The 111,136-nt window shown below is 50.8% G+C and overlaps 1 protein-coding gene and 3 long non-coding RNA genes across 7 annotated transcripts; 2 read left to right on the top strand and 2 right to left on the bottom strand.

Annotated features, from left to right (window-relative positions):
• The first annotated feature begins 1,576 nt into the window (after positions 1-1,576).
• On the top strand, positions 1,577-15,304 carry LOC106975968 (uncharacterized). 4 transcript variants are annotated; one of them, XR_008299716.1, is made up of 8 exons: positions 1,577-1,703; positions 2,072-2,136; positions 3,093-3,162; positions 9,413-9,499; positions 10,141-10,417; positions 11,135-11,185; positions 13,664-14,144; positions 14,981-15,303. It is a non-coding gene; the product is annotated as an uncharacterized LOC106975968 (long non-coding RNA). The 4 variants fall into 4 exon arrangements; XR_008299717.1 differs by lacking the exons at positions 1,577-1,703; positions 2,072-2,136 and adding exons at positions 2,143-2,338; positions 11,937-12,037 and having other exon boundaries at positions 14,981-15,304; XR_008299715.1 differs by lacking the exon at positions 1,577-1,703 and having other exon boundaries at positions 2,033-2,136; positions 14,981-15,301.
• Positions 15,305-16,347: 1,043 nt separating this feature from the next.
• Positions 16,348-93,741, bottom strand: DYNC1H1 (dynein cytoplasmic 1 heavy chain 1). Its single transcript, XM_027066642.2, has 78 exons — positions 93,304-93,741; positions 84,746-84,833; positions 82,649-82,822; positions 82,156-82,411; positions 81,581-81,767; positions 79,952-80,223; positions 79,633-79,860; positions 70,689-71,765; positions 69,861-70,040; positions 68,259-68,408; positions 65,925-66,071; positions 63,300-63,440; positions 62,773-62,949; positions 62,525-62,635; positions 62,320-62,439; positions 61,589-61,828; positions 54,818-54,973; positions 54,577-54,690; positions 54,032-54,142; positions 53,745-53,954; positions 53,421-53,567; positions 53,046-53,212; positions 52,773-52,946; positions 51,426-51,591; positions 51,156-51,344; positions 50,869-51,063; positions 49,960-50,242; positions 49,635-49,735; positions 48,949-49,108; positions 47,655-47,898; positions 47,297-47,480; positions 46,797-47,009; positions 45,819-46,057; positions 45,491-45,647; positions 43,537-43,764; positions 42,831-43,061; positions 42,416-42,556; positions 41,755-41,988; positions 41,458-41,664; positions 41,258-41,379; positions 40,593-40,758; positions 39,481-39,644; positions 36,486-36,615; positions 34,837-34,970; positions 34,289-34,403; positions 34,026-34,187; positions 33,730-33,944; positions 33,414-33,618; positions 31,980-32,153; positions 31,747-31,866; positions 31,483-31,603; positions 30,177-30,372; positions 29,731-29,848; positions 29,427-29,642; positions 28,611-28,823; positions 28,373-28,500; positions 26,578-26,731; positions 25,990-26,136; positions 25,745-25,895; positions 24,998-25,251; positions 24,779-24,913; positions 24,595-24,689; positions 24,249-24,423; positions 24,011-24,086; positions 23,226-23,386; positions 22,905-23,016; positions 22,742-22,802; positions 22,529-22,652; positions 22,282-22,395; positions 21,215-21,385; positions 20,816-21,033; positions 20,618-20,721; positions 18,753-18,964; positions 18,222-18,375; positions 17,475-17,617; positions 17,190-17,358; positions 16,919-17,046; positions 16,348-16,699 (listed from the first exon to the last, which is right to left on the bottom strand). The coding sequence occupies exons 1-78, from the start codon at positions 93,557-93,559 to the stop codon at positions 16,571-16,573; spliced, it is 13,941 nt and encodes a 4,646-aa protein (XP_026922443.1). The 5' UTR covers positions 93,560-93,741; the 3' UTR covers positions 16,348-16,570.
• A 2,136-nt stretch (positions 93,742-95,877) lies between these two features.
• On the top strand, positions 95,878-100,698 carry LOC113601463 (uncharacterized). The gene is made up of 2 exons (XR_003422762.2): positions 95,878-96,554; positions 100,341-100,698. It is a non-coding gene; the product is annotated as an uncharacterized LOC113601463 (long non-coding RNA).
• Positions 100,699-100,931: 233 nt separating this feature from the next.
• Positions 100,932-109,917, bottom strand: LOC113601462 (uncharacterized). Its single transcript, XR_003422761.2, has 2 exons — positions 109,458-109,917; positions 100,932-102,188 (listed from the first exon to the last, which is right to left on the bottom strand). It is a non-coding gene; the product is annotated as an uncharacterized LOC113601462 (long non-coding RNA).
• Positions 109,918-111,136: the final 1,219 nt, after the last annotated feature.

Genomic DNA, 111,136 nt, shown 5'->3' with positions numbered 1-111,136 from the left:
CTGGAGCCTGCTTCAGATTCTGTGTTTCCCTCTGCCTATCCCATGCTCATGTTCTGTCTCTGTTTCTCAGTAATAAATAAATGTTAAAAAAATTTTTTTTTTAAATGCTACCAACTATATTCCCTATGCTGTACATTTTGTCCCCTTGACTTATTCATTCCCTAATGGAAGCCTGTACCTCCCATTCCCCTTCCATTTGCCTGTCCCTCCACCCTTGTCCCCTCTGGTGAATATCAGTTTGTTTTCTGTATTTATGGATCTATTTCTGCTTTTTATTTTCATTTGTTTTATTTTTTTAGATTCTACATGTAAGTGAAAATTGTTTGCAATTTCTCTCTTTCTATCTGACTTATTTCACTTTGCAAAGTATCCTCTAGGTCCATCCATTTTGTCATAAATGGCAAGATCTTGCTCCTGTTTATGGCTGAGTAATACCTAGTAACACTTCAGTGGAATCTGACACATCATTGTATTTTTTTTAGTTAAAAAAGTTGTTTTTAAGGTTTTTTTTTAAATGTTTATTTATTTTGGACAGAAAGAGACAGACCATGAGTGGGGGAGGGGCAAAGAGAGAGGGAGACACAGAATCCGAAGCAGGCTCCAGGCTCCAAGCTGTCAGCACAGAGCTCAGCCTGGGGCTCGAACTCACGGACCGTGAGATCATGACCTGAGCTGAAGTCGGACGCTCAACCGACTGAGCCACCCAGACGCCCCTGTTTTCGAGGTTTTAAATTATTTATTTTGAGAGAGGCAGAGACGTGAGCAGGGGGAGGGGCAGAGAGAAAGGAAGAGAGAGAATCCCAAGCAAGCTCTTCACTGTCACTGCAGAGCCCAACAGGGGGCTCGAACCCACAACCATGAGATCCATGACCTGAGCCCCAAACCAAGAGTCCGATGCTTAACTGACTGAGCCACCCAGGCGCCCCTTTCATTTTTTTTTAAATGTTTATTTATTTTTGAGAGAGAGAGCACGAGCAGGGAAGGGGCAGAGAGAGGAGACACAATGGGAAGCAGGCTCCAGGCTCTGAGCTGACAGCACAGAGCCCGACGCGGGGCTCCAACCCACGAACCAGGAGATCATGACCAGAGCTGAAGCTGGAGGCTTAACTGACTGAGCCCCCCAGGTGCCCCTCTCATTGGGGTTTTGATTTGCATTTCCCTGGTGATTAGTGATGTTGAGCATCTGACATAATGTTGAGATGGCAAAATACTACTCAAATCGACCTACAGATTCAACACAGTCCTTGTCAAAATCCCAGCTGGCTCGGGAGGGGGCCTGTCGCCTGAGTGGTTCAGTCAGTTGAGTACCCGTCTCTCCTCTGTTCTTGTGTGTGCATGTACTTACTCTCTCTCAAAATAAAGAAACGTAAAAAAAATGTTAAAATTACCAAAGAGGCTAGCGAGTTCACAGCTAACAGGATTTGCGGCGAATCCAGTTCCCAATTCCTGTCATTCATTCAAAACATAGGTTTGAGCGGTTACTGTGCCGGGCACCGTGGGGGAGGGGTGGGGGGAAGGGACCTTGGGATTGGAACCCTTAGGCGCATGGACTCGTGGGCCAGTAGAAATCCTTGGGCCACTTCCACACAGGCTGATCCGGCCGGCGGTGGGAACGCAGGGGAGGGGCTTGTAACTTCCGTGGTCCGGGAAGGCTTCCTGGAGGAGGCGCCAAACTCAGCTCCCCAGGTTTAAGGAAGCCAGAGGTGAGGGCGGGGTGAAGTCCGGGCTGGGGGTGGTTGGGGGGAGGGGCTCGCGGCCCTCCTCAATCTGGGCGATGGGAAGTGGCCGCCGCCCGGGGGCGGGAGCAGTCCTCGGGTACCGGCGGAGTGGGGCGGCGGGTGGGCGCGTTAAAAGGTTTGGACGTCATCCCGGGGCACAGGGGAGTCGCTCAAGATTTCGCGACAAAGCGATGTCCTCAGGAAGGCTTCCGTGGCCGCGAAGGGAGCGCGGGAGGGCGGCTCCGAGGCGCGGGGCGCAGGGGCGCGGGGGGCGGGGGTCTGGGCGGGGCGGAAGGGGCCGCTCGCCCCGTCGCCGCGGAGATGTCTGTGACGTCACACGGGTCCGGCCACAGCCCCCCGCCCCTTCGGGGCTCGGCGGCGACCACGCCGGGAACGAGATGGACAAGCCATTCAGAAGGTGAGTCTGCGGTGCCGGCCCGCACGCCCCGCGCGCCCGACCCTCGAATTCCGACCTGGGCGGCACTGAAGGAGCCTCGCCCCGGCCCACCTGGGTGGCGAGCCCATTGTCGGTGGCCCCAACGACCGGAGGGACGACACGCCCTCGCTACGTCGGGGGCCACTTTTCCCGTCCAGCCCCAGCCCCGGCAGGGGGGGCGCAGGTGCGGGGCGCAGGGGCCTGGCCGGGTGCGCCCTGCTGGCCCCGCAGGGGGCCGCTAGAGCCGCGTGGTCCCGGGTAGGACGCGGGTGGGTTTCCGCCAGCAAGAAGGGGCCGAGGCAGCTGGGTCCAGATCCTGCGGGGGGGGGGGGGGGTCCGTGGGAGTGAGGACAGCCTTCCCTGGGGGGTTGGTGCCCCACCGCCTGGGTCTGGAGTCCTTGCCTTGGAACTCCCCCCCCCCCCCCACTTTTTCCCCTTATGGAGGGGCAGCCAGTCTTCCAGGAGTCAGGCCTGCAGGGCAGTGAGAGCCTAGTATGTGGTGAGGACGGAGGTGGGTGGGGGGGGAGCTCCATTTCCCCCAGGCGTGATCTGTGAGGGGTTAAGAAGGGGTGCCTCCAGCCTTCTTCCAATGTGGGGAGGGGTGGGGGCCGGTGGGCGCTGGGCCATCTCTGCCCAGGGTCAGGGTGGGAGGGTGGCCCCGGGCTGACCCTGCTTTGCCCTCACACATGAAACAGCTTGGTGGACATGTTCCCCTCCCCCTGCAAACCCACCAGGAAAATTCTAGGACACCTGGGAATTACCCTGGGGTTCGTCTGCAAAGCTACACAGTTATTTCTCCAAAATGTTATCTTAACCCGTAGTTTCCTTGAGGGCAACCTGATTTAAAATAAGAAATAAAATCCCGAGGTCCTGTGCTCCAGGACCAGGAATTCTGTGAATTCCTTCAGCCTGAATAGCTGTTCTTATTTTGGGTGTAGAACTTGGCGATCTGATGGATTCTGATACAAGCCCAGGTGCTTTGGAGAGGTTGACTCGGAGATAAACAAGGTAAAATGAGAATTGGCTTCATCTGAAACGTGTGTGTCCTCCCCCTCCCCTTCCCCTTTAAAGCTTGGTCAACATTGTCTGGAATGGGAATTGTGATTTTTTTTTTTTAAGTAATCTTTGTGCTTAACGTGAGGCTTGAACTCATGACCCCAAGAGCAAGAGTCGCATGCTTCATGGACTGAGCCAGCCAGGTGCCCTGGAGTTATAAGTTTTCGCCTTTTTTTCAGTTGGCGTAAGGAATGTGAAAAAAAAAATCCACTGTCTTTCCTTTTTATTACAGCGCAGAATAATTGCACGAAAAAGTGGCCAAAATAGTATCAAGTATGGTAGGAAGGTGTCCATCATAAAATCTAACACTGAGGGAGGGGAAAAGGGAAAAAAAAAAACAACCCCGGGGCACCTGGGTGACTCAGCTGGTTGAGCATCTTGATATTGCGGTTTGTGAGTTCAAGCCCTACATTGGGCTCGCTGCTGTCAGTGCAGGGCCTGCTTGGGATCCTCTGTCCCCCTCTTTCTCTGTCCCCCCCCCCCCCCCCCGCCTTGCACTCTCTCAAAAATAAGTAAATACTGAGCGTAACCGCTCAGTCGGTTAAGCGTCCGACTTTGGCTCAGGTCAGGATCTCACCGTCCATGAGTTCGAGCCCCGCGTCGGGCTCTGTGCTGACAGCTCGAAGCCTGGAGCCTGCTTCGGATTCTGTGTCTCCCTCTCTCTCTGCTGCTCCCCTGCTCATGCTCTGTCTCTCTCTGTCTCAAAAATCAATCGTTTAAAAAAGTTAAGAAAGGGGCGCCTGGGTGGTTCAGTCAGTTAAGCGGCCGACGTCGGCTCAGGTCATGATATCGCAGTCTGTGAGTTCAAGCCCCGCATCAGGCTCTGTGCTGACAGCTCGGAGCCTGGAGCCTGTTTCAGATTCTGTGTCTCCTTCTCTCTGACCCTCCCCCACTCATGCTCTGTCTCTCTCTGTCTCAAACATAAATAAAAATAAACGTTAAAAAATTTTTTAAAAAAGTTAAAAAAAACATTAAAAAAAGAACACCTCTGTGATTTGTGTACCAAAGTACAGACCCTCATGCCCCCACCCCCCACCCCATCATTTAAAGGGTAGGACCTGCAGGTAGGTAAGGAGGATAATTTTCAGTCTCTGACTTCACTTTCTTTTTTTAAGCCTTTCTTTTGTTATTAAAAGTTTTTTTTCAAATATTTTTGAGAGACAGAGGGGAGGGGGACAGAGGATCTGAAGCAGGCTCTGTGCTGACAGCAGAGAGCCTAGTGCGGGGCTCGAACTCCCCAACGATCATGACCTGGGTTGAAGTCGGACCCTTAACCAACTGAGCCACCCAGACACTCCTCTGACTTCACTTGAGACTATTACACTTGAATGAATATTTCCTGAGCACTGACCCTGGCCCAGGGACTTGGGTATGGAGATAACGAAGCCACGCCTAACAGGCATGTGTCTAAAGGACGTAGAGTGTGGGGGCCGCCCGAGGGGCTTAGTCGGTCAGGTGTCCAGCTCATGGTTTTCGCTCAGGTCACGGTCTCATGGGCTCTGCTAACAACACGGAGCCTGCCTGGGATTCTTTCTCTCCCTCTCTCTGCCCCCTCCCCCCCCCCCCCCCCCAATAAATAAATGTAGAAAAAAGGGACATAGAGTGTGTGTATGTGTATGTTTTGGGGGTAGTGGTGTTTATACTCTGAAGAGCAACCCTCAACAGCTTCCTGCTCTCCCAGGTTCCTGGGCCAGGAAGGGGGGCTCAGATGTTTGAAGTCTGGACCAGATCTTAGTTTCTTTCAAGCAGGTAGAAAATGTAGGCAGAGCTTCCTGTGAAATGATAGACCATGTTACCACTGCCTATCTCCACCCGAATAAAGCCAATCCGCCTAGAAACCACTTTAGGGATGGGGCACCTGGGTAGCTAGGTTGATTAAGCATCCGACTTCGGCCCAGGTCATGATCTCACAGTTTGTGGGTTCGAGCCCCACATCGGGCCCTGTGCTGGCAGTTCAGAGCCTGGAACCTCCTTTGGATTCTGTCTCCCTCTCTCTCTGCTCCTCCCCTACTCATGCTCTGTCTCTCTCTGTCTCTCAAAAATAAACATTAAAAAAAATACCACTTTTGGGGATGTGGAGTTTGAGGATTCTTTCAGAGCAAATTTTATTGCAAGGAAAGGGTGCCTGTTCTTGAACTAGAACTGTTGATATTAATGAATATTGTTAAGAGATAACTTAAAAATTTTTAAATGTTTATTTTTGAGAGAGAGAGAGAGACAGAGCGTGAACGGGGCGAGGTCAGAGCGAGAGGGAGACACAGAATTTCAAGCAGGCTCCACGCTCAAGCTATTAGCCCAGAGCCCGACGTAGGGCTCGAAACCACGAAGAATGAGATTGTGACCTGAGCCAAAGTTGGACGCTTCACCGACTGAGCCACCCACATGCCCCAAGAGACAACTTTTATTATTTTTGATTGATTTATTTATTTATTTTTAATTTTTTTTTTAACGTTTATTTATTTTTGAGACAGAGACAGAGCATGAGCGGGGGAGGGGCAGAGAGAGAGGGAGACACAGAATCTGAAGCAGGCTCCAGGCTCCGAGCTGTCAGCCCAGAGCCCGACACGGGGCTCGAATCCACAAACCTCGAGATCATGACCTCGGCCGAAGTCGGCCGCTCAACCGACTGAGCCGCCCAGCCACCCCTTTGCTCTTTATTTTCCAGTGTTTTATTAGTACACTAAAACGTTCTATTTATAAAGCAAAAATTGTAAAGCTTTGTTAGGAAAATTGGCCAAGCGTTCAATTTGTAGCAAATGTCAAATTACCACGTTGACTCGTAGCCATCTGGCAGTTGGCAAATGGGAGCTGCTGTCTGGCCTGGGGCAGGGTGGCAGGTCTTAGTGGGTGGTGGTGTCACTGTAGCTACACTGGAGACCGCAGAAGCAGGGACACCTCTTGGAGGAAAATGCACTGCTGGGCGCCCGGGGGGCTCAGTCAGTTGAGCGGCCGACTCCGGCTCAGGTCACGATCTCACGGTTCCTGAGTTCAGGCCCCACGTGGGGCTCTGTGCTGACAGCTCGGAGCCTGGAGCCTGCTTCAGATTCTGGGTCTCCCTCTCTCTCTGCCCCTCCCCTGCTAGTGCTCTGTCTCTCAAAAATAGATAAACATTAAAATAAATTTAAAAAAGTAAAATTGTCCATGACCACCGGATATTAAAAAATTTGCACTTGGCCGGGGACGTAGCGGATGAGGGCGCCTGTGGGACGTGCACGCACACAGGCCTCCAGGAAATACCTGTTGATCACCCCGTGGTCAGTGCTGTGCCAGGCTCTGGGGACACGGCTGTGGACGGAGAAGCAAAAAGTCCAGGTGACGGAGTTCGAGTCGGTTGAAAGGGGCTGCCGATCCCAGAGAGAGAGCAGGAGGGCACAGAGATTGATAGAGTGACCGGGACCAGGGAGAAAAATGCAGTGGTGGGTGTTGTGCGCCTGCGTGAGAAGAAGCTGCGTGAGTGGGAGGTTGGGATGTGAGCTGGGGGGCCTCAGCGGAAAGACAGGTTAGAAGTGAGGGGCTCAGCCCGTGAGGGGGGACTGCCAGCCATGGAGGGGTGGATGAGCAGAGCTGGGAGGGATCAGGAGGCCACAGGGGGCAGGAGGGATACTGTGTGATGCCAGCCAAGCTCTAACAGCGTTGCTCTGGGGCGAGGAAGTGGGGAGAAGCAATGGGATTCTGGGCTCATCTTGAAGCTGGCTGATGAACGGGACGTGGGGTTTGGAAGGGAACGGGTCGGGGAGACGGGAATGACTGTAGCTTGAACAGCAAGATCAGCAGAGCGGCCTGTGCCGAGCCTGGAGGGCTGCGGTGGGGCAGGTTTGGGGAAGGTCAGCTGGCTGACCTTGGACAAATAAGTTGGGAGAACCTGTTAGAGATCCCGGTGAGGCCCGGACGTGTGGAGCCGGGAGGTGGAGACCAGGGTCACCAGAGGCGGGGATGGGGCCTTGGGGCCAGGGACGTGGGTGCAGGTGCTCGTGTGTGCACGCGAGTGGGCGCGTGTAGCTGGGCAGATGCAGGGTGGGCAGCGGCACTGAGGGTTAGAGCTTAACACCCAGGACTCGCTCGAAGGTAGGGATTTGGTGGCTCTCAGGGCAGAGGTGGTGACTTCTCAACTCTTCATTAGGAGATTTTCAAACATGCAGCCCAAGGGGACGGGCTGACATTCTCGCAGCTTCCCGGCAGGAAGGCCTTTTTTAGGACAAGCCCAGCACCGTCAGCCTGCCTTAGGCCTCACGCGCTTTCCTGAAATCATGAGCTTCCCCCACCCCCAGGAGCTGTGGGGGGACAGGCAGCGGCAGCCCTTGGGGTAAAAGGCCGAGCCTCATAGCCCTTACATCCTGTGGACAGATCACGAGATAGAGTCCTGCCCCGCCACGTGGACAAGTGCGTAGAAAGGAGCCCGTGTGGGGGCGCCTGGGTGGCTCAGTCAGTTGAGCGGTTGACTCTTGATTTTGGCTCAGGTCGTGATCCCAGGGTCGAGATTGAGCCCCACCCACATCGGGCTCCCCACTGAGCGTGGAACCTGCTTAAGATTCTCTCCCTTTCTCTCTCTGCCCCTCCCCCACGTTTCTTTCTGTCTCTCTCTCTCTCTCTCTCTCTCTCTCAAAATAAACAAACATGTAGACATTAAAAAGCCTGCATGTGGATCCACTCTGCATGTCCTGGGGACGCACAGGGTGGCCCACAGTCAGCATCTGGGGGACCTCGTGTATTTATTGTATGATGTTTAATGGTGGTTGTTTTTTTTTTTTTTAACCACACGCATGACATACCTTTTTGTTAAAAAGTACGTAAGAAGCCCTTTAACACGGTGCCAACCAGCTGGTCTAGAAAACATGGGGTTGGCACTGACCCTGGCCTGTACCTCCGTCAGACAAAGCGAGGAGGAAAGAGGGGTCTGGTTCCTCTACTTGTTATAATTTCACTTTTTTGGTACTTTTATCTGCACTTGGCCTGGAGAGAGAAACAGGACGTGTTCCTTCGGAGTTCAGAGTTAAGTTGCTTTGGACATGTCACAGGGACACAGGAGTCAACGGAACGAGTTCCGGCCAAAATGGGACTAAATCGCGTAGCATGTATGTAGTTATTCTTTTTAAATGTTTTAGTTTTTTTGGTAATCTCTACGCTGAATGTGGGGCCGGAACTCACAACCCCGAGATCAAGAGTCACATACCCTTGCACCCAAAAATGAAGTCGTATTTATTATAACCCAAGTGTAAAATAGGCGTGAATCCACACTGCCACGGGTGGTTGAGTAAATCAATAAGCAGGTAGAAAAATCTCCCACGCGGAGGGAGCTCCGTAGACGCTCCCTGTCTGCGCGGGGGCATAAATCTCCAGTCGTTGAGTGTGGTGGCTGGCGTGACCGTGTCCCAGGAGGGCCGGGAGGGAGAAACCCGACAGGTGCCGTGCCAGCCAGGTGGCCATGGCGAGGTCCCCTGTAAAACTTCATGGTGACACCCGTGCGATGAGGGCACTGCCCCTCTGTGGGCGGCCTCCCCAAATCCACAGTCCTAGTGATTTCGGAAGAAAAACGTCAGCCGAATCCCAGTGGGGGGACATCTTACAAGATGATCCTCAGAACCGTCCAGGTCATCAAAAGCGAGGAGAGCCTGAGGCGCTGTCACAGCCGAGAGGGGCCTAAGAGGATGTGGCCACTGAGTGGCCACTGAATGGAATGTAGTGTCCTGGGTGGGACCCGGGGGCAGAAAGAGGAGGCGAGGTGAAAGCTAATGACATCGGAAGGAAGTACAGACGGACTTCAGTTAATACTTAAAGAAATTGATTTTTTAAAAATATTTATTAACACTTATTTTTGAGAGACAGAGGCAGAGCATGAGCAGGGGAGGGGGGAGAGAGAGAGAGAGAGAGAGAGAGAGAGAGAGAGAGAGAATCTGAAGCAGGCTCCAGGCTCCGAGCTGTTAGCACAGAGCCCAACCCGGGGCTCGAACTCACCAACTGCGAGACCACAACCCGAGCTGAAGTCGGATGCTCAACCGACGGAGCCACCCAGATGCCCCTTAAAGAAATTGATTTTTGCTGGGAACCGTTCTAGCCTTGAAGATGCTAATGTGCCTTGTGCTTTAGGGTCTGTTTTTATCCTTTCCTGTTCCTCTGACCTTGGCCCGGAACTGGTGTGCCACGGAGCCCACTTTGGGAAGCGGGAGGTAGGCGTGCGTGTGGTGACTGTGGCGCTTCCCCTCAGGACCTGGCGGTGCCTTCCCGCAAGGACTCTTGAAAGCCAGGGACATGAGACTCCGCGGAGGTAGGTTTGCAGCCCCTCATGCTCTGGGTAAGTTGTTTTGTCTTTTGCTGTTCTCGCTCTTCTTTGGGTGCCTGTTGTTTTTTTAAAAAGTTGTTTTTTTTAAACAACCTCACACTTGGGAAAAGCTCTCTGACTTGGGTGGGTCAGTCCCCATCCCGGGCTCACGTTCTTCATCTGTTAAAGGGGGAGGACATTTGAGCTGAGTGGGTGCGCCCCCAACAGTCTAGAACTTTCAGTGTCAATGAATGTGTGACATTCCCTTTTTTTTGCCCCTAGATTTATCTGTGCTTTATTTCAAAAGAAATTGAAATTGTTGATAGTAGTTAGCGTCATAAAAATGAAAGCCTCAATTAATATATTTTCCTCGTAAAATAAGATATTCTTTTTTTTGTTTGTTTTTTTTTTAAATATGAAATTTATTGTCAAATTGGTTTCCATACTGAATGTGTGACATTTCCAATGAGCTTGTTAAGACCGAGCTTCTCGGGGCAAAGGGGCTTTCCCCTCACAGAGGCGAAGCCCACGGGCTACACTCCCCGCCGCCAGCTGCCCGCGGGTTCCCTAAAACGCTTTCGGAAAACTCTAGATCTGTCTTGGGGAGGTAGCACCCACGGTGAAACCCAGCCCCGTTGGGACGCAGCTCTGACTCTGACAAATGCGTCCTACAGAGCGACCGCCATCACAGCCGAGGCACACAGTCCCACAGCTCCGGAAGGTTCCCTCCTGCCCTTTTTGTGGCCAAGCCCTCACCCGCCCCCAGCAACCAGTGACCTGTGCTTTGTCCCTGTGAACTTGATGTTTTGTAGTGAAGTGAAAAGCCCACCCTGAGCGGCTCCGGCCATGGCTGGTCTGAGGTCCGGCCGGCCCGCCTGCATCAGGGCGGCGTTTGCTAGCACCAGGGCCGGCTTCCAGAAGAGGTGGAGGAACACACCCCATCGCTTCAAGGTGCTCTCCTGCTCGCCGCCCCCTCCCCTGCTAGTGGACATGGGGGCAGGGCTGGGAGGGCGGGAGACCCCGTGTGCCCCAGACCAGGAACCCTTGCTCTGGGCCCGCACCCTCTGTGGAAATGGTATCCTCAGCGGTTCTTGATAACATCTTTACGGGGCTTCTCTTCTCAAAAGCAGGGGTGTTCAGTCTCCTGTCCTTTGGGAGTCTGTCTGTCGATGAGAAAAAGCAAGAGCTGCTTTCTCCCAGCAGCCTGGGATTAGCAAGGAGGGTTCTAGAATATCTGGTGCCAGCCCCGGGTTCTTCGAGGGACCCTGAGCAAGCAAGGCCTGGCTGTTGTCTGGGCCTCATCTGTAAAGGAAGGGGTTAGGACGGATGGTCTAGTATCTTCCATGATCTTCTGGCTTTGGGTTTAGAATAAGTTCCAGGGTTCTCTCTCCCTGGTTAAATCCAGCTGCTGAATTCGCCCTCTTGCCACATTCCTGGTTCTACTCTTCCTATTCATGGCGGCCCACGTTTGCATTTTAGTCCCTCAGACCAGGGAAGTCCTTCTTGTCCACCCCCGAGGGCCGCCATCCGCCGAGTGTCCGGTGTGACGGGAGCCGCGGGCGTGGGTTCTCTCTGCCCCTTGCTCTTGAACGCTGAGCTGCTGTCCGCCTGCCTTCATCGAAAGGATTATTCAGCACCGTCTGTCTTTGTTTCTTTAAATTTCCCCAGGCCAGTCACAAAAAGAATCACATGGACTTAATTGAAGGTATCTGGAGAGAGGTAGGTGATAGAATGGGCCAGCAGCCAGTCCCCTCACTTAGAGGACGGTGGAGCCCTCCCCAAATCCAAGTCCCCAGAACCAGCCACGGGCCGACCCTTCAAGGAGGACTTTGCAAGGAGAGTGGTTTGGGACCTGCTGTGTGTGCCCTTTTCTGGTTAAGAATGGAATTACTATATTTGAGGAGGAGCTTCACTTTGATATTTAAATGGATGTTTCCTTTTTTTTCTCCCCACCCCCCAAAACATTTAAGTAAGAAAAAGACTCAAAGTAGTTTCCCCTGGAAGATTGACAAGGCCATAAGTTTGAGTAATTGCAATCTCAAAATTAATTAATCTCTACCCCCGGCATGGGGCTTGAACTCATATCCTGGAGATCAAGAGTGGCACATTCTACCGGCTGGGGTAGATTAAATTCAATCGAAATTAAAATCGATTCTCCATAATCAGTTCGGGGATGGTGAATATTTGGTCTCATGGTGCTTTGAGGCACCAGGTCATGCTGTCCTGCCGTTCTGACCCAAACCATTCTAGCCAGAGGATAAACGTCCTATCCCGGCATCCCCTGGTTTGTAAGTACGGATGCTGTTGGCTGATTTGCAGGCCGAGACCGTTAGCCTCCCCCACACGGGCACCCCCTCGGGCCTGGGCCTTGAGGCCATCGTGGGGGGGGGGCGGTCCCACGATGCTGGCTTTGTGAACTCCAACAATTCTGAGCGGTCTCTGAATCTGAAATGATTACCGTTGCCTACAGACTATGCTGTTAGCTATTTTATTCCCTGTTTTGGGGACTCCGTGACAGCGTTGACTGTCCACAGAAGAAATGAGCTCTCTCGGGAGGTTTTCACCACCCAGGTGAGATGACCCCACGGGGGTCCCTGCATTGACTCAGCCCCGGGGCCTTTTCTCAGGGTGTGACTGAAGCCCCGTCCGTGGTCAGTGAGAGGGGAACACCTCACCGGTCCTCACAGGGCCATGGCGGAGCTGGCGGGGGGGGGGGGGGGGTCAGCGCAGCGCTGGGAGTTACCAGGGGTGCAGCTCCCCACTGTCAGCGGGGGAAGTGACGACGGTCAGTCGCGGGGCCTTAGACTTTCCTGGAGACCCTTGCTGCCAGAGCTGCTTTGGCAGGAGGGTAAAAAGCTAGAGTAAGGAATAGGAAATTCGGGTACGAGGTCAGGTCAGAAATAGGAAATTTGGGTCAAGGAATTCAGGTACGAGGTTGGGTACACGCAGTGGAGCCGTGTGATAAGGGATCCAGAGAGTTCCAAGGTCCCCTGAGCCAGCGGTCACAAAGAGGCGGCCAGCTGCTGACCTGCACACGTGGCCTTTGAGGACAGAGCGCGGGCACCTTTGAAAACCGTGACCGCTGGACTTAAATGCTCATCTCAGCCTCTTTGGGTCGCCTTGGACAGCCCTTCGTGCGGGGGTGGTGGGTGGTGAGGGGCACGTGTCTGCACCCCTTGGTCAGGGAGCCTGAGGCAGGCGGACCAGGAAAACGACTCTGGGAGGAAGTGAGCTCAGACAGCGCCCTCCCGGGCCCCTGGTGGTGTGGACCGGCCTGTGCACGGCACTGGGATAAGGGCTTTCAGTCATGGGGCTCCGATTGGGCCCCCAGTGATGGTGGACCCTCAGGCCTTTTGGATGCTATGGGGTATCTGCCTAATGCATTTTTTATTTTTTATTAAAAAAAATTTTTTTTTAATGTTTATTTTTCAGAGAAAGCGAGCGAGCAGGGGAGGGGCAAAGAGAGAGGGACACAGAATCTGAAGCAGGTGCCAGGCTCTGAGCTGTCAGCACAGAGCCTGACGCGGGGCTTGAACCCACGAACTGTGAGACCATGACCTGAGCTGAAGTCAGATGCTTAACTGACTGAGCCACCCAGGCGCCCCAATTTTTTATTTTTTTAATGTTTATTTTTGAGACTGAGTGCCAGCTGGGGAGGGGCAGAGAGAGAGGGGGACAGAGGATTCCAAGCGGGCTCCGTGCTGTCAGCACAGACCCCAAGGCAGGGCTCAAACCTGTGAACCGAGAGATTGTGATCTGAGCCAAAGTCAGATGCTTAACCGGCTGAGCCACCCAGGTGCCCCTATTATTTATTTTTTTTTAAGTTTATTTATTTTGAGAGAGAGATCGAGTAGGGAAGGGGCAGAGAGAGGGAGAGACAAAGTCCCTCAGCGCAGAGCCCGACGCGGTGCTCGAACTCACAAACTGTGAGATCATGACTTGGGCCAAAATCGAGTCGGACGCTTAACTGATGGAGCCAACCGGGTGCCCATCTAATGCATTTTTAACAATTGCAAGGCAGATATGCAAAATTTGCCACCATCAGTGACGGAAAGAGGAACTTCTGCGCGTGAGAAGTGTGTGGCGCTTTACCCTGGTAGAAATTGCTAATTGGCTCAGAAATAAATGATGTCGTCAGTTTTTAGATCCTTACGACGGCCAGTCTTCGGAAGATACCCCCAGCCATTCTGTCTACAGTCTCAGCACCTGTTGTCCGGGCGACGTGACCTGTATTGTGCCTTCGCACGCACCGACGTCCAGGAGTCCAGGAGAGGTCCGCGTAGAAGATCCTCTCTCCTCAAAAATCCCAGACCGTCCCCTCAAAGCTGCCAGCTGGGGCCCTGCGTCCCCGGAGGCCGACGACGTGGACATGTGGCCTGTCGAGGCCAGCGGCCCTGAGGCGCCAGGGTGGCCAGCCGGGCCGTCTGGAGCCCCAGAGGACCGGAGAATGACGGAGGAGGGGTGGCCCAGGGCAGCCGGTCCCCTCCTCCCCGCCGCGGAGCCCTCTGAGCCCGGCAGACACACGCAGGGCAGGACCAGAGGGTCCCGGCCGCCTCCCAGACTTGGGAGTGAGAAGGACAAGGGGCCCAAGCTCATCCTCTTTAAGAGGAAACTGGAACTCTTACTTGCAGAGCCCGAGAAAAGGAAGAGGAAGAAGCAGTATGTGGCCTAGACCGAGGTGAGCGGAGTTGGCTCGGGAAGGAGGTGCCCGTTGGCCAAAGCCAACGCTGACGGACTTGTATCAATGGAACACTTGCCCTTTGTGGGTCTTAAACAATGAACACCTGGGTGCCCACCTGTTTGCTTACAAACGGGTTTCCGGTGGAGGAAAGGTCCTGTGTGGCCCTCGTGGAACCCGCTTCCCGAGTCCGAGCATTTCTTGACTTTTACTAAATATTTATGCGTTGGTGAAACAGTTTTTTTAAAGAACCCGAATTCGTGGTACCCGTTGTTCTCCCTGCTGGCGCATCTGCTGAGGGGGGTGGGGGAGTGGGCCGGAGTGGGGGATGGGGTGGACAGAGGAGGGGCTCTGGGGGTTGCCGACACAACAAGGTAAGAATATTTAGGCTAACACGCTGGTGGATTCTGGTGTGAACTGCCCACCAGGCACCTTGACCAGCTGCCTCCAGTGTCCCCGTTTCCGTTCCTCTGTCACTGTGTTCACAAAGGGTTTTCTGAGCAGTTGGTTTCGGCTGTTGACACCGTCATGGTCTTGATGTGCTTTTTTAAATTTAATTTAGAAATGTTTATTTTTGAGAGACTGGGGCAGAGAGAGAAGGAGACAGAATCTGGAGCAGGGTCCAGACTCTGAGCTGTCAGCACAGAGCCCGACGTGGGGCTCGAACCCACGAACTTCGAGATCATGACCTGAGCCAACGTCGGACGCTTAACCGACTGAGCCACTCAGGCGCCCCCTTCTTGACGTGCCATTTGAAAACAATGGGGTGGCAGTGGCTCTCTTACCCTTTCCCAGTTTCTGGGCGTTTGCTCACTGAGCCTTTTATTCCCCAGCAGGCATGAACTGAGCACAAGCCTGGCGCCAGTGCCGGGTGGCTGCTGCCCACACGCCCCGGGACCCCCAGGACCATGCTGTTCCCAAGTGCCAATAAAGGGAAGCCCGAGGAGAAGAGCGCTCGTTCCTGCGGGTGGGCGGGGCGCCGGGGTGCGAGGTGGGTAACGGGGGGCTGGCCCGGGCACAGGCATGCCGCTGTCCCGGCTCCGGGGCCCTCTGGCCTGTGTGCCAGCGCTGCTCGCTAAGGATGAGTAGTGCCGTGGCCACTCTTCGGCCCGACCCTCCCGACTGGACGGTGAACGGGTGGTCCCAGAGGTGGGGATCCCCGCCCCCCGCCCCACCGAGGCCCCCACAGGCTGGGCTTGCAGTGGGGCGAGGCTCAGAGGCCCTGGGGCCCAGGACGGTCACACTGGGCTTTCGGGGGCAGCAGGCAGGCGTCCAGTAGGCGCAGAGCTCCCGCTCAGGGCCTCTGGGCTGGCGTCCGGTCCTCCCTGTTCAGGAACTTGCTCTGTGCCGGGAGGGCACGGCTGCTCTCGTGCTTGGGACCCTCACCTGTGTGTGCCGGGTGGGCAGAGGAGGTAGGCAGGACAGACGCCCATGGCGGCCTTTCTGTGGGCTCCCCTCATCTGTCCTTGGGCCTGGTCCCAGCCTATAGCCCTGTTCGGGAATACCGCTGCAGAAAACTAAGAAACCTTATTTATCGGTTCAGAGAAGAACATTTAAAACGGACCTCAATTTTCAATCAAGTAGAACTTTGGACTGCAAGGCGGACTTCCCAGGATCCCTGATAGACCATTCCAGAACCGGGTGGGGAGGAGACTGGTTGCCAAGCCCTGGGGATGTTTGGAGCCTGGCAGTTGCCCAGAAGAGGTCGGGTCGGCGTCAGGGGCAGGTGCCTAGGCACCCACTCTGACCCGGCTCCTCACCCGGCTGGTGGTTGAGCCCTGCTCATGGGGGGGCCCAGCAGCAAGAATAGGCTTTTGTCATGGGGGGGGTGCGGGGGGGGGGGGGCCTGTGCTCCGGCTCAGCTGGTCGCTGATCAACCCTAGGAGCTGCTATAAGGCACTTAACCCAGTTTCACAAGGAGCCCACACGCATCACGTCCGGTGTGAACAGTGAGCAGTTCGTGGGAACCAGCTGCTTCCCTGGGGTGTGGGGGGGTAGACACGGGATGGGTGGAGGCTGGCTGGGGGCGTTGGCACCCTCACGTGACACACAAACCACCCGAGGGGTTGTGAGCAGGCCCAAGCCTGCAGGGTGCTAAGTCAGGACGGCCAGAACTGCTCTAGGCACGGGGAGTTGTCCTGGTGTCTGCAAAGGGCCCCCACTTTCCACGCCGGGAGGAGAGGGGGACAGAAGAGGCGAGAGCTGGATCGTGCTTAGTGTTTTATTCCCGAGCAAACCAGGCTACGGACCCTCCCAAGCACACAACCGAGTCCTTCCTCTTCCCACCGTCCCGTCCCTCAGCCTCCAGTCCGCTTCCTCCAACCTCGAACCAACGACTTTCCCGTGACAAGTCCACTCCTTCCGAACGGTTTAATGACGAAGAAACGTTAAATAGTTACTACAGAAAAGGGACCAGGAGTCGGGTTTCACTCCGTGCAGAGGACGGCGACGCCACGCTCGTAGAAGCTACGTGGATCCTCCTTGGTGGCGATCTCAAAATCGACCGTGAAGATGAGGTCCGCACGGGTGAAGTTCAGGTAGACGGGCAGGGTCACCTGGGGGAGAGGGCAGGGTCTTACTGCCGGCTTCGGGAGAGGCAGGACACCGTGGGCATGGTGGACAGTGGCCCTGGTGATGGGGCGGCTTGCCTCCGCGTGGCCCTGGGGTCCTAGTGACGAGCTGGCCCCGGGGGAAGGGGGGCGATGGCTGCACCTGATCACTCGCGGCTGTGCGCACGGCCCCTGCCAACCCCAGGACAGGAAGGGGCCACTTACTACGTTAGCCTTTCTCTCTGCGTTGGTCTGCTTGAGCCAGCGCAGCTGCGTCAGAGGGAGGACCGTGGAGATGGCGTGGGACAGCGACAGCTTGTTGTTATTGCACGTGGCCCCCTGGAGCTTCAACCCTGCGGGGAGAAGTCAGGCCCTGTCACCCGTGGGAAAGGCTGCCCGAATCTGTGACACCGCGCCCGGCCCTGGCGTGCTGCCTCCCGCGACCTCAGACACAGACTGGGAGCCACACCGGCACCCAACCTGGACCCCAACTCACCCGTGACCCCAAAGCTGCAGGCATCGAGGGTGGCACTCTGGGACGTGGTGACGTTGACTTCCAGGCAGAGCTCCTCCAAGGACCAGCTGTTGGCCTGGGCCACGTACTGCCTGGTGGCGGTGATGTAGGCCTCGGGCACGAACAGGCCGCCCAGGCACACGTGGATGTTCTGCGGGAAGGAGGGGCCCCCGTGAGCGGGGAGCACCAGCCACAGGGGATCTGTGCCTGTCCCCGAGCGGCCCTGGGGCTGCCCCTCCCCCGCACCACTTAGGAGCCGCTCCCCACCTTCAGCTCCTTCGCGCCGCCAGACGCAGCCGCCAGAGAGATGTTCTGTAGCTGTTTGATCCTCTCGCTGAAGTCGGCCACCCACTGGATGACGGTCATGCCCGCGGGCACCGTGTAGTGGGACCAGCTCCGAGGCAAGATCCCTGCGAGCGAGGTGACCCAGGCTCGGTTCTGACATCCCCGGCACAGGTGCTCGGACCTGCCAGAGCTCATCTGTTTCCCCAGCTGCGCCTGCGCGCGAGCACTCCGCCCGCCCCCTCCCCACGCCACTGTCTCCTGTCCTGGCTGGGCCCGCACCACCTCTGCCCTGCTCAGTCCAGTGTGGCTGACGGGGTGTACATGGAGGACCCCAGTGGCCCCAAGGGACACCGCAGCTGTTAACCCCCATCACGGAAGGGGCTGGGTGTCACCGGCAGGTCAGGCTCTTGAGAAATCTGGGTGCTCGCTCCCTGTATCCTTCACGTCCCCCACTTTTCCTCTGTGGTGGCCACCCTCCTAAAGACGGTAAAGATCTTAGGGAACATTCAGGGCCCAGCAAGTAGGAAAAACAAATTCTTGGGCCCTTCGAAGCCTGACCCCCAGCTGCCCTCACAGGGAGGTCTGTGCAGATGGCAACGTGTGCGAGGCCGGGCGGGACCTGCCGATGCCGGAGGGCAGCAGCCACCTGGCCCCGGTGCGCCCTGCTCGGCGCCCCGTGAGGCGGACGTGGGGGGCCGGGCCCCAGGGCACGCCCGGGAGGGCCAGTACCTTTGACCAGCTCGTTTATGAGCGTGCGCAGGTAGTTGGTCTGCTTCTTCTTCCCTTCACACACTTGGACGACGTCCGCGAGGTCCTGGCGAACGTCCTGAAGTAGCTTAGCCCCCATCTTCACTTCTCTCTCAAAGAACCTGAACAAAGGGTCCTAAAATTGTTCAAAGACACGGGAAGGCCAGGGTGAAGGGGAGAGTCCGGGAGAGGGCCCCCTCTCCCGTGGGAGGCAGGCCCGTCCACACCAGGTCCCCCGCGGGGAGCCCGGGAGCTCACGGCTTCGCCTGAGCTCGCCCTGGGCCCGGGCCTCGGGCGAAGCTGGTTGGAAGCCTGCCACGGGCTGGGCCCTGGAACCACTGGCCTAGCGTATGCGGACGGACCACCTCATAGGGCGCTTCTGGCCAGCTTCACAGGGTCGCCCCCTCTCGCCCGAACCTGGGCCCAGGGGCCCGCTGGGACTGCACTGAGCTCCGTCCGTCCAGCCCTCCGGGGCCACAGCCGCCGAGGGGCAGCCCCGCCCACTGCCGGCACCTTGATGTTCTCCACCGTCCGCTTGAGGTGGCTCAGCGTCTGGGGGATGAGGTGCAGCCAGTTGGACGCGGTGGTGTGCAGGGTCCTCATCCAGGCGGGCCGGCCGTCGGACGTGGAGTCCGTCCTGGCCTTCTTCTCCGTCTCGGCGTAGGCCAGGTCATCCTCGTCCTCCAGCATCTGCATCTTCAGCATCTTGCTGATCATGTCCACGCCTGGGCCGCAAGCCCACCGGTGACGGAGGGAGGGGGACGGGAGGGAGATCAGAGGAAGAAGGATTTGAATGCAGAGGCCACAGAACACGTCGACCCATGAGGTACGAGTGAGGACGCGTTTCTGAAGCTCAGAAAGCGGCCGGGCCAAAAGATGAGGTGGCAGATGCAGTGGAAAGCTACCGCCACATCCGGTCACGGCTGCTGGGGCTGAACCAGCAGCCTGAGCGCCAAAGACGAGAGCGAGGCTGCTCGAAGACTCGGAGTTCATCGTGAGGCTGGCAGAGCCCCGACCAAGGCTGCAGAGGGGTGGGCTCTGGGGCATGCCAGGCGCCAGCCAGGAAGGCTACTGCGCTGCTAACTCCGTGTGCCCTGGGTCGTCTGCCCCCCTGCTCCACCTCGAACACTGGCCCCCGTCCCGTTAAAGCCTGGCCTCACCCCCGCCCTCACAGGGTCCCGGAGGGCTCGAAGTCCAGTTCCTGAGCGGCATTGAAGGCCGGACCAGAGGGGACAGGCCGGCACGGGCTCCCACGTGGGGTGGGCAGCAGCCGAGCCTTCAGTGCTACCTGAAGGTGGGACTGGGTGTGACCAGCAGAAGGCTGGAGTGACGGCGGGAGCTTGTTAGTACAGGGACAGGGAGGGCATTCCGGCCAGCCAGGGTGAGCGACAAATCCTACAAACCAGTCCCCTGTCACGGGAGCCAAGTAGGGCTCACGGCAGGTGCCCTGGGTGTTAATACCCTACGTGATCTCATCTCAGTACAGGCTGTCGTACAACAGAGCACTCGGGCCCAACCCTGGACCTGCCAGGACCTGCCCTGCACCGAGGCCTCGAACTCGCACAGCAGGCCAGCGTCTCGTCTCGGTGGTGGCTTACAGGACCTCTGCCGCCTCGTGGGGGTGGGGTAGCCTGGCATGCCTTCAAAGTTGTCCTCAGAGAGCAAGCCTGGTAAGTAGGGGTTCTTGTGCAGAGTGGGGAGATGGCCCGAAGGGAACTGTCTGATCCTGTCCCCTCAGCTAGCTGTGTGAGTTTGGGGAAATCACAAGTTCTTTCTGGGCCCAGTTCCCATAAAGAGAAGTCTGGGTTAGATCAGCCGTTCATAAGCTTGCAGACACAGCAGCTGCCCGGAGGGCTTGTTGGAGCAGGGGACTGGGCCCCCACTTCCCACTGCGGAGGTCTGAGGCAGGTCCTGAGAATCTGCATTTCTAAGAAATTCCAGTGAGGTTAATGCTGCTGAGAACCATACTTTGAAAACCTCTGCGTTAGCTATTTCTTGAATACTCTTGGGAAAAAAAGGAGAAAGAAAAAGCTTCTAAGAAGTATCCTAATAAAAACTAACGGTTTTAAAACTTCACATAATACCAGGTGTCTTTTGACTCTTTTAGGCAAAACAGAAGAAATCATGTCTGAATGTAAGCTGATGCCCTAGATGGAACTTCCGGACCTCATTGACCAAAACACCAAGTTTTGTCCAGACCGAGCCTAGACTGCAGGGGAGGCACCAGCTGGGCTGGGACCCACTCCAGTTCCCGTGCCTCCCCAGGGACGGAGCCAAGAGGGGCCAGGATCGGAAGGGCCAGCGGAGGGAGGGGGCAGGCCGAGGCCTGAGGCCTGACCTGGTCGGCACGGGGAAGGAGCTGCCCGTGGGGTACCCACCCTGGGTAGTGAGCAGGACTCTCTCCGCGTTGTTGGGCAGGCCCAGCCAGGAGGGCGTCTGCGTGTCGGGGAGCAGCTCCACCCACTGCACGAACTCCTCTCGCCTAGAAAAGCAGCATGTTGGGAAATGCCACCCCGGGTGACGCTGGGGACTGCCGGGCACGGCTGGGGTCTGGGTCACAGGAGGTAGGCTTGTACCTGATGCCGTCGGGCATTTGAATGTCTTTGTGCCCGTCGACCTTGCAGGCCAGCTTAAATTCACTATCGAAACTCTTCGTCGTGAACAGACGCTCCAGGAAAGTGTTAAGCAGACGCTGATCGAACTCGTTGTCCACCCGCCCGCCGTAGATGGACTGGGCCATCAAGGTCTTCAGTGCGGACCACGGGATCTTGTCTGGCGAGATGTTCTGCCTGCCCTGTGTGAGGAAAGCTGGGTTTGTGGGGGCAGGTCGGAGGGGAACCGGCACACCGGGTCCGTCTGTTGGTGGGGCGAGTCCTTCCTCACACCCACATCGAACACGACCCCCACCGTCGGCCACCACAGCCGCGCGCGCTCCCGAGCATCCCCTCCCATCTGACACGGCAGCCCGCACTTGCCTTTGCCGTGTCATCCAGCCACGTGTCTACCGTGTCGCAGGCCGACCGCAGGTCAGACTCCCCAAATTCATACTTCTTTGACCACCCCAGGGGTGCGTATCGTAAGCGTTCTTGGATGATGGCGTGGAACCAGGCCAGCAGGAAGTATAAGCGAGCACGCTCATTGGGAGACTGGGTGAGGAAGGTTATCAAAGACAGAACCCTTAGAAAGCAACATCCTTTCCAAGAAAACAGTGCAGCTTCTCTAACAAAGTTTTAAGAAGAGCTTTTTGGGGGAGCCCAGGGGGCTCAGTCCATTAAGCATCCGACTTGGGCTCAGGTCGTGATCTCGCGGTTCGTGGGTTCGAGCCCCGCGTCGGGCTCTGTGCTGACAGCTCGGAGCCCGGAGCCTGCTTCCGATTCTGTGTCTCCCTCTTTCTCTGCCCCTCCCCCGCTTGTGCTCTGTTTCTCTTTCAAAAATAAAAAGAGCTTTTCACCCTGAACCACACTGAACTTGAGGGCTTCTGACGCAGTACCGTTAACAGTAATACCATTGCCAGAAATGAAGTGCTACTTTTCCTGTTAATTAAGATGTAATCCAATAACGCTGTAAAGATAAATTATTCAACTGTAGAAAATGATACAGAAAACAAATCTAAAATGGTCAGAAAAGGGGATTATAGCACAAAATGAAACAGTACTTCAGAATTCCTCTCCTCCTGCCCACGAGCTTGGTCTTTGGCGCCTCGGAGGGCACTGCCCAGCTTCAGGGGACCATGGTCAGGAGCGCAGGATTCTCATTTACCCCGGACCTAAATCTGGGCTCTGGTTAGAGCTGCACTGGGGGCGTCTGCTCTCCTGGGAGCCTGGCTGTCACACCCTCACAACAGGACACCATGCAGGCATACTTTTCAATCTGTTCACAGGAAGGGAATTTTGCCTACAGTTAAGTAGCACAATTTCCAGGGTTATCAGCCATTCTGGTGTTTCTGGGAGACGTGGGGACCCACCCACTTCTGAATTTGCTGAAGGGACCTGGTCTCCTGGGCTTGTCCGGAGGAAGTGCACCAGGAGAAAGCGACGCTTACCTTGCAAATGCGGGAGACGGGGATGCTGCTGAATGTCCTCAGCATGTTGGCCTTCACCCCCGGGGGTGGCTCAAACACGAAGATGCGGCCTGCGCGGAGCAGGTTCACGGGCACCTGAGGAAGACACTGTTCCTGTCAGTGCCCTGGTTAACTGTGTGTTTTGGCTCCACACACACACACGCACACCCACGATTTCAGGACAGAAAGGTGGCAAACCGGCACTCAGAGCAACATGCCGAGCACACACCTTGGGGTTAATCTCCATGGTGAGGAACAGCCGGAAGCAGGCGTGCGGCTGCAGGGAGTGAAGCTTCTTCTCCAGCTGCATCAACCACCCCGGGGCCAGGTGCACGTTCTTCAGCATCACCCACCTGCACAAAGCGAGAGAGCCACAGCTACAGTTCACGTTTCCGCTCTGGATTCTTGGGAACCGAGGCTTTTTCAAACAAGACGGGCCTACCTGCCGGACTTGACGGCTGTATTGATGGCTTTATCTGCTTGGTTGAAGCCTTCGGCCGAGCCTGGTGCCAGAAAGCTTAATGTCAGCACGGCAGGCTTGGACTTCAGTGTCCACCGTGAGTTCTGAGGGGCTTCAGCCCGAAAAACCCACCAAGTGCCCTTACCGATTGCGATTGAAGTGATCTGCGTGTTCTGTTCTGCTGCAAGGTCTTCGACGTGCCCGCTGGCATCATACCCAGGCACAGAGCACATCAGGACAGGAGTATTCGGCTTTACCTGCAGATGCAGAGGTCAGAATTAAGATCGGGAGTCTGTGGAGAGGAGAGGCCTGTGAGCGGGCCTTGCGAAGATTCCCCCGGCCCCAAGGTGCGGGGGCTGGGAGCCGGCCAGGGTGGGAGTCTAGCAGGTGTGTGGCCCGACAAGACGGCGCCTAGGGGCTGGGGCAGGGGAGGCCCACCCGAGCCTGCTGGGAGCCAGAGCCGCACCTCTGTGTCCACGATGTGAGTCAGGTCAAGAGGCTGCTCCATGATGGACATGAAGGACTCCCCGAGGTTTGTGGAAACAAACATGTGGGCCATGGCCAGCAGGCGGTCAGGGCGGAAAGCCTGAATCAGGAGCAGGCGGTGGATGGCGTGCCCGATGGGTGCTGGAACGAGGCATGTGGAGGGTTGCGGGGAGGACGCGGCCCAGACTGCCCCGCTGGGGCTGGTCTGGCTACACGTCCCCGCTCGGACGACAGCTCAGAATCACGCCGCCACCTCTGGTCTTCTCTGCCCCAAGGAGAACTGTCACCCCCTCCTGTCTTCAGTGAAGCCCCTGGACACACCTGTGCTCATGGCTACCACACGGGCCTCCCTGTGGGCACGGTGGCAGTTGCCAACTCCGCGTGGCTCCACCGCCACCCATCTGTCATAGGCAGAACACACATCCTGAGCCGTCTAGAGAGGGTCACAGCCACCGCCAGCCCTGCCCCTGCTGCGCTGTGGAGACCCTGCCCACTGGCCCCAGCTGGGCCAGCACAGGGCCCGGGGCGCTGCACTCAGAACTGACCAACCTCTCCCTTAACATCGGGCCACGGTCTTCCTACCTCTCTCTCTTGGTCTTCAAGCGAGAGTGGGAACACGACTTAGAACCTGAAGGTTTTACACTGAGACACTTATTTAAGGAATCGGCGACTTTCTCGGAGGCGTCCCTTCACTCAGGCGGCAAGGCCCAATTTTACTTTTGGGTCCAGAATGAAAACACCGGGGAGGCCTTGATGCGGGCTTACTTGAGGGGGCGTCTTCACTCCACAGGTACGGGACCGTCTGCTCTGGGGAGCTGCTGTCCAACCAGATGCCAAGTTGCTGTGGACACAACGGGAGAAGCGTCGCCGCGGAGCACAGCGCGTCTTTGTGGGCAGAGCAGTTGGGATGAAGCCACCAGACGGCTGGCGTGCGCGCCCGACACACGCAATTCCTAACCGCCAACTTCCTGGGAAGAGGCTGGGGCGCGTTCGGAACACTCACCTCGTCGGCCTGAACCTTTGCAATCAGGTCTTTGAAGGCAGGGAGGCAGCTCAACCTCACAACGGCCTCGGCCTGCTCCACGGTCAGGCCCTGGATCTTGGGCGTCGAGCCAGCACTCAGGACGATCTCCTTCCCTCTCAGGAAGTGCTGGAACTCGGCGTCGTAGGTGGGCTCCCTGGGAAGGGGGCAACGAGTTAGCAAGGGTCTCAGACTCACTTCTGCACTCACTAAAAGAGCGGTAACAGCAAAGACTTCTTTCCTCCCTTTAAGCCCTTCAGATGCTAGCAGACAACCTACAAGATGACAGCGCCCTGTGGGGACAAGTGCAGCAGGGCGGCGGCCTTACCCGATGGTGCCCTTCAGTTTGATTCGGGCCAGCAGCATGGCGAAGGTGATGTGGTCCTGGTGCAGCATGCCTCTGGCCACCCGGTTGAACGCCACCTGGGGACAAGAGCGGGAGACGCTGCCGTCCCCCGAGAACGACCTCCCACCTTCCCTCCCTGGGGACAGCCAAGCGCCGGGCTCTCTACCTGGAAGAGGTCCTTCGTGATGATGGAGAGGCGCTGCGTGTGGTCCGTGATGCCCTTGAGGTTCGGGTTCTCGTACAAGACGTTGTGGTAAATGTCCAGGAAAAACTGGAGGGAGTACTGGTACAGGAAGTGGATCTGAAAGGAAGCAGCGGGCGACGGCCATTAGGCGGGAGGGCACAGAGCGAGCGCCATCCCGCGGCGGCTGGCTCCCACGGTCACCTGCTTCAGGGACTCCATGGTGAAGTAGATGCTGCTGCAGGCGGTGGACAGCGGCAGGTACTGCTGAGACACGGTCTCCACCTCCTGCATGACGATGTCCGTCTCCTCCACTTTCCTCGTCACCTCGGCCGCCTCTCTCTTGAGGTTCTCCAGGGTCGTTATGATGGTGTCGTCGTCCAAGATGCGTCCTTTCACCTCGTTCAGAGCTTGCAGCAGAGACTTCTCGAGCTGGCGTAAACGCAGCTGGAACTCTCCTGAAATGGTCACAACATCCAGAGTCTGCACCGCTTGCTTCTTCCAGAAAGAGAACTCCCCTGAGTGTCTGAATAAACCTGACATGTTCTAGAACCTTAATTAAAATTTTAGCCCCAAGGGGTACCTGGGTGGCTCAGTCAGGTCACGATCTCACGGTTTGTGGGATCGAGCCCTGCGTCGGTGGTGCAGAGCTGGCTTGGGATTCTCTCTCAAAATGAACTTGAATTGAAAACAGTAAAAAAAAGTTCAGCCCCCCCCCCAGGGGTGCCTGGGTGGTTCAATCTTAAGGTTAAGCATCTGACTTTTGATTTTGGCTCAAGTCATGACCCCACGGTTTGTGGGTTTGAGCCCCACGTCAAGCCCCTAGCACCGGCTTGGGGTTCTCGCTCTCTCCCCCTCTGTCTCAAAAATCAATAAACTTACAAAGAAAGGAAGGAAGTTCAGCCCCCAGCTCGCTCCAAGACTCCCAAAGCTACAGAGCCAGAAACATACCTTGAAGCTTAAGAAGATCGGAACGCTTTTCGTCCACATCAGGCCTTTCTGCCTTAAGTACTTCATTCAAACACTGGCTCTGCAAGCTGCTGCGGGTGACCGTGAAGTTGACAAAGGTAACGCGGGAACACAGGTCTGGCGGAAACTCCACCTGCCACAAGGGTAAGAGAACAGTCCGCTTTGTCACCGGAGCTGCGACACAGAGCGCCGCCACAGATGTGAATCCCAAGTGCCCCGGTCCTTACGGTTGGATCTCGGGTGGACAGGAAGATGACAAATGATGGTGACAAGTCTATATCCTGGTCGCCGAGGGTAATCAGCACTCTCCCCCCAGTTCGCCGAACTTCGCGGTTCAGTACCGGATTCAAAACCGGATCGTAGCTTTCCACATCCTAGACGCACACACAGGAAGTTTCACGGTTGGGGTTTTACAACATGTATCTTCACCCAAATAACTGTTTTGACGCTGACCTAACCAGACGAACACACCGCACAAGCTACCCAGCCGCTTAGACCTCCCCGTCCAGTACGGCAGCCACCAGCACCCGTGGCGGCCTGATTTAAATAAAAAATTCAGGTCCTTAAGCGTATTGGCCACACGTGTCTACCACCATCCTGGATGGCACAAAGCAGAACACTGCCACCAGTGCAGAAAGTTCTAGTGGACGGTGATGACAGATAAACACTTTCTTTTGGATTCACTTTTTACAGAACAATTGTAAAGCTTTATCTTTTTTCTGACATTAAAGGAAGTCTCACAAAGGTAAAAAAACTACCCCTGTTCACATCACGTAATCTAGTTTTGTTCCACACCAGCGGCTGGATGCACACACCTGCACCAGAAGGGGGTTCCCGAACCTCAGCGCACTCTCCAGGTTCTTGCGGAAGGCATCGTCTAAGAAGCTGGTGCGCGTGATCTTGCGGTCCTTGTACTCATTCATGATGAATTCTGTGGCCTGGCCAGAGGGGTCGATGATCAGCGGGTACCTGAGGGTGAGGCCACATGAGTGCAGGCTCGAGGAAGCCCACAACAAGACGACGGGAAGGTTGTTCCCACTACTCAAGTGCAGCTTCCAGACAACCGTAACAAATCCTTGATGCTGAAGCCTTCCGGAAGCACTTCTGCAAGCAGCTAACAGTCACGCACTCTCTGGAGCAGGGCCAGAGTCACAAGCTCTTTCTCTGCTGGGACACAGGTTCTTCTCTAAGCATCCAGCACGTGCTTTTCTCCAGGTGCTGAGTGCGCTCTGCTAGAATTACCGTTCCGTGTACTACTACTGCCCTTCCAGAACCAATGCTCAGCAGCACCTACCGCTAACAGGTACAGACGGCTCAAGCCGCCAGGGACCCTGGCAAATAGCAGACACAGCTTAATCCTCAGGAGAAGCCTATGAGAAGGTACTGAGAGCACGTCTGTTTTACACGTGAGGAAGATGGGACACTAAGAGGCTACAGGGATTTGTCCAGAGTCACGTGCATGACCAATTAGTTTTTAAAAATCATAATGCACACAGGTGCTTGTACAAAATCCAGAAGCTACAAAAGGGCGTGCGGTGAGAAGAACCGCCTCCCTCCTCTAGCTTTTGTTACCAGTTTCTGACCTGTCTACTCGGGGAAGGGTCAGGTGTTTGCAGACACGTGTGCGCGTGGGCACGTGCGTCCGCGGGGACGCGGCACCCACTCCCCTTGCGCACGGTCTGCTGGAGCCTTCTCTGAACGCACACTCGGAAAGGCCTGGTCTGTAGGACCCCAGCCGTCCGCTACGGAGGCGCACCGTAATCGCTTAACTGGCTCCTACTGAGGGGCACGGGAGGCGTTTTCAGTCTGTCAGTCACATTCTGTGCTGACATTTGTCATGCTTCACGTGGGCCAAGCTACTGTTGAATAAGCACCTAGGGGTGTGTGTACTTCCCATTCAGGTGAATCCAGCTCTGCGCAGACCACACCGATGGACCGATAATCTCACCAGCACATCTGGCGAGACACGGAGCCACTGGTGGGGCCTGAGGATTTGCTCATAAAATCAAATGACACCTGCAAGGGGCTTCATCCTCTACGTGTCCCTGGGACCGTGACATACTTCAGGGATTCAAAGACTTCAAGATGTGGAGATAAAGTCAGAAAACACTGGAGGCGTCTGGCTTTAAGAGCTGCCACACAGGAGGGTCAAGCCTCAGGGCATATGGCCCTGTACGTGGGGTGGGCCCTGAGGACCCCCTGAGCCAGTGTCAAGCCTGCCCTCCCTGAAGTCACCCTCCACCTCTAACTCTGGCCTCCTTAAGCCACAAACTGGGTGCCACTTTCTCCTTTAACTCTCTTTAGCTAAATATTTTCAGTTCTTGTCATATTTTTGTAATTATGTTTTTGTCGTCCACCCCGACACACAGCCCGCCAATCAGCTCTGAAAGGTGGCACGAGAGGCCTTCGCTGCGGAACAATTCGGGCGGTGGGGAAGTGGGGGTGGGAAGGGCCGCGCCCCCATCAGAGACGAGCGCTGGGCCTGCCTGCGTGCTCGCCCATTTCCAAGTTTCCCTTCATCTCCTCAAAGACGTATTCCAAAGAAACACAAAACCACGGGGTCACCGCACGTAAGGACTTCCAAGCTGCTCCCTGTGCACGAGCGCGTACCTGTTGAAGCGCTTCAGCATAATGGCGTTCTCCGTGCACAGGTCGTCAGCAGGTAGGGAGCTGGCTTGCCAGCGAAGGCGCTCGTCGGCGTTGGAGAGGTACTCGGTTCGCGCGATGTCTGTACGGAACTGAAAGTGAGGGCGGTTACCTTTCCTCCTCAAAGCTCCAGGCGCACTGTTTCCGGGCCAGCGTGGAAACGGCTGACCGGGCGCCAGGCCAGAACCCCATGGCCTGTTACCTGGATGTTGGCCTGCTGTAAGTGGTGGGACCACGTGGTGAACAGGTTCTGGCGCATCTGCTGGTCAAAGTAACCTGCGTAGGCGATGAACGCGGCCGACAAGAGGCAGTCCCCGGCGATGGTGGACATCTGGTTTTTGAAAGTTTCACTTGTTTTTTCCCATCGTTCACGTTCGGCGGACAAGCTCTTCAGGAGAGCAGTGCTCCGGTTTACCTGCGGGGAAGATCCAACAGGATTTATACCAGAAAGTGAAAACTGGTTCCCCCCACAGGGCTCTGGGAGGGCTGTTCACAGGCCCGGAGGACAGAGGACCCAGCTCCTCCACGACTGAGGATGATACGGGCCTCAGAACCTAATCAGGCCGCAAGAGGGTGTAGAGAAGCAGGGGTAGCCTTGAGACATGTGCGTGAGTGGAGACGGGGCAGGGAGAGGGCCCGGGGTGGACAGAACAGCAGGTGGGGGTTGGCCTAGAGAGAAGAGACACTGCTGGCAGGAGAGGAGAATATTCCGGGGAGTCGGGAAGAGTGTGGGCATGGCGACGGACACAGCAGTGAATGCCAAGACTCGGACAACCACGTCCTTGGTGACCCCACAGGTTGGCTTCAGATCGCCCCCTGGTGTCCACCTGTCCTAATTAACGCAGCCCGGTGACCCAGGAGGCCAGCAGGCCCTCTCGGGACAGAGCTGGCTGGCAGACAAGAAGGCGGGCACACACGCGGGAACGTGTATGAGGCACCAGGAGCACCTCATGTCAGACCCCACGAAGAACTGAGAGGGGCCGGCAGAGAGAGTGCTCCCGCCCGGCGACAACCTTACTTTCGCTTCGACAGCGGCCAGGTCTGCCTTGATGGCCTGGGCCTCCGAGATCAGGACTGCGTACTCCTCCTTGTAGCGGGCGATGCTGGCTTCCAAGTCCCGGATCATCTGTTCCACCTCGTTGGCCTTCTGCTGGTTGTCCTTAGCGTCGTCCTCCAGCTTCTGTAGCTCGTTGCGCAGGGGCTCCACCCGCTTTAACATGTCGGCGTAGTTGAGCTGAAAAAGGCAGACGGTAATTAACTCTTCCCGAGTGACGGGCCCGGAGGGGACTTTTCCCACGGGAGCTCCCGGTCACGCCACTTACCTGCGCGATGGCCCATTTCACCATAGGGCCGCAGGCCAGGGAGGCCCGGTTGACAATCTCGTAGTTGTAGCTTGGATTGGACATATAGTTTTTCTTCATCTTCTCCCTTATGGCATCGCTGCAAAAGAGGGATTGTGTTTCTAAGCACGTGTGGGGCAAAGGATTTTAAAGGCCAGTTCCCATCTGTTGCCCCAGTGACCACGGAGGATGAGCTGGACCACCCGTGTTCCGGGGGATGGTGGTCTCTGACCTTCCCGCCCCCACGCTCCCCTGACGGGCGTCAGTGCCCAACGCCAGCTTTGAGTGAAATGGCTTAGAAGGCATTTGTGCAGTTGATGTAACGGACGCCACCTTCTGACACAACAGGCCACGGCGACAGGGCCGCGCGAAAGCAGGGAAACCTCTCAATGCCGGAGCGCCGTCTCCTGCTTCCTGGCGACGCTCACCTGATCTCCTCTGCGGAGAAATTGACGATGGTGGGGATGAAGTTCTCCCTCATGATGATGGAGCGGATCTGCTTCCAGTCTGTGGTGCTCTCGCCCAGCAGCAGGCAGATGGACTCAAGCGCCAGCTTCACGGCGGCAGGGGGGTTGGCCATGGATCGCACCTCCACCAGGTGCTGCTTCTTTATCGACTTCACGGCTGGGAACCACGGTGACAGGAGGGGCGGGAGGGCAAGCAGGTGAGGTGCGGTGGCACAGCAGAGCCGTGGCTCCGACGTGGAGGAGGCCACCGCTCAGAAGGCTGCAGCGAGCGGGACTTTCTGTCTTTAAACCCCCTGGAGCAGCTAGCCTTTTAAACAACTCTGAAGCTCTCCCGGCACTAAAGGCCACACTGAACATTCCGTAAAAAGCAAGAAGCTGCCTTTGGCGATGTCTCACGGGTCCCCGTTAGTTCCTTTACCCCCATAAAGACTTAAAACGTTGACACATTTCAATTACGTACTTACCTTACACAATTTAAGCAACAATATTTACATTCTGCCATAATCTAGAAGCTGTCTGCTTGGCTGGCTGAATATACAGAATTAACAGCTCTAAAGAAAGGATGGCCGACGCCTTCTACAAGCTAAACTGCACTTTTTCCAGTCTGAACTTTTACTAAAACACTTTTTCACTGGTTACTCGGCAGTAAAAATTAAGTTCCCTTCGAAATTAGATTCTCAAGGAAAATCTACAGTTTGGATGGTGTAACAGGAAGAGCGCACGTTTGAAACAGGTGCTGATGGGCTGCGAGTGAGCAAGGCATTGGGCCGGATCCCGGCCCAGATCCTGGCCCAGGCGCTATGGTGTCCCGCAGGAGCCCATGTCGATGAGGAATGGGCAGCGACTGCCATGGGTACGCAAATTAGCATTCGCTGGTCTGGCCAGAAAACGCGTAGATAACCCCAAGACAACACTACACACTTCAAGGCATTTCTGGGTGAAACTCCAGTCGGATTCATAAATAGCGTCTTCATGTAATTATTGTCAAATTAAAAAGCAAACGTATTCACGTAAAACGTATTTTGTCAACTGTCTCCTATGAGAGGGGCTCGGCTCTGGTGGAAGCAGAGAGCCCCGTGGGGATTTGCTTTAAGGAATGAAGACCGTCTTTGGTGTTTAGAAAAACCTTCAGGTATTTGCCAGTGATGCTTCCAGACACGCACGCGCCTCTGGGGGCAACCCGGGCACAGCCCCAAGCTGCACAGCCAGCCCCGTGGACAGAAGACGCCCCTTCTAGAAAGCCAGACCCCCGACAGCTATGACGTACCATTCTGGGCCTCAATGACCGCAGGCTCCACCTTGTCGAGATCTTCTTTGACGCTCATCTGTTTGTCTGCGATGACTTCCTGCTGCTTGTGCAGCTGTTCCTGAATTTCTTGGCTCATCACCTGGTGAGAGGGACGGCTCAGCTACGGGTCCGCGCTGTGTTGCCGAGTGCGACCCGAGCAACGGTCCTCACTCTGCTGGGCGCTCCGCCCCCACCCAGCAGTCTGAAGCCCACCCGGACGAGACCTCCACGCCCGGCAAGCACCTTTTTCTTCTCGGCCTCCTGCTGGTCCTTCACCATCTTCTTCAGCTTGTCATTGGCGGCCGCGTTCTTCACCTCCAGCTCCTGGCTCTTTATACGCAGGTCGCGCCGCAGCTCCTCCACCTGCGGGACGGGCGCCGCGTCAGGGGGACAGAGCCGCACAGAAATTTCCCGGAAAGGAGTCCTCACGCCAGCCCCCTGCCCGCAAGCAAAGCGATCACCCGGGATGGATGTACCTGGTCGACGGTTTCCTTGATCTTCCTGAGCCCGACGTTCAAATGCATCTGCTGCTCCTCCAGCTCACTCCGCTTCTCGTGGAACAGGTTGGCGTAGTGGTTAATGAAGTCCAGGTAGTGGCGAGGTGTGATGGCCATCGTCCGGCCCCCTCGCTTCGCTAGCCGAGCATTAGCCTTTGAGAAGACAGTGAAATCTTTTCGCTCTCGAGGACGTTCTCTGCGATTTGCCCTCCAAATGCTAACTGCTCTGTAGGCTGCCGAGTGACCTGGGGCAGGGACCCAGCCCCGAGGAATCACCCTTGAGACGCACCGGGTGGCTCGGTGGGTCGAACATCTGACCCTCGGTCGCAGCTCAGGTCACGATCTCACGGTTTGTGAGACTGAGTCCCGCACCAGGCTCTGCACTGACAGCACAGAGCCTGCTTGGGATTCTCTTTCCCCCTCCCTCGCACACGTGTGCTCACTCTCTCTCAAAATAAACACACATGAGAAAAAAAGGAGTCACACTTGAGTTGGGGTCTCAGCTCAGCCTCCTACAAGATCTCAGGGAGCCCCGGGAACCCCTAAGCTCGCTCGTCAAACCTCTGATGACCCTGGCGACCTCACACGTGTACAGCTGGGGGGCACTGTGTAATGCCGTGCCTCCTAGGCCTTCTGCTTATTTTCCACGGACACCAAAGTAAGAGGTGGCAGCAGGAAGAGGGCAAGAGGCGCGGCTCCGTGGGACCAGCTGCTCCGGCCTCTCTGGCCACGGCACGAGGACACGAGCCCAGCCAAGGAAGCCAGGGCAGGGCTACCTTCCAGAGGCAAGTGGAGGCAGCCTGCAGGTAATGGCAGGGGGTGGCAGGGTAGTGGTCGACTGGATGCCCACAGGCTCAGAGTGGTCTTTACGAATGCCTTTCAGATGGGAGCAGATGGGACTCTTCCATGATGAGGAGTCTAAAGCAAGGGACAGCAAACCCTGGCCAGTGGGCCAGACCTGGCCGCTGCCCATTTCTGCAGACGAAGTACTAGCGGCACACGGCCAAACCCACCCGTTTCCATGCGGGCCGTGCAAGCTCTGTGTATCAAGGCAGGGCCAAGCAGTCAAGAGACCCTCCTGGTCCATGAAGCCTCAAACATGAACTATCTGGCCTTTTACAGGAGAAGTATGCCAACCCCTGGCCTAGGATAGAGAACCAGGACCCGTGCACCTAGCGGCAACGAGAAAAGGAAAGCAGAGTAGAACGCTTTACGGAAGCAGAATCCACAGAGCAGCGAAGGTCAAGGATCTCAGAAGGTGCAGCCTGGTAAGTAGGAGGATGTGTCACCGAAAGAGTTAGCAGCGAGCAATGGTATTGTGCCTAATATGCAATACCCTAGGGTCTCATCTTCATCGATTTACGTCAGTACGATGGTTAGTTTTGCTTTTTCCAGGACCTTGAAACAACCCACCTGGTGAAGAGTCTGATGAACAAATACACAGCTGTTTACAATCGCTTCCCGATGTGACGGTGGCTGTGGTAGTTTGTCATACACAAGCGGCATGTAATCAGGCACAATGTAATTCGGCTTCTCCAGGTCCATTTTACTCGTGAATTCCTTGCCCACTTGATACAGCGCTTCAGTGGACCAGTCCCCAAACCAGTTCAACACACACCTGCAAAAGAGCCCACGTCTCAAATAGCTCCCAAGAGCCAGGTCTGTCCCTTGAGAAGAAATCGGCTGTTGTAACCCAGAGTAACCCAGAGCCGAGCACACGTTGGCCCACCTGTTGAAAAGTGCTGGGGAGGTGGCCGCGCGGTCCTTGAGCCCCTCCGAGGACGGGTTCATGGTGAAGACGACGTGGAGGTTGCGGATGACTTGGCTGGTGAACCATTTGTACAGTTCCTCGTGCGAGTCCAGCATCAGGCCCTCCTTCTGGGCCCCCTCTTTGCACTGGGTCATCAGAGTGGCGTACTCATCTCCTTCAAAGAGGCCGGGGACCTAACAGACGAGAGGGCGTTACGACTGACCGGCCCTGGGAAGCTGACACCACCACCCAACACCACGCAACGTGGCACGTACCTCCCCGTTGGCCAGAAGGGTATTCATTCGCTCCAGGAATCCAGAATCTAACACGTTGGATTCATCCATTATAAATGCTATCTTTTCGTTCTTACAGCCGGAACGCCTCAGCACCGTCCGAAGATCTTCATCGAAGTCTTCCCCGGTGTACTTTCTGTGCACCTGCGGAAGCAGTCGACAGGTTAGGTCCAATCTCATTCAGGGAGCCGTGTGCGTGAGTCGGGAAACTGTCGCTGGGAGTAAGAGGCATCGACCAGACCCACCTTAATCTGGTACACACTCAAACCATTCATCCAGGCCACAAAACGGGACAGGGTGGTTTTTCCTGCTCCACTAACACCAATCAGAAGCAAGTGGCCTTGAGGCTGGCGGAATATCCTGACAGCATCAGAAAAGATAAAAGGGTTTTAGGCTCTGTTCTCCTTTTGACACTCGGGTCCTAAACTTTCTCAGGAGTTAACCTACAACATCTCTAAGGTATTTTAACTTAAATTGGTAAGTCAACCACTTGTTGAGCGACTGCTATTTGCCAGGCCTAGTGGGGGACATGGTCCTATCCTCCAGACACCCAGGTGGCACAAGGCAGAATCTAACAAGAGGTGTCAATCATGGCAGGAACAGACTATTAGCAGGAGCTGAGCGAGTGTGCGGGAGGCAGGTAAGGGATGGAGAAGCGGGACTTAGAAGGGAGGGGGGTTGCTTAGCTGAGAAGGCAGAGGTGGAGGTGAGGGGAGGTCGGCTGGGAGGATCCCCTACCACTACGTGAACAGTGGCGTGGGTGAGCACAGAGGCTGTACAACAAAAAGCCCACCGGTCGATCCTGAGCACGTGGTCTAACACTTCATTGAACAGGACTAGAGGAACATCAAGTTCTTCTTCATAGAAGACTTTCAGCCTAGCCTTGACGTAATCTCTCAATTCTTCCTGGTCTACTGGGATGTAATCCTAGAAAAAAAGAATTAAGACCGAATTACTAAGAGAAATCATCTTCTGTATTATACCAGTCAATTACAATTCCAGGTACCAAAAAACCGTTAAAATATACGAGAAGGTATCACTTACAACATAGCAACAAAAATGTAAGTTAGCTGGGACTCGATCTAAAACCAGGGGAAATCTTTGTAGAGAAAACTGAACGTCCCTGAAAGACCTCATAGAAGGCCTGAATAAATGAAGAAGACAGAAACCATGACCGTGCAGAGATAAAGTGAACTGCTGTAAAAACATCAGCTCCATCCAACTTGACAGAGAAAGTGAATACGATCCCAGCCACAAACAATCTCAGTGGTGGACAGTGGGGTGGTTTTAGCACAACTTGACAAGCCAATTCTAAACTTCATTTGCAAGAGGAAAGGGCCAAGGACGGTCAGGTCAAGATCGCCCTAAAGAAGAACCAGGTGTGAAGGCCTATCCTACCAGACTTCATCGTCATTATCTATCAAGGTCAGGCAGTTTTGAGCACAGGGAGTGACAAACGAGCAACAGAGCAGGACAGAGCCTCTGAAACAGACCTGTGCAGGCAGGGAACCCATAATGACAGATTCTGCCAAGTAAGGGATCATCCAACAAATAGCGCTGGGTCAGGACGTCCCAGGGGAAAACTGGAAACAGACCTGTAGCTCACTCCACACACACACGGATTATGGGTTTAAATGACAGAACTCTGACAACATGTGCTTGTCAGAAGACACCATAAAGACGGCGACAGACGAGCCACTGGGAGAAGATGGTGCCTATAAATGAGAACGATTAGCATCTGGAGTCCAGAAACACACGGAAAATTCTAGCAACACCAAACCTGTCTTGCTATTTCTTGCTTCTGTGCCTTTGCTTCTGTCAGGCCCTCTGCCTGGCAAGCCCTTCTTGACAAGCCCCTTTAGGAGCCAATATCAGGGTCAGCTCTACTGAGATCTCTCCGGACGGAGCTGTTTCCATCGGTCTCTCTCCCCCATTGGACTGTGCGCTCTCTACAAAATTTTCCTCATCCCTGTGCCTGAACTACCTGCTGAATGGAACGCACATTGAAACTACACCTTACTAAAAATCCTACTCTCTTTCAGAAAAAGAACAGCTCACAACTATTCTAGAAGCGTCAACTTTGTACAGCATAACAGTATAGGAAATGTTTTTACATGGATTATTCACAATTGGCTCATTTCTGGAGTGTGAGGGAAGTGAAAGCAAAGGGGAAGACTCCTTTTGCTGCAAACACGCCGAAGCCTGGCCCCTGACGGGTGGGACTGCATGGCTCTGGCAGCAACCATCTCATGGGATAAGAAACACACGGCCGGCCCGCCAGCCCTGGGCACACTCCGAGGACAGTCTACCGTAAGTTATCAGCATCGTGCCTGGAACCAATGATTTGCTTACAGGGTACTTTGGGAAAAAGGTCTGTTTGACAAGAAGAGAAATCTAACTGAAAGAGCAGAAGGAAGTATTTCTGAAATGACAACTTGTTACCTTTGACAGCCAGTTGCTGTACAAGATGGGCCGGCTCATCGCCTTCTCTTTGTCTATGTTGGGAAAGTGCTTCAGAGCAACCATATCGATGTTCTCGTCTGTCCAGCGCCTCTCCTCGTCCTCCACGAGTCTGTCGAAGAAGAGCCGTGTGTGTATCAATGCAAACAGGAGCCATGCTGACAGAACACCCTGTTTTGTTGGGGCTGCGGGCAACTCCAAGGGCTACAATTAGCCTTTACCGGAAGTTTTCATTTTTCTCCCAATGGAAAAACCTAAGAATCTGAACTCCAGACAGCTTAAACAATCCAAAATGTTACTAAACATAAAACCCCTCAAACCTATGGCACCGTTACATTAAAAAAATTCCTCTGGGGGCGCCTGGCTGGCTCAGTTAGAACATGCGACCCTTAATGTGGGGGTCATGAGGGTGAGTGCCATGTTGGGTGTAGAGATTACTTAAAAAACAAGTAAAAAAAAAAAATTCCTCTAAAAGTGTTTAATCACATCGATTTACAACATGCCAACGTGATTCTAGTTTCTACACTTGCCTAATACAAAGCTCCCAGGGTCACGGGAACAGGGGGACAGCCAACACACGTGGTGCCAGAGACCCAGGGCTTATAAAGGAAACCATGACGAAGCAGGTAAGACTGAACGAGTCCATATGGATGGGCCGGGGGGCGGGGTGACGAGCACCTCCTGAGAAGCTGAATGTGTGACGCACTCAGGCTACCAGGTGCAGGTCACATAGTTAATGCAGCCAATCGGAATTTAATACAACTTTATCTCTAGCATTTTGGAAAATCTGTGAAATTATAGGTCAAATTCTTTCATTATTTAAAAAAATATTTTTTTAACATTTATTTATTTTTGAGACAGAGAGAGACAAAAAGCACAAGCAGGAAGGGGCAGAGAGAGAGAGAGAGAGAGAGAGAGAGAGAGAGAGAATCTGAAACAGGCTCCAGGCTGTCAGCACAGAGCCCCCAACGCAGGGCTTGAACTCATGAGGCGTGAGATCATGACCTGAGCTGAAGTCGACACTTAACCGACTGAGCCACCCAGGCACCGCCCCCATCAAATTTCTTCATTATTAAAAAAGAGAGGGTTAGAAGTTTTTCTTGTTCTGTTTTGTTTTAAACAAAAAGAAGCTAACACGATGTTCCTTGCTCCCCTCCCCCACTTGCTTTGCTCATGCCGTGCACTGGGCTCTGGGGCGGGGCTGCTGTGTGACTCAGTGGACTCCCAGGAGCCCGGTGTGAGAGCCAGAGACCTACGATGAAGCAAGTTCTGAGACTCCTCGTGAGCTCGGGTGAGAAGAGCTGCCCAGAGGCACGACTCACTGGTCTGGAGGTGCAGCCGCTGGACACACAAGTCCATACCCTCGGTCTGGAGGGAGCCATCTGCCCTGGGTTCTCCCAGGAGTAACATTAACTGACCAACCACATAAACCTGGGACTGCGAGCGGCCAGAGGGACTATGTCCTCTGCGTACGGCCACCTCACACTTACCCTGTGAGCGAGGGGACCTGCCCGGCCACAAGAGGCCTGACCTCCTGCACTGTTCTGAGCAGCCCGATTCACAGGCAGAACATTCCCCCAAAGAAAGGAAACTGTGGTGCTGTGTTAAATAGTAAATTAATTAAGAATTATTAAAAAATGTTTTTAAAATGGTTTTTATTTATTTTTGAGAGAGAGAGACAGAGCACAAGCAGAGGACGGGCAGAGAGAGAGGGAGACACAGAATCCGAAGCAGGCTCCAGGCTCTGAGCTGTCAGTCAGTACAGAGCCTGATGTGGGGCCCAAACCCACGAACCGTGAGATCATGACCCGAGCCAAAGTCGGATGCTTAACCGACTGAGCCATGAATTAATTTTTAGAAGTTTAGAACTAAAGTAACACAAATTTAACTTTTCCTCACCAATCTAAAATGAGCCTGAAAAACTATGCTAAAATACACAAAATATTAAAAAAAAAAATTAACAGGGCAGAAACTAGGAAAATTAAGAATTTACTGTAAAATGAAGACTGTACTGGACTCCAAAGAATGCAAGAAGTTGACTCTGGCTTAAAAACGTCAGTAATTTTCAAGATCCCTCAAGAGGTAAAGACTCAACTTTCCACTGTGGTGTTTCCTGGGACTCAAACCACAAAACTTTTCATGGTCCACACTGATCACTACAGTCATGAGCAGCTCGTCCCAAAACTCAGAATCTACAAGGCAAGACCTGAGAAAAGAGGCCAACAGATAAAGAGACAGAGCTGCAAACCCTTTGATGTGAATAAAGTTCAAGGGTGAGGAGAGCTGGTTATGGAAACCACCTGCCAGGGAGTCGCTAGAAGGCATCCAATGGTGTTGTTTTTTTTTTTAAATGTTTATTTTTGGTAGACAGAACACAAGCAGGAGAGAAGAGAGAGGGAGACACAGAATCTGAAGCAGGCTTCAGGCTCCGAGCTGTCAGCACAGAGCCCGACACAGGGCTCGAACCCACGGACTGCAAGATCATGACTTGAGCCGAAGTCAGATGCCCAACCGACTGAGCCACCCAGGGGCTCCTACTTTTTTTTTTTTTTTTTTTTTTTTAAGGAATCTCTATGCCCAGTGTGGGACTTGAACTCATGACCCCAAGATCAAGAGTTGCACGCTCTACCGACTGAGTCAGCCAGGTGCCCCTAGAAAGCGTTTAAATTCGCCAGAAAACTCCAGCTTGGACAAGGTTATGGGGCACAGGCATGGCAGTTACCGAGCTTAATGGAAGTGCCTCGCCCCCTACCTACCTACCCTTACTGGTGGTGGGCAGTCCCTGAGCCCTGACACCCATCATGCTGGGGGTGGCTGTGCTCAGACACCAAGGCTGCCCTTGCCGCCTCTGCCCCCTTCTGCCACCAACAGAGGCTGGCTCAAACTTGGGCAGGCCAGCCTTGCACAGAGCCCAACTCGGAGGGCCATAAGCATCAGTGTAGGCGGAGCAAGGAGCTAACCGCATCCTTGGCCTTACCTGTCTTGGAAGAGACGGAGGGCTTCGTGGGCCCAAATCCGAATGAGGCCTTCCACAGGCAGGGTTTCCAGAGGTCTCAGGGCCTCAAAGATCCCTCGTACCCACCTCGTCATCTCACGGGGTGAGTAGATATAGTGGGGCTGTGTGTCCTGAGTGAATCTCTCCTGCAGGTTCAGAAAAGTGGGAGGTATGTATAAATCCCTTAAAACACATGAAAAGTGGTTAAGAGATCAAGTGCTGTGTAACATTTTTATATTCAAAACAGACAACCTAAACCCTAGAAAATTTAAGGATGAATTAGTAGACAACGTTGGAACCACTGGACAACTATCTGGAACAAAGTTCCATCCAAGTTGCTCACTGTTATGTTAAAATTAATTCTATTTAACGAAACTACAACAACGCTCTTCTGAAAAGACTTTAAAGCATGTAATTCCTAAGTTCAGAGGAAGCCTTCCTAAGCATGATTTTAAAAGCAGGAACAAAGAAAAAAAAAGATTTACACTTGATGATGTTAAAAATTCTGCAGGAAAAGTTGCAGTTCCACAGAACGAAAAGCAAACTAAATACCAGGAAGGGTACTGGACACTTCTGGACACTACTGGACGTGCAGACAATCGGGGAGGAGCGGGGCGGCTGTGCCTGGTCGGGGGCGGGGGGTGGCCAGCAGCTCTCAGTGCCTCGGGAGGCACCGGAACCGGAAGGCATCCCAGATGCGCGAGTCCCAAGCAGGAGAACCACTCCCTTTCACCAGGCGGTTTGAAAGCGGTAATGAGGGTGGCGGATGGAGACGCTGCTGGCGGCCACGTCGGTGGTCCAGCTGCCCGGAGAGCAGTTTGACAACACATCATCATTACAAATAACCACACGCACACCCGTGGTTGTGCTGTGATAACAAGTGTCCGTGTCCTTTGAGAAACTGAGGAGTACAGTACTGATTTTGTAAAAAATACTGTATGTAACGTGTGCAGACAAAGGCAACAAGAAAAAAAGGGAAACGTCTGCAGTCGTGGTACCTGGTAGAATGATTTGAGGACAGGCTCTGGGAAGTCCCGGCTCAACGAGAGCTCTAAATAAAGCTCCATCTTTTAGCAGCGCCCGACCCCGCGTACCTGAGACATGGTGTAGAACTCCACCATGGCGGCGGTGAGTGGCTCCGCGTACGTGCGCAGGGACGGGATGAGCCGCAGCATGGCCCGGTTGAAGGTGCCGTAGATCTGCGTCAGGGAGGCGGGTCCCGGGTAATCCACATACACGACCGGCACGTGGCGCAAGAATCTGCGTGAGGACGGCCGGCTCAGACTTCCCAGCTGATCAGCAGTGTGCCTGAGCGGAGAGTGCCCCGGCCCGGCCCGGGCCCAGACCCAGACCCAGGGCTGCTTCCCGATCCACCCACACAGGCCTCACGTCCCCATTCGCGCAGATCACGCACAAACTGCTGGGGCCTGGGCGCCGACACTAACAGTAGGCGCAAAAAACTTTGAAAAAGAGCCAACCCCAAATGGGAAAATGATGCAGGCTGATACAGCCTCATCGTGGCTCCACAGACAGGTCTGGGGCAGTTAGCTCGTTACCACCCAGAGAGTCAGTGCTTTTATTTTTGAGTGTGTGTTCCAGTATTGCAGCACGGCACAAGGAGCCCAGGGGCCACCCTACGATAATCAGCATTTTGTTCCCTTTTTACGACCAAAACCAGATTTCTGCTGTGCTACGTTTAAAACAATCTTGGAACAGGTGTGTGTGTTAGGCCAGTGCTGTCTACAGAGCTGTGTGTTACCTGTGAGAGAGGGGCTTTCTTCCAGGATCCGTGGGTGGATTACAAGCCCCGACAAACTGGATCCTCTCCAGCTTCACCCACGTTTGATCTGAGGTTCGGTAAAAGCCTCCATGCTCCACCATCTGAGGGAAAGCGGGAGGGTCAGCACATTAATGGCAAATGTGAACGAGGTCAGTGGGGACTTGTGGATGTACACAAACCTGTCTGATGAAGGATATGACCCTCTGTGTCCCGTATTTATCCATGTCTGGCAAGTTGATCTCATCACAGAATAGCACCAGCCACTTTCCAAGTTGAACCGGGGCCAAAACCACACCGTTAGGGGTGCGTCTGTACTCGCAGTAGTGGTCAAAGGTCTTCAGCAGGAGCTCTGGAGTGGTAGCGCTCGAGAAGTTAAGACCCACAACCTTTAGACGGAAGAGGCAAATCAACTGTTACAAGCGCCATCCCGTACGTGAGCACCGAAAGGCCTGCTGCCCACCTCCCAGCCGCTTTACCTCCATGTCGGGCAAGGCCCGGAGGGCGCTGAAGAGGGTCATGGTCTTGCCAGACCCGGGGGGCCCGCACAGGACCAGTGGCTTGTGTTCAGCCAGCCAGGTGTACAAGAGGGCTTCGTGGCGGACGGTGTCCAGAGTCGGCACGACGACGTCAGGGGCCGCCACCTTGTGTGTCTCCACTTCAATCTGAGGCACCTTGGCCTGCCATGGCGACCATTCTCCGCTGATGGACACCTACACCCAGAGAAGGGGTGTGGGTCACTCCGGGAGCCACACACCTCACTTAGAGACTTGCTCACTTTCATATAAACCAGAACTGCTCTCCTTATACCACATAAAGCAAAGGACAGTATCCTTTGATGAAACGGAAAGATTAATGGGGCATCTGGGTGGCTCAGTCAGTTAAGTGTCCAGCTCTTAGTTTCGGCTCATGTCACGATCTCACAGGTCCCGAGGTCTGTGCCGACAGTGCACAGCCTGCTTGGGATTCTCTCTCCCCCCGTCTCTACCCCTCCCCCACTCGTGCGTGCGCTCTCTCTCAAAACAAATAAAGAAAAAAAAAAAAAGAAATAAAGATTAAGCTCATGGTGAGGTGTCTCCAGGATGAATTACACCAACATGTCAAGGTCAAGGCAGGGAGGCCACTCCTTCATGCACTTACCTCATAATCAATAATCGGTATGTTGGGTGCAGCGGGCAACGGCACCGTTGTGATTCTTCTGATGTATTCACCCAGCTCTGCTCTCATTTTCAGCCGACTATCTCCAGACAAGGACCAGAGTATGGCATAAACCAAATATCGCTATTTAAAGAGAGAACAGGATCCATTTTTAAATAAAATTTCAACAATGAAGACATTTATGGCAACATTAACCTCGAAAAGAGTGGTTCCCAGTGTTCTTGGATCATGGACATGCTTGCACCTTTCTCGGCCCCCATGAAAGCCTGACCCTGTTCCCAGGGAAGAGAACACACCCAAGCAGGCACGTTGTTTCAGGAGGTTCGCAGACACAGAGGCCATCCGTGCCCCGGCCCCCGTCAAGCCCCACTCTCCTGCAATGCAGGTGCTCACTGACCTGAACGTAGCGCTCCAGCTGCTCGATCTGCATGGGGAAGTCGGGGTGGTTGGCGTTGTACTGGGCCACGTTGCGGCAGGCCTGGTGCAGCATGGAGAAGAGCGAGCCCAGGCAGCGGAGACGGGTCAGGTCCATGATGTGCTCCAGCTTGAAGGCGTGCTCCAGGGCCTTGGTGACCAGACCGTTGGATGTGAAGTACGGCTGCATGATTGTGGCCGCGTCCCTTTGGATCTGCAAGGAGCAGTAGATGATGTCTGTCATTTTGAAAAAACCCCGGAAATTTTCCTATAGTCTAACCTAGGCCCGGGAGAGAGTCACGTGACCTGTAAACACACACACACACACACACACACACACACACACACACACACTTTTCTGGATAACCTTCAATGATCAATCCTTAGTCCATCACTGTAATGGAAAAAGGCAGCTGTTCGTCAATTTGCAGAGAAAAGTCAGGTAACTAAAAGAACTCTTTAAAGTTTCCTAAACGGGTCTTCACTTCGGCAGCTGATACTGCTTCGTTAGGCACTGCCATACGACAACGCTGAGGGCCCAGCTTCCACAGATGAGCAGCACCACGGCCCCCACCTGGCTTCTAGACCCTCGGGGGTGGAACACCTGAACTCACTGTGCGGGAAGCCCCTGCCCCCCGCCAGCTGCAGATCTGCGGCTGCACTTGGCAGAGCGGTGACGGCCCTCGTACCTGCAGCATTGGGGAAGCCGCCTCCTCCCCCTCGTCCTCTTTGCCCTTGCGCCGGCGCTGGGCCTCGTCCTCCCCTTCGTCCAGCGGGATGCTACGCAGCCTGGCCAGGAAGTTGTTGAAGATCATGTCTGTGCTGAGAACGTCCTCACTAAACCACACCATGCCGCAGCGGGACACCGTGGCCAGAGTGGCATATTTCAAGTCCTGTACTTCAAACATTATTCGCACCTTGAAGAGAAAACATAGAGCAGGTTTAATTTTGTAGGTTTGACAGAAACTGGGATGTTAAAATTCTTTTACCTATACACACATCGAAAGAGCGATTAAATTAAATCTAGTTTCTCTGCACTTATTTCAAAAAGCAAAACCGTCTACAGCTGTCCTCACTACAGCACCTACCAAAGGCCCTCCACAAGGACCTGGGTAGGAAGTGTGTGTGGTGGGGAGAAGAGCAGGTGAGCCCACAGGACCAGCCCTTGGTGGACACAAGACACAGCTCCGGTGGAGGGGGCATCAGCTGGGGATGTGCGCTAGCCTTACCCTGGGCCGGGCATGGCAACAGGCTCCCTGCCTGGACCCACCGACCCTCACACCCATCCCTGGAGCCAGGCGCAGTGTCCCTGTTCCACAGATGGGGCTGGGTACCTCACCCAGGTCCCACTGCTGGTAAGTGGAGCTGATATTCAAAGCCGATGGTCTGATTCCAGAGCCCTAACCTCAGTGCCGACATGCCTCACAGGAGAGCAGTCTCGTTCCAACAAGTCAGGATCTACTGCCTAACGAGTTGTAACAGAGACACCTGACGTGTCAAGACACAGGCGGAGCTAAGCGCACATTTCCAGACTGGCACTAGGCATCACTGGCTTGGCTTCTCAAGTGACGACAACCACTATTGCTGGCTCACAGGTTCATGATCACCAGGTGCTCCTGTGAAGCGACCGCCCCCTTTTTCTCACGCCCACCGCCGGTCCCTCGGCGAGTCCCGTCAGCATGAACTTTAAATGACACCACAACTCAGCAGCTCCCGTGCAGCCAGCTCGCCCGGCCTGCCCCACAGCTGTGCCTGGGCCACCTCGCAGCCTCTAGGTGGTCCCCTTGCTCCCACATGTCCTCTTCAACTACTCTCCACCCGACAGTCAGGGATGTGATCCAGACTCCCAGGTCTCCCGACTCACCCAACGGGCAAGTGCCAGTCTTTACACTGCCCTGGGCCGAACCTGATCTGGCCCCTTTCCTCTCTGGTCCAGCCGCCTTTTCTCCCCTCGCTCCTCATACCCCAGTCAAACCCCCCGCTATCTGGAGGCCCACGGGACCGGCTCCCTCACATGCCAAACACTTCGAGGTGATGCCTCCACGTCACCATCCCTGACCACGTACCCTCCGGCTCTCGCCAGCACCAACCATTGCCTTCCAGCTCATCTTCTCCTGAGCACTCGACACTGTTTACCTTGAGGGTCTGTTTTCCACATCAGACTGTACGCCCCAGGACAACAAGGGCTTTTGTCTGTTTTTTTCCTGCAGGACCTTCAGTAGGATGCAAACCCATGCCAGGCCCACCCACGTTTCCTGATCTATCCAGTGATGCGTCCAGGACCTGGACCAAATGCTCGTTTCCAAGGGATAGCCTGGAAAGCTTCCACGTCTAAATTACTCATTTTACCACTTCCCAGATGTTTGAGAACTTCGCAAATCCTACTGACAACCCCGTAATGCTGGGTTTGGAGCATTAACTGGGAATCACAGAGCATGGTTAACATTCAGCAACAGTACAAAGTTCTTGTAAGTTCTATAGAAGTATTTCCCACTGGCCACGGGAATGGAAAAATCTAGCACAAGGAGACTCAGTCAACTCTGAAAACTATTTACACAACCGACCACTACACTGTGGAACCTGGAACCTGCCCTCTAGAGCACACAGGATATTTGGTCTGATACCCCACGAAAGGCCACTTACATTGGGCGGAAGGCTGAGACGCTCGCCATTTGGCAGAGTCAGAAGCTTGTTGTCATCCAGCACCGAGTTCAAGTTCTCCACCCACTCGGGGTCCACGTCGCCATCGAAGACAATCCACTGGCGCTTTTGTAGCTCGCCCCTCACGTTGTCTATGATCCTGGTTTGGAAGGATTTTGAAACAGCTTTTTCAGATTAGAAACGCTCACTCTGCAACAGTCTCCACAGTGGCATTTTCATTCATTCAGTCTTTGGTTGGAAAAGTAACACCCGCTGTTAACAGAAGGACAGAGCACCCAGGTCCCGCTCGCTGGAATCAAGGTTAACTCACTTTCTCAGGACATGTGTGAACAGCCCATCCGTCCATTCCCTGGTGTTGGGGTCCAGGGTTCCATAAAGGTGGTCTTTGCTGATGGCTTTGGGGTCGATGATGTGGGCCACGCCCTCCACGCCCTCGAGCCTCTCCAAAGCCTTCAGGAGAACACGCCAAGCCATGCTCTTCCCACTTCCCGAGGGGCCCACCATCATCAGGCCGTGGTTGATCTGGGTGATCTGGTAGAGCTGGAGGACCTGCAGAGCCAAAGACATCACATCCTGACCACTCCAGAGAAAGAACGAGAAGGTTCTTCAGCCCTTCTTCGTGGCAGCAAACAGGAGACATGTGCTAAAGGCAAGCAAGTGCTGCACGCGAGTTTTTAAAGCAGACATTATGTGGGCCACACCTACAAAAAACATTTCAAGACAAGTTTTAAGTAAATTGTGGGGAGTTCTTTGTTAAGCCGGGAAGGCTGGGAGCCAGTGGAAGAGGGGGTGACTACCAACCTGCCTCAGAAGAGGCACAGAAGATCCCTTCTAGAGAGGGCAGAGACCCAACAGATGAGCCATCTGTGTGACCCAGCACAGCATCGCTCGCGCTCAGCAGGCAGCTTGTGTGATAATATACTTTTTAATCTCCCACAAGAACAAAACGGAGAATGCCACTAAGGACTATAAACCATGTGCCAATTAGCAGATTTATGTTGTTATAATCTACGATGTTGGGAAGTCTTGTAAGTAGAACTTTTATTGGTGTAAATACTGTTACGATCGCACATTCAGTCAGCATTTCCAGAGAACGAACCACACTACGTAAGTGAGGTTTTCAGCTAAATTGTTAGGTCTATGTCAAAGTTAAGAAAAAAGCCTCAAGTCAAATCTTCATAAACCAGGGGATGTGCCTCCCTGGCCCTCGTGGTCAGGGCTCTATTAAGTGTGGCTTCTCCTAGTGTCTGCGGCTGCTGTGTCTGCATAGTGTGTGGGGGCCAGTTACCTTCTCGACCCACATTCCGCCGACTTCTTCTCCGTCTCCGTACGTCAGGTACATTTCCTGGCACACCTTCTTCAGCTCTTCTCGAAGCGCGGTCATTTCGCCCCGGTGGTACTGGACTCCGGGGAACACGTCTGACAGGAGGCTGAAGAGCAGTGGGATGTCTTCTGCCACAAGCTTGGGCACCATCGTCTCGCAGACGCTCTGTATCAGAATCTAACGGCGACAAAAGGACCGAGCCCTGAGTGGCGGGGAGCCTGGCTCTCACGGCCACTGCCGTATCCCCAGAAGGTATGGAAGACGTGGCTGTCGGTGACAGAGCGACTCAGCACGCTCCCGTGGTCCTCACTCAGTTCACCGCACCAATATCAGTATCTTCCACACACCCATCCCAGCACATGTGAATCACAACAGAACTCTCAGGCCACGGCTGGGAAGTTGAAAGGGTGAACCTGAATACTAGCGTTTACGGTGTGAGTGATTCAAACAACACGTGTACAAACCTCCTGTTCAGGTAGATTTTCTGCAATTTCTCCTTCATCAACTGCTTCCCCTCGCTCTTCTTTCTCCCTCTTAATCTTCTGAATTCTCTCCCTCTTCACGTTTCCCGCACTAACCAGCACACTCTTCAAAGCTCGAAGACCAAAGTCATAGTGGCTCTGGGAGGAGAGCTGCTCGTCACATAGTCTGCAAGGGAAGAGGTCTACCTTGGAACAGTCCACTCTCAATAGCCACATAAGCAAACACCGAGAATCAGACACAGACACTTGGGAAGACGTGCCACGATGGCAGAAATGACCCTTCGAGGGCACGTCTTGCGCACGCTACTGACACGGCAACGGGTAAGTCTGGGGTACTCACTTGAAGAACGGGACGATTTTGTTGGCGAGGACCTCAGCAGTGCGGAAGCCCTGTGAGTACAGCATGACCTGGGCGATGAGCTGCCGGTCGGGCTTGGTCATGGCCAAGCTCCGGAAGAGCTTCTTCAGATTGTCGGGAAGGTTGGACCTGCCTGCGTAGCCGGGGTTCATGGTGATGAAGATGGCCATGTCTGGACTCACCTTCACCTGTTTGTTGAGCAGCTCACAAGTAATGGGGGCAGAGGCTGAAAATCAGAGAACAGGGTTGAGACTTGTGATGTTCGAGAGCGACACTAAAATCTCCCTAAAATCCCAGACAAAGCACCTGCTTCCCCGTTGGCCTCTAAAGCCCAAAGGCCGGGACCGCAGGGGAGCCCCTCTCTGGCCCTCCTACCAGCACGTCGGCCGCCTTCATACACTTCACCTACACGAGAGCTCTGGGAACGTGGGACACGTCACCAGGGGCGGGAAGCGCATATTCTGTCGTGCATTACTGTGTGTTACAAGATCAATGCAGGGATAGAAATGCGGCGCAATGGTAGGTGCAGATATAAAAACGTATCCGTGCCACACAGCTGACTGGCTCTGATCACGAAGACTGCCCTTTCGGGGGACTGACCAAAACCACCACCACCCACAGCTGAACTTTATTCCTTGGAGAGAACACTGAGCACACAGGTACTGCTTTCTCGGACACTCCTTTTCCACTGAGGAGGCCTACGGGGCCTTTGGGAAGACAAGTTCCTATTATTGCGGAACAAAAGTGACCCCGCAAATTAACTGCATGTGCCCTGTCCGCCACAGGTGTCATCGCTTCCTCCAGCACGCACCCTGCCTTCGCCGGGCACGCCCAGCTTCGTGTGGCCCGAGGCAGGGGAAGCAGTCCTCAAGCCTCTCAGAAGGTCATCCTATGGTGACACAGAGCGTGTTCCTAAAGCTCCCTGTGACAACACTCTGCCAACAGGTGGCAGCAAGGCTGGCTCTGTGGGCGTGCAGGGGGGAGCAGGGAGAGCCCTCACCGGCCCAACACTCAGTGTGGGCAGACAGTGAGGGACGGAGCACAGGGACTCCCGCTCACCCGGGGAAGGACAGCTGGGGCTTTGGGCCGCTCTGGTCCGGAGAATGCAAACTGCTCGTGCAGTGTTATCCCGGGCCCCGCCGCGCTGCCTGCAATAGTGAGTCCTGGGAGCGAAGTGAAACTCTCACTCGTTTCTAATCACAGAGGTGTGACCCAGCCCCATGGACTCTCCTTCCACAGCCGCTAAGTAACGTGCAGAGGAAAAGGGAAGTCTCACTCTTATCGCAGTTGGGGTTGGAGTGCTCGCGCAGCGCTTCCTGAATGCACTGCACCTGCTGCGACACGGCTGACAGCATCCGCTCCTCCAGGCGGTTGAACTCGTCAAAGCAGCCCCACGCACCCACCTGGCAGAGCCCCACAAAGATCCGTCCCATCGCCTGAAACCGAACAAAGACAGGAGCTCAAACCACCTGCTTCGGGCGGGCTCCGCGGCCCTGATGCGGCGGGACCTGGGGCTACCACCGCCCCCCCGGGGGGCTGTGAGCGTGACATCGGGTTCCCACGGGAGGCGCGGGCCTGCACACGGAAGCGCTTCACTAACAATGGCGACTGTCTGTGCACAGACGTGGGGCATCACACCTTTTCTCCTCCTGTGCCGATTCCAAAGATAGAGCTGTTTTTATTCTGCCCCTTTTTGTTGATTAAAAAAACCCTTTCCACCATAGTTACTTATTCCCACACACGGACACTAACCATCTCTTCCAGAAACAACGCAGCTCAAGTCAACACCAAAGCAGGTACGTCGGACACCCCACTCAAACCCACACCATCCCTGGGACTCAGAAGGCCAGACGGGCTGTGCCAAGCCGTGAGGCCAGGAGCCCTGAGAGGGGTCCGGGCGTGGTACTCCCCAGCTGACCTCTCAGGCCGTTAGATTTTAGGTGGACTCAGAAATCTTCTCACCTGGAAATCAAAGGTTTCATCGCAGTTGAAGACCAAAACAAAGCGTCCAAGCTGATGGCCAAGAGCTTTGACAGACTCTGTCTTCCCAGTCCCGGCCGGCCCTATTGTTTGAAGAAGAGTGACTGAGTACTTGAGTCCACAGGGAGGTATCGTGAGCCTTACCCAGCTTGTTTACAAAATCAAAGGACGTGTAACAACTGCAGACAGATCTGAGGTTCTAGAACGTATGAGCTACGTAACTAAGAAATACATTTAAAATCGTTGATTTAATCTTTACAAATTGCATTTACTCTCTCCATCTGTCCAGGCCTGTGGAGTAACTTACCGAAAGGGGACCCCCCCAGCCTGGCCTCCAAGGCTTGCGTCATGGTCAAATAGCAGCGGTCGGTGAGGGGGGTCTGGACCAGCTTGTCCTGAACACCCAGGTACTCAAAGCCATAGTTAAATTTGGCATTTGCCATTTGGATCGACAACTGCTGTAGCACATCGGTTTGCTTAGGGTCGAAGTAAAAGCGCATCTGGCTGAGCCATTCGAAAGATTTGGCATTGTCAATCTTGCTTTTGATCAAGGAGCGTGTCACGTCCCTCTGGTGAACCAACTCTGTAATCTGAACACAGAGTCACTTATTAAGACTTTGTCATAAACTGGACTAGTGCAAGGACACTGCGTTTCCTGGGCACGTGATCATTTAGCAGACTTTTGAGATTCAAGATCCAGTTGCAATAGCTTTCAGTGAATATTCCAAATCCAAATTCCCTTCCAAAAACAGCACTGTCATTCCCACAATGAAATTACACAGAATCGAGAGCTGCAGCAAAACCAAACCACCAACAAACAAAAACACCCAACGTCAAGTGAAGACCTAACTAGCATGAAATGTGTCAGGAGAACAGCTGTCTCTGTCCCCAGTCTGTCCCCTGCAGGCTGGGCGCAACACCGGTGCAGGCACATCCGGGCGCCTCTCTGGGAAGGGGCTGACAAGCAAAGGCAAAAACCCCGGTCAAGGCTCCCCGCCTCCCCTTCCCCAGGATGTGTACACATAACTCCCCTGCTCCCCCAAGGCTACCTTTCAACAGAACAGAGCGATACCCACACCAGAGAGCTCACGAATGCACCACCTCCTTCTCTCCCTACCACCAGTAAGAGTGCTCCCAGGCGTGATCTCCGCTGACTGCCTGCACTGAAGGCAGGGCCTAACCGGTGAGGAGTGAGTCAGGCAGGCACGGGACTAACCAAGTGCTCCAGCTTCCGCCTCCGCAGCGGTGGCTGCTCCATGAGGACCGAGTCGGCCAACACGTTGAGGGTGACCTCCACGTTGCTCAGCACGGAGTGCAAGGGAGCCGCGTCACCGCTTCCGCCGATGCCGCTCAGAGCCGTCTCCACGTTTTCAGACCAGGCTATCTGGGCTGACAAAACCACAAGCTGGGCCTGGAAGACAGGAGGCACGAGACCCAAAGGATCGTTTTGGAGACCAGCCGGTGCATCCACCTCTCCGCTGGCCCACTTCTACTACGCGTTACCTGGTACTTATCAATCCAAGTGATGTAGGTATTTGGGTCAATCGAAGTCGCTTTACCAAAAATCTCAACTTCTGTAACAGACTCAGCCAGAAGTTTAGCCAGTGTGACTCTCATCTCCTTTTCTACCAGCGTGAGCCACTCGTTGATTTTGGGATGTTCAGTAATCGACACAGGAGTTTTAAACATAACCTAAAATACGTATGATACAAGAATTAAGATGTACAAAGGCAGGAGAGAAGCATTCTAAGTTAGAATCATAAACTTCACTACCTCCTCTCCTTCACGGGAGGAAATGCCCAAGACGACAGAGTTATCCTCGTTTAGGATGATGCTCGAAACGCCAGCAAACATTTTCTTGAAATGTTTCTGTAACTTAGCTACATTCTTACTGTTTCCAATGATTTCAAGCAAATCTTCATCACCCACAAAATAGAACCTAAAATTAAAATAGCATTCAAGTTGTAAAATGTCACATACACATAAATAAGGTGAATCAAAGTGGCACTTCAAATTGCAGGAAGGGAAACTAGACTTGGATGCTGATGGACAATCTCCAATCTAAACTAGGTCACGTCCGAGTTTCCTCCAGCCCTCAGCAAAGGACACACGTTTGTTGAACAAGCTACTGAAGAGGGATTCCATGCACTTCATGCCATTCATCTTACTTCATGAACGTATTTTTTTTTTTAAATTTTTTTTTTAACGTTTATTTATTTTTGAGACAGAGAGAGACAGAGCATGAACGGGGGAGGGTCAGAGAGAGGGAGACACAGAATCCGAAACAGGCTCCAGGCTCTGAGCTGTCAGCACAGAGCCCGACGCGGGGCTCGAACTCACGGACCACGAGATCATGACCTGAGCCGAAGTCGGCCGCTCAAAAGACTGAGCCACCCAGGCGCCCCTGAACGTATTTTTTTTAAAGCCTGTTCAAGGGGCACCTAGGTAGCTTGAGTATCTGCTCTTGATTTTGGCTCAGGTCATGATCTCACCATTCGTAATACTGAGCCCTCCATCGGGCTCCAGGCTGACAGCAAGGAACCTGCTTGGGATTCTGTTTCCTTTCCTTGCTCTCTCTCTCTCTCTCAAAACAAACAAAATAAATAAAAGCCTGTTCAATTTACAGTAAGCAAACTATTCAGAAAGGAAGAAATGCCGTTTGGAAACCAATCAGAGCTGAACTTTTAAGAGATGCAAGCTGCCTAGAAGGGTGGATAATAGTTTCAATGAAGCTTAATAAACAAACACAAGACAGAAAGCGAGGAATTATTTAACATTATAATTAGGAATACGGGCGCCTGGGTGACTCAGTCCGTTGTGTCCGAGCCCCGCGTGGGGCTCTGTGCTGGCAGTTCAGAGCCTGGAGCCTGCTTCAGATTCTGTGTCTCCATCTCTCTCTCTGCTCCTCCCCCCGCCCTTTCACTCTCACACACACATGCTCTAAAATAAACATTTTTTTTTTTTAAAAAGGAATAAATGCGCGGAAAGGGAGTAACATTCATTTTGTTACTAGTAACAAAACTTCGGATGTCAAAGTGACTAACACACAGACCCACAGGGGAGAGGGGAGGCTCCTGAACTCGGACTCGACTTCAGCGCAAGTCAAAGCAATCATCTTACCTGGGGAAAGAGGATCGCTCTCTTTCCAGGTATTCTCCCAATGCTTTCTGGATCTTTCCTAGCAGGTCTGCCAGTCTCTCCAGAGACCTCTGTACCCCCTGGATATTCAGAACATCCATTACAAGGGGAGACTTGGATACCTTTTTCATCAGAGCCAAAAACTCCGTGCTGATACTACGAATCAAATCAAAAGTGTCGTTAGCCTTTACGTGAAGAAGGGTCACCAGTCACACCTACCCCTCAGCTGCTTTGCACCCAGGCTGGAGGCCATACCTCTGGAACCGCTGGGTCTCCACCGGCAGCAGGTGCTTGATATCCGCGCTGCCCGTGAAGATGCCTTCCAGGTACACCCACCGCCTCTGCACGTCAATCCACACGTCAAAGAGAGCCATGATCCGATTCAGCTTATCTTCCCAGCTCAGGGCATCCTCTTCGAAAACCTAGTAGGCAGATGGGAAGCAGAGCCCAGCTGCTAAGCGATTCACTCATAGATAGGCCAAAACTCAGTAAAAAAAACTGCAGGTTATGTCAAGTTATTTGACTCACGCTTTAAAAAACAGGCTTCTGGTAACTGCCAGTCAAAAGTATTACAGAGAAAGTGCAGGGGAAAGCCTGATCAGAGAGGGAAAGCCTGCCCAACAAGGGTACCTTGTAGTACGGAGAGAGCTTCATGGCGGAGACACTGTTGATGTGCTCTTTGACCTTGTTGAAGAGGTCATCCCAACCTCGGATCAAGCGACACTTGTTCTGGTAGTTAACCAAGTCTAACTCGTAAGTATTCCATACTTCTCTTATCTGAATTAAAACCAAAAAGGGGCACCTTATTAGTATGTGGGTGTTTGCCAGGTATACAAGCAACCAAGTGCTATGGGGACAAAAGGACCGCAGATGAAGCTCTTGTTTTTACACAGCTCAAACTGACCTCACAGCCTGAAATGTGACATAAATGGGGCTATCGGTCTATTTACTCACCTGCTTCAAAAATTCTTCCAAAGCCATCTCCCCTTGTGCCACAAGCAGCACATCCTTGACAATAGCTTCATTTTTCTGCAAGTCAACATCCCAGATTTGGCCAAGGGTTAGCTCAGAAACAACCCAGTTGACATGAAGTCTTTTCATCAGCTGCTTCCAATGGCGATCTTTGAGGGCTTCGGACTTCAGTTCAATCACCAGCATGTTTATCTGTGGAGAGGGTAAGCAAGGTTACCGTGCAGCTGTGTTCCTAACAGACACCCACGACCCCAGCACCGAACCACTACCTTTAGGTAGCCTTTCAGAAGCCTCTGGACAAACTCATAGGATGCGTACTGCCGTAATCGGGCAGGGAAGTTTTTCAGCTGGTTCAGGAGGCCATCTAAATTTTGTCGAAGCTGTCAAGAGGAACACAAAATGATATTTAGTTTGCCAACATTTCTTTAAATGGTGAAATATCTTAAAAAATGTTTTCTGGGGGTGCCTGGGTGGCTCAGGAAATGAAGTGTGACTCTGACTGTGGCTCAGGTCATGATCATGAGTTCGAGCCCCGCATCGGGTGGAGCTGACAGGGTAGAGCCTGCTTGGAATTCTTCCTCCTTCTCTCTCTGTCCCTCCCCCGCTCATTCTTTGTATCTTTCTCAGAAATAAAAACAAAACTTAAAAAAAAAAAATGGTTTCCAAACAAATTTTACATCAGTCCAGATAAATCCTAAATGACCATCACCTGACATTCTGAGGATGCACAATACAGTTCCCTGCCTGCGAAGCTCCTGAGTGGTCTACGACCGTCAGCATATGAGGACACACACCACATCTCCTTTAGGTGTACCTTTCGAGGCTGGACGGAAACCCATGGCTGCTCCTTCATCTGATCAATCTGCTCCCAGACCTTGGAAAGTTCCGACCAAACGCCTTTGAGGTCCTGCAGTTCTTCTAAGGCCACCTGAAATCAAGACAGTAGAACAGTGAGACCATGGATGCAGAAACCACCGCGGCTCTGGCAGAGCCCCTGACGCGGCCCTGGTCAAGGGCAGACTCAGGACGAGGAGCCCCACCCCTGCGGTCCGCACCTGGACGCGCTCTTCACTGCCGCTGAGCAGCCCCGTGTCGGTCAACTCCAGCGCCTCCTTGGCCTTCGCACACTTCTCCCGGTCGTCCTTCAGCCTGCCGAACTTTCCTTCGTATATGGTAAGAGCCTGAAGCGCCTCCTCTGGGCGGAGATTGCCCTGAAAGCAGTCAAAGTGCACAATTGCAGGGCGAGGTCCCAGGACAGGTGCATGCTTTGGCTCTGAAATGGTGGAAAGCACCTGCTGGGAGTCTGGAAATCTGTGATTCCCTGAACATGTGCACACATGTAAATCTTCAGCAAGATGTACACTTACAGTTCATGTACATCACTGAGTGTTAACTTCTACTTCCATGTTTGACGTCAATAAAGGTATGAAGGAGAAAGGTGGAGCACTTCTCTGTTTAGTCACTGTCTTACTGAGTGCCTTGGGAGACGGGAAGAGAGGAGTCAGGACAGACGGGGGCCTGGAGCAGGACGCTCCCGACCCGAGGGGCATGGCTCTCGGGAGGCTGCTGGCCACGCACTCCCGAGGCACACAGCTGTTACATAAGTTCCATAGGCAAGAATGAGAACTCAAGTAGTCCTCAGGGAAACGGCCTCCAGTTGACCATTAAAGTACTATCGGCTTACTCTTAATTTTAGTAACTTGAGAATGACTATATAAAATATCATCGAAAATTTAAACTAGAACACATTACTAGCAAAAAACGGCAAGAAAACATATTCAGATTTTGGTGATCAGAATCTCGCCTGTTGATCAATACTCACTCCCCTGCCGAAGCTAGCATTCTGCCTGAGCTACAGTACCAGGATTAGTGACAGAGAAGATCTCCTTAAAACAGGAGCCCTTCCAAGCCCTGGACAGTGTATGACTTTAGTATTGTAGTGCTCACAGGTGCAGAGCACAAAACAAGCTTTTAAAACTCATAAGGGACAGAAAACTAGCCAAAATGACAAAACGGAAGAATTCTCCTCAAAAGAAATTCCAGAAAGAAGTGACAGCTAAAGAATTGGTCAAAACAGATAGAAGCAACATAACTGAACAAGAATTTAGAATAAGTGGCATAAAATTAATTGCTGGGCTTGAAAAAAACATAAAAGACAGAGAATCTACTGCTGCAGAGATCAAGGGACTAAAAAATAGTCATGATGAATTAAAAAATGCTATAAATGAGGTGCAAAATAAAATGGAGGTGGTCACACTGTGGACTGAAGAGACAGAGAAGAGAATAGGTGAATTAGAAGATAAAATTATGGGAAAAGAGGAAGCTGAGAAAAAGATAAAAAAAATCCAGGATCATGAGGGGAGAATTAGAGAACTAAGTGATTCAATCAAACGGAACAATATCCGTATCACAGGAATTCCAGAAGAAGAGAGAGAAAGGCGCTCAAGATGTACTTAAACAAATCATAGCAGAGAACTTCCCCAATCTGGAGAATGGAAACAGGCATTGAAATCCAAGAGGCACAGAGAACTCCCTTCAGATGTAACTTGAATCGAACTTCTGCACGACATATAGTGAAACTGGCAAAATACAAGGATAAAGAGAGAATTCTGAAAGCAGCTAGGGATAAACGGGCCTTAACACACAAAGATAGACACATAAGGGTAGTAGCAGACCTATCTACTGAAACTTGGCAGGCCAGACAGGAATGGCATGAAATCTTCAATGTGATGAACAGGAAAAATATGCAGCCAAGAATACTTTATCCACCAAGTTGGTCATTCAGGATAGAAGGAGAGATAAAGGTCTTCCCAAACAAACAAAAACTGAAGGAATTCATCACCACTAAACCAGGCCCACAAGAGATCCTAAGAGGGACTCTGTGAGTGAAATGTGCAAGGACCACAAAGTACCAGAGACATCACTACAAGCATGAAACCTACAGATAACATGATGACTCTAAACCCGTATCTTTCAATAACAACACTGAATGTAAATGCACTAAATGCTCCAATCAAAAGACATAGGGTATCAGAATGGATAAAAAAAAACAAGACCCATCTATTTGCTGTCTACAAGAAACTCATTTTAGACCTGAGGACACCTTCAGATTGAAAGTGAGGGGATGGAGAACTATCTATCATGCTACTGGAAGTCAAAAGAAAGCAACAAACTAGACTTTCAATTAAAGGCTGTAACAAGAGATGAAGAAGGGCATTATGTAATAATTACACAGTCCATCCATCAGGAAGAGCTAATAATTGTAAACGTCTATGCGCCGAATATGGGAGCCCCCAAATATATAAAACAATCACAAACATAAGCAACCTTATTGATAAGAACGTGGTAATTGCAGGGGACTTTAATACTCCACTTACAACAATGGACACATCATCTAGACAGAGAACCAGTAAAGAAACAATGGCCCTGAACGATACATTGGACCAGATGGACTTGACAGATATATTTAGAACTCTACATCCCAAAGCAGCAGAATATACTTTCTTCTCCTGTGCACATGGAACATTCTCCAAGATAGATCATACACTGGGTCATAAAACAGCCCTCAAAAATATAAAAGAATTGAGATTGTACCATGCACACTTTCAGATCACAGTGCTATGAAACTTGAAAGCAACCACAGGAAAAAGTCTGGAAAACCTCTGAAAGCATGGAGGTAAAAGAACATCCTACTCAAGAATGAATGGGTCAACCAGGCAATTAGAGAAAAAATTTAAAAAATATATGGAAACAAATGAAAATGAAAATACAACAACCCAAATGCTTTGGGATGCAGCGAAGGCAATCCTGAGAGGAAAATACATTGCAATCCAAGCCTATCTCAAGAAACAAGAAAAATCCCAAATACAAAATCTAACAGCACACCTAAAGAAACCAGAAGCAGAACACCAAAGACACCCCAAACCCAGCAGAAGGAAAAATAATAAAGAGCAGAGCAGAAATAAATAACATAGAATCCAAAAACAGTAGAATAGATTGATGAAACCAAGAGTTGGTTTTTTGAAAAAATAAAATTGATAAACCTCTAGCCAGGCTTCTCAAAAAGGGAGATGACTCAAATAGATAAAATCACGAATGAAAATGGATTTATCACAACCAATCCCTCAGAAATACAAGCAATTATCAGGGAATACTATGAAAAATTATACACCAACAAACTGGACAACCTGGAAGAAATGGACAAATTCCCAAACACCCATACACTACCAAAACTCAAACGGGAAGAAATAGAAAATTTGAACAGACCCATAACTAGGGAAGACATCCAATCAGTTATCAAAAATCTCCCAACAAATAAGACTCCAGGACCACCAGGCTTCCCTGGGGAATTCTACCAGACATTTAAAGCAGAGATAATACCTATCCTTCTCAAGCTGTTCCAAAAAACAGAAAGTGAAGGAAAACTTCCAGACTCATTCTATGAAGCCAGATTTACTTTGATTCCGAAACCAGAGACCCAGCAGAAAAAGAGAACTACAGGCCAATATCCCTGATGAATATGGATGCAAAAATTCTCAACAAGATACTAGCAAATTGAATTCAACAGCATATAAAAAGAATTATTCATCATGATCAAGTGAGACTCATTCCTGGACTGCAGGGCTGGTTCAATATTTGCAAATCAATCAACGTGATACATCACGTTAATGAAAGAAAAGAACCATATGATCCTGTCAATAGATGCAGAAAAAGCATTTGACAAAATACAGCATCCTTTCTTGATAAAAACCCTCAAGAAAGGAGGGACAGAAGGAACATACTTAAACATCATAAAAGCCACTTAAGAAAAGCCCACAGCTAATATCATCTTCAATGGGGAAAAACAGAACTTTCCCTCTGAAATCAGGAACATGACAGGGATGTCCACTGTCACCACTGTTGTTCAACATAGTGTTGGAAGCCCTAGCATCAGCAATCAGACAACAAAGCGAAATCAAAGGCATCAAAATTGGCAAAGACGAAGTCAAACTTGCACTTTTCCCAGATGACATGATACTCTACACGGAAAATCTGACAGACTCCACCAACAGTCTGTTAGGACGGACACATGAATTCAGCAAAGTCGTAGGGTACAAAATCAATGTACAGAAACTGGTTGCATTCTTATACACCAATGATGAAGCAACAGAAAAATAAAGAAACTGATCCCATTCACAATTGCACCAAGAACCATAAAATACCTAGGAGGGAACCTAACCAAAGATGTAAAAGATCTGCATGCTGAAAACTATAGAAAGCTTATGAAGGAAACTGAAGAAGACACAAAGAAATGGAGAAACATTCTGTGCTCATGGATTGGAAGAATATTGTTAAAATGTCAATACTACCCAAAGCTATCTACACATTCAAAGCAATCCCAATCAAAACTGCACCAGCATTCTTCTCAAAGCTAGAACAACAATCCTAAAATTTGTATGGAACCACAAAAGACCCCGAATAGCCAAAGTAATATTTGAAGAAAAAACCAAAGCAGGAGGCATCACAATCTCAGACTTTAGCCTCTACTACAAAGCTGTAATCATCAAGACAGCATGGTATTGGCACAAACACAGACACGTAGACCAATGGAATAGAATAGAGAACCCAGAATTGGACCCACTAATCTGGCCAACTAATCTTTGAAAAAGCAGGAAAGGGCATCCAATGGAAAAAAAGAGAGTCTCTTTAGCAAATGGTGCTGGGAGAACTGGACAGCAACATGTGGAAGAATGAAACCAGACCACTTTCTTACACCATACACAAAAATAAACTCAAAATGGATGAAGCACCTGAATGTGAGACAGGAAATCATCAAAACCCTAGAGGAGAAAGCTGGCAACAACCTCTTTGACCTCAGTCGTAGCAATTTCTCACTTGACACATCTCCAAAGGCAAGGGAATTAAAAGCAAAAATGAACTACTGGGACCTCATCAAGATAAAAGGCTTCTGCACTGCAAAGGAAACAATCAACAAAACTAAAAGGCAATCGACAGAATTGGAAAAGATATTTGCAAATGATATATCAGATAAAGGCCTAGTATCCAAAATCTATAAAGAACTCACCAAACTCCACACCTGAAAAACAAATAATCCAGTGAAGAAATGAGCAGAAGACATGAAGAGACACTTGTCCAAAGAAGACATGCAGATAGCAAACAGACACATGAAAAGATGCTCAATGTCACTCCTCATCAGGGAAATACAAATCAAAACCACGCTGAGATACCACCTCATACCGGTCAGAGTGGCTAAAATGAACAAATCAGGAGACTGTAGATGCTGGAGAGGATGTGGAGAAACGGGAACCCTCTTGCACTGTTGGGTGGGAATGCAAACTGGGGCAGCTGCTCTGGAAAACAGTGTGGAGGTTCCTCAAAAAATTAAAAATAAAACTACCCTACGACCCAGCAATAGCACTACTAGGAATTTACCCAAGGGATACAGGAGTGCTGATTCATAGGGGCACATGTATCCCAATGTTTATAGCAGCACTTTCAACAATAGCCTAATTATGGAAAGAGCCTAAATGTCCATCAACTGATGAATGGATAAAGAAGATGTGGTTTATATATATCATGGAATACTACTTGGCAATGAGAAAGAATGAAATATGGCCATTTGCAGCAACATGGATGGAACTAGAGAGTATTATGCTAAGTGAAATAAGTCATACAGAGAAAGACAGATACCTTATGTTTTCACTCATATGTAGATCTTGAGAAACGTAACAGAAGACCATGGGGGAGGGGAAGGGGAAAAAAAAGTTACAGAGAGGGAGGGAGGCAAACCATAAGAGATTCTTAAATACTGAAAACAAACAGCGTTGATGGGGGGTTGGGGGAGAGGGGAAAGTGGGTGATGGGCATTGAGGAAGGCACCTGTTGCGATGAGCACTGGGTGTTGTATGGAAACCAATTTGACAATAAATTATATTAAAAAAAAATAATAAAACAAGTACAAGACTCATGTAAAAAAACAAACAAACAAAAAAACCACAGGCCCTTGAACCAACACTGAACACAAAACAGGACCTTTGGATGCAGCATCACAGCCAGGGCTGAGGCAGCACAGAGCTCTACGGAGTAGATGGTGGGAGGCTAGACCGGTCACCAGCCCTGGTGTGGATCAGTGACACCCAAACTAGAAAACCAGATTGACATTCAAAGTCCCATGACCACCTTCCCCCTTCTCTTTCCTGCCTATGTTTCTATGTGTAAATAAATGACACTGAATTCTGCCCTGGAAAACCAGGTATGCTGTTATGTACTTGCTCGAGCCTCGCACTCAACGTCACCTCTGCCGGAAGTCCTCCCTCACCATCTGCCCTCCCTCCCTCAGGTCTTACCAACCCCCACCCCTTCCCCTCCCGGCAGCACACCCAACACCGCTCTCTCTCCCAGCTGTCGCCCTTCCCCACGGCACCTCGCACCACCTGACTCGAACACGCGTTTTCCTTGCTCGTTTCTCCCTGCGTCTCCCACTGGAATGTGACTCCATGGGGACGGGGGCTCCTGTCCTTCCTGTTCACTGCTCCATCCCCACTGCACAGAACAGTTAGTGCTCGATAAAAGGATAGCTTAGGAACAAAAAACTTTTTTAAAACCACCTCATGATTTACATGCTCGTCATGAGGGGTCTCTGGGTAAGAAGAGACCTCCGTTGGCTTTCACTTTTCAAAGAGACCACGTGCAAGTTTTAGTTACAAAAAGGAGAGGTCCTCATTAGTGGGAAAGCTAATCCACAGCAAAGCCTTTTTAAGTTTGGGCGAAAAGACACCGAATCACGCTGGGGGCTCAGGGCAAACTGTGACGCTGGCGGGACTCACCGTGACAGGCTTGGTCTTCTCCCAGTCCGTCAGCAGGTCGGTGGTGCGGCTCTCCACGGCCCGGTCCTCCTGCACGATCTTCATCTGCAGGTTTGCCACCTGCTGCTGAATGGCAGAGTCCTTCCGCCGCATGATGTCGTTGAAGGCCCCCCACTCACCCTCTATGTTGTCGATGTAGAGCCAGGAGGGCGGGAACTGGAACCTCTGCTTCTCCAGCAGGCGCTGGCCATTGCGGTAGAGCTGCGCGAGTCAGAACACAGGTGGTTTTAGTTCTCGAATCACAGAGACTGTCGTCAGGCTCCCACGTAAAGGGAAGACAGCGTGTGGCTACGGAACACACAACAACGTCTGCTCTTCTCCAGAAACCTTCCACGCTGAGAGCACGGCGCTCAGGGAGCAGCGGGGCCCAGGCCCGCCTGCAGCCGGGGGGCCCGGACAGGATCGAAGGCACGCTGGGCTGTGGTTCACCCCCTCCTTCCAAATTATAAACAGAATGCAAGTTTGAGGACTCGAAGAACAACCACTAAAGTGAAAGGTTTTAAAAGGCAAAACACAGTGGACCTCAAACCTCGAGAGCTGTTTAAAACGCGGATCCCCAGGATGCCAGTGCCTGCCCTCAAGCAGCCCATCAGGTGGCTGTCAGGGAGATGGTGGTGGCCTGTAGGCACCTAATTTCTGATACCGTGCCTCGCGAGGTGACGATGAGAATTTTAACGGTTCACGGAGCTCACCTCAACTTGTTTCTCAAACTGTTTTATCTTTCGTTTCAAAGACTGCACGTAGGTGATGAAGGTCACTGCGTCCGAGGTGCTGGCCGTGTCCACCGAGTGCTGCTCCAACTCCTGCCGTGACTGTGTGGAGAGAGCACAGGAATTCAACATGGAGCCGAGGGTTTGCCGGCAGACTCGCGACACGGCCAGGATCCCGCCTCCTCACCTTCGAGATCTGGGAATGGAATTCTGTCATGTTTGACCCGAGCATCTGCCCAAATTTGCTGAGAACCTCCTTATGCCAAGAGTCGTACTTCAAGTTCACCTTGGACTGCACCTGTGGGTGAACGAGCCCAGGACAGCAGATCGTCAGTCCCTCGCGCCGGGGTGTTTACGCTTCCACGCGTCCTCGTCACCCACAGACGCTGCCTTGACAGCGACCTCCACCCCCTGCCCTGGGGGGGTGGAGCTCACCTTGCCGTAATCTATGACGACTGGCCCAAACTCCTTCTTGGTTTCCGCATTGTCAAAAGTTCCTCGGGCCTTCCGTATTTGCACCAGGAGAGCCTGCCATTTGTTGAGATCTTCTCCGAGTCTGTTGTAGATGTTTTCGGCTTGCATGTCCCACAGGCACTGGTACTGAAGCCAGACCTGCAGGTGGACGGGAGGGTCAAATAGCACAGCTGGGCCTCTTACAGAATGTTCACACGCATTAGGTTCACGTCTCACTTGTCGTCAATACTGTCAGAAAAATTCACTTCAAATTCTCCGAATTTTTATATTAAAAAGGAATAACATTTATTGCTGTCTAAAATAATAGTTAATATTCTGTAAGATCTGTCCTACCATTCACTGGCTGCTTTAAAATAAGCAAGTGTCATCAATTACATCATATTAGACACACATTACATCGATTTCGGCTCCCGTGTTCATCAGACCTCATATTCACTATGTCTAAACACACTCCACAATGTATTTCAACGAGACGGGGAGCTTCTCACCTTGACGTACTGCTCGACCTCAGTCACTATGCCCATGACCGCAGAGTAGGACTCTTCCAGGGCAACGGGGCCATCAGGCATCCGCGTTAAAGCATTCCGGTAGAATTTCTCTTCTTCAGTCAATTCGTAATGAACACCCACCTAAGCAAGCAGAACCAGAAGAAACACAAGCAGTGTGTACAAAGATGTTCATCTCAGAGCCACCTTTCACTGAATTCAAACAAACCGAAGGAAGAGCCCGCTATACAAATGGCATTTGGAACATCTGCTTACCCCAGCCACAAGAAATCAGAGGCCTCCTCAACTCATCACCCAGTGAAGGGACATCAGATCAAGCACAAGTTAGAAAATCCAAAAACCGCTACAGAGCACTTTGAGACCTATCTCATCTGAGAGCAGAACATTAAAGGCAATGTCCAAAGAATGGAGATTTCCATGACCAAATATTTACACCGACTTGGATGATGGAAGCGATGACACATGCATCGTTTCAATGATCTGAGTGCTGGCTATGTGCCAGGCACTGCTGTGGGTACAAGAAACAGACAAAAAACTCTGCTCACATGGGCTTACACTCTGTGGGAGGAGAGATACTTCTCAGCAGGTGAGAAGTACTATGGAGATAAAGCAGGAAAGAGGAGGGCTGGGAGTGTGGGGTTGGGGAACATCAGGGAAGGCCTCACTGAGCAGGACCAGGAGAGGGAGGGAGTGAGCCATGTCAGTATGTTGCTACTGGGGGTTCTGAGCAGGGAGGTCAGCAAGTGCAAAGGCCCAGGGGCAGGAGTCTGCCTGGAATGTGAAGAGAGCAAGAGGCCAGTGTGTCTGGAACAGAGCCAGCGAGGGAGATACTGGCACTCAAGTCAGAGAAGCAATGAGCAGCATATTACGTGGGGCCCAGCACTCTGCCATGGGACATGGGCTTTCATGGGGAGTGACACGAGAAGCCATCAACAGCTCTGGGAAGAAGTGTTGGGACTGACATAAAATCTAAGACTTTGGCTGCTGTGTTGAAAACAGATTTTAGCAGGGGGCAAAGGCAGACAGAGACCTGTCAGAAGGGAACTTTAAGAATCCAAGTGAGGGATGATGGTACCTTGGACCAGTGGGATCGGTGGATGTGGGAAAAAGAAGATCAGGGTTAATTCTGCAGACGGAAACAGTGGGAGGCAAGGGTGACACCTCAGCTTGGCCCTGAGCAGGCTGAAGGCAGAGAAAAGGAGTGGGGGTGGCAGCTAGTCTGAGGGAGGGGGTCAGACACACACTCAGTTTTCGCACCCATCAGTCTTGTGGAGATGCCCGGGGGGCGGGCTGGGGAGATGGGTCTAGAGCTCAGGATAAAGGCCGGGCTGGAGGTATGAGCCCAGTTGTCCCATCTGGCCGGCAACGGACCAGGTGAGACAGGTGCTGGGGATGGAGAGTGCATTCAAACAGTAGGAGCCAGGAGAGAGAGAGCCAAGGAAGAGCCACAGAGGACACTGGCCAGTGAGGTGGGAGGAAAACCAGGACAGCCAAGCGGAACAAGCATATCAAGTGGGCGGGGGGGGGGGTGCACACCGTCACATCCTGCCACGGACACTTCTCAAGGGCTGAGAAGCCTGCCATAACAGCAGGGAAACGCCTGTGACCCTGACGCCTGAGGGGCTGGACCCGGAGCAGGTGTGCAGACGAGTTCTCTGTGTTTTCACCAGGGGGAGCTGAGAAGTAAGGTGGCTAGAGGGTGACAGGAGGCTCAGCAGAGGGAAGGGGAGCTGGGCCACAGAGCAGGGGCACGGGCTCCAGCGTTAAGAGGGGCTGGCTTCTGTTTGGTTCAGTGTGGAGACAACAGGACAGCAGTGTGAACAGACACCTGACGAGAAATACCCTGCGGTCTGCACACTCCCAGAGCGAAAGGAACCAGTGTTCATAGCTCGGTTCGGATTAGCTGGTCACCACCAAGGCGGAGTCTACAGGGGGGTTGCTACCACAAAAACACCTCAGAACTGAGCCTATGCTGCTTATATTCAAAGCTGAGACTTTCTAGAAGAGCCTGTTACAACAGAGGTTATGGAAATCTGCTTATTTGAAAACCACCAGTCTTGTTTAGAAGTAATGTTGCTCAGACCAGGGACTAAACAGTCTTTTCAGTTTTCCTTTTGCTCCAAAAGCACATTATTATTATTGATACTCTTATTAAAGAGTATATCCGGGATTTGTTTTAAAATAGTCTGGTGGGGAGAAGGAGGAGGGAAAGGAATAAAAATTTAAATTGGCCACATGATAAACAAAGCAGGCTGATGTGAACTCATGAGATTCCCTCTACTTTTGTGTGTATCTACAAACTTCTATATTAAAAAGTGGGGGTGGGGAGAAAGAGGAATTAAAAGACGGGTTCATGGGGGGAATTGCTGAGAGACTACCGAAATCAGAACTGCAGATGCAACGATTTGGGAACGCAGCCACGGGGGAAAAATGCCAAGTCACATAAGCCTTCCTCTAGCTTTCCCTTAGAATGCAGAGTCCCAAGTCGGGAGTCTTGAAAGACATATGGAGAGCACCATGTCCAGGGATGTGGAGGAGAGGTGGTGCCCCAGGGCCCTAGGGAGGCCTGGGCAGAGGCCATGTGGTGCGAGTCCCCGGAAGGCTCACCTGGTACCTCTGACTCTGGATCCTGGGCAGAGACAGCACAACCATCTTCCAGGCAAACATTTCCTGGTACAGCTTGTACCTGCACTCTTCGATGGGCGGGTTCAAATAGATGACCTGATTGGTTATCCTTAGCTCATGAACGACATTCTGTAAAGGGAAGATTTCATTTCTTACTCAAATATCTATTTCAAGAATAGGTTTCATGCATTTGTGCCGCCAGAATCAGTATTCACAAGAAGGGTGATCATTTCTGGATTAAAAATCTAATACCGAAGCATGGCACTGATGTACTAATAAATTACCGAACGCCTCCAGGGGCCACCTTCAATCAAACGGTACCGGATATACACGTACGTGATCATCACTCAGTAATTCCCTCAAGTACAATCGGGTGCTAGGAAAGTTTAAATTCAAAATTGGGTAAAAAGTATACAAATTATAGCTTAGTTATTTTTGTCATACAAAGCTTTAGAGTAACTTTAAATGAATTTTCTTGAAAGAAAGTACTTTCTCAAAGTAAAAAAAGTAGTTTTGACGCATAATATTTTTCTCCCTCTGAATTATGAACCTACTTGAGTCTGAACCACGGGTCTGTTACTTTAATGGACGTCATGGTCTGCTGTAGCCCATGTGTGGGGTGCACGGCCCTCCCCAGAGGATAAGAAGCCAGAGGGCAGGCACTGCTTAGGTGCTTCCTGGATCCCCTGTGTGTAGGTGCTGAACACACAATGGGTGCTCAATGGCACCATCTGCTTTAATATGCGTGGTGATCTCTGGACATAATGACCTCAGGACCTCACAACCCTGTGTCATTGATGCAGCCACATGAGACTGGCATTAGCTGTCAGACATGCGGCACGGGCGTAGGTTTAGGAGTCAAGGTGAGTCTGTGCCACCTGCCAGTGTCTGCTTTAAGCTGAGCAAGATTTCCACCTCCACCTCCACTGGGTAACTGCTCTGGCTTACACAGACCCATTTGCTTGTCTGCATCTCTGTATTTTAAAAAGTATGCTTCGGGAATAAATGTGCAATATTCAAAACCGAAAACATTTTTCAAGCAGTAAGAGGAAAAAAAAACAAGAGAAGGTAACGTCTGGGTAGGAAAAAAGCAGCCAATTGTTTCTCCCACATCAAAGTTTTTACCTTTAGCTCTTTTAGACCTCTGTTTTGTGAGGTAGTCTTACTGGTAAATTGAACACAAATGCAATAAACTACCTAAAACAAATGTATGGCTTAATGAACTACTGTAAGGCAGACACTTTTGTAACTGATGCCCAGATTAGTAGACAGGACCCACTAGCAGAACTTGAATTAACACTTTTCTAGACAGCTTGCTGGGCTCCAGCTGGCCACTCCTTCACTCAAATGGGAAATGGGGGGCTTGGGGACCAAGACTGCTGTCCTGCGTGGAGGCCACCGTGCTGGTGCACTCTTCCATGACTGAGAAGATTGTGTGAAAACAGTGGCATTTTAGTGCCAGAGTCTGAATTTTCCTTGTACTAGGTTACACTTGAAATGGTTTCTTGCATGTATGCCTGGAAAGTAGAGACTTTTTTCCAGTGTAGTTTTTTTCTGATTTCCATTAAAAAAATTTTTTTTGATATTTATTTTTTAAAGAGAGAGAGAGAAAGCGTGAGTGGGGGGAGGGGCAGAGAGAGAGGGAGACACAAAATCCCAAGCAGACTCCAGGCTCTGAGCTGTCAGCACAGAGCCCAATGCAGGGCTCAAACCCAACGAACCATGAGATCATGACCTGAGCCAAGTCAGAAGCTTAACCAACTGAGCCTCCCAGGCACCCCCAAGTGTAGATTTTTTTCTAAAATTTATTTCCCATTTAAAAAAAAATGTCTGTTTTTGAAATTATTTTAGACTTCCAGGAGAGTTGCAAAGAAAGTATGAAGAGTTTTCATGCACTCTGGACCAACTCTCTGTAATGTTAACATCTAACGCATCACAATTACCAAAACCAAGAAATTAACATTGATACAACACTAACTAAAATCCTGACTTCAGTCAGATCTCCCAGGACCCCACAACATAGTTACTCGTCACATGCCTTAACCCCTTCCAACCTGTGACATCTCTGTTCCTCCTTGTCTTTCTCTCATGACCTTGACACTTTGGAAGGGTACTGGTGAGGTGTTCTGTAAGGGATGTCTAACCTTTTCTCATGATTAGAACGAGTCTGGGAGGTGTGGGGACAAAGAGCACAGAGGGTGGGGTGGTATCTATCAGGTTTCTCCACTGTAAAGTGGCTTTCTCATTGCTACTTTTCAAGGGGGAGAACCTTCTGTTCGATTTACTAGCAAATCGGACGCCATGGGAAATACTCACTTTAATCTTTGGCTCCCCACCAGGCTTGTGACTAACTTGTGGTGCGTCTGTATCCATGTCAACTTCTGCTTTATCTTCAGCTTGTCCAAGAAGCACCTGGGTCCAAGCTCTCAGGCCAGCTTGTAGGCGAACGCCCAGTATTCTTTCAATCTACAGGGAAAGTAGTGTCAGAAAACAGTGTCCTTCCAAAAGGCAGGTCGGCAAGCATGTCAGATAGAAAGCCGATGCTTCAGGTCGAGGATGACAGTTGCTACCACACCCTTCATCTCAGCCTGATCCCCTCCCCCCCCTTCCTGTGCCTCTCCCAGACTCAGAGACCCTGACCTCCATCTGGGGGCTAACCTAACCACCAACCCTCTGATTTGTCAGGGACAAGGAGATGGACACAAATGCAGCGGATGTAGTCATAGTCTTGCTGTTCCCTCAACGTACTAGAAAATTTATAAAACAAAAGTAGTTTCTTGGTAGCCTCAGAGATAAAACTAGCAATCTATAATGTGGAGAATAAACCATTTTCTCTTTTATGAAGTGGAGATATGATTGACATATAACATTCTATTAGCTTCAGATGAACATAATGATTTCATATTTATGTACATGGCAAAGTCACCACATACAGGTGACCATCTTCTTTTAACAAGCGAAGAAAAAAGTCTCGCTTGATCAAGAACGAGAGAAGTAAATTTCCTACGAACGGGACACCTATACATCTTTGCACAGAGTCTGTCTTGGGCCACGAAACCATCCTGGGAATGCTGGAAGGGCAGCTGTGACAAAGCCCGAGACTTTCAGTAGATTCAGAAGAGTGGGTTTTGTTAATTTTCCCCGCCAGTGTTCCACGTGTGGATACACTGCACCTTTGTGGGTCACAGGCTTTCTCTTTAAAATGGATAACTAAGGTGCTTCAGAGATGCCTAACCACCACCGCCCATGGAGCAGCTCCGTCATGAAATATCCCACTTCCCGGGATTCTCCACGGATGCTCTCTGATGTCCAGCAATGAGAAAGCCACATGTGGTGTTAAGTATGTTTCAAACACATGTGCACTTTAACCTCCCCGCAGACCCCTACAGGAGTGAGCCCCAATCCTCTACGAGAGGAATGAGGTGGTTACTGGGCATTTCCTTTTCTTTCTTTTTTTTTTTTAAGTAAGCTCTAGGCCCAACGTGGGGCTTGAACTCATGACCCAGAGATCAAGAGTTGCATACCCTACTGACTGAGCCAGCCAGGCACCCCCAGGCATTTAAATTGGGTGGTCGAGAGGGGCAGAGTGTCAGAGAAGGATGCCTGGAGGGGAAGGCCAGGGAAGATGACCTTTATCAGGTGAGCAGGGAAGGGCAGGCAGGAAGCTGTCAGGTATTCAGAAGATAAAGAGAATCCCCCCACCACACCGCCTCAACTTGGAATGTACAGGAGTATTGCTAGAACCACACAGCTCGGCTCTGTCATGACCTAAATGGGATTTCTGGAGGGGAAACTGGACCACTGATGGTAATTTCTATGGAAAAATACTTTTCAGTCACTAATGAACTTACAAAATAGGGTCCACCCTTATATTGCTAGTAGAAAAATGAAAACCACGATAACACTCCCATCCCTCACCTCCATGTCAAGCTTATTGACCCAGATGGGCAAGTTGGAATAGGAGTGCAGGTTTAAGTCGTCCACGGCTTTCTGAACTCTGTTCAAGATCTCTGAGAAAGTCCTGTGATCATACATGCAGGTCTCCAGGGAACGGACTTCCAGGTCAATTTTTTCTTCTATTATTAGCAAATCATCCACCTAAAGGAAGGCACATTTATTATTTAAATTCACTCTATTCCTTTATGTTTGTGTACATTCTTCTCAATGAACAAATATTCATGGTAAAGGAGTTCTTTCCATGAATAGCTAATCCTATCTGTTGGTGTAAGAACACTTATTCCCACTCCTGTGTTTCCACAGAGGGAAGGAAAACGTATGGAAATTATCAAGGTCTCCCCCTTACTCCCTCCTGCTCACAGGAAGGGTGACCTCTGAATGAGAAGTCTGCTCCGCTCAGTGCCTTCTCTGTCGCAAGCGCCAGCCTGTAGGCCAGACGGCTTACGACCATCCGGCTATGCTAGGGTCTGGGAAGCAAATCTAGGTCTAGGGGGACTGACGGCCAGAGCCCCACTCTCCGCGTAGCTGTATCAGTAGAAAAGCTCTCATTTTGCTCCGTCAGACTCCCGTGTTCTTCATCTCTCCGCTGGTTTCTAAACTCAGGTACCTCATGGCCTTCCCAGAGCACCATCAAACAGCACAGTAAGTAAAAGGGCTTCCTCTCCCCTTCAGCGCACACGGCCCAATGCCACACCCGTCGGGAAGGCCTCCTGTGGGAGAGCTACCAGGTGAACCGAGTGAGCTGTCTCCTCGTTCAGTTCATTCCCAGGGAACAGGAGATCAACACACCTTTTCCTGGAAGTTGAAGACGGTCTCCGCCAAGCGCTGCACGTAGGGGTCGAGCTTGTAGGATTCCCACACCAGCGCGATGCCCTCTGCGATCAGAGCCTGCACCTCCTTCTTCAAGCCGGCCACCAGAAGGGAAATGGTGTTGCGCTCCTCCACCTTCTCACAGGTCCGCTCGTAGGTGCGGACGCTCTCGATCAGCGAGATGGCAAATGGGTACAGCTGGTTTGCTTGATGGGCCTTGTTCACAATCGCCAGCGGGACTCGGAAACCAAGCCACTTGAGATTTCGAACTTCCTTTGAAAGCGTGATGATCTCAGGAAGGAAGTTAACTTTCAGCTTAAGGACGTTTCCAGTTCGGCCGCGGACCCGGGTGCTTTCGATGGTGAAGATGCGCCCCGAGACGCCCAGGTTGCGCTGCTGCACCTTCCGGGCCCAGTCGTCGAAGATCTCCTGAGTGTTGAGCTTCATGCGGAAGCTGTCCCCATCCTGCTTCAGCTTCTGGCCCTCCACGTGGTTCTCCCAGCCCTTGCCCAGCACGTCCTCCACGCGCTTCATGTAGGCGCTCAGCTGGCGGTCGATCTGCTTCGCCCAGATGATGGAGCCCGACACCGGGGGCAGGTCGCGCACATGGCTCATCTTACACGCCTGACTCTGTGGGTACTGGACCTTGAACTTGTCGTGGAGAGACTCAATGTCGTCTTTCACGCGCTGGATTAGCTGGGTCTGGTACTCGCGGATGGCCCCACGGATGTGAGGCCTGACGAACAGCGCGTTGAACCTGGAGAAAATCCTGAACATCTCGTTAGCGTTCTTGGCTGTGCCAAGCTGATCCCTAAGGCGAGCGGTGATCCGGGTCTCCACCCTGTCGATCCGCTCATCGTATCTCTTCATGGCGGCCTCCCAAGCTTCCGTGCCTTCCTTGGAGACGTCTAGCCCGTCCACTTCCTTGACGTTCTCGTACGCGAGGTTGACCTCCTCAATAGCATTCGCGTCTGCGGCATCAAAGAGAACCTCCGCCACTTTCATGTCCTGAGGCTCGGGGACTTCTCCTTGGTTCTGCTGTGCGACTGCTGTGACCTGAAAGAGGAGGATTCGTGACAGAAAGGTTGACGGCACAAAGACTGCCGCCTGGCTGTGCACCCGGAGTGCAGCCAGTCCGCTCTGTAAGTTTTTGACTTTTAGCCAAATGTTTTAGGACCACAACTCAACAAGACCACGAAAAATACCACAGAGTATATTCTAACTCTGCCCATAAAGATCTACTGACAATGTAGTTTTGGTGCCTGAGAAGCTAAAATAACATGTTAAAACCTGGGCTTTGAGTATTTGCCTCTTCAGTGTTTTGTCTACAATTAAAACTGCACTGAAAAGCTCAGGAATTCAGAGGAGAGCTATGTGCAAACTCGGTGTCCAACACAGTCTTCGTTTTTGATTCTTTTTTTTTTTTTTAATGATTTTCCAGGTTTATTTATTTACTTAGAGAGAGGGAGAGAGAGAGAGCGCGCGCGCGCACGTGTAAGCAGGGGAGAGGCAGAAAGAGAGAGAGAGACAGAGAGAGAGAGAGAGAGAGAGACAGAGAGAATCCCAAGCAGGCTCTGCACTGTCCACGCAGAGCCTGATGCGAGGCTTGATCTCACAAACTGAGATCATGATATGAGCTGAGATCAAAAGTTGGACACTTAACTGACTGAGTCACCTAGGTGCCCCTTCCTTTTGATTCTTAAAACTTTAATTATAATTCGTGGGTAAATACCTCAGCAGAGGGATAGATAGATAAACGCTCAGTAAGAGAGAAGAATCCCCCATTCCACTCCCTGAAGCCCCCCCTAGAGAGCAGAACAGAGCGTGAGCTTTATGTCAGGTGTCAGACTTCCACACGTATCTCCTGCCCACACTCCCACAGAATTATAAAGCCAGGTGGGGGTCTTCATCTGGGTCCACAGATGTCTTGGATGAAATTCAGATGGTCTGGGAATTTGGGGGAAATTATCATCATTATTTTCACTAACCCCTAACTAAAATTTAGCATTTCCTATAATTATGAATACACACAACAGTCACACATAGTCCCTTGAGGTTCTGTGGCTTTGTCACCAATAAAGTGCTTCTTCATTATGTGTGTACCTTTTTTTTTTTTTTTAATGTTTATTTTTGAAAGAGAGAGAGAGAGAGACAAAGTATGAGCAAGGGAGGGGCAGAAAAAAAGGGAGACACAGAATCCGAGGCAGGCTCCAGGTTCTGAGCTGTCAGCACAGAGCCCAACGTGGGGCTCAAACTCATGAGCTGTGGGATCATGACCTGCACCGAGGTCAGATGCCCAATCCACTGAGCCACCCAGGTGCCCCTATATCTTGAAATCCTGCTTATGCTCATCACTTCAAAATTATGGTATTAATATGGCCCCTCACTAGATCTTGCTATTTTAAGTGTTCATGGAGGAGCACACAGATTACTAGATTTTATTAATTTAATTAATAAATTTCTAATTTATTGGTAATTGCTCCTTTGTAAACTCATACATTTTATTTTCTGCATTTAAAAACATTCTAAGTATTCCTAGTGACGGTAGTATGAGGGCAAAAACTGAACAAAATTATTAAAAGTAGTTTTTTCAGGACAATGGAGAAAAACCAAAGGCAGCCAACAAAGGCAGAAAACAGATGTGTTTTCTCATGACAAAGGGCTACCAAATCAGATAAATAACAGCTGTTGGCCTTCTTGCCCGGAGGTGTTCTCATCCCAGCTCAGGCAGCGAAAACCTGCACTCTGCACTTTGCAGTGGGAGCAGAACAGCAATGTTTCAAGGGGAGATTCGGAAAATGGGAGAGCCTGAGAAGGACCGGCGTAATAAATTATGGAGACCCTCGGGGAGCACTGTTAAGAATGGACAGTCTGGGGGCGCCTGGGTGGCGCAGTCGGTTAAGCGTCCGACTTCAGCCAGGTCACGATCTCGCGGTCCGTGAGTTCGAGCCCCGCGTCAGGCTCTGGGCTGATGGCTGGGAGCCTGGAGCCTGTTTCCGATTCTGTGTCTCCCTCTCTCTCTGCCCCTCCCCCGTTCATGCTCTGTCTCTCTCTGTCCCAAAAATAAATAGACGTTGAAAAAAAAAATTAAAAAAAAAAAAGAATGGACAGTCTGGGGAGATTTACAACTTGCTGTCAACTGAGAATCTTATATCCAGAGACACTATCCTTCAAGTATGAAAATGAAATATTTTTCCTGATCGACAAAAAATGAGGGGATTTGTTGCCGGCAGGTCTATGGAACAAGAAATACTATGAGAATTCCTTTAAGCTAAAGGGAAGAGACACCAGACAGTAACTCAGGTCCACGAATGAATGAAGGGAACTAGACCAATGATAATATGTGCACAAATGTAAAAGATTATATGTATTACTTTTCTTCTTCTAATTTTTCTAAAATGAATGTGACTGTTTAAAACAAAACTTATGGGGCGCCGGGTGGCTCAGTAAGTTGAGCATCCGACTTTGGCTCAGGTTGTAATCTCACGGCTTGAGAGCTCCAGCCCCACTTTGAGCTCTGTGCTGACAGCTCAGACCCTGGAGCCTGCTTCAGATTCTGTCTCCCTCTCTCTCTGCTCCTCCCCCACTCATGTTTTCTCTCTCAAAAATAAGTAAACATTAAAAAAATAAAAAATAAAACAAAACTTATAACACTGTATTGTTGGGTTTATAGCACATAAAGATGTAATATACGTGACAAGGAAGAAACAGAGCTATAACGGTATGAGATTCCTATAGTTTACTGGAAGTAAGAGTGTATACATACCATGATAAAGATGTATACTGTAATCCCTATAGTATCACCAAGAAAGAAAATTCAAAGAAATAAAGCTACGAGTCTATAGAAGAATTAAAATAATATACTAAAAATAACACAAGAGGAGTGGGCAGAGAAATAGAGGAGCAAAAAGTGAGACAAGCAGGAAACAAATAGCAAATGGCAGCTCTGAATCCAACCATATCAATGACAACATTAAATGTGAACAGACTACTAAACACTCCAATAAAAACATTGAGAACGTATTCATGCACATGTAAGTTTATCATTAATTTTACTGATATAAAGGATACGTACCACATGACTTACAAATAAAAAGAAAATGTAAGTGACTTCTTAAAATATGTACACTAAGAAGTACATGGGAAAAAAGGGTTAAGAGACCCCAGGCTATCCACTCTCATCACTTGTTCAACACAATGTTGGAAGTCCTAGCCTCAGCAATCACACAACAAAAAGAAAGAAAAGGCAACCAAATCGGTAAGGAAGAAGTCAGACTTTCACTACTGGCAGACAACATGACATTCTATGTGCAAAATCCAAAAGATTCCACCAAAAAACTGCTAGAACTGATACATAAATTCAGCAAAGTCACAGAATATAAAATCAACATACAGAAATCAGTTGCATTTCTATACACCAATAATGAAGTAGCAGAAAGCAGAAAGAGGATTCAAGGAATTGATCCTATTTATGATTGCACCGAAAACCATAAAATATACAGGAATAAACCTAACCAAAGAGGTAAAAGATCTGTACACTGAAAACTATACAAAGCTTATGAGAGAAATTGAAGATACAAAGAAATGGCAAAACATTCCATGCTTATGGATCAGAAGAACAAATATTAAAATGTCAACACTACCCAAAGCAATCTACACATTCAATGCAATCTCTATCAAAACAACATCAGCATTCTTCATAGAGCTAGAACAATCCAAAAAAAAAATTTTTTTTTAACATTTATTTATTTTTGAGAGACGGAAAGAGACAGAGCATGAGCAGGGGAGGGGCAAAGAGAGAGTGGGAGACACAGAATCCAAACCAGGCTCCAGGCTCTGAGCTGTCAGCACAGGGCCCGATGTGGGGCTCGAACTCACAAACCACGAGATTGTGACCTGAGCCAAAGTCAGACGCTTAACCAACTGAGCCCACCCAGGCGCTGCAACAATACTAAAATTTGTATGGAATTAGTTAAGACCTTGAACAGCCAAAGCAATCCTGAAAAAGAAAACCAAAGCTGGAGGCATCACAGTTCCATACCTTAGGCTGTATTCTAAAGCTGTAATCATCAAGACAGTATGGTACTGGCACAAAAACAGACACTCAGATCAATGGAACAGAATAGAGAACCCAGAAATGGACCCACAAATATATGGCCAATCTTTGACAAAGCAGGAAAGAATACCCAATGGAAAAAAGACAGTCTCTTCAGCAAATGGTGTTGGGAAAATTGGACAGTGACAAGCAGAAGAATGAACCTGGACCACTTTCTTATACCATACATGAAAATAAACTCAAAATGGATGAAAGACCTAAATGTAAGACAAGAAGCCATCACAATCCTAGAGAAGAAAACAGGCAACAACTGCCTGTTTTGACCTCAGCTGCAGCAACTTCTTACTAGACATGTCTCTGGAGGCAAGGGAAACAAAGGCAAAAATGAACTACTAGGACCTCATCAACATAAAAATCTTCTGCACAGCAAAGTAAGCAACAAAACTAAAGGCAACTGACAAATTGGGAGAAGATATCTGCAAATGACATATGAGGTAAAGGATTAGTATCCAGAATCTGTAAAGAACTTATCAAACTCAACACCCAAAAAATAAACAATCCAATGAAGAAATGGCCAAAAGACATGAATAGACACTTTTCCAAAGACATCCAGATGGTTAACAGACACATGAAAAGATGCTCAACATCACTCATCATCAGGGAAATACAAATCAAAACCACAATGAGATACCACCTCACCCCTGTCAGAATGGCTAACATGAACAACTCAGGCAACAACAGACGTTGGCGAGGATGCAGAGAAAGGGGAACACTTTTGTGCTGCTGGTGGGAACGCAAACTGGTGCAGCCGCTCTGGAAAACAGTGTGGAGGTCCCTCAAAAACTAAAAATAGAACTACCTTATGACCCAGCAACTCCACTACTAGGTATTTATGCAAAGGATACAAAAATGTTAACTTGAGGGGGCACATGCACCCCAATGTTTAGAGCAGCACTATCAACAATAACCAAATTATGGAAAGAGCCCAATGTCCATCGACTGATGAATAAGAATGTGGTGTGTGTGTATATATATACACATATATATATATGTGTATATATATACACATATATAAAACAGAGTACTACTCAGACATAAAAAATAATGAATTGATGGGGCGCCTGGGTGGCGCAGTCGGTTAAGCGTCCGACTTCAGCCAGGTCACGATCTCGCGGTCTGTGGGTTCAAGCCTCGCGTCGGGCTCTGGGCTGATGGCTCAGAGCCTGGAGCCTGTTTCCGATTCTGTGTCTCCCTCTCTCTCTGCCCCTCCCCCGTTCATGCTCTGTCTCTCTCTGTCCCAAAAATAAAAAAAAAATAAAAAAATAAGGTGAAAAAAAAACAATGAATTGCCTCCATATGCAATGTGGATGGAGCTACCGTGTATTATCCTAAGCAAAATAAGTCAGAGGAAAGTTAAATATTGTATGATTTCACTCATATGTGGAATTTCAGAAACAAAAACAGAAGAACACAGGGGAAGGAAAGGAAAAATAAGACAAAACAGAGAGGGAGGCAAACCATAAGAGACCCTTAAATACAGAGAGCAAACTGAGGGTTGCTGGAGGGGAGGTGGGTCGGAGGATGGGCTAAATGGGCGATGGGTATTAAGGAGGGCACCTGTTAGGATGAGCACTGGGTGTTATATGAAAGTGATGGATCACTAAATTCTATTCCTGAAATCGTTATTACACTCTATGTTAACTAACTCGAATTTAGAAACAACAACAGACCTAGGCTAGAAGGAATCAGTACTAGAACCAAATCTCTCACATGTAAAATAAGGGGCTAACACTTAAAACCAGCACACACATCAGTAAGTGAGCACTAAGCAAAAAGATGCTGAGGATTCATTATTAACAATGTGCCCAGGGGTATCTGTGTAGCTCGGTTGGTTGGAGCGTCCGTTTTTGGCTCAGGTCATGATCTTGTGGTTCGTGAGTTCAAGCCCTGCGTTGGGCTCTCTGATGTCAGCGCAGAGCCTGCTTCGGATCCTCTGTCCCCCTTTCTGCCCCTCCCCCACTCTCAAAAATAAATTAAAAAAACGTTAAAAAAAAGGTGTTCATTAAAAAACAAAACAAATGTACCCCAAATAGCAGGCACTCCTAATGCAGTGAATAAAGCTTCTTGGATGCCATGGTTTCTAGACTGGATCCCCCACCGTTTCACTACAAAAATTTTTCAACTGCAAGAGGGCTGAAAGAATGACAGACTGAACACCCAGATGCGCCCACCTAGAGTCTATAACATTGGCTATATATTGGCTTTGACATGTATTGGCTAACTTCTCAATCCCGTCTGCATATAGTTGGCCCTTGAAAACACAGGTTTGAACTGCAGGTTCATTTACATGTGTTTTTTTTTTTTTAATAACTTTTTTAATATTTATTTTTGAGAGAGAGAGAGAGAGAGAGAGAGACAGAGTATGAGCAGGTAGGTACAGAGAAAGAGAGAGAGAGAGAGAGGGAGACACAGAATGTGAAGCAGGCTCCAGGCTCTGAGCTATCGGCACAGAGCCCAATGTGGGGCTTAAACTTACAAACCATGAGATCATGACCTGAGCCACAGTCGGAAGCTCAAGCAACTGAGCCACCCAGGTGCCCCCAAACGGTTTTTTTCAATCCAGCACAGTATATTTTCTTTTTGTCATGGCTTTCTTAATAACATTTTTTTCCTCTAGCTTACTTTACTGTAAGAAAACAGTATATAACATATATGATATACAAAATATGTTAATCAGCCCTATTTGTTATCAGTAAGGCTTCTGATCGACAGTAAGCTATCAGTAATTTTTGTTGTTGTTGTTGTTTTTGAAGACTTTAGTTTTAAGTAATCTCTGCACCCACTGTGGGGCTCGCATTAACAACGCCGAGATCAAGAGTTCTATGCTCCGCTGACTGAGCCAGCCAGGCGCCCCAACAGTTAACTTTTTAGGGAGACAAAAGCTACACGTAGATTTTCAAGAATACACAGGGAGTTGGCACCCTTAACCCCCATGGTGTTCAAGTGTCAAGTGTGGATCAGTCCACACTCTCTTTCTGCACTGGATTTTTTAAACTGGTTTTTAATGTTTATTTTTGAGAGAGACAGAGCATGAGCAGGGGACGGGCAGAGAGAGAGAGGGAGACACAGGATCCGAAGCAGGTTCCAGGCTCCGGGCTGTCAGCACAGAGCCCGACACGGGGCTCGAACTCACGAACCGTGAAATCATGACCGGAGCGGAAGTCAGACGCTTTACCGACTGAGCCATCCAGGCGCCCCATCTGGACTGGATTTTTTAAAGGAAAGAAATTGTTAAAGAAAAAAGAAAGGTGAATTGAGAAGAAGAAAAAAGCACGTCCAAAGAAAAGGAGTCATTTAATTCTTTTAATAAATCTCAGGTATAGGAAGGCCCAGCTGGCTCAGTCGGAAGAGCGTGCAACTCTTGATCTCAGGGTTGTAAACGTTTGAACCCCACGCTGGGTGTAGAGAGTACTTAAAAAATAAATTGTAAAAAATTAAAATAAATAGGTAAGTAAATCTCAGGCATATGCAATCATTATCTACATTTTGCAAATGAGGAATCTGGGAAAAGGGTTAAAAAACATGTCCAAGTCATACAGCTCGTTAAACGGTGGAATTAGGATTTAAAACCCAGGAAGTCTGGCTCCGGAATTCACTCATTTTGCAGGGAGGGAAGAACGGGAGGAGTAGTAAGACTGAAGGTACAGAATCCCTACATCAGCGACCGGACAGGGACAGGATGCAGAGGGAACTACGCAGGCACCTGGTGCGAATCAGAGGGAGCAGCAGTTCATTAGCATTCTAAGAAAAAGAAAGAAGGGGTTCTAAAAACCACCCGTGGATGCAGTTTTAAAATGCGACGCATACCTGTGGCCTCAGGACCCTGACGATGACAGCTCTCAGCTGTTCGTGCTGGCGTCGAAATTTCCTCATCTGGTCAAGGCGGGCCTGAAGCTTCCTGTGGGCAGGGTTGATTCGCCACACCATCTTTAGATTTTCTTCCCTTTTCCTTTTGACGATGTCTCTCAGTAACACCTGAAGCTTCTCGTATTCATCATCCCAAGTCTGAAAGACTTCAAAGCATGCGACCATAACCTAGGATATGATTTTAGGAAGGAGGCTTGTTATTACAGCCGTGTTTTCATCTCGGTGCCTGAGGCTGCTTTTCTGATATATTAAAACTTACTTTTTCAAATTCCTCATAAGCAACATGCATCAATTTTCTGGTGCCCAATACTTTGAGCAACTGAGAACTCAAATCTCTTGAAATCGCTTCCACCAAACGCAGTGCCCTCTGAATGGGGTATTTTGTGTTTCGGATCTTTCTCAGATGGGTGAAAATGGCAACGAGAGCCTGCCTTATTTTGTCCAGCTCAGTGGCAGACAGTAAGTCGTTCAGAGGAAAATCCTTCATCAGGGGGTTATAGTCATTCACAGTCTCCAAAGCCTGTTTTAGACCTGGATCGACCAAGAAACAGTTAATGGTTTGCATGTAAGGTAACATAGGTATAACGTAATGTTCTATGTCAATCACATCTGAATTTAAAGAAAGTGATACAACAAAGAGGCTACTGTTTACAGCTTAATACTGGGTAAGGAAACTGAAATACAGCCTCACGATGGAACCCTTTCATGTTGCTGAAGATTCAGTGACACCGAAACCATTTATATTTGAAAAAAAGGGACACGTTATTAACAGCATGATCCTCTGTTAATTAACGGACGGTCTCACTGTTGCTTTTTTAAGAACATCAGCCAACTCATGCATACGTTAAAGGCCGCAGGTGATTTCTTTTCTTGCTTTCTATACCATCGAAATGTTCTATGAATAACATTAAGGTTAGAAGAACTACAGTGTTATCATCCTTAGGAACACTAAAATGAAAATGTTACACCCACAGCTCAAGTGAAGGGAGTGTGTTACGGACACAGAATCACAGAAACACCTGGGTCCTAGTCTACTTTCTGACTCTTCTAACATTAAGATTTAAAAAAAAAAAAAAAAAAAAAGGGAAGAAGTAAAAGTTTCAGAGGTATATCTAAATTTCAAGGCATAACCTTCAGCATTACTGAATGCTCAGGTAACATGTGCAATGTGACCAAAGCAACTAGAAGGTTTCTACCTAGAACCTCCTCTAATATTTCAAATGTGGGCAGCACGCCTTTTTTTGGAGGGGAAGGAAAAGAACACGACAAATACCGCAGCCCTGACTCCTTGCTCTAACATTCCCTGGTGGGTAGAGCTGGAGAGAGATGCCCAAACATGCCCGGTCATTCAAACAGTTGAGTGCCCAGAGTGTGCCAAGACAATGTCACTCACACTGCTGTCCATTCAGAAAACTAAATTCGTCTTGGCCACTTTTCAGAACAGGGAGGAAGGCTGAACAGGGAAAAGGGGCAGGTAAAAGAGGAAGAGAAAGCACCAACCAGCTCTCCTTCCACAGCCCTGTGGCCAAACAACTTCCGCTTAATGTCAACCGTCCCCCGGCCCGGACTGTCAAAAGCACACTTGACTTTATGCTAAAAAAGTACTGCTTACTCAAGAAACCAAGTAACTGAGAAGCAGGAGGGAAACTCCCAAGGCTCTCTACACTCAGGTCTAGAAATTGGCACATGTCCTCACGACTCCTGAAGGGGCAGGAAGGTATGTGGGAAAATTACTGTCATTACCTAGAACTGGGGGAAAAGGAGACGAGATACAAGAGAGGAAACAGGGAAGATGGTCCATTCATTGATTTTCACTGAAATTATCAGTATGGTCTCACAAAAGCCAGATCAATCTCTTACTGATCACATCATTAGTTCCAGCGTTTACCTGTGTCAGTGTCAAAACTGACAGTGGCATGGAAACGCTTGCCATGTTTCAAGATATCCAGAGTAAGTAGGACTTCTGGGCTCTCTCGTTTCTCCTGTATGCGGTACAGTGCACGTTCCAAGTTCAACCAAAAACTGATTTCCTGCAAGGCTGTTCCTGAGGCAGGGTCTCTATCAAGTTTGGTCACCTTTAAAGATAAATAACATTCAAGAGTATTCACTATTTTTAAATAAAAGTAGAAAAATATCATTAATTAAACTCATGCATTACAACTTAATTTTTGTATTTCAAGTAGATTTTCTTCCGTCAATTGTAAGTGGCTTAACTTGAAAGCAAAGGTGTAAGAGAGCTGAAATCAACGCTCTCTCAGGGTGAACATTTAAATAACCACACTGTACCCTGACCGTTCTACCTGGGCCAACGTTAGCCCTCGGTTGGGCATTCCCAGGACAAAGGGGAGCACCACTAACATCATCAGAGACTTTACCTCAATGACAAAAATGCAGGCCAGTTTCTGAGAGACATTAAAAAAGAGTGAGGTACTTTACATAATACATCCAACACCGTGCTCTTACTTTCTGAATTTCTCGGATCCAGCGGTTAACTCCTGATTGTAACTGATTGAGAAAAGTTGGGTCTTCGACCTTATCTCCAAAGTCTGTAACTTTTGGCTTTTCTCCACGTTCGTAACACTGTTTTGCAACATTTGTAATAATGGGATGAATTGGCAGGCTGATCTCTGGAATTTCAATATTCTGCTGCAAGTGAAGGAGCCCCATTTCAAGTTCTGCAATCTTTTTTTCAACTGAAGGAGCCATTTTATCACCATCCCTAAAAAAGTTAACAAAGACTCCAAACTTAGTGTGCTGTTGGTCTCCAAAGAGGCCCTATTATTTTAAGTCTGTCAAACATTAATAATATGCATCTTATTAAAGCAAGAGATTTATGTCCTTTTGGAATATTAGCCTTGCCTTCCCAAGTCCCAAATTTTACATTATCTCTCGTGGTCTCCTGAGAACACTCAGGGAAATAGGACATTCAAACCAACAAAAGAAAAATGGTTTTTACCTGTCTGCCTTGCCAGACTCTCTGATATAGGACTTAAAGAAAGGAGCCACCGCATTGCTAATGAAAGAATGCAAGGTTTCATACGGTGAGTCTTCACTGAGTGTGAGGACCCGAAGCTGAGAAGACACTGGTTTGTCTGCATCAATTACTGGAGTGCGTTTAATGAATGCCAAGCTAAAAGAAAGCAAAAGAAGAAATTAGAACGAAGAGCCTCACTCCTGAATGGTTTTGGTAACTGTCGCCCTTTCTGTATCGCACACAAATTAAAAATTCATTTGAATGTTGTAATTTAAAAATCACAGTTAGAATAGATCAGATTGTCGCTTTTCTGACACTGAAATACATTGCTTATCTTTCTTTACTCGCTTATGTGAGAACGATCGATCGAATCAAGATTAAGGTTTTGGCATGTGACCATGAAACCAGGCAAAGTCAATCTGTCCCATATGCAAGGGTTGAGTTCATAATCTTGGCCTCTCGCAAACGAACCTCCGTAGCAACTGCAAGTTACAAGCCACGACATAATTAACTCTGATCTTATGCTAACTTGTACCATTCGTTTATGGCACTAAGTCACACGTCGGCTTGAATAAACAAAAGCCACCACAGGTTAAAGTGACAAGAGGGCATTCTGGGCCGCGCACGACCTGGCCTAAACCAACTCTTCCAGTTCTATCTCGTTATGTACCCTCTTCCTCACCCAAGACACAACTGAGAACAGATGTCCCATTCTCTAAACATTATGCACCTCTGTGGCTTTGCTTAAGAAACCTACATTCAGCTGCTGAAATTCCAAGGAACCCTCAAAACCCAATTCCAGCATTACAACACTTTGGGGTCTCCCCTAACCAGAATCACTCTCTCCAATCTCCTTGTTTCATGGTATTCTGCACTTCTAAGATTTCGCCAAGCAGTACAGTCAGTTGTGTGTCTGCCAAGCCAATCTTCCTCCCAAAAGACCACAAGCTTCTTGGGAACCAAGTTTTCTCTGTATACCTACTGCCATATCTTACACATAACAGGTGCTCAAAGGTAGTTAAATTAATAGTTAAAAAAATAGCATTTGAGTTTTCTGTTCCCAGGTCAGTACTTTATACGTAACACTTTATATTATTCTAAAAAGTCACTGAAGTTTCCTGCGGTGACACACTGAAAAGGAAGACGTCTTAATAACCATCCCTGCCAACAATGTACAAACCGAAATCTAATCACCACTAGTCTGGGCTTATCAAAAATGTCAATGTCACGAAAGACACAGAGTTAGATTCTGGATCAAGGAAGTTACTAGAAGGGACATTATTGAGACAATTTGAATATACACAGTACATCAAGAATACTATTGTACCCGTACTTCATGAATTTAAAACTTGTATGGAGGCTATGAATAGGAGTATCCTTGTTCGTAAGACATACACTGAAGTATTTAGGAATAAAGGAGCAGGTTGTCTATAACTAACTCTCAAATGGTTCAGGAAAGAAAACAATAGTGCAAACGGGGCGATGTTAACAACTGATATCTGATATCAACTATACATAATTCATGCAACTCTTGTAAGCTTGAAATTATTAAAAATAAAAAGGTTTAAAAAGCAAATACAGTATAAATTAAGCATTTACATATTTAAATTTGGATATGTCTACTGGAGTGTAAACTGGCACCGCTCTTCTAGAAGATTGGAAAGATCTGGTCACATGCATTAAAGATTTTAAGGACACGCTGCATCTCAACCGGTAATGCTTTCTTTCTTTATACTAAGAAAAATCAGACCTCCACCTACGAATCTTTACTAGGTGTTTACTAGTTATTTATAATAATGAAAATGCAGATATAATCTCAGAATTGTTATTATATACGTTAAATACATTTATGGCTCAATACCAAAATGGATGCCATGACATAGCAATTAAAATAAAAATATTTTAGAGTTTATACTGACTTGGAAATCCTCTGAATTTCAATACGTGAACTCAAAGATACTTATTTAAAGAGCAGAAATCTTGAGTGTTTTCTTAATATCTTCGTCTAAGTCAGTTAAGATCTATATTCACGTCTCACAAGCTTATAATACAAGACAACAGTGTATTCACTTTACTCACCTATTGGACTTAACTCCATAATGAATGTCTATGTTGATATTATAGGAAATGAATTCTTTTTCTTCTTCGCCTTCATCACCAACATCCTCTACAAATCATAATAAATACTGTAACAATTCAAGTCACCATTACCAATTTTTAATTTATCAAAAGCTCAGAGAATGATTAGCCTCACCCTACTGCAACCTGACACTGAAACACCCACATGACTTTTTCCTTCCTCCCCATTTTTTTCCGAATCCTGACCCAGGCACTTTGCTGTGCAATCCTGGGCAAGGTAGTGAACTCCCCGTACCTCTACTCCTTTTTCTGTAAGTCCAGCAGGCACTGGCACACCTGGGGTGTTGGAGGTACCAGAGCAGGGTCTGGCCCTGGTAAGATGGCTCACCACCCCTCCCAGCAGTCTCACCCTCGCACTCCCAACGCAGAAGGCGCTCTGCACTCTGTGCACTCCATTCATAACCCAACACTCACTACATGACAGGTGTTTTATCAAATAGTTTAGGTATGTCACACATCTAACCCTCATGACAACCCCGTAAGGGTTGGCATGACTATTATTACCCATGCTTTCCAAGTAAGAAATTTAAGTAAATTGCCCTCAGACACCTGTCCGGAGAACTCAGAAGTTTGTGATTCCAAACCAGGGGTCCTCCCCAGTCCACGGCCTGCCCAGTCCCTCATCAAGCCCCACCCAGGGCAAACACCCGTCAAGAAAACCATTATGAAGGAACATCCCCAGGGTCACCGAGAGGCATTCACCCAGCCTCCCCTCTGCTCAGATACCACTTTTCAGAGCCTGCTCCGGGGCTGATGTATGGATGCATCTTACTCCCCTATTGTGAGCTCTTGTGAGCAGGGGCCATGCTAGACTCGGCTCTGCAAACACTAAGCACAGCAGTCATTTTATTTTTATTTTTTGATGTATGTATGTATTTATTTTTGATAGAGAGCAAGGGAGGAGCAGAGAGAGGGAGAGAGAGAGAAAGTTCCAAGCAGGCTCCGTGCTGTCAGCATGCAGCCCAACGAGGGGCTCAGTCCCACCAACCATGAGATCATGGCCCGAGCCGAAATCAAGAGTTGATGCTCAACCAACTGAGCCACCCAGGAGGCTCATTATGCAGCGAGGCCATTTTGAAAAGTGTACTGGATGGGGGGGGGGGGGGGGGGGCGCGCCTGGGTGGCTCAGTCGGTTGAATGTCCAGCTTTGGCTCAGGTCATGATCTCATGGTTCATGAGTTCAAGCCCCACATCACCCGGGCTCACTGCTGTCAGTGCAAAGCCCATTTCAGATCCTCTGTAACCCTCCTCTCTATGCCCCTCCCCCGTTAGAGCACTCTCTCTCAAAAATAAACATAAACAAACAAACAAACTTACTGGAATTCAAGCTTAATGGAATAGTTAAGATAGCTCAAGATGCATGTAAACAAAATGTCTAAATAATTTAAAAACCACAATTGAGAAACTAAAATTTGTGGGGGGGCCTGCGTGGCTCAGTCAGTTGAGTGTCTGACTCTTGGTCTCTGCTCAGGCCATAATCTCAAGGTTGGTGAGTTCGAGGCCCAGTGCGGAGCCTGCTTGCGATTCTGTCTCTCCCTTTCTCTCTGTTCCTCCCCTTCTCTCGGCCTCAAAATAAATAAACTTAAAAAAAAGAAAACTTAAAACTTGTAAGAATTAGAAATAATCCAAACCTCTAGATCTAGTACTAATGCACTCGTTGCCTAAATGCTCCAGGTGAATTATCTTTGCAGCCACACGGAACTGCCTAAGCAAATGCCAAGGACAGGGAATGTGTGGAGCAGCGGCATCAGCAAAGTTACTACCTAAGGGTTAACATGATGTATGCAGTTCACCTTTACTTTGAAGTCATGATGTAATAGCAAAGGCAGCAGAGTTAGCTAAGTGATCTTAGAAAAGTCACGTTTCTTCCTCTGGGTTTCTTTTTTTTATTAAAAAAATTGCTTTTAACGTTTATTTGTTTTCTGAGAGACAGAGCATGAGCATGAGCTGGGGAAGGGACAGAGAGAGAGGGGGAGTCACAGGTTCCGAAGCAGGCTCCAGGCTCCGAGCTGTCAGCACAGAGCCCGACACGAGACTCGCACTCACAAACCGTGAGATCATGACCTGAGCTGAAGTCGGATGCTTAACCGACCGAGCCACCCAGGCGCCCCTCTTCCTCTGGGTTTCAAATTCAACATGTAAAATGGGCAGAGTAGGGGGTGGAAATATGTGAAGGGGATTAAGAGTACACTTATTATAAACACAGAACAATGCACAGAATTGCTGAATCACTGTATCGTACACCTGATAACACTGTACGTTAACTACACTGGAACTGAAACGTAGAACAATAAAAAATAAATGCAACGGACAGCAGAAGGGGGAGGGTGGGGTATTAGGAGGTCTATACAGGTTCTTTAAGCACCAAAAACTGAAAATCTGGGTATACAGGGTCTGAGCAAAAACTGTTTACTTCATTAGCTTTAAGGTGAAACAAATACAAAGTTTATATTAGAAAATAAAAAATATTAGCATATCTGTCAAGAAGACAATAACTTCCAAAACATTACTTTTAGTATAATTTTAGGAAGGGAGAGGAGGTGGCAAAACAGTCTTGTACGCCAGGTAATTCCTAGCTGTTTTTTAAACCTGACTAACTTAGGGGGAAAAAAAAAAGAAACTAAACAAATCAATCTGGTTTAACTACCAAAATATGGATATACCACAAGATAGGATAGATCATACTGCCTGAAACCAACCACACATATGATTGCCATCTCTAAAATCCAACCCATGAAACAGAACATAAGTAAATACTCTCAAACTAAAATAATTGTCAGGGTGGTAGGATTATGAAATATTTCCTCTCTCAATTTTTTGAACGCTGTTCTAGGATTTATATAAAATATATATCATCAAAATAGCATTCCAACAATATCTAGAAAATAAAAGTAATATTCAAAAATCAAAGGAAATTACTGACATAACTAAACACGCAACTTTGAATAATTTCTTTCTCCGATACAAGATTCACATCTATACAAAATAAAATCACAGAAAACGTGTCAGCTGGATGCAGCATCTGGCCACACTGCCCGTACTTCCTAACGCAGACAGGGTTAAAGGAAGCGGGCACCACGCCAGGCGATGAGTCACGGTCCAGCTCCCAGCCCGACACCAGGGCTACTGCAATGCGACAGAACCCCGCCTGAGCTCAGGAAGGCACGCCCAAAGACCCCGTCCTCACACAAGGGTATCCGATAGGCACCCTTTACTGCTTTGCTAAAACCCTAACGTCTCTTGATGATAATAATTTATGGAAATCATAGAAGACATTTGGATTCGTTTTTTAATGCTTATTCTCCATAGAGATCAAATGCCCAATTCTTAGTAGAAAGAACTTATATCATTGTTTAATAAACCGCCAACAAATAATTAACCTTTTTGCCTCCCTGTAAATTATTACATCTTCCAAATAATAATAGTTTGACACTCTACTTCTGCCGAAACATTTTTTAAAATTGTTCAGACGAGGAGAGAAAGATCATGGATAGTTAATTCTTAACAACAAAGAAGCTGTTAATCCTGCTATACTTAGAAGCTTACATACAAACATAATCTGCATATTTTAGCAGGCAATACTGCTTTCAGTAAAGTTTGACTCCGTTTCCTAATGCCGGGGAAGTTACTGGTTAATACACGATGGCCCAACACTGTACTGCCTGCTACTACGTTCCAAGAATCAAAGTACCAATACAGAAGTGCTGAGCTTTGCTACATGAGTTCCTTTGCTACAAGCTACATTAGTACATATTTAGTGACCTGTGCACGTGTCTCGGGTTAACTTCTGAGTTGTAGAGATGTTTAAAACATCAATTAGCACTAATCTGTGTATATTTCTACTGAAAGACTAGTTTAATGTAGTTCAAACCAAGAGTGATTTGTATCATTACACTGTGATTAGGTGCGCATTCCGTCTCATTTACCGAATATGAAAAGACGTGCACTCGATTATCTTAAGACCCACCCTTCCTCCCCTAGGGGGACCGGGTATGTTTCACAAAGGAAAAGGAGCACAGCAAACGGGTAAAGGGACAGGCGAGGCTGCCCCACTCCAAGGGTCCGTGGTCACTCCCTCAATTCTCCCTGCCCTCCCACCTTCCCCCAGCCACAGGGCAAGCCTCGTCCCATCCAGCAGGGGCAGCGGCTGTTTTCCTTGGCTCAAACTACCAGGCTACTTGTTACATGTTCCTGGTTCTGCTTATCTTTCATCTTCTTTTCCTCTTAAAATCCACCACATACAAGCACCACATTATTTGGATTGATCACTATCACACGTTCTCCCCCTTTTCTCTCACATGTTTGCTTCAGCTCCCCCTTTCCAGCGGCTGATGCTTTTTCCTGTCACCTCAACATCCATCACCCCTTCGTCCTCCTTCTCAGGGGCTGTGACTTCTTTGCCACGACCGCCCCACGCTCTGGTGTGAGGCTCAGGGCATGGTGGGAAAGTCTGAGTTTTCTCTCGAACCTGAAGACTTCCATCCGGAACACCGTTAGAAATGTAAAGGGAGGGGCGCCTGGGTGGCTCAGTCGATCGGGCGTCCTGAGTCTTGGTTTTGGCTCAGGTCATGATCTCGTGGCTTCTGGGTTCAAGTCCTGCATCAGGCTCTGCGCTGACAGTGTGGTGCCTGCTCGGCATTCTCATTCTCTCTCCCCCTCTCTCTGCCCCTCCCCTGCACGCTGTCTCTTTCAAAATAAAATAAAAAAGAATAAACAAACTGAAATGTGAAGGGAGGGGCGGATCCCACATAACACTCCATGATGCTGGCAAACAGACTTTCCCTCCATCTTTACTTTTTAAGAAGTGATGACGGTTTGTCCCCATGCTGCACATGATGTCATTTCCTATGCTACACTGCATTCAAACTTATCTTGGCTGCAGACTGGTTTGTCCTACAAAGGGTGCACACCTACAGCGTGACAGCACAGGACAGCAGGAACCCAGGCTGAGGGACAAGACAGTGTCGTGTCCCAGAAAATCCTTTCTGTTAATTTCTTAACCATTTTGCTTTACCATTTGGAGGAATAAGCAAAGGCCAGAAATGAATACTTTTTAGTCATCATTTCTTCATCCTTTAGGGAAATTAAGTCCACAGAAAAATAATTTTTAAAATCCGCAAAAACATTCCCCATGAAAACCTTCCACACTGCCATATCTCTAAGAAGATGAGCACTGCAAAAAGTTCCAGCTTTCTTTCACATTCTTGTTCCTAGCCATCTCTGCACTAACGAAGATGTAAAACCCCTAAATTACGTCTTTTAGGATAAACTGGAACCCCAACCTTAGGAGCAGTGACCAAAGGCAGTCACTGTTTTCAGTCTTAAAGCTCCGAGGCCAAGACACCTGAGAGTAAACAAAACCCAAAACCCACAGCACCAGATCCGAGCCTGGTCACCAACAAGCTGGAGCCCGCAGACAATCCTGGTGCCACCAGCTGTAGGCTGAAGCGTCTCTCACCTGCTTCTACCCTTTTACCACCCAACCAACACCGCACTTCAGGTGAAAACTGCTACAGAACATCATTGAATCCATAAAATGCCTATTAAGTGACAAGCACCTTTCTGGCTCTAATTTTAGAAGTACGCTAGGAAGAAAACAATTTCCTACAGGCCAGGAATTACAGACAAGAGGTTTCTGTTTTTCGGATCAGGAGCTGTGATTTGATGTTCCTCTTCCCACCAACTCTCCAATCCTTTCGCAGCAAAATAAACTGTTAAATTCACAACCTTTATTCTACACCTTAAGGAATACTGTACTCTAGCAGGAAAGTTTATAGCTAGCTGGGGTAGTTAAAAAATAGATATCTTCATATAAAAATGCTTCTGGAGCGCCTGGGTGGCTCAGTCCGTTAAGCATCTAACTTCAGCTCAGGTCATGATCTCAGGGTTTGGGAGCTCCACCCACATCAGGCTCTGCACTGACATTTTGGAACCTTCTTGGGATTCTGTCTCTCCCCCCTCTCTGCTCTTCCTCCACTCACGCATGTGTTCTCTCTCTCAAAAAAAAAAAACAAAAAAACAAAAAACAAACAAACAAAAACCATTAAAAAAAGAAATAAAAATAAATGCGTCTATATTCAATTACAAGTGTTTGGAAAATTCTTTCTATAAAAAGGGGGAATAAAAAAAAGGGAATAATAAAAGCAATTTCCCTGTTCACTACATCAGGACTTCATTCTTGTTGATGGTCTTTACTCAGTTTAAACAATTCAGATCTGTTTTCCACACTATAAAGCAAACCTACTTTTTCACTGCAACTAAGTACTGGATGCTCACATTTGATTAAATGTACAAAGGCTGATGCTAACTCAAAAATCACCCGGAAGACAGCCCTCCTTATCAAGTGCCCGGGTCTGTACTGATGTCTAAATACCTTATGCTAGTTTAGTCAGGATGCTAATAAGACTGATGGGACCATATACTCTCTCTTTAAATTTTTTAAGTGAAAAATAGAGACAGGTTGAATTACTGAAAGTATTTTTTATTTTTATACATACAGTAATGAGGCAGGATTTCAATTTTAGACACCCTCATTCCTTAGTCAACGCTCAAAAGTGCAAGTCATTATGGAGCCAAGATTTAGATGCTTGGACTGAAATATGAAAATATGCCATCGAGAAAACAGATGATCTGCACAAGAAAGCATACTACAGAAATAGGGCTTCCCAATAATTTTAGCAAAGTTTGGTTCCAACGTTTGAGAAAAGCCAATCTAGAAGCAAAAACTATTTTTTTCCATAAAAAGAAACGGAGACCCAACGTAGAAATCACCAATTTTCATACATAAACTGTGCAATGAAAATACGATCAAGAATTGGTCAAGGCCAAACTACTCAAAATACAGTAATTTAACACAAATTAAGACACACTTTAATAAAATAATGTATATTCACTGAAAAATGACCACAAGGACAGATTCCAAAATGCTGACAGTGGTTATATCTGGGTCGAAGGACTCCGGGTGATTTTTTCTTTATCTGTACACTTTAAATTTTCTATCATGACTAAATACACACTCTTCCTGAAAAAGAGTAGGTGGGTGAAATTTTTTTTTTTTTAACACTTGTGGTTTCCATGCTGGAAACATAACCCTAAACATAACAGAAAACCCTAAACAACATTAATAGTCTAAAAATACCTCGGAATGGCTCCTCTGCTTTGAACACTCCACGTGAATCTAAAACATATTCATTCTTTCACACACTCTGACCCTCCCACCCTCCCACCTAAGCAGAAGCTACAATGAAGCCTCTCTCGAGTACCCAGAATAGCCTTTGAAAGAAACAAACTATCAGAAATAAACATTAGCATGGGCGCGGGGGGGAGGTCGGGAGACAGGTAGCGAGTTCTGTTCTTGACAGACCCGGACAGCGGGTCTTGGGACAATACAGAGCCGCCCGGCAAACATTTTCACACGGCGGCCAGCCCCTCAGTACCAAGGTTAAATGTACCCGGACACCCCCGAGTTCCCAGACGGGCGGCGCCACACCCAAACTGTGCCGCCAGATCTTAGGGGTCCTAGTGAGTCCAGAAACTCTCCCTGAAGACAAGCTCGATTCTCAAGACGAACCTAGCCGCCTTTGGGAAGGTCCCTATTTGAGGAGACTGCTGGAATGTGCAAGCCTTTTGCTCCCTGTCCCCAAGTGAGTCTCTCTTTAAAAAAAACCTGCAAACTAGACTCAAATGTTACAGGGTCATTAAGGATCACCTAAGTATTACAGTGACCCAAGGGTGTGATTAGAGAGACCCAGCAGTGTCCTGGCCACCGAGATGCTGAGCCTAGCCCAGGCAGGGGAGTCAGCTGGTGACTTTGGGCGCGTCACTTCGCCTGAGCCTGTTTGCTGGCGTGTGAAATGGGGCAATACGCCCAGGCGGCAGGGACGCTGTGCGGACCGAGAGGCAGCCCTGGGAGCGCGCATCCACCCTGAACAGGGATGCTCCGCGCCGGGCCCGGGCCGGCCCTGTCACTGCGTGGGCCTCAGCATCTGGCTCCGACAGGGCAGGGCCGGGACGCCCGCCCGCCAGGGCTCCCTCCCCCCCGCCCCCCCAGCTCCGACCCCTACCCCCAGGCTGCGCACGGCTCCGCGGGTCTGCCCCTGACACATCCCTCCCGAGGCCGGCCTGGCGCGGCCACAAATCGAAACCGAAAAGCTCATGTGACATTGGAGGCCGGGATGCGGCCTCCGCCCGCGCTCAGCCCGGGAGACGCTGTCTCCACCCAACTCGGCCATCTTGAGGCCCGAGCAGACAAAGCGATCCCATTGTTTTGGGTGACGGCTAGACAGGGAGCACCCTCGTCGTTCCCCGCGACCCGGAAGGGGGCACCCCCGCCACTCCCGCCTGGCAGGGGGTGTGGCGCCGGCCTCGCCGGGCGGCCTCTGGGCCCCATCCCGCGGGGCGTCTGCAGCCCCGAGGCCGCTCCCGCCCCGGCCGCGACCCTCCCCCCGGACCCCGACCCTGCCCCCCCCCCGCCCAGGCCCCAACGCCCGGCCCCGCACCTTTGAGCGTGGAGCGCTCCACCAGGACCGTGTGGACCTGCGGGTCGGACAGGAACTTGCGCATCTGCTCCAGGGCGCTCTTCTCCTCCAGCGCCGCCTCGAGCGCGGCCGGCGCCTCGCCGCCATCCTCCAGCAGCAGAGGCACCAGCTTGCGCAGGTGCTTCTGCAGCACCGACACGTCGGCCACGTTCTGCACGGCCGACACCTCCAGGCCGGCCGAGCCGTCCTCGCCGCCGCCGCCGCCCGGCTCTGACATGGCGCCGCGCTCGGGACCCGCAGGGAGCGCTGGGCAGGCGGCCGCAGCCCCACACGAGAGCGAGCGCCGAGCCGGCGAGCGAGAGAAACGGGCACCGGAACCCGACCGTCCGCTAGCCGCGGCCGACTGAGGGGAGCGGACGCCGGCTCCGCCCTAAAGGCCGCCGCCCGCCGGTCCGCCCCGCCCGCGACCCGCCGCCTCAGCCACTAGCGCCCGCTCGCCGCCCCGGCGTCAGGACGTTGCGCATGCGCGCGGGCGGGCCCCGGCGACGCCGCCGCGCAGCCTTCTGGGATCTGTAGTCCCCATGCTGGGCGCGTCCCGCGTTTCCCGCATCGCCGACCCTGAAGATGGGAACTTGGCTTGGCTCGTGGGCGGTATGGAGTGGTCAGGGACTATATCTCTCTTGTTCGGTGCTGTGGCCAAAGAGCACAGAGCCTGAGACACCCCATAAATATTGAGTAAATGGTGTTAATGACGAGAGCTAACTTTTTTTTTTTTGAGCAGTTAGCCTGTGATCGACATTGCTCTAAGCATTTAACCTATGTCCTCGCGTTGAACGGATGAATGACTACAATGTGTTAAGTGCTAAAATACTGTCATGACATATGTGTTGTTAGATCTGCACGGAGAGAGGGAGAACGTTTTCAGAGGGGCACGAGACGAGGGGCGTGCCACATTGCTAGGCTGGAAAGGGGCGGTTGGGAAGGGGATATTCCCCGCAGAGGAACTAGCCTCTACAAAGACAGAGGAGCCTGAATGAAGGTTGCGGCTGGAGCCCTGGCTGCAAAGGCAATGTAAGGTAAAGCCAGGAGATGACATCTGAACGATGGGATAAAGCCAAGCTGGTATGGGTCCTGGCTGCTAATAACAAAATAATTCCCCCCAGGATGCTGTGATGACCTATGTGACAGCATCTATGTAGAACAGAGCCGCTTTGCTAGCAGCGGGGCGGCACTGTCATTCCATGGGCCTCAGCATCTGGGTCCTCATAAGGCAGGGGCTGAGATGCCTGCCGGCTAAAGCTCTCCCCCAACTCGCATCCACCTGGATCTCCTCCCTTACACGGAGATGACAAGGGCCAGAGTCCAGGCTGCCCACTCTCTTGGTTTAGAGATGACAGTTTCTTTTAAGGAGCATTAATTGGCCTTTGAAAGTTCAAACGCATAACTTGCTTCTCAAATTGGGTGGAGGAAGGGAAGCCAAAGGTGTTATTTTTATATCCGAGTGCACAGTCACAGAGCTGAATCCTGATTGGTAGGATGATGATAGGATGATTTGATTCCCCCAAATCATCTTTGGAAAACTGGGAAACATACAATATGCTTATCCTTGCTCAATTACCCAATGCCAAGCCCCAGAGGCTGCTGGAACATGGAAACTAATCAGATGATTCTTGTCTCTAAGGAGCTCATGGAAGAGGGGACAGAGCAGTACCCCATCCTCCTGCCCTCCATCAGTCTACCCTTGTGTGATATGCCCACACAGATATAGATAACTTTCCAAGAAAAATACAAAACAACTAACTGCAACGAGTTTGTTCTGTGATCATAATGGTAACAAATAATAATAATGTCACCAACAGCTAACACTGAATGCTCGCTCAATGCTAAGCACTCTGCTGAGCACCTGCACCCCCACCCCTATATCCTTTGGGGTAGGAACAGGAATGAAGAGGGAAATCTGTTAGGTGCAGGTTAGCGAACTCTGAATTGACCACACACCACCTGAGACCCAGAAATCCAGCAGCGACCTGGCAGACGGAGCGAGGCTGCTTGCAGCGTGCATGGTGAGTCAGCACCATTCAAAAGACCCCAGGAGACGCAGCCACTTGGGCATCCGAGACACTCAACCATCTGCAACCTGGCCCCGAGCCAGGGCAACGGAGCAGCGGGCTTCGGATTTGCAGTTAGGTTCAAAATCAAAAGTGTTTGTTATTTCCAAGAGGATGGAAATTGAAAGACTCTGAACAAAGATTCATACATTGACCCAAAGTGCTGGCATTTCTGTTTTATAAAGATGTTTGCAGTGTTTAATATGTAATAAGAATGGTCAACGTTGATTGCTTACTGTACCCAGGGGGCTAAGCACTCTAAATTCCTTAACCCCTGGGCCGCCCCCAGGGCTGCAAGGGGAGGAGATTTCTTGTAACCATGCCCTTTTGGCCTGCTGGCACCGGACTCTGCCCCACCCCCACCGCCCCCACCAAATTCCAAGCTGCCCTTGGATTGGCGGCGGGGGTCCTCCCCCCAAGCCTGGCTTCTCCCACCGCTTGCTCCGTTAGGCGGCTCAGGTTCCCCCTGTCCTACTGCAGCAGAAGCTGCTTTCAATTGGCAGTGGGCACAGAAGGGCGGGGGAGCTGTTGGAAAGAGAATTCGTTCCAAGTTGATGGGGGATGACTGTGGCTGCTAGGCGACTTGTATTTTATCAGAAATCGGGGATGAACTGTCTACACGGAGGAGATCGCGTCCATTCCCCATCCCTCTCTTTAAAGTACTGCGCTGGGTGGCTCCTCGAGTCCCAGCTGGGGGCTCAGTACCATCCCTACCCTGCCTCTCTCCTCTCTCCTTCTCCCGACCCTGGGGTGGCACCGAGCCCCTCAGCGGAAGCCCCGCTGGCTCAGTACCTGCAGGCCCTGCGCCTGGGATCGCCCCTCCTCTCCCTAAATACCATATAGGGCTTGCCCATTCGTTCGTTCCATGTGCTCGGAATGCAGCAGGGCCCGGCCCAACGTGGGTGCTTGGTTAATGGCTGTGGGACCAACGCTTACCCCCGGGAACCGGGTGCTGGCGATGGCAGCAGCCGCCGGTCCACAGGGCACATTTTGGATTTTGACCTTCCAGCTGCTTTAACCCAGGCGGGCCCCGCCGTTCCGCGGCCAGCGCAGACTGCACCGCCCTTCGCTCACCGGGGAGGGGGAGGCTACAGGGCGCTTTTGGATGAGCTGGCCCCAGCACCCGCCCCCTTTCCGCCCGGGTTCGGTCCAGGGGGCCTCAAGGTGAGGCCGGGAGCCGGCTGAGTCGCGGTCCCGGGGCGTGGGGGGGGGGGGGGGGGGGGGTAGGCAGCGCCCAGACCCAGCAAACGGTCTCTTGGTGCCCCCTAGTGGCGCGGAGGCGGACACACACGCGCGCGCGCGCAAGGAGGCCCTTCCCCAGTCCCCGCGCCCGGGGTCCTGGGGGCGCCACCGGGTTCACATTCCCAAGGTCACCCGGGTCACTTGCCCTTTGCTACAGAATGAGTAACGGCAGTGACCAGAGGCGAATGCCAGCCTGTGGCCTGGCCTGCATCCCGCCGCCCACTGGGAAGGTTAGAGAACTTTGTGTCTAAGGGCAGATTAGGGGTCACTCCTGCCTAGAGGTCGTCTGAGACCCCTGATGCTCCCCTGGGTGCTCTTCTCCAGAGGTACCCCACCCCTTTCCTCACCTAAGACCTGTGTCCCCAGACCAAGGCCGTGGCTCCCTGCGCGCCCTGGACCCCATCCCTTCTCACGGATATCACTTCTGAATTCTCTGGCTCCCAAACGCTCGCCCTCTCCCGCCTTGATCCTTCCCAGTGGTGCCCAACCTCCTCGAATGCATCCCTGCCTTAAAAAGAAAGACAATCCTGCCACGTTGCCTGCCCGCACCTCTCCATGTTTTGGCTCCAGCAAAATGCCTTGAAAATAAGCGTGGGTGGGGCTGCGGCTCACCCTGCCTTGACATAACGATCAAGAGCTCCCTGACATCCCTGGGCAAGTGCTGCTGTCCAGGTCACCAAAGGCCTCCGCGTGGCCAAATCCAGTGATCAGTCCTCGGTTCTCATCTTGCTGGACTGCTGGGCAGCTTTGATACAGCAGGGCCCTCTCCCCTCTAAATGTTTCCTTTACCTGGCCCTCCTCCAACACTAGGCTCCTTCTCAGTCTCCTTTGCTGGACCCCTCTCCTCTTCCGCATCCCTAAAGGTTGGAGTGGCCCAATGCTGTCTTCAGACCGCTTTTGTGTCCTAACAAAGCTCCCCAAGTGACCTCCCCTAACCCCATAACATTCAACACATCTATACACTGATAACTCCTAACCTTAGAAGCTCCATTTTGCTCCTGTTGGCGTGTTCTAGGAAATACCAATTAGGCCAGGTTGGTTGAAAGTGTTGTTTGGGTCTTCTACATCTTTACTGATTTTTTCTTTTTTAAATTTTTATTAAAAAAATTTTTTTTACATTTATTTATTTTTGAGAAACAGAGGGAGACAAAGCATGAGTCGGGGAGGGGCAGAGAGAGAAGGAGACACAGAATCTGAAGCAGGCTCCAGGCTCTGAGCAAGTGGTCAGCACAGAGCCTGATGTGGGGCTCGAGCCCACAAACTGACATCATGACCTGAGCTGAAGTCGGATGCTCAACCGACTGAGCCACCCAGGTGCCCCTCTTTTTAACATTTTTAAATGATTATTTATTTTTGATAGAGAGAGGGAGAGAGCGAGTGGGGAAGGGTAGAGAGAGGGGGAGACACAGAATCCGAAGCAGGCTCCAGCTCCGAGCTGTCAGCACAGAGCCCGACATGGGGCTTGAACCCACGAACCATGAGATCACGACCTGAGCCAAAGTCGGACGCTCAACCGACTGAGCCACCCAGGTGCTCCCTTACTGATTTTCTACGTAGTTGTTCTACCCATTCCTAAGAGAGGTGCTGAAATGTCAGATTACAATTGTGCTTTTGTCTTTCTTCTTGCCGCTCAACCTGTTTTTTGCTTCATGAATTTGAAGCTCTGTTATTACATGCATGAACATCTAGCATTGTTGGGTCCTTTTCATGAACTGACCCCTTTATCATTTTGAAATGTCCCTCTAATCCTAGAAGTGTTACCTACCCTGTAATTCACTTTGACTTTAGCATAGCCACTTTGGCTTTCCTTTGGTCAGTGTTGGCATCACCTGTTTTTTCCCATCCCTTACTTTTAACCTATTGGGGCCTTTGCATTTAAAGTGGGTTTCTTGGGGCACCTCGGTGGCTCAATCCATCGAACGTCTGATTTGGGCTCAGGTCATGATCTCACAGTTCGCGGCTCCTCAGTGATCTCATGGTTCAAGCCCCCATATCGGGCTCACTCTTCCACCAAAGAGCCCACTTCGGATTCTCTGTCCCCCTCTCTCTCTGCCCCTCTCCCACTCACGCGCTCTCTCTCTCTGTCTCTCAAAAATAAACATTAAAAATAAAGTGGGTTTCTTATAGGAAGCACATAGCTGTTTAATTTTTTATGTTTTTATTTTACTTTTAAGAGAGACACAGTAAGAGCAGGGGAGAGGCAGAGAGAGACAGAGACAGAATCTGAAGCAGGCTCCAGGTTCTGAGCTGTCAGCACAGAGCCCCATGCAGGGCTCAAACTCATAGACTGCAAGATCATGACCTGAGCCGAAGTCAGACACCCAACCGACTGAGCCACCCAGGCGCCCCTGGTTTTTGCTTTTTAAAAACCCTATTGGCTAATCTCTGTTCTTCCTTTGGGGTGATTATCGACATGGCTGGATTAAGTCACTATCTTGCTATGTGTTTCTACTTTCCTACCTGTTCTTTGTCCAGAATGGAATTCTTCCTTCCCCAAAGCCCCTTGTCTCAGCAAACACCGCTCCCTCACTCCTCTGCCCAGAGTGTCCCTTGGTGCCTCTCATATTCCCGCATGTCTCCATCTGGCCCGACAGCCAACTCTGCCATTCTCCCCAAATCATCTCCCAAATCGGACCTCTTCCTTCCTGCTGCACTGTGGCGCTATGGGCTCTCGGTCAAACCCCTCTGGCCCTCCCCTGGGCGGCTGAAGAGCTGCCTGCAGGCCCTTGGGGAACATCTTTATAAACATAGGTCAGAGTGGCCGGTTCTCTGTGGCTTCACATCCCGCTTAGAGGGAGAACCGTCCTTGGCTTGCCCACTTGGGCTCTGAGTGATCTGGTCCTTGGCCTGCCCTTCAGACTCATCCCTCTGGCCGCCTTGGTGTGCTGGCCTTCCGTTGTCCCTGATGACACCAGGCATGCCTCGGCCTGAGGGTCTTCCCCTTGTTCTAGAATGCTCTTCCTCCAGAGTCTTAAAGGGCTCACTCCTTCTCTTCATCAGCCTTCTGCTCAAGCATGACCCTTCAGCAGGGCCTTCTTTGACCACCTTCCCCACCACTCGCCCCTTTATTTTCTTCAGGGCATGCTTCTCTGCACAGTACTATCTGTGCTCCTCACTCATGGTCTGTGCCCCTAATTAGAATGTGATTCCATGAGGTCAAGGGTTTTCTCTTGGTAATGGCAAATCTTAGTGTGTCTGTGCTTGGAACTGTGTCTTGCTTGCTGTGGGTGTGGAATAAACATCTGGGGCATAAGTAAGTACACAGAGTACTTCTATTCACTCCAGATGAATTACCACGTGATTCTAAAAGGGCAGAAATTAAAAATATATATATATATATCACTCAGCAACTAAGTTACATGCACATCAAAGCCTAATTGTAAAGAAACTGTCACGGCTGATTTCTGTGATATTACAAATGTACACTAAGTGCCCACGTGTCACACCCACACGTCAATCCCCAGTCTAATTCAGGCCTTTGCAGTTTGTCTCATGATCGAAATGGAGCCGTGATGCATCCCTTCGTTTCCTCAAGACTTTGAGAAGAGGGGGCACAAATGCATCCTCACGAAGAGTCACTTGATGGGCTATCTGGGGATTTGGGAGGCCACCTGTTGTGGGTTGAAGTGTGTTTCCCAAAAGACGTGTTGAAGTCCTAATGCCTGGTGCTTGTGAATGTGACCTTGCTTGGATATTGGGTCTTTGCAGATGTCATCAAGTTGAGATGAGGTCATTCTGGATGAGAGTGGGCCCTAAATCCAGTGACTGGTGTCCTTACAAGAAGAGGGAAATGTGGACCCAGACACATGACCCACACAGGGAAAGCGCCATGTGAGGACGGAGGTGGAGATTGGAGTGATGGCTCTACAAGCAAGGATGCAAAAGGTTGCCAACAGCCACCAGGAGCCGGGAGGGAGGCATGGGGCAGTAAAGGTGATTCTGCAAGCGGAAATCCTGCAAAGCAATCTTGACAATTGTAGGGTATTGTGAATCCACTAGAAACCACCGAATTTTGGTGAATTGATGTTATGTGAATTTTATCTCAATAAAAACTGCTTTTATTTTATTTCTTTAAAAGTTTATTTATTTATTTGGGGGGTGGGGTGCAGAGAGAGAGAGAGAGGATCCCAAGCAGGCTGTGTGCTGTCAGCACAGAGCCTGACCAGGGCTCAATCTCATGAACCATGAGATCATGACCTGAGTGGAAATCAAGAGTCGGACACTGAACCAACTGAGCCACCTAGGCATCCCAATAACATTTTCAAAAAAATTTTTTTTAACGTTTATTCATTTTTGAGAGACAGAGAGAGCGTGAGCAGGAAAGGGGCAGAGAGACAGACAGACATATCCGAAGCAGGCTCCAGGCTCTAGGCTGTCAGCACAGAGCCTGACGTGGGGTTCGAACTCACAAACCGTGAGACCATGACCTGAGCCGAAGTTGGGCACTTAACCGACCAAGCCCCTTAGGCGCCCCTCAATAACACTGTTTAAGTGGACATGGGGAGAGAAACAAAAATCAGTGGGAAAAGTGTGACTTCCGTGATCTCCCAAACATGAAAAACTTTCCCATTGGTTAGAACTATGCAGGCAAATAGAAACGGTAAAGCTAATCTTTGCTGGGGACACTCTAACTTTCAGAAGCATCGAGAATGAACGAGCTTCTTTCTTTGTTCGAGAGCAGCACAGATACTCAAATCAGAACGGCCTCGAGGAGATGAGCATCTCTGCAATGGTGTCCACACACAAGTTCGCGGAGCCGTCCCTGCTTGTACAGCACCTGATGTCACACAACCATGCACTTGGAAGTGGTCAGGTCGTAGATTTTAAACTATGTGTATTTGGGGCGCCTGGGTGGCTCTGACTTCGGCTCAGGTCATGACCTTGCGTTTGGGGCTTCGAGCCCCGCATCGGTCTCTGTGCTGACGGCTGGGAGCCTGGAGCCTGCTTCGGATTCTGTGTCTCTTTCTCTGTCTGCCCCTCCCTGCTCGCACTCTCATTCTGCCTCTCAAAAAAATAAAACATTAAAAAAATAGAAAGTAAATAAATAAACTATGTGTATTTAACCACGACTTAAAGGAGATACTTACCAGGAGCAGTATGAACAGTGTTCGCCTCTTCCGCTGTGACTTAGGACGTGCCGCGAGCATCCTTTCTGGACCTCTGTCGGTTGCCGCTGTCTGTTCCGCGTCGCGATGAGCTTCCAGCGCGGCCTTCGCACTCGCACTCGGGGCGACGCGAAACGTGTCGAGGGCTCTGTCGGCGTGGGGGCGTGGCCAGCGTCACTTCCGGGGGACATCGTCCTGCTCATCACGTCGGCCTCACCAGGCCCCTCTGGCCGCAGCTCTTTCTTCTGGCCCTGTCGCTGCTGCACCTGGATTTGCCTCCAGTGTCCCCACTTCCCGTCCTTGCCACTTTCTCACCTCTGTCGGTCGACTCCCGGCTTCGGTGACGCGCTTCCGCAGAGTAGCCAGTGTGTCCATCACGGAAGGTGGCACGGCTCCCGACCTGGCTGGTGTCCGGGCGCTGAGTAACACGCGGTGACCGGTCACCCACGGGCTTGGGAAGAAGCGCCAGATGGTCACTGATCAGGAGGCGCAGCTGTTGTTTTCGTAGTGATTTGCAGGCTGGCGAGCTCAGGCAGTCTCTACCTGGTGCGGTGACTCAGTTAATACACAGGGTCACTGACACTTGAACTGTGTTGTTGAGGGACTGATGGTGTTTTCCTAGACCGTGGTAACTAAAGTTTCTGCATGTTGGAACCATGCGGAGCAGGGGCTGCCTACAATGACATTTCCAACCCCCCTTCCCACCTTGCCGTTCCTTGTCTCCATTCAAGGAGGAGCTGGCCCCGGACCTATAGTCCCAGGATGGAAGTAGAAGGTGCCTGTGAGTCTTTTGGACTTTGTTTCCCCCTCACCCCCCAAAGCCCAAGCCCTTCAGACAACAAAGGGGGGTGGAGGAGGAAGGCAGAACTGATGTGCCCCTTCTGGGCCAGTGTCCTGGAGAAGCCGGGTTGATGAAGCATCTTGGACCACAGGGAGACCACCCTGGTCTGGGGTGAGCAGAGGTAGGTGAGGGGGTCCCGGGCCTGCTGCCTCCAGTCGCCAGAGAGCAATGCAGGAGGGGTCTGGCACCCAGGTGACAGGATGCCAGGCAGGCTGGCCCAAGAGGGCCACATGCCCGGTGAGGCTGGGGACAGCGCCGAGGCGTGGGACTGGGGGGCAGCAATAACCGGTATGGACAGATAACCAGTGGCAGCAGGCTCCCCCACAGGGCCCTAACCCTGCAGGAGTCCTGACGTAGGAAGGGGGCAAGATCTGAAACTGATGGCCGTGATAGTGCCCATGGCATCATGGAATGGGCGCTTGGGGCAGAAATCAGGCTGTCACGGAAAATGGAGGCAGTGGCACTGTCCACACACCTGAGTCCGTGGCTGGAGAGTCATGCCTGTGATGACTGGGGCTGTGCCACCACCATGACGAGCTGGCCTGTTCTAATGGCCACACTCACAGCACTGACGGGATAGGTTATTACTACTGGTTTGAAGATGTGAAGATAGCAGGCTGAGGCAGAGGTAACTTGCTTAAGATCTCATAGGTACCAAGATGTGAAGCAGGGGTTCAAACTCGGATACTGCTTGTGCCTAGAGACTTTTTTTTTTAATTATTTATTTTGAGAGAGAGCCAGCATGGGGCCCGACTTGGGGCCTGAACTCACGAACCGAACCGTGAGATCATGACCTGAGCTGAAATCAAGAGTCAGATGCTGAACCGACTGAGCCACCCAGGTGCTCCTGTGCCTAGAGATTTATAACCACCAGAAGTGTGTGGGCTGGGTCCTGTTCTGTCATTTCTCCTGTCCCCAGTGTAGCACCAAGCACGGGGGAGCTGTTGACCAGTGCCTGCTCTGAGCTTCAATTTTCCATCTATAAATGGTGATCTTGGTGCAAACGGCGATCTCAGAGGGTGCTCAGGGATCTCTGAGCATCTGCCCAGAAACGGGACACAGTCAGCCTGCGTGCCAGAGGGAGCACAAACCAGGGGCATCCTGACACCTAGCGGCTGCTCAGCATAATTGCAGGTCCCAGCCCCAGATGCTCCCAAAACTTGAGGGCTCCTGGTCCTGGTCCTCTCCATGTCCGGTTCAGCAGCTGCCTGCTGCCCTAGACAACTTTCTCTCCTTGCCAGGCAGGGCAGTGCTAAGCCAGAAACTGAAGAGGCTCAGGTGCCTGTTTATTCAGTTTCATTTATTTCCATAAGATCTTTCATTCTAGGATTGCGGGATGGGCAGAGGCTGAATCTCCTTCCTTCCTGCTGAGAGAAGCCTATTGCTGGTCGAACACAACCACACACGTCCATCCAAAAACCTGCTCAGGTCAAGCATATAAGTGTTCACTTTGGGTTTTTTTAGTTTATTTATTTTGAGAGAGTGTGCACATGAGCGGGGGAGGGGCAGAGAGAGAGACAGAGAATCTCAAGCAGGCTCCGTGCTGTCAGCACAGAGCCCGATGTGGGACTCGATCCCATCAGAGCAAGACCATGACCTGAGCTGAAATCAAGAGTCAGATGCTTAACTGACTGAGCCACGCAGGTGCCCCACTAGTGTTCACTTTTAAGAAAGAACCTCCTACTTTACTCCAAAGAATAAATGTAAACATTTTACAGAGACCACCCGAAATTTCCAGCAGAATGCACTGGGTCTGGTGAGATGTAAAGCACAGGACACCTACTGTCTTGTTAGGTTAGGACTTTGCTTAACTTCGTGCAATGCTCACTTTCGCCATGGGTGGAGGGGAACACGTCAACATTTTTATGGACAAAACCCTTCTGCACCCTGAAAGTGACAGGACCTAAAATGGTTTATCAGAAAATGTTATTTTATCACAGTAGATGCTGGCATTTCCTGGCATTGCCAGTCAGGCTTTAAGTTTGACATCAATTGCTGTTTCTCTATATTGAACACTCTAGTATGTATGTATGTATGTATGTATGTATGTATGAATGAAGGTTTTAAGTAATCTCTACACCCAGTGTGAGGCTCAAACTCACAACCCTGAGACCAAGAGTCACATGCTCTCCCAACTGAGCCAGCTAGGAGTCCCTAGTATTTACCTTTTTTTTTTTCTTAATGTTTATTTATGTTGGAGAGAGAGACAGAGTATGAGTGGGAGAGGGGAGGGGGGAGTGGGGAGACACAGAATCTGAAACAGGCTCCAGGCTCTGAGCCGTCAGTACAGAGCCTGATGTGGGGTTTGAACTCACGAACCGCAAGATCATGACCTGAGCCGGTCGGACGCTTAACTGACTGAGCCACCCAGGCACACCCCTAGTATTTATCTCTAAATTGAGCACGTAGAGGACCCTGCACTTCTGTTCCTCACCTAGAGTGAAGACAAAAGCAAGACCCTGAGAGGCACATCACCCATCAAGGCACAGGGAGCTGTCTGTGCATAGCAACTTGGAGGCTGTCAATGTTTGTTTTTTAAGTAGGTGCCACGCCCAATGTGGGGCTTGAACTCACCACCCTGAGACCAAGAGTTGCATGCTCTACGCTCTACAGACTGAGCCAGCCAGGCACCCCTGTCAATGGGTCTCATATCGAAATGGGTGGCGGGGGTCAACTAAGTTCAGGAATCGCTGGGCTAGACAAAACTTAACCTGTTTCTTCATGACAGGACTTTTCAGAGCCTCTAGGAAGTCCTTTGAATCTCTGGGGACAGGGGCAGGTGCAACATTTCCCAAGCTACTTGGCTATGGGATTCTTTTGGTGGAACATCAATACCCAGCCCCCGTGGGGCTAGAGATCTACGGGGATACTTGGAGAGCACTATCTAGAACGGGAGCCACGTGTTTGATAAACATGGCCGTTATCACAGGGTTTTTTAAAATGTTTGTTTATTTTTGAGAGAGCCAGCGCAATGGGGGAGGGGCAGAGAGAGGGAGTCACAGAATCGAAGCAGGCTCCAGGCTCTGGGCCAAACCTTAAGATCACGACCTGAGCCGATGTCGGAAGCTCAACTGACTGAGCCACCCAGGCACCGCGTCGTTTGTTTTGCTTTTACGGAAGGCGGCCAGTCCCTCTTGCCAGTCCTTGTTTTGACCAGAGGGAGTATTCTGCAGCCACACACCAGCCTCACTCCGCCCCCTTCCCCCATGCCCCCGGCCTGTCGAAGGACACGTCTGCTAGGAGGGTGGCTTTGCACTTTGGGCTGCCTCGCTGGCCCCGCAGTGGGTGGCGAGAAAGGCCCGGCTCGCGCAGCATCCTGGCACTGCTGCCACCAGCTGTGTGACCGCGGGTGGGTCCCTTAACCTCTGTGCTGACGTGGCCTTGCGTAAATGAGGCCCGTGAGCAGAACCGCCCCTGGGGCTGTGTGAGGTCAAGTGGCAAGGCTGCCGGCACAGGGAGTGATCAATCACAGGCTGTCCTACTGCCGCCATTAGCGGTAACAGTAAAGGTGACGGTGCCCGAGCCCCATCCGCACCGATGGCAGGTCCCAGGTCTGCAGAGGAAGCCGACTTGGGGAACAGAAGGCCTTCAAGGGACAGCTTCATTCTGTGGTGAAACACACAGGTTTCCTTCACCGAAAAGCAAGGAGCAGAAGTTTTGTTTAAATTGCATCTTCGTTTCTTCAGCTTTAAAACAAATCGTGGGGGCGCCTGGGTGGCTCGGTGGCTTAAGCGTCCGCCTCTTGATACTGGCTCAGGTCGTGATCTTGAGGTCGTGGGATCAAGCCCCGCACTGGGCTCTTCACGGACAGCCCAGAGCCTGCTTGGGATTCTCACTCTTCCTCTTTCTCTGCCCCTCCCCTGGGCATGCACACATGCTCTCTCAAATAAACGTTAAAAAGACATAAAACCAATTGTGGTGAAAATACATAAAACTTACCATGTGAACCATTTTTAAGTGTGCAATCAGGGGCACTAAGGAAATCTGTAATTTGTGCAGCCCTCACTCACCACCATCCATGTCCAGAATGTCTCCATCATCCCAAACAGAAATCTGCAACCCATTAAACCATAACTCCCCATCACCCCAGCCCGAGGGGCGGTTCTGAGAGGGGACAGTCTGGGGTGTGGGGCTTCTCCTCAGTGCCCTTCCTTTTGCAAACGACCCAAGAGCCCCACTCAGCTGACACCTGTCAGGCAGAACACCAAAACCCAAATGCAGCCCCAGCCCTAGCGTTTACTCAGACTTAAAGCCAAGGAAAAGGTCGGCAGTTTTGTGCTGCTTTAGCCTCCTCTCAATACTGCACCTTCAGAAGAAAGTGAGGTGCACAACTTCATGTGATGCGGTGCCCTTGATGGAATCCTGGCACCAAAAAAGGACACCAAGAAAAACTAAGAAAATCCGAATTATGGGCTTTAGTAAATAATAACATATCGGGGCACCTGGCTGGCTAGGTCGGTACAGCATCCGACTCTTGATCTCAGGGTCATGAGCTCGAGCCCCATGTTGGGTGTGGAGCCTTACTTTAAAAAGTAAATAAATAAAATAAAAATGCTCCCACTGTGTTTCCCAGATACTTTTGTTAAAGCACCTGACTTGAAAATAAAAGAGACAGTCAGGCAAGGGATACTGTGATGACCGAATCCGCCAGTGAGCCCCTCCTCTCGGGGACCAGACATCCTGATGCTGCTGGTGGGTGGCTGTGGGAGTCGGGGAAAGGCTGCGAGAAGTGGCCACACAGTCTGCACAGCTGCAGGCCCTCCCTGTGCTGTGAACACTGTACCTCTGGGCCCATGGTTCCAGCGCCTTAATTATGCTCCCAGACCACAAGCTTTGTTTTCTTTTTTAAGGTTCGTTGACTTATTCTGAGCGACAGAGGCAGCATGAGCAGGGGAAGGGGCAGAAAGAAAGAGAGGGAGAGAGGGAGAATTCCAAACACGGTCTGCACTGTCAGTGCAGAACCTGATGCGGGACTTGAACTCATGAAACCATGAGATCATGACCTGAGCCGAAACTGAGAGTCGGGATGCTTCAGTGACTGAGCCACCCAGGTGCTCCATCCCAGACCACAAGCTTTTTGAGACCTGGGAACGCCCAATTTTCTAGACCCTGGGGCTAATGATGGAAATACAGTCCCACTTCAAGGCTGGGGACACCAGTGACAGGTGGGGGTCCCGAGGACGAAAGCCGACCCCCTTCCGGAAGTGCTGCACGGGCCTCCCACATCATTGTTGAGCCTCTGAGAGCCCAGCTCTGGGTGTTAGGACACACCGTGTGGCACTTTCGCTCCCACCGGCCACCTTAGCATGTGCACACCCTGTGTGGCAGCCTCGGAGCTCAGATACCTGGGCAATGAACGGTGCAGAGGGAGACGGACTGGTCAGGGCCAGGTTTTCCCCATGAAGATTCCACAGCCTAGAGTGGGGGTCAGGGACAGGAGAATCAAGTGGAAGAACAGGGTTGCCGCCCGTCCTGGGCAAAGATGACAGGGATGCCAATGTGGTTTTGGGGACAGAAGGCATAACGCCTTCCTGCCTCCGGAGGGAAGCTGGCCAGAACAGCAAAGAAGCTCACGTGGGGGCGGAGCCTGTCTTAAAACCCTTCCACGGCCTTATCTCAGTTAAAACTCCAAGCCCTTCTTGTGGCCACCTGTTACCTCTCTGATGCCTGCCTACTCCTCAAAGCCACACTCCGCTGCAGGTTCCCTCCCACCGCGGGTCCCTTGCACGCCCTGCGCCGTCTGCCTGGATGCTCTTCCCTCACTTCCTTCCAAGTCACCTGCTCAGTAAGGCCCACCCTGCCCCTCGTGTAAAGTTGTCCCCACCTCTTAGACCCGTTCTCAGTTTTGGTTTTTCCCAGTAGCCTGCGTCACTTCGAACACGGTGTGAACGTTTACTCTGTTTATGGTCTCTCTCCTGCACTGGAAGGGAAGTTCGAGGAGGGCGAGGATGTCTACCTCTTCTGTTCAATGCTAGATCCTCAGCGCCTGGAGCGAGCGGGTGTTTGACGGCTTGTTGAACCGAATGGATCAAGCCGCGGGTGGTTCTCCTGGGGTCCTGGCACGTTTCTCCCCCCTCCTTCCAGTTCCGGCTTCCAGGCCCCTCCCTCCCACTGCTTCTCTTCTTCCCCGCTCTGCCTGAGGCCCTTCTGTCCCTCGTGTAACAGGCTCCAGAGGCCAGCCAGTTCTGCCCCAGTCAGGAGGGGAGACTGGGAAGCACCCGGCCCCGCCCTCCAGGGTCACCAGTATCTTGAGCGAACAGCAGTGACAAAAGGGAGCGTCCTCAAGGTTTGGGTGACTCCCAAGGGCATGGACAGAGGGTGGTCCCGTTGGCTCACTTCTCAGGGTGCAAAAGCCACCTGGTTGAGGGTATGCAGGTTGGTCGGGCTGATGTCTAGGTTCAGCCTTGGCTCCCCCACTTCCAGGCCGTGAGGCCTCAGCAGTCTGTCCCCGACTACAGGCCTCGAGTACACTACGGACACTGCTGTTGTAAAGTTACAGCAACGTTAAAAAAGGAACAAAAGGCCCCAAATGGGAGTCACTTGTGCTAAACCTTTGTCAGCGATCCAAGGCTTCATATCTAAGCTAACTGCGGTTTCAGCCCCTCCCGGGAACGGGACCTAATTTAACTAGTCACCTAGAACTACCTGGTTAGCACTAGTGAGGTTATCTGGCTGACAGACGCCTGTCTCTCGCTAGAGGAAGGTGACCTCGCTTGAAAAGAAGCCACCTTTTGCTAGAAACTTCCTTTTTCTGGCCCACTTAGGTCTACGAGAGCCTCCCGTTTTCTACAGCGCCTCAGAGCTCCTTGCCACTGGCGGGATGGGACGCTGTCCCGCTCGGGAATTGCCGAATAAGGCCAATCAGATCTGCAAACTCACCCAGCCGTATCGTGCTCAACCGTCTGCAACGAAAGCCAAGGGGCCCGTCACACAACCCTTGGCGGAAGTCAGCCGAGGGCGGGGGCTCTGCTCTGCTCAACAACCTCACCCACGGTCAGCTTTTCGGGACTCCCGGTTGGTCCTTCAGGCCATCGCCCTGCTTCACACGGCCGTGCACGTCCCCGCTGCCTCCCATAGGCCTGCGGCAACGCTGTTCCCTGGACAACCCTGGGACCATCTCACAGGCGAGGGCACCGAGGCCGCCCAGCTCACTCCGAAGGCCCAGCAGGCGGATGGCCGGCCCGTCGGCACAGGACGCGGGCGGAGGCCGGCACCGGCGGGAAGCCTCGGAGCTCCGCCGTCCCCAATTCCGGTCCCCGGTCTAGGTCCCCAGCTCTCTCCCGCCACAGATAAACCAAGAAGGCGGCGGCGGCGGTCACGTGTCCGACAGTCCGCGGGGTCACGTGCCCCCCAGCCCGCTCTGTCACGTGAGCCTCAGGACCAGTCCCTGAGGCCAGAACGGGGAGGCCTTGGGATTGGCCCATCCCGGCCAGGGGGCGGGACTTTGCTCGAGGACGGAAGCCTTGGCCGCCCCTCCCCGCCCAATCTCTGTGATCCGCGTGAATCTCGCCCTCCCGCGAGACCTGGCGTCGGGCGGCGGCCCCTGACGCCCACAGTGCCCCGGGCCGGAGTGGAGCTGTAGCATTTCACGGTGGCCTCGCGTGGCGCTTGCGTCATTTTCCCGAGCCGGCCGTGAGATTAGGGCGCTCCTCGCCCTGAAACCTTTGCTCGCCTCCGCACCTCCGTCCCGTTTCGGGAGCCTGGGACAGATTTCTTAACGTGGCCCCAGGGGCCAACCACCGTTGTCACTTCCCTGCCTCTGACATCTTGTCCCTCCGGCTTCCGTTCCTTCCTCAGGGTCGTCATGGCCTGACCTGTGCTCCCGGCACTCGTTTGATTTTTGTCGTTCAGCCAGACTAGGGATACGTCAGCCGTGGTCCTTGGCTGGGCTCCTGGGGGCCGTGACCCCTTCGAATGATACGCACATTAGGCGGTGTCGGTGCGCCTGTTGTTGGGGGTGGCGGTGAGGACGTCCATCAGACTCAGATGTGGAGAAACCCCAGAGTGGCGGCTCCGCACAGGACCATCGGGGCCCAGCAGCGCCCGCCTGTGTGCTCTGTGGGCACAGGGCCTGCCATGGCGTTCTGGGGTGCTTATTACATGGAAGAGGATCTCCTAACCTCATTTCCCCCAAGTGCCCTCTGCGCGCACCTCAGTCTAGTCCCACAGGCCTGCTTCCTATACCTGCAACTTTTGATGGCACTTGTCTCCCTGCTGGGATCATCTCCTTTCCTCTGCTGGGACATTTTTTTTTTCACCTTGCCCTTAAACTTTGGGCCACGAACTGGCTCGGGGAGGCGTGCAGCACAGCGCCAGAGACTGGAGGCACAGTGGTGAACAGGACAGGTCCAGGCTCGTGGTCTACTCGGGCAGACGGTGAAGTTGGAGCCGAGGGAGACTCTGTGAGTGCCTCAGGATTGGGCCCCAGGGAGATCTGAGATCGAAGGACAAATAGCTAATGATCAAGTCAGGGTGAGAGCAGGGAGTAGCAAGTTGGAAGGCTCATCGTGGGTAAGATTTAGCTTGTCATAGGAGGAAAGTAGGGAAGGTAGCAAGGC

The sequence above is a fragment of the Acinonyx jubatus genome, chromosome B3, assembly GCF_027475565.1.
Source record: "Acinonyx jubatus isolate Ajub_Pintada_27869175 chromosome B3, VMU_Ajub_asm_v1.0, whole genome shotgun sequence".
In the NCBI taxonomy this organism is placed as follows: domain Eukaryota; kingdom Metazoa; phylum Chordata; class Mammalia; order Carnivora; family Felidae; genus Acinonyx; species Acinonyx jubatus.
The sequence above is the reverse complement of the archived record's forward strand: the minus strand, read 5'-3'. Positions and strand labels throughout refer to the sequence as shown.

Bases quoted from the DNA above. Each gene is read 5' to 3' on its own strand.
- DYNC1H1 (XM_027066642.2), bottom strand. From the start codon at position 93,559: ATGTCAGAGCCGGGCGGCGGCGGCGGCGAGGACGGCTCGGCCGGCCTG. The intron at 42,557-42,830 runs GTCAGTGAGCAC...CTCTTTAAATAG, and splicing joins AGCTGGAGCGCTACGTTCAG to CGATATTTGGTTTATGCCAT. The intron at 26,732-28,372 runs GTACGCGCTCGT...CCTCACCCTCAG, and splicing joins ATGCTGAAGCGCTTCAACAG to GTACCCGCTGATCATCGACC.